The sequence below is a fragment of the Pieris rapae genome, chromosome 20 (assembly GCF_905147795.1).
Source record: "Pieris rapae chromosome 20, ilPieRapa1.1, whole genome shotgun sequence".
Taxonomy (NCBI): Eukaryota; Metazoa; Arthropoda; class Insecta; order Lepidoptera; family Pieridae; genus Pieris; species Pieris rapae.
The window spans coordinates 6,163,815-6,285,710 of record NC_059528.1 but is presented as its reverse complement, the minus strand read 5'-3'; the positions used below and the strand labels follow the sequence as shown (position 1 = coordinate 6,285,710).

Genomic DNA, 121,896 nt, shown 5'->3' with positions numbered 1-121,896 from the left:
CTGAACGAGGATCAAGACGCGCAGACATTTATTTTTTATACGTAGATTACTACGATACTATTTATTGGGGTTATAATTAGACTTTGATTATACAATTTTCATTTTAACGCTACTGGGGAATTACTGCCTTTAATTTAATAAGGAAAACGAACTTACGAGCTTTAGATTTCACTTATGTAATTAACAACTTTAAAACCCTCATTTGCATATATTTATATGCAATTAGTGCGTGAACAAAAAAGATATATTAAAATATTTAATTTGGTAAACGTACTTTGAAATTAATAATAATATGTACCTGCATACTAGAACTTTTTACTACCAAAATAATGGTGTAAAATAAACGAAATTGATACTAAAGAGGTTTCATAAATAATTTTTCATAATTGACATGCCAATTTTAGATAATTATAATTAGTTTTTATTTTTTTTAATTATTGTGGCAACTGTACCGTATTCCCTTGACCTATGGTAACATTTTTATTTTTCCAACTTATTGCTTTTTTTATTGATGAAAAGGATTTGACATCTTGTGATAAAAGTTAAATTCCTCTGATATTTTTAAGTGCTGCGACGTAATATGACTCATAGCAGATATTACTGACCAAAAAACTATTGTTCAGTAATATCTGCCATGTGTGTATGTGTGTAAGTATTGTAATTTTGATTCGCGTGAAAAATATACAAAGTATACAAAAGTTTAATAAATAAAATAAAATCGACCCTAGTGTATTTTTCAAAATAATTTATCAAAAATATCTTAACCCTTAACTGAAATCTTAACTAAATTAGGTTTATATTACGTAATGATTTACGTTCCAGACTGTTAAAATACGTATTTAAAAAATAACTCCAATTCTTAAAGAACTAAACAACGACTTTAAAAATTCAATACAAGTTTTAAATTTTTTGAATTGAATTAGTCAATACAATTAAAGTAATACTACTGCTACTAATACTACAATTACAACTTATGCAATTAAAGAAATGACGTCAAATGATTTGGCATGGTTTTAAAGTGCATGCTAAATTATGCAGTCATTAAATTATACATGTTTCGATTTTAAAAGGAATATCTTTTAAACACATAAATTACACCACATTTATGTTTTAGTAGTGTACCTACAACTAAGGAGAGACAACATTGTTTTAAGCTAACACCCAAACCCAATACCCTATCTCAATCTATTATTGACCATCTGCGATAGACATCTTAATCCAAATATTGATAAAAGTGTGTCAATAACCAATCGACGGATTGTAATAGCCATCTATTGATAGAAGCTATCCATGGTAGGTCGGAACGGTGTATGTGGATAGACCTTTGTATGAAAATGACAGCTCAACTGTGCCAATATCCTGTCTTAAGATTTTAACTTACACTATTTTAACTTACTGGGATGCATATAGGAGATCGATCGACTGTCACGCTCTGATCTCAGTTTGAATCTAAGATTGTAGATTAATTATTGGGTTCGGGCATAATTCTATTTGTAAAAAGTGCGAGCAGTAGAGTACAAATATAATAGTCACGATGAATTTTTGAATGAAAATGAAACATTAGAAGCGAGTTAAGTTCGATGACGGTTGTTAAGGGATGTTCGAAATCAAATGTATGTTATGTATTGTATCGTACCTATTGATTTATTTTTGCCCTCAAATCTCACACATGTATATGAGGATAATCATATACTTACGTCATGTCAAACATGTCATAGAAAAGATATACATGTGGCTAGTGAAAAAATAACATGTAATGAAATAAGAACGCGCAGCTCTAACCAGATGGATACAACTTCCTCACAATCGAGTAGCCCACGATATCTCAGCACACAACTCACGAAATGACTCTGTACATGAACATGTCAATGTATAATACATGGAAATACAGCATACAATTAAAAATATTTCCTATGTAAAGTTAAATTATAAATCTAATTTATAATCGGCGCATTCAGTTTAACATTTTGTTACTATAATCATTTAACAGTAACAAAACGAGTCAAAACCCATTGCTAATTCTCTTTTTAAAAATGCTCTTGACATTTCAAAGAAGTTGTTTTGCGATTCTGATGACCATTGATAATTATTAGCGTGATTCTAATTAGACATAAAAAGTACGCTATCTCTCCATTGAGAATCTTAAAAACCTTGGTTGTAACCTTGTTATAATAAAATAATTATTAATTTCTGAACATTTAATAAGTCTGAATCAACATTTAGTACTAAGGTATAAATATAAATTCTATTAGCAAAATGTTTTTCTCTAATTTGTATAGGTATTCAGCTATTCGGCCACTGCCCTAAACAATAATAAACATCTCTTTGTAATTGGCGCAACAGACAGGCTCTAGTCAACTCTAGTCAGAAGCCTACTTTCTTTCTTCCTTAATAGAGAAGACAAATGTTCACGAAACACACAAAAATAGCGCCTTAAAAGGAGTTAATGAATGGAAAGGTAATTGAAATAAAAAAGGCTTAGTTGAATAAATTAAATCACAATTAGTTAAATGTATTAAATACTTTTTATTTGTTTGTTCCCTTTTCTTAATCTTTTTCTAGTAAAATGTATCATGTATTCCATCTTTGTAATTAAATATAATTTGTTAGCTGTAGGATTACTAAATAAATAAAAAACAAATTAATCAAATTGTGCTTTATTTTAAAAATACAAGTATGAAACACAATAAATTCTTATATTAAACCTTTTTTTTGTTTATGATTAAGAAATCTTAAAACACATTAAAAATAAGTTTGCAAATACTTGATTAATGGCAATTAATACAGTCTCATTTATTATCCTTTGGTAATATACAAAAATTCAATAAAAAAACACAGTAAAAATTTCCTAACTATAATCATTTCTCTAACAAGTCATACAAATAACTTTCAGCATATAAAATATATATAGATAGGATTTATATTTGATTAACTTCATAAAATTACACCTTTAATCTCCTTCGATTTTGAAGTCGGTTATTACTCAATCGTTTCACGTATTTGAATTCCTTTACAAATTAATAAAATACTATTTCTATAATATTATTTCGTTTTTATAGCTGCGATTAAGCTGTTTGTGTGGTAAAACTACTGAGTTTAAGAGAATCCTCTCTGCTGGAACTGTTACACCTGCACCTGGAATCATTAGTACCAAATCATAATTGGTTTCATATTAAAATTTAATATTTAAAGGCAAAACACAATTCATATGTAGACCCGAAGATTAACGCCAAGCAGAAATCGTGTAATAGAGCAGATTACCTAGAACTTAAATTTAAAGAATTGCGCATTTTTTAAATAACTGCCATTCGTTTATATAAATTTATAAAAGCAAGGTGCTTTTATAGCGTAGGCAAGATTATATGTTTGACAATAATTCGAAATAACTTAACTATTATATAACCTATTATTATGTCATTACGTTAATGTTTGTATTATATGACATTATAAAATCAATATGACATTTGCATGCCTATTGGCGGATTGTGCGGATTTTTATAATTAGTGTACTTAATTGTACCACTATCATAGCAAATAATCGATTTCATTTAATTTCAATTTCGTAAATAAATGAATTTTAAACACCCTGTAAAATTTTTAGTATGAGATCCAATCGTGCTGAAAAAAAATTACTATGCAATATTGGAAAGTGCCATAAGGCCGCCTGTAGTCCAAAATTAAATTACTTTATATATGTAGGTAATTTTTATAGTAGGCAAAATTTTTTGACAGAAATATGATTTGTTTTGTGTTATAAGCTAATATTACTTACCTAGTATAGTGACGGAAGGATTAAGACGTCCATCGTTATTGAAAAGAGGCGTATTATCCATTTTCGCGAAGGGTTTATTTGGATCAGGATCCGATGGGGTGCCTTCGACCCTGGACCATTCCCCAACAGACGAATCTTGGCCCACTGCAAGGATTTTAATACATTAATGTATGTGGATGCAGTGATGGATAGTCCTGAGTTTGATATCAGTGAAATAATAATAGCTTTAAACCCTTAAATGCCAAAGAACACAACGCAGAAAGAAACGCCTTCAGAACTTGCCTTATTTATTTATATTATAAAGTTTATCAAAAAGTTGTGTATAGACATGACTGGGAATGTCAAAACGTCAAAGTTGACATTTTGGAACTTTTACGCAATAAATATCAGTTGAAGAAAGCACATACATTATAACAAATAAATCATCAGAAGAGAAAATGAAAAAAAGAGAAGGAAACTTGAGTGTTATGGACGAGACAAAGTGGCAGGTAGGAGGCAAATTGCCAAGAAACCATAGATCCAAGAAGTCGGCGAGTGTCAGTCACAGATGGCAAACCCACTTGCTTGATTGATACACAAATATGATGAATGAATAATAAAAAATAAAAAAATATTTTGCACATAAGAAACAAAACGTTAAAAATAATTAACAATACACTCACCGACAGAATACATAACAAGCGAATGTTCGTGTACAGTCGCGTTGTTAAGTACAATTGACTCTTTGATCCTCACTCCGGCCTTTATCGTCACTCCTGCGCCGATAGATACATTGGGTCCTATCTAAAAAAAAACGTAGATTCTCAATAAAAAAGTGATTTTGAAATCGTTTAAGTTTCTTTCTTCCCTTTAACGAAAGTTAGGTCAATAAATATTATTCTTTTACACAGAGAAAATCTTGGATGTAAATTTTATGTACTTTAATGAGAACGACCACAATTCCGAACCACAATTTCTATTCGGCTAAAATCTCTGAATTTTATTCTTATTTTATGTATAAGTAAGCGTTCAACTATTATGTCACGCAATTTTAAGAGATTCTTGACCCGCCCCCCCATGTAACGCGCCGTAACGTTTTCCTGAACCGAAATAATACTAACAATAACGCTTAATTCAATCCCCGCTCCACATCGTAACGTTAAAATAAAAAATAAATAAATAAAAATACGTTTATTTTGGAACATAAGATAATCATGGTATCACTTATTCCACGTCATTAAATTCGAACCTGTAGGCATCCCTACTCATCGGCAAAGAAGACAGAGGGTGTAGGCCGAGAGAAAAAGCCGGCGTAATAACTCTCGGTTCTCTTTTAAAATAGCAAATCATCAAACAATATTTTTACACAGCTTTTCTTTAATACATTTCTTAAATTTATTAAAAGGCAGAGATAAAAGAGCCTCTGGGATTTTATTAAAGAAGACTATCCCTTTTCCCAAAAAAGAATTACTAACTTTAGACAGTCTAATGCGGGGAAATTGCAGCCTGCGTTCGTTCCGAGTATTGACATTGTGCGTATGTTCTAATCTAGTATACTTATTACTATTCTTGTATACAAACATAATATTTTCATAATTATATTCGTTTCAACCCCCAAATTCAAATATTTTATTGTAATGAATTATGAATATAAATATAATAATCATTTTTTTTAATTTATATACTTACTACAGCAGTATTATGAACAATGGCAGTGGGATGTATGTACACATCAGGCAGTATCGTACACGGCGCATCGCTCGACTTATTTTGATGCAATTCTAAATAGTGCCGATTTGCGTATATCGCTGAACCAGCTGTCTTCACTTGAGACCACCAATTTGTAACCTAAAATATAAATTATTACTTAACAAAGAATCATATTAATTGCATTAATATTTTTAACTCTAACAGTTCTTTTTTTTACCAACAGTGTATATTCGTATTAAAAATTCATTAAAATGAATAAAAAAATTATTATTATATATTACTCAGATATTTTCAATGGAAAACACAGACTTATTACATTGTTTATTTATTAAAGTATTATATTTAATTCGTAATTACTTTTTAAAGTATTTTTTTTTAATTCATCCATTATCATGTACATCAACGCAAAAAAGGAATTAAATTAAAGAAACTAGGAATCTAAAGAATGGTTCGTAAAAGAGTAGATACTGTTTTACGAACCATTCTTTAGATTCCATTCTTATATCTATATGTCGGTCTTGATGTATTGCATATTTATTAAAATATTCAAACCTGTAGTGCGTACAATTTGCGAGTGCCTGCAAGTTGAGACAGCACGTCTTGTTCCCAGGACATGTATTCAGGACCTCCATGGCCATTGGCGCTATAATATTACATAAATATTAAATACTAATTAATAATATTAAATACATATTTATACCTTTGTATATTTTAGTAGTAATAAGAGATGTTACCTATAAAATATATCCTGTTTCCTCTGAAATGCTTCAGCCATTACTTGGAACACTTGTAATGAACACACATACACTCCGCAATTTATTAAAGTTGAAACATAACTCTTAGGCTTCTCTACATAATGTGTTACAGCATTTGTGTTTGTTTCTCTGACCATACATCCATAATATACAGACTGTTGCCTTGTTGCTTCTGTGCCCATTATTGTGACCTAGAGATATGTATTGCACATATTATATCACATAGTTCTTGTATACTGATAGTTCATGAGTGATTGCAACTTGCAAGTTTGTAAAATGTTGATAAATTGTAAAACATACATCTTGTACATGTAAATAATATTATTAAGTAAGCACCAAATATAGATATAAAAAAAAATTTAGATATAAAAAAATTTGGTAAAAGCACCTTACATCGTTTTTTATGTATGAGTAATATACAATATATAAATTTCTGGTTAAATTTTAAATGTTCCAAGTATCTCTATGTATATATAATTACTATACATAGTTTCAAAAGGTTGTCAAATGCAATTTTCTTTAAAATTCTATACCCTGTAATAAATAATATAATACATACCAAGCCATCAGGCTTTTCTTCATGGAACTTCCACAACTTTTTCAAAGGAAAATCTGCACACACATCACCATTTAATAGGAAAAAGCCAGTGGGATTTCCAGCCCTTACTTGGTCCCTAAAATGGTACAAACCACCTCCTGTGCCCAGTGGCATGAATTCATAAAGGTATCTGGAAGATTACATTTTTTTTAAATATTAACTAGCTAAGACACAGTTATTTTAACAATAAGCAATTCAAAAGTAGTTCTAGTAAGTTAAGTAAGGTAAGTAACCTAACTTAATATTTGGGATTAGCTGATCTTTATACTTTAATATGAAAGTAATTATATTTGCAACATCAACATTTGGAAATGGAAGTAAATTTCATTTGTGTATTACAGAATCTGAGTAAAATATTAAATAAATTATAACATTATCAGTGAAAGAGCTGTATGAAAATGTTACATGGGTATTGTTATTGGGTATTGGGTACATGTTAGTTTTTCTGAGATCATATATTATTTATAGTTCACACCTTATAATCAAGCAATACTCTTTCTGCATATCACTAACAAATTGGGTCATAACAGTAGTCGGGTAGGACCCAATTATCAATATTTCCTTACATTCCTCTAGTTTAGCACATGCTGCAATGTGATGCTGAATCAATGGTAAACCAGCTACTGGAAATAGGGGCTTGGGGGTGTCTAGTGACAGTGGTCGAAAGCGAGTACCTGGAATTATAAATGACCATAATTATATAACAATTCAATCCTGATTTAGGATCTCCAAGAAACGCAGTATCACACTTTAACATAATCCTACCAGATAAAAAATGTAAAAGTATAATATGTATTATTTTCCTAACCAAGTCTTTCTTCAGTGGAATTAGAGCGGTACATTGATATACAAACCTTTTTCTACAAATAGTTCAGTATAGTCCAGCAGTTACAATAATAAAACAATAAGTATTGTTATAACAGTTACAAATGAATACCGCTTAATTTTAAAGAATACCGGTCACAATTTTGGACTGCAAAACTTACCTTTTTGTGGTCCGCCAATAAGTATAACCGCCTTCAGCATTTTTAGTGACAGCTACACTTTATTAAACTATAATTGGATGTTTACTACTACACTTTATTAAGATAAAATAGGTAATGAATTTAAATCTTAAAAATGACGTGTAAACTTGTAAACACGTCAATATTCTTGCACAGACAAAAGTTTGAGATTCAAAAGTTTGATTCTGACAGTGACAACTTACTACAAATCAAATAATAATATGTAATTGATAACATTTAAATATTGTTAGAGCCAAAGGAAAAAAAAAAAAAAAAAAAACATTTAAATATTGCTATGGATGTTGTGCCACAATTTGAATCCAAAACAATTGGCTGGATAGGATTAGGAGCGTTAAACAATTATTCAGGAAATATTCAGAAACAGCAGTACTGAGCTGAGAACGCGAACAAAGACTCAAAGTCAATAATCATTTATTCATGTAGGTAACACATTATCACATTGAAAGCTTCTAATATTACATTTACTGCCAGTTCTCAAACCAAGGGCGTGGAACGTAATAGAAGAACCGGCAATAAACTCTCCGCCACTCTTTTTAATCGCTATTTTTTTTCCTTTACACAACGTTTGCAACCATTACACCATGTTGCACATGACATCTTAAGTAATAAATAATAAAATAAATTAAAAACGATTTGTCCTCTATCAGCAGGAGGCATGATGAAATAGGAGCACGCACATTCATTCTCGTGGGAACAACATGCAAATACATTGTCGAAACAACTAACATCACCACATACACGAATTCAAGTACAACGCAAGTACGAGTTTGACACATGGCCAGCCAACGGCCCCCTTGCCATATTTTAGGTTTTTTCAGAATGAAAAGTCAATGAAAATACGACGCGATGAAACGTTTGTGAGTCACTTCTGTGGGTTCTGTGATAACTAAATAGTTAATGCTTAAATTGTTCTAAATTAAAATTAAGTCATAAAATTATAACGAAACGTTTAAAAAAATATACAACTTTAATTAACTTTTTATTAAAAGTAAAATATTACAAAAAATACAAATAATATAATAAACGATTAAAATATTGACGAAATTAATATTTATATAAATTTTTATTCGAAAATAAAAAGCAAACAAATGCTTAAATATTTCAATCTTCTGTTGTTTAGAATCTGTCGATTTCAGAAAACTTATGCATAGATAATAACTCTCAGGGTTTCAGGACGTTCCACGTTCTTTGAATTTATATTCAGTTGTTCACTACTTCGATTTCACGCACAGTGTCAATATCAGCCTTACAAAAGAAGCACTGCTTACTGTTGAGTAGATGTTGCATTATGCAGGCTCTAAAATCATAGTACATAAAATAATACATAATCATAATACATAATATGTTTAACTTATTATTTCACCAGTTCACTGATAAACACAAGCACGAATCTGTTTCCAATAGGTACAATATATATTTCTATGGCATATAACGCTTCCAAAAAGAGGATTTTGTCTAGCTGATGATTTTGTCATCGTCAAATAATGATATGCGGTTTTTTTAATATTTTAACTGTAAGAAGACAACAAATGTACAGACTACATAAATTTGATTGTATTCTTTGATTTTCCACAGATGTTTTGATAACTACACAACAAACGTATGTTTATTAGTCACTATAAATTCAGTGTGAACCATTTTCTAGCACTTAACTTATGTACAATAAAAATAAAAATAAGTAAATTTAGTATCTCCAGATGCAAAAATAAACGTAAGTAGCCAAGGCAGTATTATTAACAAATAACACATCAGAATTAAATGTTTACTCAGAAAATAACCTGCAAGAGTGATGTCCACATGGTACAAATGCTGTGTCCGCGGGTCGGGCATAGCAAATAGTACAAAGAAGATCTGACTGCGCTCCACTGGAACCAGGGGATCTGGTCTTCAAGTAGTTATCACGGGCTGTGCGTAATTGATCTATCGCCGCTTCTAGTGCTTTTAGCTCTTCTTTCTTTACATCATCTGGAACTGTAGCTTTTAAGGTGAGCAGAATACTCGGTGTTATAAGCACAACGGCTATTCACCTAATTTGCTTAGCTATGTTTTTAAATGATTGACTAATCACAATAAGGTGGTATAAGGAAATATCTCCAAATAATAATGTCCTAATCCAAATCACACATCGCACATCGATAGTTTAGATCGATTTACGCACGACGTATTTATATTTGAACATAGACAGAAAAATTTAACGTTGAAGCTGAAAACCACGTTCGGTGTTATATTAAGCCGGTAAAATTTACAACGGCAAAGCAATGATACGTTTTTTTTTGTCAAAACATATGCATGTATAACTCTTGGATGGTGGAAGAGATTCGTCCTATTTGACTCGCTTTAAATAAAGAATCTCATTGCCTCATTGTGATTGGTCAAAAACGCGTCTGGACCAATCATTAGCGACATGATGATTTCGTCGATACTGTATGGAGGTTTTTATACAATTGAATCTATTCTTAGATATTAATTAAAAAAATAGTTTTTATATCATTTTTTATTCGGCTCTTAGGAATAATATATCAAAAAATTACTTACAGTTATAGAAGGAGAACTGCTTATTGTTCTTGGAGATCATAAACTCTATACCGTCGATACGAAACAATGGTTCAGTGATGAGGGATGTTTTTGCTTTGGTCAGATGCTAGAAATATACATATTAATTACATATCAATATTTAAAATATAAAAGTTGATATTTTAGCGAGTTTCACTAATCACTGGTATTTACTAGGATTTAAAAAATAAATAACAATAATTTAAACTGTCACAAAGTTTTATCGCGCTAGTAAATGTCAATATTACTTGAACACTATATATAAAATACAGTTATATTCGAACTGGTGAAAAATAACTGGTCGATATTCAATAAGGAAGACGTCACTATATACATAATTCGAAATTTACTGTCAACTCTTTCTGGCGAAGAAAGCTACTAAGTACTATACTTGTGATGCTAAACTTCTCTCCGATTTTCTAATAACATTACCTCAACTGGCAACTTCGGGTCTAAAATCTTCACTATACACCCAGCCACTGGAGCAAGCGCAACGTAATAATGGACCCTATCTGTATCTGGTAGACCTCGGGATACAAGCCTACTGAACCCCCCACTTCCCCCTCCACGTACACAAATACGCGAAACGACAGCCATAAGAATCTAAAGAGAGACATTTAAGTTTTTTACACTGCTTGTAATCTAAGAAATTTAAATTTATTATAAGGAAATATTATAATGTAATAAATTTTAAGCACCTCTCTCGCGAGGCACCACAAATATTGGCAAGTCGAGTCTGCACGAGTGCTAGCCATCCACAGTCTCGCTTTATTTAGTAGCAGCTACATCTATATTAGCTACTCTATGTGCCCTCCAATATTACGTATAGGATATTTTTCTAACAACAACATTTTATAATGTTTTACATTCATTGAGAAAATTCACAAATCGTTACTCCACTCCATAATGATAAGAAGACGCGCGTCCTTACAGTGCAGTAGCAACAAAGTGTGCAAGCGCGAGTGTGGTTGATGCTCTCGCGTCCCAAAACCGACAAAAAGTGGAGAGGCGGCAAAGAGAGTGTGGATGGGCATTAAAGATTTCTTTTTAATCTGGTAAAGAGTTTTATATGTATGCTGCCATAAACAAGAAAGAATATTCCCCTACTTGACAAGTTCGTCCGAGTAACAGATCGTTCTGGCCATCGCTTGCCTCCGGCTTCGTTAGCAGCATTGGTGCTAAAGACATGGTCATCTCCAAAGCCCGTGCTAATCCGTGGTAAAGATCGAAGCAAGTAGCACAGAGCTTTATTTGCCGTGGTTCTAAGTGGGTATCTATTTGAATTCTGTCCATCTTGAAAAATTATGAAAAATGTTGAAATCATATTTTGTATGGTAATGCTTATTTTAATATAGTAAAATCTCTCTTTTCAGAACTACTACAAAATTATACTCAATTTCAGATGATTTTTGTAGAATGATAAAAAACACAGTTTAGTGTTTTTAGTGTTTAATAAACATTAATGCTACTTTTAAATCTAGCCAAACAAATTAAGATATATACTTAATATATCGTGCCTCTATTGTTTATATATTTTAAAAGCTAGCCTAGACGAGACATTTTGTAGATTTTAAACGAGATCAATTTAACGATATATTTATTTCATTTTTAAATTGAAAATCCTATTTTAGTGCTATAGAATTGAAAAATTCTATGTAATGTTTAATGTACTTATATGATAAATTAAAACCAATATGGCTCCGTTTTTGATTCTATCGAAACATATACAATATATGACATGCCATTTTTATAATAAAATAGGGGGCAAGCGCGCAGGAGGCTCACCAGATGTAAGGAATTTGGTAAACTTTCATCTTGACTGATTCTAAATCGAATTAATTCGGTAATACTTCAGTCGGCAGCTGATTCCACAAATCCAAAAAAAATAAAAACTTGGTGGTGCCAAGACAAAGAACTGCCTTAAAAATGCCCAGTTAATATTTTTTTTATAGATAGTGGGCTTAAAGTACAGTCATAATGACGATTAACAAGTACACATACCTCTTGCATCATAGTAAAGAACTCTGAAAACGCCCAATTTAACTGACTCAGAAGAGAATTTAAAAACAATGCAGCTTGCTTCGGATGTGTTGCTAGATAATCTCTGATTCTGCCTTGTATTACTTCAGATGGACATGGGCCTATAAAGAATCTTAGATTAATAAAAATCGTTTATCACCAAATATAACAATATCTGCAAGTGTAAATAAGATTTGCCATTTGTGCTTTGTCTCAATGTCGCTGATTTCCATGTACCATGTTTTATATATATAACAGATCGTATTCATTATATACCTAGTATACGCTTCATTTAAAACAAATACTTAATACCGTGCGCTAATAGTAGCTAATAAATAAAGAATTCTTTATTAATATCATATAATATTGTTGAAAATTAATATTTTTTAGTCATTACCAAAACACTGACTCATCAGCCCTGCATCGACTTTAGCACCAAGATTGTTAACTGTTGGTTCCCGATCTCCATATCTAAAATCATTTTACAATTAATATTACTAATGTTTATTAAAGGACAAAACATTAAGGGAGTACTCTATGCTGTGCAACCACTTTCTCATTTAGAGAAAGACAGAGAGAGAGGAGCCCGAGTCTTTAAAACCACACAAATCTTTAACATTCCTTTTTAGGGCCTTTCTCCACTACTCCGGTCCGGCGTCGGAAGCCGGAATGAGTCATGAGAAAAATATCGAAAGCCGGATTGCGCTTCTCCACTGCTCCGGTCCGACAATGATAGATCAATAAAAATAAGTCTACAAAATACTGAAATATTTCCGAACCCCCCAAACAGACGTAACGCAGTGCTTTATTAAAATTCTTTGGCTTTATGTTTCACAAAGAATCCTGCATTTAATCGCCAACAACTTAGCGATAATGTTCGTTAGAAGACGTAGGGTTAGAGATTTATACCTGGCAGCTAAATGCGGCCACTGTCTGTGTCGGAAACCAAACCCGGACCCGTGCCAGAACCGTACAAGCACCCAGTTGGACTGCGCCCAGGCACGATTCTGATATGGACGCACTAGTTCTTCAATCATCGCCATTTGCCTGTTAAAAAATTTTAATTAGTTATCTGCGCCGTAATCTTTGTAAAATGTACATAAATCTTACAAATTAACCATTCTAGACATGGATGAAAATCGCAATAAATTCTGTGCCAAAACGAAACGAAACAGATGAGACGCCGCGAATAATTTGTTTTGTTTTTAATATAAAAGTCGTAGGCGCTATCACGATGTACATATTTTATTTTATCCTCAGTTATATATCTCTCATTTAAGAAACATTTTTGTTAGACCGTGTTTTTCTCCGACTTACTTTTCAAATCCGACTGGTAATCGGGTAAAAAGTAAAAAGGGTTGAAAAATATATAGTATACTCAACAACATTACTTTCTATTGGAAAATAATTATTATATAAGCGGTAGATCCAGAGATTACAACCTCATTTTTTTCTAATATTAGCGTACCTATACTAACAATAATCTTCATAGTTGTGTGTAGTAGTGACCTATTATATATTAAATTACTAAGTAATCTGCATTAATAAGAGTCCTTGGTTATTTATTTTTAATTTGCATTATATTAATAAAAAATTTGTACGACAACGTTTTTACGATACACCATACAAAAATACATGCAACCCTAAATTTTCACCCCTCTACAATCATCCCTTATGTTATTTTTTTTGTTAATTATAAACTTTAATTTTTTGGCACAAAAACATGGCAAAACAACGTTTGCCGGGTCAGCTAGTCATAATATAAAATTCCTGTGATCTACTGCTAAAAGCCAATGTCTTTGTTTTCATTTTATTAGAGAACAACACTTACTGTTTGAGCGGCACCCTCTCAATCGCCCTCATAGTGGCGGGTTGGGTGGCAAAAGAGGCCAGCGTTTGTACTAAAGATTCACGAGTACTGGCCAACACGATGCGCGTATCTGCAAACTCAGAGCAGAGGAATGCCGCGCATGACACCACTAGGTCGTCCCATTCTGAGATATTATTTGAAATCAGATTATTTGTCATTATGAACGTCAATATAAAAAATGGATTGTCTATATTTACATTAACTATCACTTCCCAAATCAAGGGGGCGGGAAAATTACCTAGTAATCATCCGCCACTCAGTTTAATCCCCAAATTTTTGTTTTACAAGGAACTGCAACAATTACGCCCCGTTTCACTTGATATTTAAACAAAATATCTTAATATTAGCTAACGCTTAGCAACAGCAGGTTAAATTGTAGCACATTATCGTGAGAACAAAACACAAACGATAGTCGATAAAGTTTTTTTTGTAGAAAGGGGGCAAACGGGAAGCAAACTTACTTCCTGAGCAAAGTTTCAACACCGGTTCAATCACACGGCCCAAGAGTCTCTACTCCAAACGAAACAAAAGGTTTTTCTTTTATCAAAGTCAGATAAAAGTAATTTATGTAAATTGTTATAATTCTGTTAAATCGTATAATGTAAAGTTCGGAATTCTTATCGAAAATTATTTTCAAAATATTGAAAAACACTACAATGCTTCACCCAATTTTTTTGGATGTTTGTGTGTTAAATCTTACTAATTTTTTATAATTGTTGAACAAACCGGAAATCTGATGTATCGGCACTGTAGGATGCATGTACAGGCGCAATGTATTGCAAAGTTCCAACATTGCGTCCACGTGGTAATCTGGTATGAACGCGAACAGAGACTCCGCAAACTGTTGCGTACCTGTTTTTATTATACAAAGATAGAAGCAATTTTAACCCATCTATGTCAATTAAAGAGCAGTGATGGCCTAGTGGCTTCAGCGTGCGACTCTCATACCTGAGGTCTTAGGTTCGATCCCCGGCTGTGCACCAATGGACTTTCTTATGTGCGCATTTAACATTTGCTCGAACGGTGAAGGAAAACATCGTGAGGATACCGACATGTCTTAGACCCAAAAAGTTGACGACGTGTGTCAGGCACTGGAGGCTGATCACCGACTTGCCTATTAGATTTAAAAGAAATGATCATGGAACAGATTCAGAAATCTGAGGCCAAGACTTAAGGTTGTAGCGCCTCTGATTTTTTTATATTTTTTTATGTCAATTATTTAAGAGCAGTATTGTTCTAGTGACCTCGACGCGCGACTCTCATCCTGATGGACTTTCTTTCTATTTGCACATTTAACATTCGCTCGAACGGTGAAGGATGCATTGTGAGGAAACCGGATTGCCTGAGATCCAAGAAGTCGACGGCGTGTGTCAGGCACAGGAAGCTGCTCACCAACTTGCCTCTTGATAAATGATCAGAATTCTGAGCCCCAGACCTAATAATCAGTAGTACTGCCTGGACTCATAAAAAGGTGAAACACTGGATAGCCTGAACACGTCAACAAAGATACAGTTAAACTATAATGTATGTATGCGAATGGCATCTATATCACAACATACCGTATTTAAAAAAAAATCTAGCTAAACCAAAGTAGAGTAACTTAAATTTAAAAATATATATATATAGTTTCTAATTAGTTTTCAAGAACCCAACCGCATGTATGGGTCTCTAGAAAGGAGTAGAGGAGGGGATGGTATCTCGTACTTACAAAGTCAAAACTTATTCAAAAAGGTCAAAAAAGTTTATTTCAATGTTAAATATATTTTCAATGTTACTTAGTAGTATTTGCGACATACCGGTCGTGCCATCCAATTGAGAATGTGACACAGCTTGTGGAGTTTCCGTTCTAGATGGCGGGCTCAGTGGGCTAAAAATGAGTATATTTTAGGGACATGAAACAGTAATTTTGAAATTACTTTTTAGATACGGCCTGGAAATTGATTGGAATTATTTGGAAAGAAATCGATCCAGTACCACAGGCTTATAAAAGATATACCATCCAAGCCTTAGAAGCTGTAAATATAAAGAATGTAACAGAGTAGATATGTTAAGAACGCGACTAACGCACGCAAATAGAGCTTGCTCTTACAAGGTAGATGAAAATTAAGGGTTGTATGTATTTTGTATGTTTTATGAATTTTATTATGTTGTTTCATAAAAAAATAAAAACAAACAATTAAAATTATGGGGTTGTCCACCCCTTGTCAATTAGGTACTAACGCCCGAACCCAATAAATTATCCACAAATCAAAATGCAATCTCTTCGCTCTTTACACTCATATTTCTTAATCAATATAAACCAAATAAAACCGTACAAATAAGTATGAAAGTATCGACTGCAGTGCCATCTGATTTGTGATCCAAACCATCCAGGGCTCCACCCAAACGCATACAAAAGAAATCGATGTAGCAGTTTATAGGGGGGGAGGGTCAGTGACTTACGCACGTACAATAGAATTATATATAATATGTAAGCTATCCTATCTTATAAGTTGGATCAAACTGCACACGGTGTGCAAATTTGATTGAATTCGGTTAAGTAGTTTAGGTATCCATAGCGGACAAACAACGTGACGAATTTATATGTATGTATTAAGATTATGATAATTAAAGTCAACAATCGAAATGATAGTGAGGAATCAATACATATTTTTGGTTTGTCAATCATTAAATCTATGATGAGTGATTTTGGTTAATGATGTAAAGGTAACGAAGAAAATAATTGTCATTCAATGAGATTAACACACCTTTGATCAGAGCTAGAAGTATATTCAAGTTGAAGTGATTCATAACTACTTTTCCCCAATAACGAGCTTTTTCCTGGCAGTATCTCCTTACTTGCTACCTGTAACAGTTCATAGTCTTTTGTACAAATTTTGATCAATGCTTACTCATTTTTTTCTAGATCTTTTTTGGGTCCGTCAAATTTACAAAGTCCTTACTATTATGTGATCAAATCAAAAATCATTTATTCATATAGGTTACATAATGTACACTTATGAACGTCAGAAAAAAGAAATATACATTAATGATTAAATGCTAATTTTACATTTACTGCCAGTTCTCAATTAAAGGGCGTAGAACGGAAGAGAAGAACTGGCAATAAACTCTCCGCTTTTCTTTTACGCAACGTTTGTAAGGAGCTGCAACCATTACACCATGTTCCATATGACATCTTGAGTAATAAAAAATAATAAAATAAATTAAAAACAAAGATATGTCTTCTATCAGCAGGAGGCATGGTAAAATAGGAGCACGCACTTACAAAGCACATACTCGTGAGAACAACACGCAAATACGAAAATGATTTTAACTTTTATTTGACTGTGCTGACCCTACAACGCAACGCCAACTAGCCGCTCGGAAAGGGATTGGTCGTCGATTCGAACGGCTCTTTGTAGAATACGTTTCAGTGAAAGAAGTCTTACTTGTAACTGTACTTGCCATTTCTTTCATCTGTGGCGGTACACGGTAATAGGTTATAAAACATTATCAGATATTTTATATCATTTCTAAATTAAGCTAAGTTTCATCAATAAAATTTCTTCAGAAAGGTACAGACTACTGTATGTTAATGTCCCAAGAAGCTACCCAATAAAGAAAGAATCTATAAATGACGGATGTGATACAAAAAAATATACAATTTCTATTAGCTGTGGCTGTCACGCTCTATGTCGTAAAATTTTTATTCTGTTGCACAAGTCCATTTTTGTTAAGTCCTGTGACGTTTCTAAAAACATATTAAATTTTTTCGGTCATAAGTAAAGGCAGTTCTTTTTGTAGTTGACGGGAAAAAATAAAAAAAATATGCAACCAGAAGCCTGAAACTGTATGAGGTAGAGCCCCTGGATAATTACCTGCATGCTCACGTAATCTGGGTCCGAAGCGAGCCTTAACGAATGCAGTGTTCCAGTAAAATGCTTAGCTAATTCCTGTTGTCTTTGTTTGGTCCAGATTGCGCCAATAACCCATCCCATTTGTAGGGCACTCGACTCTAACTTTTCCTGCATTGAATACCTAATTTGTATTTACATTCAAATAGAATTATTAACGCGATTGTATGAAAAGTTTTCGAGCAATTGCTTTACAAAGATAATCTTAGAAAAATGTCACTCTTGATTCATTTGAGGTTATTTATGAAACATATACCATAATATATATTCAATAGAAGCGTGCCAATGCTTTTTATATAGAATGCGGCAAAGAGGCAGAAGACACACCGGAATAAATATCAGCGCCGCTTATGTCTATAAGCTGCCACTGCCACACTGTAAGAAGGCTTGCAATTGGGTTGCCGGCCTTTTATACAGCGTACTACTTAGCATTTACACTGCTTTCTACAATTTTAATTAGACTTTTGAGTCAGCTATATGCAGCGTACTCGCTGCTAATTCTTAATACAGCGATACTGCGCAAGCAAACTACAGTTCCAAATTACATGTATTAACACTCAAATACCACATAAACTGCTTTCGACCTGTCCAACTCTTTAAAAATTTTCTCCATTAACAGCTTTCTCGTTTTCTCTTGCTCCGAAAGTTCCCCGTTTGCACCTAGGGAATTGGAATTTCAAAAATCGCAATATTTTAGTGTTACTGAAAGACTGGTTCAACTCTTTATTACCAATAGTTTAGCCACTTTCCTCCTTAGCCAAATGTTGGATACGGTTTCATAGATACCAAAGTATAATATATACGTTCTGTCGGGTGAGTAAAGAAATTTCAATGTTTAAGTGAGACTGATAGGTCAAACGAACGTAATTTGACCAGTAATGCCAACTTGCCAACACTTATTAAGGGGGATTTTTAGGGAGTACTTTATTCAAAAAAGTATTTTCACTTCTTTAAAAAAAAACGTGCGATTCTATATAATTTATATTAAGCCTCGACCCAACCAACAGAAATCCCCGATCGAAACTTATTTTTGTTTATGCATACCAACCCGGTACAATTGTTTTGCGAATCTAAAGATTAAGATATCCACTGAACTAGGAGCCTTATTAAAGTGTTTATATTTATGATCCAACCTCCACTAGATTGAAGTTCCACGGATACAGCCTGCATCCTCTGTTCAATATCATGAAGACAATCAGCCAAATCCAACTGGTTATCTCGTAGCTCACACAGCTAAAAAATAGACTTCATAAAAATCTTTGATCATACAGATACCGGCAAATATCTTGAACAAATGACCTTGCCTCGCAGAAGCGATTTTTAGGTATCACTAGGAGGGTGAGGGGGGGGGAGAGTGACGTGTCGATCGCGTGATTGGTAAATCAGTTGACATTTGTGTTCTGCGCTGCATTACGATGCGCAAACTTTCTCCCACTACCTTGTTTGATGCTCAAAAAGTTTGCCGGTACCTATACTATCTTTGATTTACGTAAGTTATTACCTTATTAGTAAGACTAAAGTTGCCTGTTTAAAAATTAAGCTTTTCTTCTCATAAGAAATAAAATAGAATAGATATTTTATAATATATAATAAATAATTCAATTCAATTACAAAATGGGGGTCGGAAAAAAGGGGGAACATAAGTTGTTACATGTATTCGAATGCCAAATCAATAAATTGCAAAAGTTAATAAAAGTAGGTATTTATGTATAAATAGGTTTATTTTTTAAAAGCTTGGGTTAAGAAATATTCGATATCAAAATGGCGATACTGTGGGCTCTTTTTACGTTTAGCTTACCTTTTCAGCATGTTTAATGGCAGTTCCGTGGTATAACGCAAGAAGTCCGTCAAGAAGACGAAGATAAGCAGATCTTACTTCTATGGATCCGGCACCAGGCATCATGGATCTTGCACCTTTCAGAGCGAGTGCTGTTTCACCAGTTGTTCTATAAAAATATGGCTCTTAAAATAAATATTATCTTCTTGCAATACATTCCTTGTCCTCAGAATTCTGTATCTCTTTCTGAATAAAAATCATACTTAATAGGCTGACAGACATGGATTTTAGGGCCTAAGTCGGTTACCTCACGATGTTTAGAACTTTCCATTTCTTAGTCAAAATGCTGTGATTCAAACGCAAAACTTTCAGAGTTGAGAGTCATGCGGTCAAGCCAATAATACACTGCTCTCATGTTGAAATACAAAATAGAAAAAAAATAAAAATGTGTTACAAGATAGAACTTACTAAGAAAAATATGAGAAATTGAATTTACAAGGCGCGTTTCATTTGTTTCGTACGAGTATTGGTTTGCACAATCTCTAGTGTATACTCGAATCATAGACACGTTATTCCTCTATCCATTTGGACAATCACTATTAGTAGATACGCTTTTATTTGTTTTGTCTTAATTTCAAAGAACACAAAGTTTAATATAAAAACGCCCGCTTTAGAATATTTTAGAGAAATCTAGCAACGAATATATTCAAAAACCATTCGAAAAATTGAAGAATACTTTAAGGTCTAGTTAACTTCTTTTTTGTCTGTACTGACCTATTAGGCATTGGAGGCAAAGCCCCGTTCATAAATCGGGCCATTGAAGATATCACTTGGGGAAGGGTGGCCAAACCTGGTGATCCAGCAGCCATTTCACTGACTCCTAAAATAGTATAAGAATAAGGAAAATGTACTAATTTTATTTATATATATATGCTCCTCCATAGCTTAGTTGGCTATACCAAAAATGCGAGTTCAATTCCCAGCGGAATAAAAAGAAAATGTGTCAGCTTGCCTAAAGCCGCTAACTGACCGGGATGCCATGACGACGTTGAAGTATGGCAGTAAACTAACTTGGCGACGGTCTAGCGACGTCGCCAAGTTGTAAGCGCAGCCAGGACCCCCTGCGGTGGAGAAAGGGCTCCCTTCCTGGAGTCGCCAAACAAACACACATGCGCGTGCCATTTTTATGGAAAGGAAATAGGGAAAAAAACCAAAAATCTTTAGATTTTATCAAATCTGAAAAAAACACCCCCTCGGTTTCGATCCGATGAAAGGACGCACCCATTAACTCTGAGGTTTCTTCTTTTAAAGGTTATTACGACGCACATAATAAATAAGTGCAATTTCTTCTATGCGTATGGCTTCCATTTTGTGACTGACTGATAGTAGCTGCTGGCATTCATTTGGCTACTAAAGGAAGTCAAGGGCTAGCTAATGTAGTCGGCGACGTCGCCATGGAGTCCCAATGAGTTAGTGGCGTTCACATGTTATAAAAATTAAGTAATTTAATACCTGTATCAATTCCACCAGCGCGGTTGTAATTTGGTTCAAAACTTTGTACAAATGGATTATCCTCACCCAACATATTTATCAAATCTTGGCTAAAAAAAAGGTGGTTTTTTTTTACTTATACTTTACTTCAGTCTACGAAATCAGTTTTCAGAGTTTATACCGTAAAGTCCTGACTAGAAACGGTAGAACACCTCCTAACCGGTCAACATTGTAAAAGTCAAGTTCGCCATCGATAAAGGTACGTGGAGGGATATGGGGTGGAGCATTTCTGAAAAGATTTTTTAATTTTAATTTGTTCCTTAGTCTACCAATACTTTTTATTAGACATTGACACAATTTTCTCTTTTAAAACAAACCAAAACTAAAATTAAATTAATTAAAATAGTTAAATTTAACATTTCTGCGTTTTAAGCCTAAATTTAATAAACTATGTTTGATGTTATGTGAAAAACACAGATAATAATGATTATCACTAACGGATTTCCAAGTGGGTTCTCCTGCCACAACCGCGTGACAGCTGTCAGTAGTCGCGCATGACAGCACCACGAAATGGCGGGAGAATTTCGGGAGACATTAAACAATCGCTGTAAGAAATGTTCCTAAACACTTTTTATATGCTGTTTTTAAACGGTGTAAAGCATAATTAATGAAAAATATTTATGTGTTTGCTTCATTCACTTTATATTTTTGTTGAGAAGTACATGAGGCGAGACGAACATCAAAATGACATGATTAAAATCTATCTTGATTGTACCTATCATATCGCTAGTAGGATTTTTTGGACGCTTTATAATAATTGTGTTTCAACTGTTTCAAGAAAATTATGTACTCCCAATAGATCATTTTCCATTGGCCACTTTCAACTATAGGGCATAACTAAAATTAGATTGATGGATCGGCGACTCCATGCATTTATTTAAAACAAACAATATTTATAACATTCATATGGTCACTATAAGATGTTGCCAGGTTAGCTAATAACGTAAAGACAGACGGTACCTTAAGTAGGGACTGAACAAATTAACCGTAAAATTTGCATAATTTATGTAAAAATCTACTTACTCAATTTTATGTGAAAATCTATAAATTACGCATTACCATATCTAAAATGCAGTTGTCCATTATATATCTGCGGAATTTTTCCAAAAAGATCTTCCTTGTTGACGGGACCATGGTTGTGCCGTCAGAGTTATCCAACAACATAAGAAGAAACTCCAACTGAAAAAAAATATTTATAAACATTTTATAAAGCTTCATAAATATGAATTGTTTGGTCATTAGTTTTCCTCATCTTCTTCGTTTTAAGATAAAACCAGCAGTTGAGTAGTTTACTCTTTAATTACCTGAACTCGTTCCAACGGGGCAATGGCTTTAGTGATTTTATCACAATCTTCTCGATATTCAGCTTCGAGTTGTGCATCATCCTTTGAGGTCGTTCGTAGTTTAGATATTTTTTCTGAAAAAATATGTTTTTATCTTGTTCTGTGGAGGAGGAATAGTATACCTTTTCCTAACTTACCGGCCCACAGACGCGTTTTAGAAATTGTATATATCCTTAGCCGTCGGAATAACTTTGTAAGCGCGTATTCCTTTTAATCACAAACCTAATTTGACATAAAGGGACGAAACAGTACTAATTTACAAGAGTACAATAAAACTGTTTTATTTATAAGGGGAAATCGTAAATGTATTTAAGTTACATTCCATCAAAATATGAGATAAAAATATTATCTTTGTTTAACGCATTTAACTAAAAACAATATGCTTTCGTTACCGTTACATAAGTTTTATTAAAGTAATCACCAGTATCATTATGAGAAAAAGGACTCCGGCCTATGATACCTTTCTCCGCCATCTCTGTAATTAATATAATTCAAAAGGTTATAAATTTTTATGACTATTTTACTATAGAACAATTAAAAGACACAAAAAATTTAATTTAATTTAAGCACCTAGTATATTGTAACACGTATCGTAGTATATAGTATATAGCATTACCCATTCGTAAACACAAGTAAAGAAAATAGACCCAGTGAAATACCTTGTAGCAGTTAAAAGATTTTTCACACAAATATGTTACGTGTGCGATATTTGTAAAACTCATACAACGCAACAACATTAAAAAAGAGTATACATTGATTGAATGAAAAAAACAACTTAGTATCAAATTGTTCGAATAGGTTTTAAGAAATATATTATACATAGATTAAATTCCAATGAAGGAATAATAATATCAAATTAAAATTACTGTATCGAATTTTCAAAAAAAATTAAGATAATAATAGTGATAGATAATGATTGAGATTCCAATGTAGTGTACCTAGAAAACGTTGCGCGATGTGCAGCGACAACAACGCTACTAAATCGAAATTACATACAAAACCACCGTTTCTATTGGATGTTACAGGGTACCCGTGAAGGTTATTAAACTCACCAGCAATTCTAGGATCGGTCTCTCCTTGAACAGGAGTGGGCCTTTGCCACCAAGACTTGCGAATCACCGTCTTCAGAACACTATCGTCTGGGCATTTAATGTTCATGAAGTTGTCAAATCTACAATCAATGCTTAGTATTAAGAGACAATACAATATAAAAATAGATGATTGTATTTTTGACTCCTTTAAATTCTGTTTCAGTTATTAGATATATTTCTCGCTTTTTAATAATTATGGTTATTGAGAATGTCTGTTAAAGGATATACATTTTGCTGTTAGAATTAGTAGCCAGTTGGCAAACCTTTAAAATAGGTTAGGCCCTCATATACAATTTAAATTTACATTGTCTTAAATATAATATTTCTTTATTGACTTACTTCAATTGCTCTATTTACTTTATCTACTTGCTTACTTACTTTAGTTAAAAGTACAATTAGAGATTTTATAAATATTTGTTACTAACGTAATTTTGTTGAAGAACACATATTTAACTAAATGGTGTCTTGTCTCCCGATGCTGCATTAGCCCACACAGTACATAGATACCTTCGATTTGCTGAGTGAAATTCATGTCCTGGAAATATAAGTGTGATATTATTATTAAATTATTAAATTAAATTAGGTTAGACCTAAATAACTTTTATTTCTGTTCTTGAGCTAACATAAAAACCATATCATTTCATAAAGCACGTTGATATCGGAATGACATATTAACGTTACTGTAAGCCTCGAGGAAAAGTTTTATAGTGGTATTCTATTTTTAAATTTCCTTATAAACGTTTTTTTTTAATAAAAATAATATACAGGGTATAAAATGACATTTTCCTAAAAGTTGGAGAGATCAGCACAGAGTTTAGGATCATAGGTTACATAAAACACTATTCGGGATGACGTAAGAGAAAAAAAAATGGCAAAAAGTAAATATTTGTAACAACAGGAATGAAAAAACTGTCACATGGTGTGCATTTTCTGGAATACCAAAAAAATATCCATAACTTCAAAAATACATGACTTAATTTTTTTTTTAAATTTTTCTGATAACTGGTGTGGCATTACCTATCAGAAAATTTCGACTTGACGTCGACTTTTGGGACACCCTGTATGTAATTTAATCTATAATTTAAGTGACAATAAACTTACCGGTGAGACCATGTCGAACATAAGGCACTCCCGCACAACGCAATGTTCCAGTATATCACACAAAGCGGCTTCGTCGAGAAACGTCCATAGCAATTCCAGTAACATACAAAGCCGTGGCTGAGGCTGACCTAGGAACTTTTCAGATAACCCACTCTGTAACACAAAAGCATTCATATAAATTTTGTTCTTATAATGTATTAAAAGTTATTCAATATTTAAAATTAATATATTTTTTACCAGTCATGCTGCTCAAAAATCCCTGCGGTTCCCGATATGTTAGCCAGAGTCATTATGTAGGCAGAATTGTAGAAACAAAGATATTTGAAGCTTTTTTTAAAACATCCATTCGATACAATTGAAATATGTTTAGTCTGGCCATAAATACTGTTTTACTTTAAAAAAATATTACATTTGAATTTGGAATCTATAACTCTCTTAAACATAAAAAAAGAATTACTGACTCTACGTGGCTCTCTGACTCTCGTCTCTCTTTGCTATTTAGATCCCGAAGGACCAAATTCTCACCCTCGAGAGATATTTTGCCTTCCACAAACTTTAAAAAAAAATATACGTAAAATTTTAGCCTCATCAGAAGGCAAATAGAAAAAAAATCTTCTTAAAACGGCCAGTTTTTTTTTTAATTCGGCGCTAATCTATATAACTTTTTATGGAGTGAAACCACCTTCCTGTGATATCGTAACATTATAAAAAAATACAAGTATCGTAATATTCTACGAATAACAAAATATTACTTGTGACAAATATTAAACATGTTTTTTGAAAATTACTTACAAAACCACGTTCTCTCATTTTAGAAAAGAAATCAACAGCATTCTGTTCTGGTGTGAATCCTTTAACATTTAACCCCAGAGCCACTCTAAATCTGGGCAGCAATTCAGATACTACCACGTAGGATTGCTTCAGCACCGAGCCAAGTTCTATCACAACCAGGCGAGCCAAGGACATGAGGAAGGCCTGGCAACAACATGTTTTTTATTTATTTTTTACAATCAACATTTATTTTTATTATTCTTGATTACGATGTCATATGGAACACGGTGTAATGGCTGCAGCTACTTACAAACGTTGTGTAAAAAAAATGGCGATTAAAAAGAGTGGTAGAGAGTTTATTGCCAGTTCTTCTCTTCCGTTCTACGCCCTTGATTTGAGAACTGGCAGTAAATGTAAAATTAAAGCATTTAATTTCTCTTTTTGACGTTCATTATGTTACCAACATGAATAAATGAACGCACCCGCAAGCCGTCCGGCATTGACTGTCTATGGGCAACGGTATCACTTAAGATAAGCCTCCGACCCGTTTGTCCTCAGTTCTATAAAATAAATACTGCCATGCAAAGTTCAGTTTCTCGACTAATACCGAAAAAATTACACAATTTAAATAAAACAATCTCTTTGTGGCATTGATTCCTGGATCGCTTGAAACGAAACGCCACTGCCACAGATTTGATAAATTATTTTAACGGTTTAAGCTTTTTGACGTTTAATTCGACTTGTCACTTACTTTCCTCGACATTTTCTTCATATCATTCGCCTGAACATCCATATTGTGAGGTGATGCTCGGGGTGAGTAGACAGAGTTGGAGCTGTGGATACGGAGCGCAACTTCCTCTTCCACTTTCGACGAATTTGATTTAGTCTGTGGCATAATAAAGTAACGTTCATGATAATCTTAATTTCAAATTCAGAACTACTTTTATAAGCTAGTTTCAATTACACCATATCGCGGCATGTTTTACAAAGCACAAATGTTTATAAATTGCTTGAAGGTCATCAAACCAGACAGCACCATTGTCCAAACCAAAGAAAAGGGCTTAGAGAAGAGAGAAACTTTTAATCTTTCTTGAGATAACTTAAGATTCAGAAACGAGACTCAGTGATTTAAAATTAGGTATTAAAAAACCTACACAACTTGGGGTTCCAGTAAAATTAGAACAACAACAAAAAAAATCTTTATAAAATATTAACTTAATAAATATATAGAAATTTACGTAAACAATTAACTAAAGGAAACAGAAATTATACTAACATAGATTAAACTACATGAACTAACACTAAAAATAATTTGTAAGAAGTGTAAACTTTAAGTACTGGAAATAAAAGGATTTTTACGATTATTAAAAAAATCTAAGAGAGATTTATATAATTATCCAAAACCTTGCTAGTCTTTGCGCTGGCGTTTGGTTTGAGGTCAGACAAGTGTGTTAGTTCATTTAATAAAGCGTCGACGGAACGAAACAAAATGGCGGCTTTTGCGCAATCACGTTCTGGTGCCGCTTGGAGCGGAGAAAAACCTTCTATTGGAAACCTGGAATTGTGATGGTTTTTCAACATTAGCACCGATATAAATTGTGTAATATTATACTGTCCTTATCACTCTTGTGTTAGTATTTATTTACAATTGCGCATTGAAAAAATACAGTCAAAATCTATTATAACGACATCGAAGTAATGAGTGGTCCACTCATATTTGGTCGTAATAACCGATAGTCGTAACAGCCGATAACATACTTTTACCCGTCGGGACCTTTGATTTTGGTCAATATAACCGGTATGTTCTAAAGGACGTCGTCGTAAACGGTTTTGACTAAATTCGTAAACCCGTAGATTTAATCACGTATACTGTAGTGTATAAATATGTATTTAGCTAAAAAATATAGGCGTATATTTAAGAAACCAACTGCTTCGGCGATCGCAAATAGTTTAGTCGACGAATATCGGAGAAAAAAAACAAATGAAATCTACAATGTATACTGTAATGATTAGATTAACTATGTAATGTTTACGTTACAAATAGCTATCATTATAAAAAACCTTACACAAACGGTACATGTCCAAAGTTCGCATATAAATGTTCCTGCATGGCCAAAGACACCGCAGGGAAATAGGCTAGACCCGTTCCATGTGTCACCTTATCGAACGCCATTCCCAGAGAAACGCCATTTCTAAAACGTTTCTATACATTAATTTATATAAAAAATAATAAAATTGAGGTATTATTTATCTATTTATTTATTAAGTTTACGACATCATACATAGTATTAAATCTACGGATTATTTTACAAAATCTTCCATCTAATATGTATGACAATTAAAATAAACTAAAATACTAAAGTACTAAAATACAATTAATATGTAAGATAAGCACACAATATTTTATTGTTGGTACCAGAAATTGTTGGTACTTAAAGCAGTAAAATAATCATCAGCAAAACAGCGAATTAGGTTCGAGAAAGGCACTCAGCAATGCTTTCTCTAAAAATTCAACTATAGTATTCTATACCTACATTAACATTACGATCTAGCCAAACTTAAGACTAATAAGATATTTCAAACTAACAGAATTTACTAAAAAGTATATTTAACATAAGAAAATGCTCAATAACACTACTGACAGTGTCTATAAACAGGAAGACACTCTGTACTTGTCTACTTTTTCCACTTATCACTGTTTAATACTTCAGACTTTTACAACCATCTCACTAGGCCCTTAGTAATGGAATTTACATAAAATAAAGTTTTGTGCTTTTTCAATATACCTGTAATACTCCAGAGTACCCTTATCCAGGTCAATACAAGAGGCGATGACGTCACCGGGTAGCCATGCATAACCATACGGTGTGGTAGCCACATTCCACTTGCGTACTCGGCCCCCATCGTAACCGTAGGAATGGGCAGTGTCACCCACGCCGGTGTCCATTGAGAAAGTACATGCTGCCGTGCACCAACCGACCTAGAAAAGATTTCTGATGACATTTAAAAAAAATTGCGTCGCTGAAAGAAGAGCTGTGAAATCGCAAAATAGGCAAAATACTTCTTGCACATTAGTCAAAGACAAAAATCATATAGGTAACACAATATATGCTTCTGAACGTCAAAAATATGCATTGAATGCTTCTTATTTTACATTTACATTCCCAGTTCTCAAATCAAGGGCGTGAGGAAAAGAAGACTGGAAAATCGCCAAGATTATTTTTACACAACGTTTGTAAGGAGCTGCAACCATTACACCATGTTCCACATTATAATTTAAGTAATAAATAATAATATTATAAATTAAAAACCAAGATTTGTCTCAAATCCTCTATCAGCAGGAGGCATGGTGAAATGCCTAAATGTACAAAAATTTAGTCCACCAACCATTTCGGCCAAACAGCCATACCGGTAATATGGTTATAGACTATGAACAACTATACATTTAACCCTTTACAGAGATAGTTTATTTAAGTGTAAAAAAAAATCTAATATATTTTTCGTGTAACCTGCATAATTCCTTTAGTTCCGAGTTGGACCTCATACATCCATTTACCAGCATATACGCAGGCCGTCGCCTTGATTGTGGCAAAACTAGACAATCCTTGCACGCTAACTCTCTCATCACCTACCAAAACTAACCGACCCGTTCCTGAAATATTGAAAATTAGTAATGATGGTAATCATTTGTAATTTTTATGACTGAATTTTGCATACTTCTCATATATTATAGTCATATTAACTTTTAAAGTAGGTAATTAAATATTCAGTGTTGCAGTGAGCAGTGTTGGTCAAATCAAATCAAATCAAATCAAAATATATTTATTCATATAGGTAAACATGTCCACTTATGAACGTCAAGAAAAAAAAATTAATTGTCAATTTACATTTACAACTAGTTCGCAAGTCAAGGGCGTAGAGAGGGTAAGAAGAACTGGCAAGAAACTTTCCGCCACTTTCAATCGCCAAGTTTTTAATACAAATTGTTTGAACTGGAGCAAATCAATCCCAAGGATTAGGGTCATTTAAGTATTCGTCACATTTATAAAAGGCTTTATTTATTAATTTACTTTGGTCTAGTGGCTTCAGTGACTCTCATCTCTCGTAGGTTCGATCCCCGGCTAGTACCAATGGACTTTTTTCTATGTGCGTATTTAACATTCGCTCAAACGGTGACTACCTACACCATGAGGAAACCGAATTGCTTTATACCCAAAAAGTCCTCTTAGAGTGACATATGCTCATGAAACAGATACATAATCTAAAGTCCAGACTTAAAAACCTTGTAGAGGCATGATTTATTCTCATCAAACATGTTAAATTTATATTTTCACTGTACTAATTTATTTATTTCGATCCAAAATTATATTGGGAATCCATTCTGGGACTTCTTAGTAGAGCATTGACCTTACAAAGCAACGCCAGACGAAACCGCGGAGGCGGTGTGTATTTTTGTGTCGTATTTCAGAAATGAATTCTCTTGTATTATATTTAACTCAAAGAAATGTTTACGTACCTGTAGACGCGTCAAAAACAACAATTTTAGGACCGATTCTACCCGGTCTATCGTCCGTAGACTCAGTACTCTGAAAAATAATATTTCGCTTATAATTTAACGTGATTATCGAGAAATTTTGACGTATTGGGTCACAGAGTCAAAGCGTAGTGAGTGTGTAAATTATATTTAATGTCATTGAATTTTTTTTTATAGATCAGGGGGCAAACTGGCAGGTGCCTCGCCTGATGTAAAGTGATACCGCCGCCTATAGACACTCTCAATGCCAGAGAGCTCGCGAATGTGTTACCGGCCATTTAAGAATTGGTACGCTCTTTTCTTGCAGGCCCTTAAGTTCGGTTTGGTTCGCAAATACTTCAGTGGGCAGATGGTTACACAAAGCGGTGGTGCACGGCAAAACTTGTCTTGAAAAACGCTCAGTTGTGGAACGGCGGACGTCGAGGTGATACGGGTGGAATTGCGATTTCTGCCTCGACGTCCGATGATGAACTCAGCTGCAGGTATTAATCCGAACTCCTCAGAACACTCCATAGTAAATGCGATAGTAGATGCAGAGTGATCTATCTGTAGGGTTGGTCTTATTTGTGAATTGAGACTGAATTTTGCAGATATTTAATATTATACTTATTCAGATGGTAAATAAAAGAAGAATAATCTCGCAACTCCGTAAACTAAAATAATACCTCTGTAACAGCTGGTGTATTCTTTTTAGATTTAAGTTTAGTATTAAGTATTTTTGCGTCCAACATCTTTGGAAGGTTATCTCTGATATGGCTCACGTACTTCGTTCTTCTGCAACAAAATTTGTGGACAATAGATCCTCAGTTCCCACAATGAAGACTTTGAACGCTTAAATTATATTTTTATTCATGGAAATGTATACCCGCCTGTGTACGAACAAATACAAAGACGTAATTTATAGTTTGATGTTAAATTAAATATCTTGTAAGCCTTCATGCTCCTATAATGGCTTTCTTTTACTAAAATAATGCTTTTTTAGATCTATAAAAAAACTTGTTTTTGTTTAATCAATAAATCAGTGACGCTACAACCTGTTAAGGTCTTGGCCTCAGATTTCTGAATCTGTTTCATGATCATTTTTAAATCTAATAGGCAAGTAGGTGATCAGCCTCCAGTGCCTGACACACGTCGTCGACTTTTTGGGTCTAAGACATGTCAGTTTCCTCACGATGTTTTCCTTCACCGTTCGAGCAAATGTTAAATACGCACATTGAAAGAAACTCCATTGGTGCACAGCCGGGGGTACGAACCTACGAAATCAGGTATGAGAGTCACAGGCTGAAGCCACTAGGCCAACACTGCTCTAATTTTTCAGACACTAAACATATAATTTATTACCACTAATTTTTTCGTCAAAACTATATCCCAATAATAATATATTGATTACTAAGATGATTCTTACTGATTATGTCTGTCAGTATTATCCTTCATGACCAGGTCATTACCAAATATCTTCTTAATCATATCATGTACCTCTCCCTTTTCAGCTGAGCTGCTGCAGACCCCAAACATGGACCGTAGGACGTTCATCATCACTGATTTGTAAACATTAGTACAAAATAACTAAATACAGTTGACCTGTCTAATTACAAATGTGAAATTGTCTAATTATATTTGACATCATAAAAACTTTTTAACAATTGTTTAATGAGTAAAATGCCCTTAATAAAATAGAGCCTTTTTTATTATCTGTACAATCTGTCAGTACTTTTGTTACAAATAGTTCCTTGATAATCAACCAATGTCAACTAATTTTACATTTACTGCTAGTTCTCAAATCAAGGGCGTAGAACGAACGAGAAGCCGGTCTAAAAGTAAAAAAGTCAAGCTCGAGAAAAGAGCGTACCAATTCTTAAAAGGCCAGGAACGCACTCGCGAGCCCTCTGGCATTAAGTGTCCATGGGCGGCGGTATCACTTAACATCAGATGAGCCTCCTGCCCGTTTGCTATAAAAAAAGATCCATACAACTTCGTAACAATCGAGTGGCAATCACAGCACACAACTCAAACGGGGACTCTTTGTATTGATGAAGTCGCATGGGTCAAGCATCCACGAATAAACACATAATTGTGTTGGACAGATAATAATAACAATAGCAAATAATTACACAGCAAGGTTACTAAAACGACTCGGTGAAAAATCTATGGAGTTGCTGAAAATATTTTAGTATTAAGCGTCGAATTGTTTTACTAGAAATCCGTCAATATGTTGTCAGGACCATTAAACGATGAACACTAATGTGGCATGCGTGTAATGCAGTGGATAGGAATTTAGCAATTCCGTATGAATATTACTATGTATTGACGTCGCAATTCAAGTTTTTTTTAAGGGGCCAAATGGGGCAGTCATCGCAGCCCATAGACACACATTTTTAGTGTAGAGTACATTCTAATTTCGAATAGTTTGAGATATCTATCAGGGTAGACCATCGGGAGTCGATTCCAGTTCGCTAGTCCGGATAAGAAAATAACCGTGGAATACTTCCAGCCATCAAGGCAATGTTGATGAAATTTTAAATTAATACGGCTCGTACGATGTTGAAACGAGACAGGATGGATCAAACCAAACAATTCTTCAGAACACTCACCATACTTAATAGAAAGCGCAAAGCGAATCAATGTGTCTACAGAATCAAGACAATCTGTAATACAATGTGCTGCGAGGTAAAATTAACCATATTTTGGCGACTGTTTTGATATTTTATACATACTTGAATGTGTGAGTGTAAAAATAAAACCAATTTCAATGTCTTAATCACTTTATTGCACCTATGGAAGTACACTTCTTGTTGCTAAGAGTCCATTACTCAGACCACCAATTTAACCCTTAATACAAAATTTACTATCCATAAAAGGATATTACATGAAAATTAATACTATTTTAGTTGCTAATTGAGTCATACAATTTTATAATTGGTAATTCTTAAACTATAAATTGTCAAAGAGAGCACATTTTCGATCACAAACCATGAAAATCCCTTAATATAGACCTTAGTGACCCTACATCAGAATTTTATTAAAATACGTCAAAAACACCATGTACGTAGTATTCAATAGTAGTGTACAATCACTTTATGTCGCGACCCACGAAAAAGCCAAGTTAAGTAAAACAGTCTTGCAATTCCGTCACTGTAAGATCATAATACATTGTACATAGCGCACTATTTTTAACGAATCTTTTTTATTATTATTATTATATTACCCCCCAAAGGGTAGCGACGTGACACGATGATGTAGACGTACACCGTACAAATGGTATTCGTAGGCTATACGTTAATATAAAGTTTTGTCATATTAATTTATGTCCAATACATTATTAATAAAAAAATATATGGAACTACTAAAAGTAATTTTAGGTTACCGATACTGTTACTACTGCAGATAACTGTTTTTTTTTTATTTTGACTACTTAAATAAATATGTATTTGTATACAGTCGAGTATATTAAGCACTAGCGCTATTCTCAAAGTATATTCGTTTTATTTCTCAAATAAATTTGGTCATTATAAGGGTCACGTTAGGACTATACTGCCATCTGTAAGGACTATAAAAAAGCAAGGAACTAAGTATTCTTAAAATTATCGTATACTTTAAAAGCCTCCAAAAGTACCAAAAAAAAAAAACTATAAAACATTTGTACATATCCGGGGCTGAGTATCAGTACTTATGTACAAGATAATTCTGAAAGCTTATATCACCTTAAATTAATTAGGAATGAAACTGGAACGTTTAAATCACAACCGAAGCAAATCAAGTCAAAATATCTGAGTATTATGTTGGAGAACAATTTTGAAAAATTAAGCAATTGTTATATAATATATAGTATACAAATCACAAGATGTAATAATTTTCGATCAACAATAACAATAAAGGAAGACGTAATGTGAAAGAGAAAGGTAAGAATTGAGGAATAAAAAAAAAATTTAATTTTGTAAGATTCGAGTTCTTGAGATTTAAGAATATTTATAAGTTCAAATATATTTAGATGTTTAACTGTGATTGTATTACCGATAGATATTCCATATTACTAGTGCCTAAGGCATATTACAATTAAAATATTAAAAGACCTACTAATTAGTAGTTAAAATACAAAGTTATGCTAATTGAGGATGGATGTAAATGCACTGAACTTATTTAAATTGTATAAAAATGTTGCAAGATTTTATTATAATGGATTAATTAATTAAAAGAACATTCGAGATTACGTCAAGTACACATGGCCCTCAAAGATATTAAAAAATCTGAAGATTTTGAATTTAAAATGGGGAGTGGGAAATTAACAAAAGTTTTTTCCTGCAGATTTGACAATTTAGTTCTTTGAAAAGGCTCGTTATTACAAATTAACTACACGAATACTATTCGAACGTAGTCTATTCATTAAAAACACTCCCTCAGAACGCAACTAAAGCTTTCACATACATGCATTAATCGTTTAACGTACTGTTCGTTCTAAGCACGTACGTACAACGTATACGTGCGTTTATTCAATTTATCCATTATAATAATCATACTCTAACTTATCTGGTATAATTAACCAGGTTTCAATCAGATAGGTAAGTCGTTAATATTGTCATAACATACGCAAATTGACTTCACATTTGGACGGCTCTGCGCGATTTGACGCTTCATTTACATTACCTGAAAATAAACACTTTCAATATTAAAATCGATATACTTATCAAGGTCAAATAAATTTATTACATATAAGTTTTGTTTTATTATAAACAAATATTAAGACTAATAAGTTTGTGTCCGGAGTTTCATAGGACTGAGATGATAATATGCATGAGAGATGTCCCGTTAAAAGTTTAAGTGAAAGCTTGAGTTACAGAACAATCCACCAACAAATAGATTAAAACATTTCGTGAAAAGCTATTCTGGATTGTCACATTCATAAGTAGTAGAAAACATCTCCCCAATATAGAAGATATATAAAACACAATGATGTGTAGCATCTCTATCATCATATCACCTGATTTCTGTATCTGTGTCTTGCTAATATTTATCACACATCGATTTTCTTTGGGTCTCAGCCGAGTCCCTCATGATGGTTTTCTTACCGAACGAGTTTAAACAGCGCACATAAAAATTTAATTGGAGCATATCCGTCATTAGAATGGACCTTTTGGCTGAAAAGCACAAAATTCCTACTAGAAATAGGTGACCATTCCCAATTACCTGTAGTATCTGACTGGCCTCAAAAGCTGTACCAGGCAGAAGTACAATGGGCGCAGCGATACGACCCGCTTCCACACACACCATATTCGGGAACTCATCATCACCCAGGTCTGGGATTTCTTTTGCCAAGTCCGCCCATGGGTTCCAGATTACTGAAAGAAATATTGTGATTTGATAAGTGTAATTTTACCATTATCGGCCGACAGTTATTAACAGTTACATTTAAACATCATTGGGAGTCAATTCAGTCACACTTGAAAGTTTTTGAAGTTTTTTGCGGGTACAAAAGAGAAAAAAATATCAACAAATCAAAGATAAATCACTTCTAATCAAGATGTCTTAAAAGCACTGAATTTCGAATTATGTTCATAACCTAATTAAAGTAGTAGTAGTAGTGGAGGAAAAAAATCAATAAAATGTTTAGCAATAAATATTTTTGAAATAAACGTCTGCAATACAAATTTTAGTTTAGTCAAAACAGTGATTTCTTTAGATTCTTGTAGTGAGAGAGAAAAAACTTACCAGTATCAGGGAAGTTATACTTCTGTATCCTCATCTTCCTTCCACTAACAACATTTGTGATGATGTGCTCCTGCATCGTATTCTGATAGATGCGAGACGTGCATTCGTTTATCGTCACCACTTCACGCGTGTCTTGGTACATCACACCATCTCGACTCTATTAAAATTTTTCAATTTAAGCGATAATATCTACGTCCGATACTTATTATGTCAACTTAAGCTTTGATTTCTACATGTACATCGTAATCATGGTAACAGATAATAACAAAAAATTTCAAAATTAAAATAATATTGACCTCAAATTAGACCAAACGAACCAACTCTAATACAGAAATACTAAAATTTCCGCTTTAATGTCCCATACGGGAACAATATTTGTAATAGTTGGGATGGAGTTGTCAGTGATCTCGAAAAAATAGGGGCTCGACATTGGACGCGGGAAGCATTAAGAGACTGTAACCATTCATGATGATGATGATGATGAAATTTACTACCAGCGGTAAAATCATGGGCCTAGAACGTGCAAACTAGGACGTCCCGTCTGCACTTATTTTGATCCCCAATGTTTTACTTACAAGGAAATTGTATGGAAATTTGTATAAGTGTAACCTGTTGTGGATGCATCCAGTGTGTTTGTATTGTGTTTTATTTTTGACTTTGTTTTTATTAAGGATGTCTCTGTTTGGTTTCCCAATAAATAAATAAATAAATGCAATAATTACGCAATAAAATAAAAACAAATACTTAGCAGCAGGCAGTAATAGAAAATAGTAATAGAAAATAATATACCTTGTCTATAAACATGCATCCATGCAAGCCGGTGATCTGACAACGACGTACGTCCGGCACTTTGAAGTAGGTGTGGAGCAAGAGCTGACAGCTGAATGTCAGCTCCTTGCTCGGGTTGTACACGCCGATGTTGAAATGAAGCTCCTTTTCACGGAGTATCAACCGATACGTCAGTCTAAATCTGTCAATAGAAATCGTATATTCATTGTTCGTTTAATGCTTAAAATATATTATATAAAAGCCGGCAACGCATCTACTGACCGTCTGCCCATTTTGTTTGTTATAAACAAACTGAAAACTAACGTTTTCCGTCTTTTTTAATACAAATAACATAATCTTTAAACGCTTTTAAATTTTTAGTTATGTTCTGCGTGTTTGCAATAAGCACGTCGAATCAATGAATTGATTTTTAACCATTTAAGTGATTATTAATAATAAAAAATAATTGATTGAAATTATTGAATTGAAGCGCTTAGGCTTAAACCTACCAAAATTTAAATACAAAAACATAACTGCTGTTTTAATTTGACCTAGATAGAGAGATATAGATTGAAATAGATAATTAATATTATTACTTATAATTAAATAAATATCATACCTATCATCACGTTAGATGACAAAATAATAGCTCCTAATATAAATTTCTAAAGTTTTAATTTACTCTCACTGCAAATAACTTACTGAAAGTGCCACATGGACCTGGTGAAGTCATCATCCATGAGGCTGAAGACAGCTTCCACGTCTCCGCTGGGCAACCTCTCCGGCATTTTCTCCACATGCCAACGAGCGATCCGTGCGAATCCGTGCATCGGACCAAACGCCCAATCGCCAAATTGGGCTGAAAAAAAAGGATAATTAAATTTTGTTACATTAATCGTCTTTAACGTTATTTTTTTAGAGTTTATTGACAGTTCTTCTCTTCCGTTCTACGCCCTTGATTTGAGAACTGGTAGTAAATGTAAAATTAGATTCATTTAATATTTATATTTTTTTTGACATTCATAAGTATTATGTTACCTATATGAATAAATGATTTTTGATTTGATTTGTTATTTTATAACTCTTAACGGAACCAACACAGACTATACGCTAACAATACAAGAGAATACCTTTAATTTTATAATTATTTAATATTATTATACATATTGTATTGTGTTTGAAGTGTAAACAATTTTTTTGTACAAAAAATATTAAAATTAAAGGCTGTATTGAACGCAGACCAATTGCCGGCCTTATATGGTATCGACCTTCCAAAAGTACATCTTAAGACATATGATTATGTTTTGTCTTTTTTGTATCGAAAACCACAGACTACTACTACTATAGCATAATTTTAGCCACTTCTATAGTTCCACAAGGCAACCCGGCTCCAACAACTGGAAATAGAGTAGCACCCTGGTCATCATACTCTTCTACAATACTGTGCAGATATATTTATGCATATATTTTTTACAATTACATTTACATTTTGGAGCAGTGTTGGCCTAGTGGCGTGCGACTCTCATACCTGAGGTCGTAGGTTCGATCCCCGGCTGTGCACCAATGGAGTTTCTTTCAATGTGCGCATTTAACATTTGTTCGAACGGTGAAGGAAAACATCGTGAGGAAACCGACATGTCTGAGACCCAAAAATTCGACGACGTGTGTCAGGCACTGGAGGCTGATCACCTACTTGCCTATTAGATTTATTATTATAAATTATCATGAAACAGATTCAAGAATCTGAGGCCAAGACCTAAAGCGGTTGTAGCCACTGATTTTTTTTTTATTCTTTACAAAACAAATATATAATTATCCCGTCAACTTAATATAATTTTCATTCATAATTTCAATATTTTCGCTCAAATCTATATACGTAAATACTAACAATGCAAATGAACACAATAATTATACTATTAATTAATTAATATTGGAGTAGTAATAGGAAACTGTTAGTTATAATTAATATTGCTGCATTCTTAGACCAATGCCAAGGGCAATCTGATTCGTTTCGCGCTAACACATTACACGGTTATTATGTTGCGTTGGGTGATCTACCAAATTTGTTAGAACACGATTCAGTAATAAACAGGAAATCATTATGTTACCAGTACTGTGTGTTTTAACTTATTTTACTTCGTTATTAGCTGGTCAGAAGTCGTCATTTTGTCCTACTAAATGTACAAGTGTAAGCTTATACAAAGCGAAATTCGGGCCAAATTATGTGGTTTTGCGTTGTTTAAACTGAACTGATCTGTCTCTTATCATCACATCTTTAACACAGTGTGACAGAAAGAGATGAAAAGTACTGTAGCTAATATGAGACTGAATTAGTTTTAAGGATTATACTATGCCTATAGCTTATAATTTATTGTATCTAAACCACCGATACCTCTTAAGAGTCTTTTTAACTGAACTGATGAAGGGATATCTCTTTTCAATACAGCGTTGATGAACGAAACAGAATATAAAGACTCGTGGACTCTCAATAGGTTGATTTACAATAAAAAATATTCAATATTATATCTAAGTATATAAATATTAACAGAAAAATTATATAAAGTGGTCTTGGAAACTTTTAATTTGTTCTTTGTGTACCGTGTAAAACTAGGTGACCAAACCGAATTGAGAAACAGCGCTTGGTCTGTGTATATACGTCAAAATTGTATTAAATTTTGACATACAGGCATCATAGTTCGTCAAGGGTGACATTCAGTAGAATGCGAAAAATTTATAAAAAATTGGTTTATACCTACACAGAATTCAGTAAAGAAAATACTTACGGAATACAAACGGTACTCCCCCTCGTATCGGTCGTTTGCCATCGAAAATTGCTTGTTTGCTGAAAAAGAAAAAAAAAGAAAATTACTACTGTATAAACATCGAATCGATCGAATTTTCAAGAAAATTAGCTGAACGTTGCAACCGTAACCATTTTCGCGCAAATTATAAATGATTTTTCCCTTTTATAATGGGCTTTTATTATCAATTTTTTTCATTGAATTCTTTTTTTATATAACAGGGGGCAAACGGGCAGGAGTCTCACCTGATGGTAAGTAATACCGCCGCCCTACTGGATACTCTCGATGCTAGAGGGCTCGCGAGTGCGTTGCCGACCTTTTAAGAATTTGTACGCTCTGTTTTTGAAGGACCCTAAGTCGAATTGGTTTAGAAATACTTCGGTGGGCAGCTGGTTCCACAAAGTGGTGGTGGGCGGCAAAAACTGCCTTGAAAAACGCGCAGTTGTGGAATGGTCCGGCCATTCTTGAGTTTTAGCGATAGAGCAATTTATGTTTTTATATTTATCTATATATAGAAAAGAATTGCTGATTATCGTATCCATGACTAACAGAGACTCGCGTCTCAATGTAGCCATTAACAGTAAATGAGTATAAATTCTTATAAACGAATGAAAATACTATAATTCAGTGTTTCGTGCGACGTATCGATTATCGCATTTTCGATCGCCAATTTAAAATAATTTACGATACTTGTAAATGAGTTTTTTATACGTCGAACAAGTTAAAGGACGCCATCTTTTTAGTGTCATTTAAGCCACGCCCAATGGGCACGCAGACACAATTCTATGTTTACTTAATTGGCATTAATCCATCCTTAATTCTGGATAAAACTCAGCGGATTCCCGCTTTATGTGATAACAATTAAATCATAGTTGATTTTACGAGATACATGTTGCTGTGAATTTATTAAAATTTTTTACATCGCCAAAACTAGTTTAGATTACGACGCAAAATATCAGTAAAAAAATATTTACACAGTTAAAACTGAGAACCGAAGTTTATTTAACACTTTATATGTGGTTAGCAATTTCAAAAATACTATTATGATAGAATACGACATTATTTTAAACCTATGTACATTCGTATAAATGTCCATAAATATATATCGTATAATAAAGTCGGTGAAAATAAGAACAAACTTAGTAGTTTAGGAGTATTAGGGGTATTAGGGGTATTAGGGGTATAGGGTAGTAGGGTATAGGTATAGAGGTTTCACAATGTATGGATAAAGTACCAAATGGCTATGCAACACATAAATTATTTGGAAGATAAAAGTTCCGAATAAGAAACTTCGCGTTTCATGACGAATAGCGCTATCTGACAGTCGTGACACGCAAAAATACTGTTTATCCTACCAATAAATAATAAATAGCTTTTTTGGAACTTATCCGGACATTGTGAAACAGACCCTTATACTTCAAAAAATTACTACACAAATAAATAAAATAAGGACCCATGGCAACCCAAAAACGATTACCAAATTTGCTCTAGGGTAGCCCAATGGACTCACTCAAGGTAGCAACCTAATTTCATCAGAGGGAAACGTTGATCATGTCGTGTTCAACTCGAGACTAGAGACTCTTTTGACCATAAAATAAACAAGCTAACTTTCGTCTTTTGTTTTACATCGACCAAGACTCGAAAGTTTTAATACCAAGCATTGTTAAATATATTGTAGTAGTCCCAAAATCAAAGGCCCCATTAAAAATTCACAAGATCATCATAAGCTGGATACACTCTGTAACCAGAACATGGTAAACCATTGCTTTCCACCTCACGTTTGGAACAAGATCAATTTTAGCGGTTGCATTCCAATGCGGCGGGGAATAGTGCAAAAAGCACCCTTATATTATAAATGCATCAGTGGTCAGGTCGGAATCGCGACAAAAACTGTCTCGAGTTGGCCGCGTATAAATTATTTATGCCATTTTTAGCATTTCGGAGTTTGCGACTGGTCAGTGGACAACTGACGGGAGTGAGGCAGATGTCATCACACCCGCTACGCTCCTTTACTTACTTATCGCTCGTCTTTTGTTGGACATTTTAAATAGAATTATCAGGATCTCAGGTTTCAATTCAGCCACTATGACTATGCCAATCAGCCAAGATAAAGTTTAATTTCAGTATCTATATGACATTTACTTCTTACATCTTCCTTCTGCAAGTTCTCTATATATTGCCGAGTCCATCAATACGTAGTAAAAGAAAATCAAATACGTAGTAATTAAAAAATAATCGCTATTTAAAAATTTACAACTGTAGAAAATTAGTATTAAATTTTAAATTTTTAAGATTGGACTTAAATTTCGTAAATATCTCGTTTCTTTATTTAACTCAGAGTTCCCCAAACTTTTTTGTGTCGTAGACTGCCATGTTTTTCCGTGTTGGCTAGACCCCCTATTTACCTGATATTGATTTCCTGTAAATTTCTAACTGTAGTGAAGTAAATTATACATTTATTAATTAAATTTATGTTTTTTGTTTTTACAAGTTCAAAATGTATTGCGACCACAAAGCGAATACCAACATCCTACAACTTACACAATTATAAACATATACATATAATATTTTTTTTTACTTCATATGTACTTTTATAAATAATGTATATGTTTTGATATTATAAGGTTGTATGATGAAAGTAAATAGGTATCTATCTGGCTATCAGTGTTGAGATCCACTATCGTGGACCCCTATTTTCGATATAGACCACTTTGGGAATCACTGACTTAAGTGAAACGAAACTAAAAGAAAACCTCTGTAAGTGAGAAAAAATTTCAAGTGCATTAAAGAAATGGTTAATTATCACTTTTATATATATTTTATATAAAATACAAGTTCAGTTTATCGAACAGCAAATAAACACAGTTCATATAAGTTTAATTAGAACCGTTAACTGAAAATTATGATATCATGGAATCCTTTTAAAAAATTTACATTCAATGCCAATTATTATATCAGTTATTAAAGCCTTATCAACAATTAACGAATACCATTAAACATTGAAAAATATCCTGCATAAATAAAGAATGCAGGCTCGCAATGTTAATTCCCAACAGCCTCTTACATATCCCTCCAAACTTCCAACTTCGACAAAGGATTTCGGTTTCTATAACATAGCCTATAGAGTATAATTCCGCATTACAACCCGTATTTCATGCTGATTTTGAATTTGTAGGATCGTGCCCATTTGTTACAGAATAAAATTCATTATTGCCATGTCATACGAAACAATTTTTATTGACAGTCGTTGCAATTCTATTGAAGATACTATTGGGCAATAAAATCAACATTTTATTTACATTGTCGTAATCACTTATCGATATAATAAGTTCATTTGCAGAGATACTACATGCACTAAAGCTTTTACAAGCCGTAAGATCCCATAAATGAAGTTGTACTAATAAATGCTCGCGATCTGGACATTGCCAATACTTATTTACAAGCTAGCCCCACGAACTTCATTTATGCTTTTTTTACTTTATTAGTATGCTCTTTTTACTTAGCGTACCTCTTTAGTAGAAACATACCAATATATGAAAAAATACTGTTACCCCACAAAGACCATTTCGCTTTTCCGAATTAAAAACCGGTTTTAGGGGTCCTTCCTTACAGATTTATCTCCATAAAATAATAAAAACAAAATTGCTCGAATTCGATCGTCTTCTTCATATTTAACGATCAATTTTATCTATAGCAAGAAAATTTTTAAAAATAACGTTAAACAGTCGCATAAATAAAACACATAAGTTCTTTTTAATTACATAGTATAGTTTTTTTTATAATAGCCCTATTATAAAAAAAACACAAAAACAGACGACCTTGCGGGACGCCCAGAAAGGGCAGTCATCGCAGCCCATAGACACCAATTTTTGGTGGTTGCGATGCCGGCCTTTGAAGGAGGGGTACCCTCGAATTTTTAATAGTTATGGGATCCGCATCCGTATTGTAAGCGAAAATTTTTGTAAAGTATTCACGATACATACCAAATTTTCGAGTATTTTATACAAACTAAAAACATAATATTAAGAAACAGAATAATCGTTATAGTATACATGAAATATCCGACTCAACAATTGAGTAAATAGTAATTGTTAATGCAAAATGCTTATAATGTAGACAAGAATCAATATGCGCCCACGCATTGTATTAAACAATTTGCCATTACATTCGAATCGTTTGACAAATTTCTGATGGAATAATAATAAACTATACATTACAACACTCTAGCATTCATATACATATAGGCAAGGCATCGTTGAACTACGGCAAAGGAAAGAAAATAATTCTGATCATGATGGGGGATGAAGCGGGTCTATTGTGATGCCGTGGGCAGCAATGAAACTCGTAAATCTCAGCGCAATGATTATGTTTAGAGGTACATGACTAAATTACATCATGATAGCATGGGGCAAAAATAAGCAGTGTACGTCAAATATAAATATACATTAAATGCATTTAATTTTACATTAACTGCCAATTCTCAAATCAAGGGCGTAGAACGGAAGGGAAGAGTTCTTTATGGCATGCCAATGTTTATTGCCAGTTAAAATAAGTGTTTAGCGCTTAGGTATGGAGTTAAAGTTGCAGAGATGGCCTTTAGGGTCAACTGTTTTTCTAATTTTTTTTCAATCAGAAAAAAAAGCGCGATATTTGCCGAGACTCCCCTCTCTCCAACGTAAGATTATATGAGATTTGACTCGACCACCTCCCCCCTTAAACACCTCACGTATTTATGGATGCCCCCTTACGTTAAAATTACGTAAACAACGTATCGGTTCTTAAATTCATATTGTCAAATAAGTTAGGCTAAGATTTAAAGTTGATACACCTTATCAGTTGTATCAAGTTGTAACTATCAAAAAAAAATAACAGAAAACCACGCTTCATATCGTTGTGTTCGCTATCTCAAATAATGAGGACTATTAATAAAATACTGTAAAAATCTATTAACATTTAACTACCTGACAGTTGAACAATTAAACACCACTTTAGTATGCAACACGTTAATATCATTCAATTGCTTATAACCGCATAAATTTAAAAGGACAACGGGAGTTATCATTAAATTACTGGTTACTAAGACATTATTACTTCTATATAAGCATAGACTATGCAAGTATTTAGTTGATGGCAACACCGGTTTGACGAGACGATATGACATTTCAGGGACGAGAACATCTAACGAATTATTAAGGTAGCAAAGACGTTTGTATGAAAAACTTATGAGCTTATTTAAGCAAAAATACAAAATTCTGTTTTAATTTTTAAGTAGTTTCCTTTTTACCCATTAACTATACAGCGTACAAATTGGGCTAAACATTAATTAGGAATTTATTTTAACTTGACTACCAGTTAATTGGTACTTAACTTGGCGACTAAAAAGAGTAGCGGAGAGTTTATTGCCAGTTCTTCTTGCCCGCTCTACGCCCTTGACTTGCGACTTGGTAGTATGTAAATTTACAATTAATTTAATTTTTTTGACGTTTATAAGTGTACTTGTTTACCTATATGAATAAAGATATTTTTATTGATTGATTAATACTGTCATATTGGATTCTATGAAACCATATTAAAAGTAAAACAATAAATCTTCTTGCTAAAAGAGTATTAAGATACAACAGAACTTCTCATATAGACGTTTAATGTTGTAACTTATTGATAACAGAAATAAATAATGAGAATTATTTATCCATTTTTTTAACTGATATACGTCCTTAACCTTGTGTTAGGTTACCATCGTCCATGGACACACACAGACGGGTCGCAAGTGGGTTACCGGTTTATACAATTCAGATTATTCTAACGAACTTTTAATTACAGAATCAATTCTAGAAGTTTGTTCAATTACAATATAGCAACCATAGAAATGAGAAAACAACGGAAAATAACAATAAACACTTTGCCTTACAAATCATTTCAAACACTACGAAATTTTCCAATTTAAAGATAACAATTCAAAGTTGGAAGTGTATCAACAATCTAGTACAGTGCGATTCCACGAATTCGAAAGGGACTAGATAAACTTTTAATTGGAGATTCCGGGTGAAATTCCTTCATGAACGGCGGTCGGCGAGCACGATACATTCCCGCGTTGGAACCGAATGACTTTTTACCCGGGAACTCGTTATGTCTACCACGCATCTCAAAGCGCGCTAAGTTTCGGCGATTGATTAATTTCAATAATTAATTCTTAACAAATCAAGATCGGAGTTACTACGTACGTGAAGTGATGAAGGGATTCAGTTAAATATCTCTATCTGAATGCCAAACATGCTTATAGTTATAATACAATTTATATAAAGACGACAAAATAAAAATAGTTACTGAGACTCGTAAGCCGAAAGTTTTCTTTGGATTTCTTTATAATTACGATTCTTCAATGTCATATGAAGCATGGTTTAATGGTGGCACATTTCGACTATAGCACAAAATCTCTGTGATTTAACGTAGTGACGCCTTTGATTTGAAAAAACTTTTTTTTGTTTTTATAGAACAGGGGGCAAACGGGCAGGAGGCTCACCTGATGTTAATTGATACCGCCGCCCATGGACACTCTCAATGCCAGAGGGCTCGCGAGTGCGTTGCCGGCCTTTTAAGAATTGGTACGCTCTTTTTTTGAAGGACCCTAAGTCGAATTGGTATATAAAACTATATTAAGAATCACTTAATTCACATTCAATATACATTGTATATAAAGAAATGATAATTCAATTTGATTGACTTGAAATTAGTTTAGATTCATAGAATCATAGCAGGCTCATCCGAACGGGATATCGCACAAAAACTGCATCAATGTCGCTCTCATACTATTGTTGTAGACTTTCATGAACCAATCGAACGCGACTGGAGCTATTAAAATTTCTCAACATTGTTAAGCCGTCGTGAGATGCTGGAACACTACGATCCACTATACAATGATAAGCGAACCAGTAATTACTCTGTGGTAATGAATAGAACCTGTTATGTCCATGAATGGTGTTTCATTAAAGCTCAACTCATATCTATTCCAGTCAGGAGTCAGACGGGAAGTTATAAAATTAAAAAAGCCACAATAAAATTGTTATACCAATTACCAGTTTTACTCTACGTGAAAATATCTGCGCGTATTTAGTGGATATATAAGCTCCCATTATCATCACATTTAATTCCTCCTAATTAGTTGGAATCCTATTTAGGTAAATATTTTGTATAAAAACTAATCGTACATTTAAATGTAATTTGTTTTCAACTAATTTGAATTGCCATCAAATTAAATTAGCTGAAACTGTGAAAATAAAGAAATCAAACGTTTAGATTTAGTAAAAGATTTGAGTTGAATTTTCATTCATTAATTATTTCAAGTGAGCTGTAAATATTCCGCGTGAATATAATATATTCTATAAACAGCCACGCCCATCTGTAATCTAATTATTTTCACCTTAAAGAAACTTGAAGCTATAAGTTAATGACTTGTGGCGTGTTACTGACATATTATAATAAACTGGTTTGATAGAAAATAAAAATATGACGGCTAGTGCAGGCGACAAATTAAAGGTCACATAAGTGATGGGCTGCAATTAGACATCCCCCTCATTAATCGTTCCCTAACAACCTCTTCTAATATACCATTAGTACCTGGATGACCGCTTTGCTCGGTATTTTTCTAATTATGTTTTTTGGAAATTATATTTAAGTACGAATTACATACTAATAAAATGATGAAGTATGAATTATCGAATAACGATAATTATAATTAAGTTTTTATTTAACTAACATCTTTAAACGAGCAATTCTATGTTTAAGTTGATAAAACACGAATAAAATGACATTTTCTAGAAATGATTCTCTAGCTAGATCGATCGCCCCCGAAAGCCCCCGTATACTAAATTTCATGAAAACCGTTGGAGCCGATTCCGAGATTCCAATATAAATAAATATACAAGAATTGCTCGTTTAAAGATATAAGATAAGATAATTAGTTAACAGGAGAAAAACGCTTCAGCATTTAGTAACTATGAAAAGACTCTTTTGACAGAAATTAGGAACCCACTAACATATACTATTGGTGTGGTTTCCTTTAGAAAACACTAATTATACTATATCTATTAAGCTAATTATAGCCAGAGTGAAGTTAGTTCAAACATGTTGCCTGATATTAAATGATACTGCCTGCCGTATATGGACAATAGTAATACTAGAGGATCGCTAGTTCTATTTATTTATGTAATAATTAAGTACAGTACAGCTTAAACTTATACATATTATAAGACAATACAGACAACAATTATTAAGTACATTAATAGACAAAGATACATTAAAAAAAACTAAAGAAAACTGAAATTTAACATTTGAAACAACAAAAAATACTTAGAATTTAAAATTACTACTAAAACAAAATCAGAGTCTTCCCGCTTTTTCACATCTTTTTTTGAGGCGGAAAAGATCAATGTCCTCAGAATGGGTGTCATAGTTCGATAAAAACCGAAATATCTTTTTTAATTATGGTATTTAGTACTTGCCTATGCCACATAAGAATGTAGCGTAACATTTAGGTAAAAAAATTGAGTTCAGTTGTTACAGAAATTACCTGCTACAATCAATCTACAAGTTTGGTTTGAGGTAAGTCTATAGATACGGAAGCCATTATCATATTTATCACAAATTTAGCTAAATTGTTGCTGTTTATTTAGTTTACTGCATATTTTTAGTACTAATTTATCTTATATTTTACCTGGGAAGAGTCTGATGAAATGTTTTAAATTGTGACTAGTTTCTTTCGCATATTGTTGTACCAATTAAATTGTTCCGATCGTTTACAATTACAATTCTATAAATTCTATTGGTTTTGGTAAAAATATATAAATGTACCTATCTATGTCCTATAGAATATTGAAGTTCGAATTAAATATTCTTATATAAGTGCGTAGGCTTTGAGCAGTTAGATTTTGTAACACCCCAATCTACCATCTACTTTATGAGTCAAATTATTATAATTATGCACATAGTAATAAGTTAGTAAGACAAGGGCATGTTTTGTACTTGTTTTGAAGTAGTTAAAATATATTTTGTAATGCTTAGGAAATACAATAGGCTATGAGTTATTTAATTAAAAATAAACAATGTATGGGTTAAAATATTACTTTATTTACTTATTAATGAAATAATCAAATTATTTGAAAAGACGTAACAATTTTGTCTGGTTTTGTCAATACTTGTCGTGGTTTTGTCAAAGGAGCTGTTAAAGTATTACTTCAGCTTATTTACTACATTTATCCCCACCCCCTTCTTCTGGTCAGCAAAAGTAAGCAAAATTCAAAAATAACAGTGCAATAACTTTTTGTACGAATCTTCGAAAATGCATTTCGTTTTCAAACAAAGACAATGCATAACGTGTGTGCGTAATAATGTGTGTATAAAAGATAAAATAAAAACAAAAGATGAAACGAAGACTGAAATCTAAAACGAAACGTAAATAAGTACGTTAAAAAACAGTTTTATTTATATACAGTATAAAATGTTCACATAGCCAACCATTGCTAAATAATAGCACTTCCTTAACAAACCGTGGCCAGAGACAAACGCCACGAAATGTTTCTAGAAGTGGGGTCACAGCCAGATGGTACAGACAGCAGATTAATGTCCGCCCAACCCTACTATTACTAGATAAACGGATTACCAGCTACCGAATCTCGAGACGCTAACAATGTGGTTGTTATCAATAATTAGATATATACATTTTTCATTGGTTATTAATTGTGCACACTAGGTTATGATAAAAATAAATAAAATTTGTTCTAATTTAGTATTGAAATGATATGATTCAGTAGTTAAGTTAATTTCAACATGCAACAGAATTTAGTTCTACAATTTAAAAAAAAATCAGTGGCGCTACAACCTCTTTAGATCTTGGCCTCAGATTTCTGAATCCGTTTCAGGATCATTTTTAAATCTAATAGGCAAGTAGGTGATCAGCCTCCAGTGCCTGACACACGTCGTCGACTTTTTTGGTATAAGATATGTCGGTTTCTTCACGATGTTTTCCTTCACCGTTCGAGCAAATGTTAAATGCCCACATAGAAAGAAAGTCCATTGGTGCACAGCCGGGGATCGAACTTACGACCTCAGGGATGAGAGTCGCACGCTGATGCCTAATACTGCTCAACAGTTCTAAAATTAATCACTAAATAAATACAATTAAGAGACCTCGTACCAACATATCGCTTCATATGAAAAATGTATTGAATATGACTGTTTAATCTAACTTCATGCTTTCTTCTTTGTCCTTCCTTTTATACAATTTCGTGACGATAATATTGAAAACTTTGCTATTTTAAGTGTCTGAAATACAACAGTGACAAAAAACTTTGACTTGCATTAAAATTTATTTTACTAAGTCATTAAAATTATAATACATCTTTGCGTACAAGTAGTAAAATTTAGTTCGTGATTTCAAATAGAATTTCTTTCATACTAATTATGATTGTTAATGAGTATTAATTAGTAATTTAATAATCTTCATAAGTTCAAAACCCTCCACCAATGTTTTTCTTTATTGAACGGTGAAGAGGAAACTCATAAGAAAACCGTCATCTCTTAGGACCTAAGTGTAACATTCCGAGTCGTGACTTAGCTAAGTATTACTTCCGCATGTCACGTATCGAATTTACGTAACGTAACATACAAGAGTTATAGTTCGCGCTAAATTAAATTAACTTCAAGAAAATAGCGCGCAAATTCTCAAAAGGCCGGCAACGCACTCACGAGCCCTCAAGCATCGAGAGCGTCCATGGGCGGTGGTATCACTTAACATCTGGTGAGCCTCCTGCCCGTTTGCCCCCTGTTTTATAAAAAAAAAATGTCGGCTTTAAATCCTTACCATATAAACTCAAAGCCGACATGTGTTGCCACAAGAGGTTGATTACTGGTCTTAAAAGAGCAGCAGATGTGGAAATCTGAGAACTACAAATGGTTATAGCGCCACTGGATTACTGTGGTAAGATTTGGCAATCAATAAAACTAACATTGAATGAATTTATTAGATACCAGTCCTTATTATTGTACGTGTGTACGTGTATTTGACCACTAATAGTAAAATTTGTACTTATTTATTTAGTACTCCTACAGCTAACATAAATTATATATAATTAAAAACAAATACACTGAAAATATAGCCAAAGATGGAATACATTTTATAACAAAAATATTTATAAAAGGGAACAACAAACAAAAAGTATTTAATACATTTAACTAATTGTGATTTAATTTATTTAACTAAGCCTAAATTGGTTGTGTTGTGTGTACTTGTAGTCTACGACTGGTTTTTGAATAAATAAACCAGGATTTAAAGAAAATACATACGCTATTTAATTATTTTACTGAGGTAATCTCCTAGATAACGTTTAAACAAATTACTTAATTATTCAGGACTGCAATCCATTACTAGAAGCGACTGAACCGTATCGGATTAAGTCAATTTATTAGCTAGAGCTACCGAATAATCGAAGCGAAGTGTCTCGCCTTACCATTATCGGCATTGTTTCAATACGTCATCCAAAATCAGCTGAGTATAACCATTCAATAGATCATACAGCACCAAATAAGGCGGCACTAGACAAGACAAATCTTGCTGATGTCATTCGTACCACTACAGCCAAATCGCGTGTCAAAGCAACAGCCATTACTACGGGATATTAAATCTTAGAACGTAATAAGAAAAGATGATATTCGTGTGACGACGATATTGCTAGATAATTACACGCCCAAACAAAATGAACTATCACGAACCAACGAAAATTATATTCACGCAATAGGCGTAGGTTGCATGAAAATTGTACACGATAAAGCACTTATTATAAATCTAAAGACAATGTACACCACGTAAGATTCAATTCAAACCTAAAAATTCTCTCCGTACGTATAGGATTGGATAAAACCACACGAATGCCACGAGTGAACATTCTCGGCAATAATATCTAAGTTATCCGTGGAATCAATTTCATTAAGCACATGGAAAAACTATATATACATTAATATGATTACTGCTTTTTGTTCGTTATGGACAAACTCAACGGTATAATGAGCAGGCTGATAATTATAGAAAAATTTACAGTCTCATCAGATAGTTAAATTTATGCTAAAATGTCGAAACAGGGAAATTGTGAGGAGATTGAAGTAGGAAGTTTAAGTGTTCAATTGTGTAGCTATTTGTCCACCTAAAGACTAATTTTAAACACAGCACTACAAGTGGAGCAGGGAAAATATCATTCCAACATAATGCACGTCAATTATCAATTAATCATCTTAAACGGGTTTTACTTGTATTATCTATAAGTGTATAGGAACATTTGAAAAAAAAATTAACGAATATTTAAGTGCTTTGTTATTATGAAACTGTTTGAACCAAAAGGTCACGATCATGTCGATATTAGATACTTCACAGCCAAAGTGAAGGCTTATAAATTATACACATTGACGTAATTATTACATGCCAATATTTATAAATAGACATGAGTATCAATAACATAAGCACTGAAGTTATCGAGTAATTTTTTCAAATTATGTTAGTTTAAAACAAGGTTAACACTTAATTTACGGATTATAATAATAATAAGTCTTTATTCATTTTAAGTACATTTTCTTTTCAAAGTGTTAGATTTGGAAACCCTTTTAAGTAAAAAAAAATGTGTCAGGGTTCCCAGCTCTTCCATAAACAAACTTAATTACTTAAAATAATGACATTATTATTTTGATTAGAGATTTTTAAATGACTTTTTACACCAAGATTTTTTAAAAGTTTTTTAGTACCACATGAAGAAGAGGTGTATATAAATTTGAATATATACCACAAATCTATTGTGCATTATTGTAGCCTCCAAACCCAGTTAGGAATCAAAACTAAATTGACAAAAGAATGCGTTCAAAGTAGTAGTTCAAATTTTAATGATTGATTACTTTAATAATTCACCTAAGTTTACAACAAACACGATACCTTCTTGAGTTTGTAAATTTAAAATAAACACGAATGAATATATTCAAGAAAATGTGTTCATTAATAAATATAAACGTAAAGTTTCCAAAAAGTAAGACTTGGTACGTAATTTGTTCCGAAACACATTATAACATCGGCAGTGTTTCACCGCGTCTCATATAACCGATAAATCGGCCGGTCAGACGCTTCTAATATTTCATCACAGCTGTGAGCTGTCCTAACGTGGAACAATCGATGTCTTGGATGTCGTCGAAAAAACGAACATGTGTCGGACAGTAATGGCAGCAGCACGTGCAACTCGACGCCTAATGATATCTCATACAAAGAAAAAGTTACTTTCGAAACGCGAAGTTAGCGATATTACGCTTAACACAGAAGTTGGAAACATAATTACGAATTCACTTTTGAATTTAGAACGCCAGATATTATTTCCTCGTGACGTAAATCAGACAAAGCTCAAGATCAAGTGAGTGGAAGCAGATAGGATGGCTATTCACTGAAATCAATGGTGTGTGACGTGAGGTCGACTGGGTAACGCTGACATTCCAAGTCTCTTGAACTAGGAGATGACTATTTATTCGGCTCTTTCTTAACAACTCTTATATGAGATGTATTTTACAAGACAGTTTGGGGATATTCACGATTGGTATTAGGTATACGATTTATATGTCACAAACATGTAACATACTGCCTTAGATCGAGATTTGTATTCTTTGTTTTTTTTATGTCTATGGGCCTAATCAATCTTCTAGAGCCAATAAGTTATTAATGATTTTTATTTTCTTTAAATCATTAACTTCAAGTATGTAACAAACGGGAGTGCGCTAGCGCATTCAAGCAATTAGGTTTACGAATATATGCTTTTAATAACTTTGCCTTATGTTGAGATTTATAATCGGTGCTTTTCTTAATGTCTATGGACCTAACGATCTTCCAAAGCCATGAATTGAATTTTTAATAAGACCTAATGGCTGATCATAGTTTGCAAGGAACCATTACTCTATAAGGGCAGACGACTGTATCAAGGAATTTACTATTAAAGGCGCACTTGATTTAATACACCATAACGAGGATTCAATCTCATTACTTGCAATAAAAAATCACTATCTCTTCGTCTAAAGGATTTTGTTGCTCGTATTACAGTGTTGCTACCGGTTACCTTCAATCAGCGTAGAAAATTATTATTTTCATCAGCGGATAGATTCCATAAAAGCTGTTTGCTGGTAATTTATATTTGACATAATGAGATTTTAATACGTTGTTTTTTTAAAGGGCTAAGCTATGCGGTTTGAGCACTTTAATTTATTCTAGCTAGAAAACGTATATGTAAGGAATGATTTTTTAATTCACAGATTATAACCAAGGTTTAGGTTTGAAGTACATTACTGTCCGTTAATCGTTATTTAAAAACGAAGTTTACTAGAGAAGTTAACTTCGTACCGCATAACAGTTAATGAATATCGTTTTTCGTGAATTTAATTTATGATTTAATAAAAGTAATATAATACAAAATAAATATTATCTTTACTATTATTTTTTAATTATTTAATAAGCTGAATATATTGGTCCCTGTTTTACACAAAATGTCTGAACACACGCATAAACTGTTGACAACAAATATATGTCAATCCATTTTCATCACTGATATTATTCAACATTTGCAAAATCTAAATACGCGTTGATCCGATTATTATTATTTAAATAAGTTCTTTAATTTGAGATCAACACCAAACAGAAGCCATGAACATAAGAGAATATAAGTTTTCGAACAAACCTGACTAATAAGACTCTCACCAGATCTAACCAGAAGCTTATAATTTCACTGCCCCATACTTAAATTAATCAGGTAATTTGTAGCAATCAATTTGTAGTAGTATCCATCTTTAAGGTTATTAAACTACCGCTGTAAGCCTAATACACTTAACGATATAAAGCTTTCTTACAAGAAATGGCGAGTTACATATTTAATTAAAGATCCCCAATAGGGTGAGTTAATGAATTAAATTATCAATTTAAATCTAATGGTGCGATAAACCCGTTTCAAAGGCTGCTGATCCGTGAACATATAATGATGAGTCGGCGACGCGAAGTGCTGAGCCATAGACACTAAGGAATATGTCTTTACCTAGAATCTCAGTCTATACACTTAGACATTAAGGGTCTGTTTCACAATGTCCGCATAAGTTCCAAATAAGCTATTTATTACTTATTGGTAGGATAAACACTATTTTTGCGTTTCACAACTGTCAGATAGCGCTATTCGTCATGAAACGCGAAGTATCTTATTTGGAACTTTTATCTTTCGAATAATTTATGTGTTGCATAGCTATTTGGTACTTTATCCATACATTGTGAAACAGGCCGTGAATTAACGCGTGCAATCTGTATAATAGAAAAGATTATATATTTAATAAGAAAATATACTATTAATTTATCTTATTATTATATATATTTACTCACAGCGCTATATTAATTTTGTCACTATAACATTTCTGTCACGAAATAAAGTTTTTATTATTGTCATTTTATCTAAAAAAACTAAACACACCTTTAAGCAGTTGGACCAGCTCTTCGGACCATCAAAATCAATCTTTCATTAAAGCTAGAATAAAATGGAAAATTATTTTCAATATTAAGATGATAGTGTTTTATATGTAATTAGACGGATTTACTTATCAATGGTCACAATGTCTTGGTATAAAATGATCCGGGCATTAGAGGGGTGGGGCCATTTGTCATCGGTGAGGGGAGATATCCCGCCTGGAGGCTGCAGACGTGACCGCAAAAACATGCGGTTAGCTGCCGTTTGGCCGTTAGGAGCATCTCTGCTTCCATTTATTAATGTTTGTTATTTTCGACCCATTGTCAGCTTCGAGTACAAGGTTTCAAATATAAATTTTGATGTCAAAATTCCTAATACAATACCTATTCTTTACATAACACAGGCTAACGGACCTTTTCAATGTCCGTTGAGTGAACTGGCAAAAGTTTTATTATTTTATAGTGCCTATAGCAGTTAGTAAAATAGTTAATTTCTTGTATTTTTTATTAAGTAATTTCATGTATGTATTTTTTTTTGTTTCGTCGGTAAATTTTATTCACTTTGTTTACTCTTGTCAATTTAGGGTCACCTGTTAGGCAGAAGTGTTTTCTATAAATAAATAAAAATTAAAAAAAACTAACCTATCTAATATATTGGATATTGTAGACCAATTAACACATCAAAAGCCATATAAATAGAAATTTAATCTATACTATTGATTTTTCTCGTGTTTGAAATATTTTGTATTTTATATTTGGCAATATTTTACGATAATTAATGTTTACAATTAGCTGGAATACTAAATAAATAATAAAGAATGTATATTAAATATTTAGAGTCATGTATACAGAGCTCGCATCCTTTATCAGAAAACAAATACAAAAATTCACTCAAATAACTACAAGGCAACGCAACAGCTACCTAAAAATCATCGTGTCTATATCGAATCACGTCATTAAAACTTTGAAAAGATTTCACGCCCCCAAACCCTCTTATGAAAGGGTCAAGCGATCACGTCGGCTCCGTTACTCCCACAAAAACCTACGAACTACGTTTAATATTAGAACAGGCGGCCAAGTTTTTGCTACTGACAAGGGTTCGCGCAAATTTTCTAACCCTTTCAATATTTTCTATGATAATTTAGGGCCGCCTTTAAACTAAAATATGAGGGCTAACATTTCTCTTTTTATGTACATATAAGTTCTATTACAATTAATACAACCATACACCTTGATCTTCTCAGACCAAGGTTCGTTCTTGCACATCTCCTATAGTAAATCTTATTTATTGTTGTAAATGTTATATGGGAGAAAATAAATTATTATTATTAAAATGTACATTATGCATCAGATAGCTTTTTCAATGGAAAACATTAATCAACCTTTTTCACACTTAGATGTCCATTTGGTCCGATGTGCTTACTTGATACTTTTTAAATAAATAAATATTACTAAAATATACTTTGCTTAACGTTCTTAGGTTAGTTTTAATAAATGTCAAAGATAAATTTAATAAGCAAATCATATATAAGCAGAAAATATTACGATTTCGAAAAAGTAGAATTATAAATCCTTTCTCTGTGGTTATTGGCCACAGCGCAATCTTCCAGAATTGTTCAATTTCCGGTTCCAAAATTAAATTATTGAGATGCTCTCTCGTTTCATTGTAATGACACTATAATTCCCATTTCATATTAAGGACATTCTAAGTAGCTATAAGAAAAACTTATTACACAACACTACGGAGTAAAATAGAAAGATTTCTAAGAAATTACCAACTGGACGTTGTTATAGGTATAGTCAAAGAACTGTTAGGGGTGTCAACACGGCATTCAAAGTTTTTCTTACTTTACTAATACAGCCAAAATCGTTTACGACGACATTAGACTTCAGAACAACATACCGATTATATTGAACAAAATTAAAGTTTCCGGCTCAATTCTTTTGTATTTGGTACTCAACAACGACGTCATCGGCTGTTACGACTATCGGTTTTAACGACCAAATGATAGTAGTCCCTTCGATGTCGTTATAACAGATTTTGTCTGTAGTATAAAAAAATTCATTTCATTTGTATGTTTAAAATTGAAACAATTTAAAATATCCACTATGAGCAATACATAAGGTAATTCATATTTGTGATATCCCCCTTTTATGCTTACTGAGTAAGTAATGTAAAGTAAAAGCTAGTCCAAAATAATCGAGAATACATTGTTATACAATAAGGCATTACGATTTCCTAGTTTCTTATTAAAGGTGTTTCATAATACCCCTATATATAATCATCATAAACATTCCTTTAATTTTGATTAAACTGCCTGGAATCAAAGACATCCCCCCTTGATTTTCTTATTTGGTGATATCGTCAACAGTAATTATTTACTTTTTTACACTTATTACCCACACATTGTCTATGCTTGAAAACAAAATGCATTTTCGAGAATTTCGACAAATAATTAATACATTAATGCAAAAATTATTTTTGTGAGCGTAGCTTTCTTTTGCTGATAAGAGAAGGGGGGAATAGTATTGCAGTTAATCAGCTTACGTATTACCCCCTATCTATCTACAAATATATAGCGCATCCCAAATTCCAACGTTTTGGTAATTGCTCCGTTAAAACGCCTAAACCATAGTCTAGCTCAATAATAGACAAAAAAACCTCATTCCCGCAGCAGCCCTATTCGTTCATAGAATCATTAGCGTCAGTCGGGTCGTTTGTTAGAACCATCCGCGGGCCGAGACGCGTTTTTGTCCCCGAGCCAAATTGCATCCCAACAATACGTGCGCCACTAAATTGATTTTCAACTAATTGCGCTCGACACTGGATTTAATTACTAAAAGTAGAGATTTATTGTCTAATAGAGATTTGCAACATATTCAAACTGCATGGTATGAATACTCCAATACAACGATATCAAGCAGTGGATTAACAAATTTTCAAGGTTGTGACGGTTTTGCCGCTCTTGCCTACAATTGTCACGTCCTAGAATACTTTTCAATCTGACTTTGCAACGACTTTGAAAGCGCATATAAATAATAATCGGGTTTTATTCCAGTTCCGGACTTTATCGGACAGAAACCGATGGAAGCAGATAGTCCGATGATTTGTTGCTGACCACAACGCCCATACATGAGCTGCCGATTAAAGAGAGAGAATTCCAGTTCCCAGACTCCTACCAGTCGTAGGCCATGTATGTGTTAATAGGGTGAGAAATAAATTTTCTGAAATTTCGCATTTCCCACTCACTGAGGACACCGACTTCGAATACTAGACCGAGCTAGCTGTCTAATTCTAGAAAATTGAAGATTGCTACAACGAATGTACAATGACAGGTGGGGGGGAAAACATCAGAAAACCAGTCAAAAAGATTAAGTGATGCCCGCAAGGAGGTTTTTATTTTTACAGTTTTTAATCATAAAATAGTTTATACACAGATTTACTTTGATGATATAACTTAGAATCTGGAGGCGATGGAGGAGGGTGCCGTGATTCATGTCGTCATTGTGATCTCATTAATAATATAATTCTTCAGACTTCAAGATTTAAATGCATTATACACGTTTTAAATCGTTTCTTTTGAGAGGTGTAATTTTTAGTCTTGAGACATAAAAGCCCGACAAATTCGAGCTTTTATTAAATTTATTATATAATTTTATTTATTATTATTATATTATTTATTTCTGGTAACAGTAGAGTTCAAAGCATGAACGTATACGAAGACGGTGATAGCCAGGTAGTAATATTCTCTTAGTAGCATAGAAACTTGTGAGTCGTGTCTAGGAACGAATCTTACAAGATGTTAAAAGCCAAAAACTATTTATGAGTTTAGTGAATAAAGCTTTCTTCTATGTGTAAATGTTGGTAAAAGGAAAACATGGCTTCGCAACCTTAGGGACGGGAATTGCAGTAGAATTGCTGCATCTGGCACAGAACAAGCCACGCTTCACAAGACTGACGGCCTCCAGTCCAAACATCAAAAGAAAAACCCCAAATTGGGCTTTTTTTATAGAACAGGGGGCAAACGGGCAGGAGGCTCACCTGATGTTAAGTGATACGCCCATGGACACTCTCAATGCCAGAGAGCTCGCGAGTGCGTTGCCGGCCTTTTAAGAATTGGTACGCTCTTTATTATTATTATCTTCGGACATTTACTCATCTATTTCATTTACCTTCTAGCTTTAACCACCGTGTTTTTATAAGAACACTAGGTATTGCAAATAGGTTTTATTTGTTACATAATTGATTGATATGCAGGTAAGAGTTCTTGCCTACGTGCATTAAGCTTATTTTTATTTCACAACTTATTCAAAAACGCTACTTGAATGTACACTAATGCAATATTAATCACTTGATACCTTACGTAAGCATGAAAATTACTATACGTCACCATATAATAGTATCATTATCTATAGCACGATATCGAAAAACGATATAAAAATATGTATGTTTCAAACAACTCGATCTCTCAGGTTTTCTATAGACACGTCCGCATTTTATAATATTCACAACGAGAAGGCCGTTAATCTAACATAGGAAATCGTAAGATCTATGAACCGAGCTGTGAGATAATGGAGCATTAATTACAAGTTGCTAGGGAGGCCCAAATCCCCACTAATCGACATCGCCACACACGGATACATTCATGGTCGCTATTTTTTAATATAATATACAAGTTCTTGTTTGTAACGATTTGAGTTATAATCTAACACTTTACCGTGGATAGTAAAAACGTTTTAGAAAGTATCCAAAATTTTATTCCAAAAGGATAAATTGAACAACAAAGCGATATTGCGTCAGCGAAACGCCCAGTTTCTTTATCCATAAATTCAGCAGTAATTCCTACCAGTATTTTCTACAGAATGCGTATTTTATTATATGATATACAATGATGTGTAGTCCTAAATGTTCCTTAACCCTGAGTTACAAGGCTACTCTGTGGAAAAATCGTGGTCACTCGAGCTGAAATCTGTGATTACTTTTTTTAATGGAACAGGGGGCAAATGTGCAAGAGTCTGTTGTTATACCGCCCATAGACATTAACACAGCCAGAAGGTTCGGAAGTGCGTTGCCATAGAACTAAATTAAATCTTCAAACAATATTTTTTCCATTACGTTCACAGATTTTGAATTGAAAAATATTGATGTAAAAACTTGTGATCTTTGTTACCTATTTACGCCTCAAAAACATTACGATATTGGGTTAGTTACATCGAGTCATATACTTATTCAACGGTACCACTTAACGATTCAAATTTTGCGTCACAAAATTTTGATATTAAATTGTTATTAATCGTATCTAGACGCAACTGTATAACATCATTTGCGTAAGCATGTTTCTTTTATATTTAAATTTAAATTCATTTACGTCATTGGCAACACTGAAGTTAAGATTTAATGTAATTTTCGTAATCATCCGCGGGTAATTAAATTTATGATAGCATAATAATTATTTAAACATTCAGGCCGTTTCAAACTTCAAAACCCGTATTTAAAATGCAATTAATTTATTTTAAGTTAAAGAAATTAACGATATTACATTTATTGCCATAATTACATACATGTACTTAATTTTTTTATTTCTTTTAAACCAACAGTGCCAACTGAAAAGCGTGCGTTGGTTTTTATTACTTTTTAAAACAAAATACTAATATTTATGAAAAGTATTTTCAGGTTTCGTAACTTTATAGATATCAGAATCTATGAAGAAAGCGGCGAAACACACAGCGATAATGTGTAATACAAAATGGTAGCCTTTAACATTTAGTAATCCTGTTACTTTGTACCAAATGAATTTACATCTAGTAAGAAATTATCATGAGCACTTTTTAATCGAGGGAAAGATGCAGATATCAGTTCGAAAAGGAACATGATAATCATTTAAATCGTGCACGCAAAAAATTAATAACTAACCATTATAATTATGTAAACTAGATATGCATTAACCACAAATTGAATGTACTGAAGGTTAAAAACGAAATAGCGACAATAGCGAATATACAAGAAGTTCATCTCCGACAAGTTTACTGATTTATTCAAATAATTAAACGAGGGACTTGGTTTCGTAACCCAGGTTTGTTCGTAAAAAGTTACGATTCGGAATTAAATAACCTAGGTGATATTACTGCCTGAAGTCTTCTATTGTTTTGTCAGTTTTACTTATTAACTATAAAGATCAGTGTTGCTTAGAAGGTGAAAATCTACCCAAGCGTCTACCGATTTTTTTTAAGTGGGTATTCAGACTTAAGTACTTATCAGCCTTAAATAGTAATATTCTGGGAATTGAACTATCCATCAGACTCTGTGTGCGATAATCATTAAACAGACAGTTTATTTGCATTAATTATTTATAGATAAAGTCCTGGAGCATCTACATACAACAGGTGAAAGATATATTAGTTCCTGTACGCTTGTCCCGGACACTTCCTATTCATTATGCATGCAAATAATGATACTGTAACCTATAGTATTATGGTAAGAATTGAATTTATTATGGAACATGTTAACTATAATGTTACACTTAACCTGTCATTACCAATTAAATTTTTTTTTATATGCTATTTAGTTTTGATTTATATTTTTTATTTAAATTTTATATTTAAATTTTAATTAATAATTTAAAAGATTTATATTTAAATACACTAAATGTATTTATAACAGCACCAATGTTTTTATGAAATGTTGAATTTTGTTATTAAATGGACAAAAATAACCGCAATAAGTTAAAAGTAACTTATGACATGGTTACTTTAAATATTATAATGTATTTAATGTATAAACTTGATTCATAAATGTAGTTAATTAACAAAAACTCAGGTGATACATTAGGGGACTTTATATCATCTTATAAATATTATTATGGTAAAGAGAACCACCTGTATCATTATGGTTTTTTCAGATTAATTTTAAATCAAACTAGTTTGATATTAAGACATTATAGACTTATTTCTACTCACCTAACAAAAAGTTGCTCCTGGTTATTGACTCTCCATGATACCACAGTTGCACCTTAAAGAATAACATAATACAAGTCAAAAAGCAATTTATCTATTCATCTCATAATGCAAACTAATTAATTATTAATGTTGTTAAACAACTTATCAGATTTTTTACAAGTAGGTACATCTAATAATCATTTACAATTTAGAAGTATCTACAGTTTACTTCCTACAATCCAATATACAAGGTCAGATAGCCGCAGACAACTTGGTCTATTCAGTGAAAAAAACTCGTTACCTCCTATTATACTAAACCTGACACCACAACCAATTTAAGTTAACATTCTATTCATTAGTTAGTCAGTAAATGATGCGAAACTTAATTTTTTGTAGTTACATGGCTTGGAGATATATTTATGAATTATTAACTTTTAAATAGTTTTGAAAGTTCCGCGCATCATTTCGAAACAAAATAAAGCTTTTACAGGTTAGCCGGTATTTAGTAGCTATATGTTAGAAAAACAACGAAAAAAATTGTGCATGCATGAGTATAGTTTATAAAATAAAAAGTTTTATTTACTTACCGAAAAGATTTACGGTACAAGTTGTATTATTGCCTCTGTCGAGAACGACAACACTCGTCGCTGCCATTTTCCGATTGACAGCGAAGCCAACTGCCAAATTATGCTAAAGAAATTATGAGTGTTACCCTCGTTTGTAAAATTAATCAGTAAAGTGTAAACGATACTAGAACACTGTCTATGGCTTCTAAATTTCATAACTAGTTAATAAATATGGTAGTAAAAATTTGATAAGTTGAGTTTAGTTATTTATGAATTGCAATTTATTTATCCGTATATCATTACTACTATATAAACTCTTCCAAATCGCTACCTACATATTTCTATAGAAATACGATTATTCTGAACGCGACTGTTTCTAACCAATCACAAGAAGACAACGCTTTGCCGGTTTATGTCATTTTCGGCATCATACCTACTGATACGTGTATTTTTCCGGTTCTCCTTTCTCATTTTGTAGCTTTCATTCGTTGGCTCGACATATCGTGAAAAATGTTAGGGTCAATTAAATTGCTTTTATTTCTAAGTGTAATTTATTTAGCTAAGGCTTCGGAAGACGATGTATTAGACCTAACTGATGCAGACTTCGAAAGTGTGATTTCTCAGCATGACACGGCTCTCGTCATGTTTTATGCCCCATGGTAGGTACTCTTTAAGATTACTCATCTCTTGTTTGGTATTTGGGAGATTTTCATCTTAGTATAATATAATTTAACCAGGTGCGGCCACTGTAAACGTTTAAAACCCGAATATGCAGTAGCGGCCGGCATTTTAAAGAACGATGACCCCCCTGTAGCCTTGGCTAAGGTAGACTGTACTGAGGGTGGCAAAAGCCTGTGTGAAAAATATTCGGTCTCTGGATATCCTACCTTGAAGATCTTCAGAAAAGGAGAGCTGTCCCAAGAATACAATGGCCCAAGAGAATCAAGTAAGAGCACTTTATTTAATCCATTTCATTTAAATCTTATCAGATTTATCATTAATTTTCGATTAAAAGCACTTCTTTTAAAGTACTGTCTTTTTTCTCACCTATGTGTATCCTTGTATATTTTTAAAACATTAAATTAAATGTATGCTTTCTTCTCATATCTTAAGTCTCTAATTAATCTTTATTCATATATAATTTTCTGGTTTAAAATACATGAATTATATTTATAATGATATGTTATATAAAGATCTGCTTATTTAGATGGAATTGTCAAGCACATGAAAGCCCAAGTTGGACCCAGCTCTAAGGAACTGCTCACAGTAGCCAACTTTGAGGACTTCCTTAAGAAGGATGAGGTGGTTGTTGTTGGATTCTTTGAAAAGGAGTCCGATCTGAAGGGCGATTTCCTGAAGGTGGCTGACAAGATGCGGGAAGAAATTACCTTTGGCCACTCTTCAGCTAAGGATGTTCTAGAAAAAGCTGGATACAAGTAAGTAACTATGATGTCAGAAGTATAGTACAGATAAAAAAGAGAAAAATAAACAAATCAACTTAAAAAAATCTATGAGTGAATTTACTACCATAAATTGCAGTAGAAATTTATTTATTAATCATAAAATTATATTTCATGTACATAATTATTGGAATTCATGGATATTGCTGTATGAATCTTACTTTATCATTAAACTTAACTATTAACTAACTTCTGGTGCAAACTGATAAGTTATCTGTGTTATGTTAATCATTATTTTTGTGGTTCTCAATTTATTTCTGAAACAAGTTTTGTTGTAATGTTGTCTTAGCATGTTATCACTTTAATTACATTAAACATCTTGATCATAATCTAGCATGACATATGGACAACTGACCACAGAGACTTAATAATTTGGTACCCACTTGATAATGTTACCTTATTTTCTATTAGGAATAATGTAGTTCTATACCGTCCTAAACGCCTCCAGAACAAATTTGAAGAGTCATCTGTAGAATACAAAGGGGAAGAGGATTCATTGAAAGCATTTATTAAGGCTAACTAGTAAGTAATCTTTGTATTAACCATAATAAAAAAATGTTAATCGTGGAGAATGGCCTATCTCGCTTTGATAAACACTAGTAATTTTTGCGTTAATTAGATTCCATAGAAATTTATAATTATTTGTGGAAATCTTTCAGAATTTATATGTTCATTGAAAAGATTTCACTATGTTTCTTTTTGTAAAAATAATACAATAGCTCTGTTCCATATATAAATGTCTCCTAAGTTGTACTCTCAAGGATATTATTATATAGATAGATTACTTAATATGAATGTTCATGTAATTACAGCCATGGTTTGGTGGGAATTCGTCAGAAGGACAATATGAGGGACTTCACTGACCCACTTGTAGTTGCTTACTTCGATGTTGACTACGTCAAGAATGCTAAAGGTACCAACTATTGGAGAAACCGTGTGCTGAAGGTAAAAAAAATATCTAATTTTTTTTTAAATTAATATTTTTGCTTTATATATATGCGTTATAATATTCATATTTGGTATAATGTTGTTAATGCTTAGATGAGAATGACTTCTTAAGATAATATAATATTTTTTTTGTTATGTAAAGTATTATCACAATAATTAGTATTTGAGATTACATAGTATTTTTCACATCTCACCTTACAACATTATAAAATGTAGACTTAGGCCTACATTATAAATATTTTATTTGTCTGTGTTTACTTAGTAAAAAATAATTCTCAGGTGGCCAAAGAAGTAGATGAAGTGTCATTTGCCATTAGTGACAAGGATGATTTTACACATGAGTTGAATGACTATGGCATTGACTTTGCCAAGAGAGACAAGCCTGTAGTCTCTGGTCGTGATGCAGACGGTAACAAATTTGTTATGAGCGCAGAGTTTAGGTATGTTTTTTTTAATTTAAATATGCTATATTAGGTTACTAATAAAAATGTTATATTAAAATATATGTTGAGTTTCACCAACAGTGAATATTTTTCAAATAATTGTAGAGTAATTGAAGCAAAGAAAATTTTACTCCACACTAGTAGTAATTGATACAAACTACTTTCGTACAATGACAACATGAAGGAAAATTTACTGATAATTGTCAGTCATAGTTCCATTCTATGTTATTCAATAAAATAAAGTGCTTTATTGAAATATAATTCAAATTTTGTTTAAATGTCTATCCAGAAAATGAACCGCCATATAAAAATATATGGCTATAAAAATATATATATGGCTTCAATTACACAATGCAAATGAGTAACATTCTTAAATAATTGAGTGACAGTTATCTGTTAGAACCTGCACCAATTACACTCTTAATTATATTATATTTCATAGCATTGAAAGCCTACTGGCGTTCAGCAAAGACCTTCTTGCTGGCAAACTGGAGCCATTCATCAAGTCAGAACCAGTACCTGAAAGCCAGGGCGCAGTGAAAGTTGCAGTTGGCAAAAACTTCAAGGAATTAGTTACTGACAGTGGAAGGGATGCTCTTGTAGAGTTCTATGCGCCTTGGTGTGGACATTGCCAGAAGCTGAGCCCAATTTGGGATGAACTTGGTGAAAAGGTAGAAAAAAATTAAATACAGAAAGGTTTCATTTAAAAAATAATCTGGCTTTTAGCGCAACATAGGATACATAAATTAAGAGTCTTTAAATATAAGTATCACTTATCACACATATCCACCTTTTGTCCACAGAGTTTGAATCAACTCAGCTTTTTTTACTTAATGCCAATACTGTAATAAACTACACAATTTAATCACCCATGTAAAATTAATAAATGTGCATGTGACTTATCTACCATACATTTCACTGTATAATGCTTAATATTTTTATATCTACAGCTTAAAGATGAAGAGGTAGATATTGTTAAGATTGACGCAACTGCCAATGACTGGCCTAAGTCTCTTTATGATGTGTCTGGATTCCCAACTATCTACTGGAAACCCAAGGATTCAAGCAAGCGTCCAGTCAGATACAATGTGAGTACATTTCAGTAACTTTGCCATAAGTTACTACCTCGAGAAAGTTTTAAAAGCTATTGTAAATGTTTTCCTTTTTAAAACTTAAACTTTATTCAACAATTGCACAAAAACACTTTTTAAATATTATACTTTTACTTACGACACGACTTTAAATATTAACAGTGAATTATAAACATATAAAAAAACTATATCTATATTTTCACATATATATAAAAGCTTACACTTACACAAAGTGCATTAAACAAATTATGAGGTATCCTAATTCAGACATATTGGAGAAAGGTAGAAATTACATCTCAAACTGGCTTCAAAACAAACGGCCCACTCATTAAAAACACGGAAAGTAAAAAATATCTATCTATATGAGTATTAATACAAACATCTATGAACCTGTCTTGTACTTTGGACGCCATAAAAAACGACTGTGTTAGCTAACAGTTTTTTAGGGGCCCCTTATTTTTAACATAATATCTCCTTATCTTTGGATTCTGAGATAATTCTTACTTGTCCATCATAAAATTAATTATAATATTATTTTCCCAGGGTGGCCGTGCTGTTGAAGACTTCCTTAAATATGTATCAGAACAAGCCACTAATGAGCTCAAAGGTTGGGACCGAAAGGGCAATGTGAAGAAGGATGAGCTGTAGAGTTGTGATTTACTTTCCATGAAAGATCTGTGAGCTGTGTGTGTGAATGATTTATATATTAAAGATTATATCACTTTTATTGTAACAAATGGTATGTGTGCAGAGTACTACAAACAAACAAATATCACCAGTGCAAAACCGTTTTTATACAATTGTAGTACCTCATTTTTGTATAGTGACTACAATTTTCTCAATTACATTCACTATCTTAAAATTAGTTTATAATTTTCTAAACCCTAACAATATATGTATCCAAGACTTTCTCTTGTATATTGTTTAGAAACATTCCATCCCCTAATATATGAGAGATATTTTAAGTGAATTGAGTGTCTAAAGAATGTCTCAAATAGATAACTCAAAATCGAAATACAGTAATTTTAATGCATTTCTTTATATTTTGTCAGTGGGATAATAAAATAGAATATTTATATTGTTTCTTTATTTAAATCCTGTACATTTTACATAAGCTTACTTATAACTACATAGTATATTACATATCTCTAATAGCAGCATATAACCATACCTTATTAATGGCACAAGTTACCTACAATAAGTTAACAATTTTGGTAGTGACGTTTTTGCATCCAGTTGGATATGGACAATGAATTTATGTTTCAGAAATAGGTTAAGTACAAGTTTATAACCTGGAATCAAGTTGGTGTTAGTGTAGCTGACTGTAAATACCAACCACAATTATTGCATAAGCAACCAAATTCTTATGCTACTACTAAAAATACTCTTGTAATATTAAGATATATGTATTTGATAAAACAGTTAGTTACTTTTTTAAATTTATTTACATGGATAGAAATCATTACGCAAGTTAAAATTTATTTTATTTTTGTTGCCATACACAGAGCTACACAAAAACACATGTTATTAATTTTTATAATAACAAAACATTAAAAGCTGACAAATAAAATAACTTAAAAGAAAAGACTTATAAATTTTTAAAATTATATATTTTCTTCCTTCCACCTCTCAATCCAATCAACAATACTTTGAACATTACTTAATAACTGTTCCTCTGTTTCATTCTGTAACTGTATAACAATCTCGGGCTTGTATGAAGATTGGGCCTCTTCCAATATTGTCTCAAATATTTCACATTGGATATTATCATCTAGTTTTTTACCAGTATAACCTCTGAAATATTATAGCGCATTAATGTTTGAATTTAGATAAATTCTGTTTTGCGTAGAATTTTGTAGGTGTTCCATTGAAATATACACTGTTGTTGCCTACTAAATGAAGTAACCATGTAGGTGGTTAAGTTTATAAACTAACTGTATAATAAATAATAATTATAATAATTTTTCCACTGTAGATTTGATTTTTTTATAAAATGGTCTTGACTTCTTCAATAAAGCTTTTATAAGCCAGTTGGTAATTATAAAGTATAGTTAAACTCATTTAACATACTATAAAGCTTATATTTTTAAAGGCTTTAATAAAATAAAATCACTAAATGATATTCCATTCCTCTCTACATATGTAAAGGACTTTCTTTTTTGACATTCATGAGTGTACAATGTGTTACCTATATGTATAAATTATTTTGAATAGTCTTATTAATTGCAAATAGAGAGAAATGTGTAAAAACTAGAGTGAACAGTTACCTTACTGCTAATCTATCATATAGGGTTGTGTTATTTGTCCTTATAACAAAGACACCATCAAACCATCGTTCAGGAAAGAATTCACACCCATGATAGTCAACTATATTCCCTCCTTTTGCCATCATTCCTTCCATAATATCTAGAAGCTTTAAATTGATGTAAATATATATGTATAAACAAATTACGACAGCCAACATAAAGAAATTATTATTAATGAGAATATGAAGATTAAATGCAATCTTTTTCTTACCCCTAACAGATATATTTTTTTATTGTTTGGAAGTTTACGAGTACCTACCTTATCTTCATTGAGGTAAGGACATTGATACTCTGGGTCATACTCATCAAGGCAGTTGTACTCTTCAGCTAATTTTGAAACATCGCGCCAGGTAAATTTGGTACGATCTGCTAATTTTTTACTAATAGTCGACTTGCCCACGCCAGGTGTCCCTGTTTATAATTAATTATAAAATATTGTTTAATTTTAAAAGGTACATAAAGGAAAATAATATAACCTATTTATCTTAAGAGAAATAATTAAGGTGCCCCACTCACCTGTGATAAGAATGTTTGGAAGACTTCTTTTTAAATTCATTTTGTATTTTTTGTGGCATTCACCTTGGTCTTTGCTATAATAAATATTATTTAAATGACACTGGATACAGGTAGATTGATATACAAGTAAACTAAATGCTTGCTCTAGAGTCTAGACTGTAAAATCAAAAATGTAAATATTTCTGTTCAAAATTTATGTCTATGGCAAAAAGACGGTGTGTGTTGCCACTTGCCAGGGGATCTCGGTGACATACACATAGACATAGGTTGCAAATTTGTAAATGCATCAGAATAGATGTTTTCGAAGTTTGCAACCAAGTTTCAAAACTTTTGTAATTATTCCGAGACCACCTTACTTGAAAAAATTACTACGAATTAAAAATAATTATAAATAAACATGTTCCGGTCAACGAAAAAGGTTGCAAATTTATACAACCGTTCAGTATACTTTTCCGATATATGTGTCAAGTTTGCAGAACTTTTGGAATAATTTAGCGGTTTTGGAAGAATTTTGAAGCAATTTACCGGTGCCAGACTACCTGAGATGCCAGTGAGTTGGAACCACATGACTTTATCTTGACTTTGATTAGGTCATTTTTTTCGATGTTCAGATGTAAGGTCTTTTTCTGTGGGGTCAGCGGTGTAGAGTTATAAAGCTGAACAGTTTCTAAAGCCATAAAAGAACTTTCTCGACCAGTGTAAATAACTGTTTAGCCCGAAGGCTCCAGTGGCTAAGATCAAGAAGTTTTATACTATAACCTTAGCGACAGAAATATTGTTAGCGCGTTTCCGAGTATGTCGTCATTGCAGTGATTTAAGTGTCGTATTGTGCCAAGTGTTGAAAAATGTTGGTATAACAACTTGCACAATACTGACAATTTTTTTTTAGATACGAGTACGTGTTTTATATATTTTTAGCTACCAGGAGTGATAATTAAATAAAAAAATCCAGTTTGAAATAACCTAAGAAGTGATTTATTCAACAAACTAAGAAAACACGGTATTCTTAAAATCACATTAAATTTACATTAAAAGTAACTTATACAATTTTTAGCTTATTATTTTTAGCATTTAATTTGTCGTTTGGAGACCGTGACACACTGAGGCCTTTCTTTCATAAAAAAACGGGTGGGGATCGAAACCACCTACTGCGGTTGCTGCTTATAATATTATAGTCTTTGTTTTAATAAAATGTAAGTTCTGTTATTTGATATTGTCTCGATATAAAAAGATGCACATTTCGAGTCAATAAATTTTATATAAAATGTAACATATTCATTCTAACATACTTTTCAAAACAAACTAGTAATTTGTATCTAAAATCTGTGGAATCCACTAAGTCTGTGGTCACTAGACTGACTACCTTATAATAGTATCAGTAGTATATAATAGTATCTGTACATACTGTATATATAATCTATATTCGTATTTCGTACATATAAATATAATAGCAGTACATACTACATAGTTGATAGTTCATAACCTATATGTTATTATGATAAAATATTGTTTGTAATATATTAAGTTTTACCATAAATTTTATATAGTATGAGAATTCGAAGGCCCCGAAATTTAACAAATGGACAAATCGCTTTGGTCACTGTGTTAGGGGTTCTTGGCGGTGTTTATATTTGGACGCCAATGATAAGAGAATCTTTTATAAAAAATCGAGCTGTCGAAGAATCAAAGAAATCGCACTAGAGATCTATAGAAATGAGTGTGTTCAAGCGTTTTACACAATCTGGGCTTTTGCCTAAAGCATACATGGCAATTGCATTTACTGGTGTTACAATTGTGACATATAAGATGTGGTTAGGCCCTTACATAAGAAAGCGACGTTATAAAGAAGCAGAAGCCTGGGCTATGATGATGATTGAACAAGAAGAAAGAGAGTCAAATAGTGAATAGCTTTGAAATAAATAAGTTGTATAATGTATAGATAATCATATAAAAATATTAAAGTTTTATGCTCTTTTATTACTAAATTCCCTCACGTATTCGAAATTTATCTCGGATTATATGCAACTACAAATATATATTATTAATAACGATTGTTTGTAATCCGAAACAAATTTTAAGTAATCACCAAAGGATTATTCCTTCTGAATATTTCTTTGATGGTGTTTTCAAGATCCGACTTACTCGCAGACAGTATGTATTATTTTTTATATACTATCAGTTCTAAGAGTTACAAACAGCATTTTTATTCTAATTGGAAAGTTTAGTCTACATTTTCCATTTTTATAGCAGTTACTCCCTATTAACTTTCATGTAAATAAATGTGCTGCTATGTACAGACAGTAGGTAGTAGCTATAGTCGGGCAAAACCAACATTTATGTTAAGTCTAAAAAGGCGTCAGTTTAAGAGCTTCAAAATAATAGCTCTAGTATTCAAATGGAAGTAATAAAAGAAAGTATAATTTTGTAGGCTACTTTATTCTATGAATTTACATAATAGTTGGAAGTCGTAACAAAATATCTCAGATATATGATATATTAAACCCTTATAAATTATAAAATAATGTTACAGTATAAGCCATGTAAAAAATATAGAAAAGGAATGAGTTTGTAGCCTTCTTTCCTTCGGAACACCTTGCGGTGTATGAAGTATCGCAGCTGTATGAAGAATTGTGCTGTTGACAATGTTAGCTACTTCTTGCCGCCCTTGGTAGCCTTTTCGGCGGCCTTGGTGACCTTGCCACCACCAGCTTCCTTGAAGTTAACAGCCTTGATGACTCCTACAGCCACAGTTTGTCTCATGTCACGGACAGCAAAACGTCCAAGAGGTGGGAATTCCTGGAAGGACTCCACACAGAGGGGCTTGGAAGGAACAAGGTTTACAATAGCAGCATCACCAGACTTGATAGATTTAGGGTTATCTTCAGTTGATTTTCCAGTACGACGGTCTACCTTCTCTTTGATTTCAGCGAATTTGCAAGCAATGTGAGCTGTGTGGCAATCAAGGACTGGTGTGTAACCGTTGGAGATTTGTCCAGGATGGTTCAATACAATGACCTGTGCTGTGAAGTCAGCAGCCCCCTTAGGTGGGTTGCTCTTTGAGTCACCAGCGACGTAACCACGACGCAATTCCTTGACAGAGACGTTCTTTACGTTGAATCCAACATTGTCTCCGGGCACAGCCTCTTGGAGAGCTTCGTGGTGCATTTCAACGGACTTAACTTCAGTGGTGATGTTAGCTGGAGCGAATACGACAATGGTACCAGGCTTGAGGACTCCAGTTTCAACTCTGCCGACGGGCACTGTTCCAATACCACCAATTTTGTATACATCCTGGAGCGGTAAACGTAGGGCCTTGTCAGTGGGACGGGCAGGTGGCAAGATAGCATCAAGAGCCTCAATCAGGCATTTACCTTCAGCCTTGCCTTCCTTACGTTCAACATTCCATCCCTTGAACCAGGGCATCTTGGTTGATGGCTCCAACATGTTGTCTCCGTGCCAGCCAGAAATGGGTACGAAAGCAACAGCAGCTGGGTTGTATCCAATCTTCTTAATGTAAGAGGAAACTTCCTTTTTGATTTCCTCAAAACGAGACTCATTGTAGGGAGGTTCAGTAGAGTCCATCTTGTTGACACCAACAATCAGCTGCTTGACACCAAGTGTGAAAGCGAGAAGAGCGTGTTCACGGGTTTGACCGTTCTTTGAGATACCAGCTTCAAACTCACCAGTACCGGCGGCGACGATAAGTACAGCACAGTCAGCCTGGGAAGTTCCAGTGATCATGTTCTTGATGAAATCTCTGTGGCCAGGGGCATCAATGATGGTAACGTAGTATTTGCCGGTTTCGAACTTCCAGAGAGCAATGTCAATGGTGATACCACGTTCACGCTCGGCCTTCAGTTTGTCCAAAACCCATGCGTATTTGAAGGAACCCTTACCCATTTCCTGGGCTTCCTTCTCGAACTTCTCGATGGTACGTTTGTCGATACCACCACATTTGTAAATCAAGTGGCCGGTGGTGGTGGACTTGCCGGAGTCGACGTGTCCAATGACGACAATGTTAATGTGAATCTTTTCCTTTCCCATTTTTGGTTAGTCTGAAAAAAAAAATAGGAATTAAACTTCAAGAAAGCTTTTCGCAATATTTTGAGACTTCAATGCACCTTAACAAGGTCGTTAAAGTGATCGAATACGCGGCCGGCAATATGGCGGCCGCATGGCCGCCTCGCCCTATCTTGACGTTTAACAATGGATGTCAGCCATTACGATATATTGAGGACATAAAATTGTGCAAAAAAATTAGATTAATAAGTAAATAAGTTAATAGAAATATAATGTACAAGAAATGATTATTGCTCAACATGCGGTAAAACAAACTGATTCACAACCACGTGGTGACATGTGCCGGTCTAACTTTCATGCCGCGTAGGCGATCATGTTTAAATAGAGAACATAAAATTTACTTTAAATAGGAACAAAACACGATCTTACAAGTTATACGTTATCTTTCAGTTAACTTTATTATATTTAGAGGTAGAGAGATCGCACATAATAACACCTTTTAATAACTAAGTAATCTACAACCAAAATATATTAACGTATAACTTTAGTAATTACAATAACAAATAATTACACTGATACTAAAACTTTTAACAACTAGCAAGAATCACTAAAATAAGCACTGCACTTTGTTGCTTTTGACACTCACCACGGATAGCGTGTATAATCCGAGAAAGACTCCAACAGAATGGCCGAGATATGGATTTTCATTCGTCTGGAAGGAGAGGAAAAGGAGTAATTTCCGGTTTTTAGTGTTGACATGCTAACAAATTTTATTTTTCCTGTTACTGTTTATATGATACGTAGCAGTTAATCTGTGATATGTATTCGTGTTTTACTATGATAAAATGTTGTTATTTACCTCAATCAGGACCCATACCCGTAGATACTTAATGTAGATTATATTCATAGAAAACTCTAAAAATATTTTTTCCTTTCAGATAATGCATTATATTTTAATGTCTGTGGGTGGGCAGAGTTTCGTTGAGTTTTAGAAGGGTTGCGTATTTATTAGATTAGGATTTATTCAGGTTACCTTACGTGTAGTACTTGTCGATTTCAGGATTATAAAGCAAGTATAACCTTTAGAAGTTATAAATTATAAAAATACTGTACATTAATAAATCGGTTTCAGTGTAGGTAGTCGACCTATTGGACATAATCGGAAATAAAAATGTTATAGTACAATTTATGATTGTGGGAAAAACTGAAGGATTTATTTTGGATAAGTGTGCGATGATTGCTAAATTTATATAAATTTATAATATGATAAATAATGGTAGGTTACATAACTCACGTTTACAATAATTATTCTCCCTAATACGTTTTACTAATTTTGCATAACCACCCTAAAGATTACGTCAAATCCGTTAGCGTTCGGAAACGCAATATGTATCTACAACATGTAAAGTTTGAATAGAGTTTAAATTTTTGACAATCGCTCAATGAGTTTTTCTGGATTTTTTGTTACACTAATTTAAAATATATAGTTAAATATTCATTATTTTATAATTAAATTAGTATGTCCCTATATACTGGTTTTCATTTTTTTGTTATTGAAAGATTTGCTTGTAAAGGCTGGCTATTATGTGATAAAATATATATACCTATTGGTGGACAATAGATATAGATATAGCTGTTATCAACGAGGCTAGCGAAGTCCGAATGAAGTAATAGTGTTATAACTTATGTGGCTGTTGCCTCGGTACGCATTATAGGTTTATTAGAATAATGGCGGGTAATTATTCCAGTCCAGCGATCCAGTCCATTACTGGATTGCTTACTGGAAAAATGTAAACCCAGCACTGGAATAAACTGAATCCAGTAAGCATTACAGTCCAGTAACTGGATTCGCGGTCTACTTTTGGATCCAGTGCGATCAATCCAGTCCAACTGGAATAATGTAGACGGATTCCTACGAATCCATGCTGACAAAGTACACACGTGTTCGTTGTATTTGTGGACGTATGACTGAGGCTTCTGTAACTATCTCCAGTTGTTAAAAAAGAAAGTGACTTCTATTTTTATTTTTGCAGGTAGATCATCTCTGAAGAAAGTATTCTTACGCTGGATATTAATCGAAACTAATGTACAGTTCTTTAAAGTTTTCTGCTATCATTCTATGTCTATTCGCGCCAGTCTTATATTAATTGGGATCTTCTACCTTCAGTTGTTGCAAAAGCATTACTGGCCCTCCTTTTTATCTCTTTCGCTGATCCAAGTTCTCACCCAAATCTGGTTCCTTATCAACTTCATTAATATCTTCTTGCAGCAAGAGTGATTGAGCACGTTTGAAACATTTTTGAAACTGATCTTCTTGAAATCATTGTCACTGTAGTGTTCAAACTTCACTGGCTTTTATATAACTGGAATAATGTTGACATTACAGAGTCAGTCCAGCACTGGACTGAAATCTCGCTAGATCACTGGACTGGAATAATGTAAGCCGGGCATAAGATTCAGAGACGAGATTTAGCATAAATACCCGTTTGTCAAAACATATTTGATTTTGATAAACGGTGTCATTAATATCCTATAGGTACTTATATTATACCCTTAAAATAAACAAAACCATCGAAACCGCGCTGAACTAGCCGACGAAAGGATATGTTCCTTCTTCCGTATGTTTTATTTACATAACGCCATCATAATTGGTAACAAAAGAGATAAAAAAAATTTTATCGTGTCTTAATTTACGTTGATTAGCGGTAGTATTGTTCTGGAGAAAATATTAAGAGCTTCTCTGAGAATGAATGTACATTTTGCAATCGGGATCTTTTCCCGACACTGGGTGTAAGATTCTGAATACATAGCGCCAACTATGATTTCTGTATGTCAAAATCCAACACCTTTTTGACGTATTGGAGGCAGGCCAAGCGTCGTTTCAGAATCTTAAGATTAGTTTCTATAAATAGCCTAATCTCCCAATTATAAAAACTCAGTGACTGTTCATACGGATCCGGATATCCGTATGAATCTTCTTAGCCATATAATTAATATATTATGTCTTTTTGGTAGCGTTATAACTTAATTCGGAGAAAAACGACATGCTAAATTGCTATATGTCAAACAACCAGCTGCATTCTGACAATTAGTTAAAAGACATTTTCGCGGATAACCTATATAGTCATATTTTCTTGATTTTGAAAAAAAAAAACATAACATGCAGCTCCGATTCCGAAACGTTGTATAGTTTTCACTTACGTCTTGCCATTAATATTTTTAAAAAGCCCGTGTATTAAGGGTTTATATTTACTAGTTATTTCTGGTCATAATAATTAAATTTTATTTATGTAATTTAATTAATATCATGATGGACAGTAATAGTTATACATTTTACAAATAAATTTAGTATTTTTTATTTGATTTTAATAATCAAATTCAATATGTTTAAAAGCCGCGGCGATAGTAATATTGTTTATAAATGTACAGTACGGTTATTGGAGGATACAGAGATTTTAGAATGCGAATTTCATGTAAGTGTTTAAACTGTAAATGCATGACTGTTAATATACTTTTTAACTATGGTTTGATATTAAACATTAATATTGTACATAGAAAACTGTTTAATGAGATTTTTGGTTTTAGCCTAGTTATAAAGGAAAATTCTTACTGGAACATGTTTGCCAACAATTAAATTTAACTGAAACAGACTACTTTGGTCTAAGATATGTGGATACTAATGGTCAACGGGTAAGTTATTACATATATTCTATTATTGTACCACTTCTTGTCTTATATTATTTAACATATAACTTACTGAATGTTAAAAATTAGGTTTTAAAATTAATTATTACATTATTTATTACAGCATTGGCTACATTTAGCCAAATTAATACTAAAACAAGTTAAGGGTAAGTTAAGTGTTTACTTTTTTAACCTTTTGTATTTAAATGGTGTAAAAAAGTAATAAACATTATATATATCACTTTGCAGATGCAACACCAATATTGTTTAGTTTCCGGGTGAAATTTTATCCTCCAAACCCATTATTGCTAAAGGAAGATGTCACTCGGTTTCAAATTTATTTACAATTGAAAAGGGATTTACTTCATGGAAGACTTTATTGCACTGCAAATGAAGCTGCAATGCTCGGTGCACTTATCATCCAGAGTAAGATTATAAAATATAGAATTTTACTACTGCGTTTAATTACTATTTAGTAATAAAAATAGTATATACCTAGTCCTGCCATAAGTTCTGTTTCAAATGAAAATGCATTTTTCATGTGAAACTTCTTTAGGCGTACATTCGTTACGGATGAAACACAATGATAATAATATTAGCATCTTGTTTAATAATACGCGACAGTGTCCTAGCAGGAAGCTTCATTTCTCGCTTTCTAATGGGGTTTAGACTCTTGGGTAGTCGAATTCTGACTTAAATGGTTTTAACAGCCTTTGAAGTTCTAACAGCACGCGTCCGCTTCATTTTTTTGTCAACAAAACGTGTTGTTGTATCTATTGATAGTACGATATATGAACATACGCCTAATAACAAGCTTTTGAAGTGTCTGGAATATGCGGCGGGCTCCATACCCACCCGGGATAGCTCCATGTATTAATTTGATAATGAAGATGAAAAAATATGTAAAATAGCGCAAAATTTAAAGAAGTTTTGAAAATAATGTACCTGTTCCAAATTCAAAATAATTAAAAAGTTTAAATAAAGAAAAGATTTTATGTAACAGTGTTTATAGCCAGACTAGTTATATAATTAAATTAAATTAAAAAATGTTTTAAATTAAGTCTTAATAAAAAAAATTAAGTTAAACAGACTGTCAATCTTGGAAAGAAAGTCCTGTTTGGGTTAATTTCATGCCGATATACTACTAAATGTACCTTTTAAAGTGAGTAAGATAATGTTTATTCCGATTCTATAATTTTCATAATCATAAAAATCATTCATTTAATAAGGTTGTGACGTTTTATACAATTTTCAGTTGAACTTGGTGATTATGATCCAAATATTCATGTCGGGAATTATGTGACAGAAATGAGGCTTTTGCTAAGACAGACTGATGCCATTGAGGCTAGAATACAGGTTAGTATTTATCATAGACAAGATCTTCATCACCATAGATGTATTCATATGCATTTGTATTAACTTATAAAATAAATAGATACATTCTTCAATAATAAAACAATATTATAAGTTTATTTGGCTGAATAAAAGACAAAATACATGTAGAAGGTGAATGCCTGTTTTTCTTTCTTTCTAGGAAATACATCAAGAGCCAGTGGAAGGTACTCCGGGTGGTACAGGTGGAGTTAAAGGAATGTCCACACAGGAGGCAGAACGTACATTCCTTAAAATTGCCTGTCAACTTGACACTTACGGTGTTGATCCACACCCTGTTAAGGTATGGAATTTTTTTTTAAATTTCCAAAATTGTATTATTTTTTTTAAAGGGTAATAACCTTCTAGTGGATGTTTTGTTTCACGTCTAATCTATCTTCTCAATAAGTTCAACGCGATTTCAGCATTGCATAGGGGATTCCCCCTGTCAGACTAGAATTGTGATGAATTTGTTTAAGTTTATAATAACACAATTAAACAGGTGCATAGGTACGCAAAAGTAATTATGGGCTTGACAAATTATTTGGCTATGATAGGGCTGGTAAATTCTAGAAGTTGTACATTCCTTCCTTGGCCGGAAAAAATTCGTTAGCCCATTTCAGGGTTTCACGTTATCGCCGTGATTGTAGCGTCGGATTGTAAGAGTCGCAACACCATGGTTTTTTTCTGTGACGTACACCTGGTACAAGGATAGCGTAATGATGGCGTCATGGTAATTTTGATAAAATTATCAACAGTATGTGATAATATGATTGTCATGTATTTGCCCGGTGGTTGAAGTATGAATAATTAAGTTTTATTTTCTGGTTCTTGCCGAATTATTTATATTTTTTTTCTTAGCTAACTGCAGGTAATAGTAGTTTTCTACCTTTTCTTAAGGCTAATTATTGGGTTTCTGAGTTCGATATTAGAATTTAAAAACGCAATTAATGAGCACGAAGGTTAAGGTTGGCACGGCTGTTATTTTTACAATCTATAATAATCTACACGGCAATGCCTGCCGCACTGCCATGGGATAAGTCAATGTATTTATTTAAAATATATAAGATTTATATTGATATGGTCACTATAAGATGTTGTTTGGTTCGCTTATTACGTAATACTTGAGTAGGGACGGAAAGAATTGACAGACTTGGTATTACATGAATCTCACAATGTCGTACGGTAGAAGTGTCGCGGCCAACTAGCTTAATCAGACTTTCAATTAATTGTCTAGCCGTTTAACGGCCTGAAAGATATTCAGCCGTAGAGTTTATTAGAAACTATAAGAATTAATTAGAAACTATTCAATATGGCGTCGAAATAACCACAACTTTGATGGTGTTTTCCAAAGTTTCATGAAAAACCACACATACAATAGTGTAGTAACAATAATAATGTGAATTTGACTCAACCTATTTAGTTTTTAAATGAATATTTGTTATTGCTAATGCTTCATATTTTATATTTCTGCTAAATAAATCCTTTATTGTATGAATGGCCTAAGCATTAATTAGCCAGCCAGTTTATTAAATGTTGTAACAAACGCGGCTGAATTTCTTTCAGGCCGTTAGTTAAACGGCTAGGGGGTTAATTGAACGGCTGATTAAGCCTAGGTGGCTGCGACAGAAGAACTGCGTTTCGAGACTTGTTTTTTTACAAGTTATATTTTTTTTCAGGATCACAGGGGCAATCAACTGTACTTAGGTATTAACCATTGCGGTATATTAACATTCCAAGGGAGCAGAAAGACGCATCATTTCAAATGGTCTGAAGTGCACAAAATAAATTTCGAAGGACGAATGTTCATCGTTCATCTTAACTATCCAGAGGTATATTTATCTAATATTACAAAGAACTAAAACTTGTGAGGTTGAAGGGCGTAGAAAATCACGTTATTTATGTAATATACCAGACAAATTAAGAACATTGTTGTAGTCGCATTTGCAAAGTAAGAGAAAACTTGGTCGGACGAAAACTTTTTTTAAATGAACAAAGACATTCACGATTGAGTTCTAGAGAAAGTTGTGGAGTTGATAATGGCATTAAAGTATTCATATGATTTATAATGTATAAAATGTATGTAATGTATTATAATGTATAAAGTCATATGCCGCGACTCAAAAATCACTGCGCGGAATTTATTCTGGTTTTCACCAATGTCTTTCACTAATTAATATATGGCTAAAAGGCTATTATAAAACATATATATTATTGCTATCCGATACATTGTCTTATAGAATTACCAGAGTTCGGTAGATTTTGGCAAATTAATTATTAAAAAAAAATCCTTTATCAATTTTCTGTGTTAGTACAGTGCAATATAATAATATATCAATAAATCATAAGTCATACTTTCCATTAACATTTTGACAATATTTTCCCTGTTTCATAAAGTATTAAAAATAAATGCCATCAAAAGTGTAGTACTCATTTACCAAAATATATGGTTTGTTAATGTGTTAAATATTTCAGAAAAAGCATACGGTTGGTTTCAAATGTCCGAGTGGCGCCGCATGCAGGCACGTGTGGTGTTGTGCGATTGAACAAATGCTATTTTTTACGTAAGTATTAAACGAGAGCAATATTATTACGGATGAAATGCAATAATAAAAACATTAGCGTCATTAGCACGATATATGATATACGGCTTCAAAAGCTTAGATACGAAGCTTTTGAATCCAGATACGAGTGTCTTTTACCTTCATCCATTTCACATTGTATCCAATTACAATGTGAAATGGATGAAGGTAAAAGACGAATGAACGCGAAAATATGTGAAATGGCGCAAAATCAAAAGAAGTTTTTAAAATGAAATAAATGTTCCAAATTTAAAATTATTAAAAAATTGAAAGAAGAAAAGTTTATGTAATAGTATTTATGGCCAGAATATGGCCATGGCGCTAAAACTGACAGACGTTAAATGTCATCTATTTAGCCCTGCTATAGGTTAAAAATAATAAGTAATTTGCACAGACTTTGCTACGCGAGGGAAAGCCTTTTGTGTAATTAGACATTTGTGCTATACATTAATCGATATTTACAGATATTAACTAAATCATGGAACCTGATTAATATTTGAATATTTTTATAGATTACCTTCGTCATCTGACGCTTGCGTCTACTCCGGTGGAGGGTTATTCTCATGGGGCACTAAGTTTAAGTACGTGGGCCGAACAGAGAGGGAAATATTAGAAAGAGATGGCCTGCTGTCGTCTAGAGACTCACAGGTAATGTAAACTTTATGAAGTTATACTGTTTATTTAATCACAAAAAAAACTAAAATGTTGGCTAATATATATAAACTAAAATATAGTAAAAATTCACTCTTATCATTTTTCTTATTCGCGCCAAAAGAATTAAAACTTAAGAAAGTTAATAGTTTTGCTGTCATTGATCTTTTTTTGTTCTAAAAATCGTTTATGCCTATTGTAAAAATTTAAAACACCATTTATAATCATGATCTTTTGGTAGGATGAGGGCTCAAGTACTGGCGGGAAACGAAAGGCGTCTAGCGTACCAGCGACGCCTTCCACTCCTATGACGGGAGATTTTGGTAAGTTCACTAATGTATGAAAACGAGCACTGCGTTATATTTGAACTAATAAATCGTAAGAAAGAGATAGCTACATCAATTGATCTAACCGTCCTTATCTTCCCAGCTAAATTCAAGATGTTTATAGGCTACAGCAGCTTACCAAGATCTACACACAGTGCCCCGTTGGAAGAGAGTGCGATTCCAGGATCTAATATTCCGGATGGTGAGGCTTGTACTGGCGGATGTTTGCTTAGCGGCGCCGCTGTTGATATCGCACTTTGTGACCACTTTAGGACCGTGTCTGATGATAAAACAGGTATGATATATTTTTAGTACATGTGAACTATTAAATTTTAAGTTCTGTAAATTTTTTTTATAGAACAGGGAGCAAACGGGCGGGAGGCTCACCTGATGTTAAGTGATACCGCTGCCTATAGACACTCTCAATGCCAGAAGGCGCGCGAGTGCGTTGCCGGCCTTTTAAAACATCATTTTATAAAGTAGTTTTTGGAATCTGCACTAATTTTGAGAAATTTTTAATTTTCCCATTTTGATATGAAATATGCTGATTATTATCTGTGAGGGTAAAGTTCGCTTAGACACTTTCCGAGTCGTTTAAAACACGCCAATGGACTTTTTATATAAAGAACCCCCGGTCTTTAAAGTAGGAAAGCATCGAGAGGGAAACCTGCTTCTCTTAGACCTATAAATTGTCAGGCACAGATGCCTGATCACTTACTTTTTCTATTACGAAAAATTACCAAACAGATTCATAAATCCTTGGCCAAGGCAAAGTGTTGTAACGACACTGATTTTTATTTAATATTTTTTGTAACCCTAATTGATAATAAACGCAATGTTAAGGGCAAATTTTTTTTTATATTTAGGCATACGTTATAAAAGATAATTTTCAAAACGAGAATGATATCTTCCACAGCCTGTGCTGAGTATACGCGCGATTCATTCGAGCACTCTTCAACCGAATCGGGAGCGACAACCCACGCTACGCACGTGTCACACTCGTCACAGCCCGCGGACGACTGGCGACCTCCCGCCCTTCAACCTCCCCCCCGACCTTTCAGCCTACTCCGCGCTTTCGTTCCATCCTTTTTGTTTGTATGGCTCTCTCTCGCTCTAGGAATTCTTCTCCTATTCGAAACCGATTGGCCACTTTTCAGACCCCTAAAGCGAAAACCAGAACTTGTCTCGCTAAGGCATCACTACTACGCGCCATTGAAGGAGTATCTCAAAAAGAAGGTTGTTGAGCTTTTTTGATTCGAAAATTTTAGAGTTTGTGGAACATTCGAGAAGACTTGTTTCAGGGGATATTTTACTTGGAGGGGATTTATCTAATAATGACATTAAGTGCAAATTATTTCTAAAACAATATTAGAATTGACATGAAATATGCAGTAAAACTGAATCTGGGAGTGTAGATCTTAAATTTAGTTTAGCCTTTATTCAAGTGTAGTGTGAAGCTACGGATATTCTTCAATAGATTTTTTTATATTACCAATATTCATTTAGCTGGCCTAAGCGTTTGAGATTCGTTAAATCTCTATAATTAACGGATACCGATAGGTAAACGTGACAGTAGTCAATTCTGATGTGTCAAATTTTTGGACACGTTTTAACGAAGAGAATTAAATATATTATGGCATAGTATAGCAAAACTTACAGTTTTATAAATTTGGTTACGGGGCCTTTGAAGTATTACGTAAGCATGTTTACTGCAATTTACCCTCCCCCCCTTTTCTCAGCAAAAGTAAGAAAAGCTCTCAAAAATAAAGGTATTATGTTTTTGTAGGAATCCTCGAAAATGCATTTAGTTTTCAAGCATAGACAATGTGTGCGTAATATGAAGGTAATAATAATTACTTTTGACGTAATTACCAAATAAGAAAATCAAAGACACCCCCTATAGTGCTTACGTAATACTTGATCGGCCCCTGAACCAAGTTTGAGTGGATCAAGTTAAGCGCTAAGTATGACTTCCGTATGTCAATTTCCAGGATATTATACGTAAACGACTTAGCGCTAAATCTACTTCCATAATACTAACCTTAGTCTTGACCAGCGTTGTCAATTTTTTTTATGCCAAGTCCAGATTTTGGAACTTTTTGAGCGAAAAAAGCGGGATTCGTTTGTCGGAAGTGGGACAGAAAAAAATTATTTGAAAATCGGGACGTTTGGCAACGGGGTTTTGAATTGTCTCTGTTAAAAACTTCCCTGTTCTTTTAAAACATGTCAAGAAATATTCGTATTTCTATTTATAATATAAATAAATATACACCATAATATATTCAAATCGCTTTGTGTTGCGGAAGTAATCCGTGTTATGTAAGTTTTATAACTGCTTGCTTTAGAGGTTAAATTGCACAAATTAGGTAGGTTCACGCGAGGTTTTAGCAAATATTTTTTATAATTGCAGCGGCTTAGGTTAAAATAACTATAGGTAAAAATATTATTCTATAAGTGTTAAGTTAAATTTACGCACATGATTGGAGACGACGCGTATCGCAAATATTGGTGTTTTTAAGGTTATACTAAAAGTACTATTGGACATGCCAACATCCCTCACAACATCATCACACTTCATTAACCATATGACTATTTAAATTCGGGCCTCGGAAGTTCATGTTGATCGCGAGTGGTCTACAACATTCTTACATGCGCGAACCATTTCCATTCCATTTCTGCCCAATTCGTAGGACTATAAAACGTGGGCACATAGTCCGAGCTGACCTTGATGCCCACAGGCAACAGCGATATCTCCTTTAAAAATACACGCTTGCTACCTTGCCTGTCATACAGTTACAAAATTTTTACATAGAAAAATCATTGCTAAAACACAAGAATTTATATTTACGATTGTTTTAATTTATTATGTATATTGTTTATTAATTTTATAGATGTATTTATTTAAAAATTGTGATGTTATAAATGCACAGATTAGTAATATTTAAGCACTAGTCTCAAATCGCTAGCAAAAAGCATTTGTTTAGGTTCATAATCAATTGCACAAATTCAGCTCTCTAGATTAAACACGCTTATTAATTATTATTCCACTAAGAGTAGGTTAGAAATATATCTAGATGTATTTTAAATAATATATTTATTTTAAGAGTTTATATTTTGAAAATTTTGTGGTTTTCTGCGCTTTAAGAAACAATTTCTGAACGTAAATCGCCATATTAACATTCCTAAATAATCTTTAATAGAGTGGCTTTGATTATATGACTGAAGTGTAACTGCATTTATTATTTTAATATCAATACAATCTTATCATTGACAGTATAAGGTTTTTACTTTCTAAACCAGAATCTCAAGTAAAAATTATAATTAGTTGTATATTAAAAGTTTATTTTTAAGTAAATAGTTAGGCACTTAAACTAATGCTTAAAACGCACGTAACGCCTTGATGAATACCTGAGTACTTTAGCTTTCCTAGTCACTTTTGTAAATAATTTAGCATAGATAATATCGGTATTAATATGTACAAATTCACAAATAGCTATTGAATGTTGTTTGTTAACATTTTATAACTGTTTGAGTCTTATGTGTGTGTGTGTTTATGAAAACATTGAGTAATAAGAATCACGTCCTACTTTAGTGCAAGCTTACATTGTTTTTATTAAGTCTAGTCAATGGAACTCGCAAGTTTGCGCATGATTGCAATGAATTGATGCCCGCGTACCAATTGAATAAACAGTATGCAAAGGTTAATTAATTGACTTATTGTAATGTATACTCTATGGTTTGGGAATAGAGTCGAGAGTACAGATAGAAGTATTCTGTGTTGCCATAGCGCTATTATTTCTGTGGACCAACATTAATTTTGTACATGTAAAAATGTTATTTTTTAATACTGCTTTACAACTTTTACAGCTCCAGTAGTATTAAGACATAGTAATGCTTGTACTTGGAAATTTTGTAAAATGGATTAGCCTAAAGATCAGTAGTGACATTGCGTCCATTCGATTCCCATATAAATGTATAATGTTAAAACGCAATAAACTTTCCGATTCTTTTAGTGTTAAAAAAGCCCTCGAACATTTGTTAAATTCTTATTATTAAAGAGGTCATTTTTATGATTAATAAACATTTTTTTAGTAATACTAATTATGGTATTTGTGTTTGAATACTAAAGCCAAATATTTGATATGCATAAAAATTGTACAATATCGGCATGTAACATAAGCACAAATTGAAATAATATAGCCATTATAAAGTTTGAATAAAACACTTGCCAGTCTGTTTCATGTTTTATTATTTAAAAAATAATTCCAAAATAAGCAACAAACAAATACATTAACAACATAAAAACATATTTAGTGGATTTACGTTTAAACACTGCAATGATAATTTATTCATACAAAAATATTAATCAAATTAGACACCAAACATACATATTTAGAATTTCTAAATATGGCACTTCCAGGGGTCAGATAAATTATTATTATTTGATGTTGCCATTACGAAAAATATATTATTAATTTATTGAAATTATGTGTAATCAATCTGAATTGTTTATTTTGCATATAACTATTTTAGCTTACGTTTTTAACTTGACATTTGGATATGTATTTGTTACAAAATTTTTAATTGTCAAATAAATAAGAGAACCCCATAACAAGCTGGTAATCCGAGCCTTACCTTTAAATTTAAAGCGTTTATTTGATTAATTTGTTAAATAATAAATTCATGTCAAATAAGTATCAAACTTATATTACTCTAGATAATTGCGTATCTTGAGTGATAAAATCAATTACAGTGTTTCATATACAGAAGAGCGAAATTAACACGACAGAATATTATATAAATTCATATTTATTCCTATAATAATCGCATCCACTTGAGCTATAAATGATAAAACTAAGAATCCATATTCACCCATAAATACGTAGGTACTTACACAGCGTAAAGTAATATAGTGCTTACAATTATTAAACTACAGACTAAAATGGCGCGCGACGTTGCACCCTTATATACAGTGAGTCCCTGAGACTTCTCATAACTCAAATATATAAATTATATAATTGAAAAGCATTAAAATTCTTAGAAATTCATTCTAAATTTCACGAGTTGTTTACAGATATGATTCTATTATGGGTTTCGTCTAGTGATAAGAATACTAAGAAAATATTCTATTGGAGTCTTTTTCTGTTGGATTTTTCTGTACTTGAAGAATAAGAGTCTCAGCGATGCGCTATATAGCTATATACGTGATACAACAGTGATTAAGATAATTTGGAAGCCAACGACTCGCGACTTAGTATCGGTTACCATTTGTGCTCTCATGCTTCGTCAATAGATAAATAGCAAAAGTGCTCAGTGGCTAAACGCACTATGGAAAGTTAAATACTCGAGTTATTGTCCTTTAGGGAGGTAGAAAAGAATCAGTCGACGATGGACAACTGCGCATAGCCTATGAGACCTTTCTCATCCAGTGGCTCGGCGGAATCCGCGGATTCCAAGCGGAAAGTTAACGTGCGAGGTGCCGGGGATCCGCTGGGGAAAATGTGGGAGTCGACCAGGACTTGCAATTGCTGAGCGATGGTCGCGGAATCGCGTCCGTCTACCAGACCAGCTCCAACCAACTCGGTAGCGATACCGTCCGCGGAATCCTTTCCAGGCGCGAACTCGAAGCGGATATCGTTGAGTTCCTTTCGCGAGTTCCTCATTCTCAAAACGAGGTTGATCAGTGGCGCTTCCTCGGTTTCTATGGAACCAATTGTAAATCCAGCGCGGGCCTCACTATCACTTTCGCTGTCTGAAGAATCCGCTCTAAGTAATTGGTTCATCGGACGATCGGCTGCTTCTCCGTCCTCATCGTCATCCTCTTCATCACTCTCCCACACCCATTCTCCCGTTTCCATTCGGTGTAAACGTCCCGATGTTCCCGGTTGACGCTTGCTGGCCTTATGTACTCTGGTCTCCATGCTCGGTCCGATTGACACCAATGTTTGGACGAGATATTTACGATCCTTTGCTTTCTTGAAGAATGAATGCTTAAGTAACTCGGTCGCTGATGGTCGTTTGGTTGGATCTTTTTGGAGACACTCGGAAATCATTTTCCTGAAAGTTTTGCCGTATGCCTTATACTGGTCTTTCTCTTCCGCTCCGGTGTCTAATGTGGGCGGATCGTTCTGCAAAGTCAGCATCAATACTTTCATAGGTGGATACTTGTGGTAAGGGGCCGTTCCGGTGGCCATCTCAATGGCTGTGATTCCAAAGGACCAAATATCAGCTTTAAAATCATATCCATGATTTTGTTCCATGACTTCAGGCGCCATCCAACATGGTGTCCCGACAAAGGTGTGGCGGACCTTCTGCCGCGATAGATCGCGTCCAGTTGCAAGCCAAGCCGAAACACCAAAATCAGCAATTTGCACAATTCCATCATCACCGAGGAGAATGTTACCAGCCTTGATGTCTCTATGAATTTGTCCATTTTGGTGGAAATATTCAAGACCTTTCAAAACTTCTTTCAGTACAGTAGCAATAGTTGCTTCATCAAAAACTCCATGTTTGCAGTTTGAAATTCTCATCTTATGCTTGATGATGTCGAGCAAGCTTCCACCTTCAAGCAGTCTCAGTACAAGCCACAACTCCTCCTTCACAACAAAGCTGGTGTAATAGGTTACCACATTCTCATGATTACAGCTCGACATTGCCTGGATTTCTTTAAGAAGTTCATCCATGGAAGTGTTCCATTTCTCCAAGTTGATCCTTTTGATAGCACACTTCTCACTTCGAGGACGGCAGAAGGCTGCATGTACAACGGCCGTAGCGCCAACTCCTATAACCTCCAATAGCTCATAATCATCTTGACTGTTAGGCCACATGTGACCGGAACCTGCCATTTTGTCTTTTTATGTACTAATTATGAAATTGTTTGACAATTTTTTCAACTACTAAGGCTGTAAGACTAAGGCAATAAGTTATTGATGAATTGAAATGTTGACAGATTTAACTTGATTTCCCATATTGATATGGTTTTTAGGTGTATAATTGTGAGTAACAATTAGTCTCTCAGAGCCAACAATTTCAATCCGGTGCAAAGATTTAGTGGTATCACGAAGTTCTAGTGCTGTTTTCTCTTTAGCGATTATCTCACTGTTATAATCTACATTCGTAGGGTATAGATGATCACCTGTAACAAAAAAGATTAAAAATTATTATGAAATACAATTTTAAAAAAATGTGTCATTAGTACATATAAACCATCTGATTAACTTTTGAAAATTATGATATAGATCACAAAAAAAAGATAAAATATACATACCTGGTAAGAGAAATACCCATCCATCCTTAGTCCGTGTAGGGATGGGAAAAATAAGCTCATTACCCTGACTAGTAATATTTTTCGCAAAATTTATTACTTCATCTAAATCAGTAATATGGCTTAAGCGATTAAGTTCATATGCCTGTGGAGGATGTAACTTTATTTCACCCTTGCTGTTTCTGTCTAACAAGTCAGATGGATTCGCCCACTGGAAGAGAAATTTAAAACTGTTAAAAAAATATGCAGTCTAATGAAGTTATTCCTTCATATATCTCAACGATTACAACAATTGTTTAAATTATTAATGTACACTGCACATAGAACTTATTAATTGTTCTTGAACATAATAAAGAATTTTTGAAATTGAAATTGTTTAAATTTTATACCACTAATCTCAAGAATTGAACACTGAATAGCAATTTTACACAACCTATTGACAATTTATACAAAGAATATTTATTCACATCATGTTACATTGTTTGTAAGATGCAAGTTAAGCAGGTATAAAGTTCACTTTCATATTAAAACAACTCTGCACATTTTTCTTACACAACAATTCCAACTACAGCTTGTGTACCTAATATATCAGATTACATACTTTGATATGTTGATTATGCAAAAAATATTATTTTAAAACTTACTTCAACCTTTACAACTTCATTACTGCTACTTATGTTTGTTGGTTTATCCTTAACAGCTGCCACATAGAATGCTGTATCGAAACGCTTTGGTAATGTTACTGGACTTAACCAATTGCTCCAATAATGAAGTGACCATATGTCTGGGTAACAATTTAATTCTTTACATAAGTTAAAAAGTTCAGTTGGATTTTTGCTCACCTGAAATGATATAAAGCTGTTAGGGATTAAAATAAGAAATATTTGTAGTTTACTATTAGACTACTAATGATACCGTACCTTACTCTGCCAATATTTTGTATCAATGTTAGATAGAACAGTACTCCAAGAGTCAGACTTCTTTTTTTTGTGATCTGAACAACAAATAAGTAGACCAAGCTCCTCAAAAGTTTCTCGTATAGCACTAATTCTTAATGCAATGTGCCTAGATACAATAAAAAAGTAATAAATTTATTTCAAGGCCAGTCTCAATTTCTCATAAAAGCTATTAGTTTAATTTAAAGCAGACAATTCGGACAACAGTCAGACACTGTATACAAAAAGAATAGCTAAATTAGATATTAATAAATTAATATTATTTTACTTAAGGTTTCATACCTCCTCACAGGGATATCCTTAAATATGAGATTTGTGTATGCGCCAGGACGATGCAGGGACTCAAAATCACGCTGTGTGTATCCAAAATTGGTGAAAAGTGGCAACCAGTGGTCGCTGGCGTCAGCCTCTTCCGTCACACCGCCCGGAAACACTACACTATTCGAGAAAGATGCGTTATGCGTTCGTGTCTGCAACAAGATATCATAGTTACATGCATTCGTGACATTCTTCGATAACGCATCCACATTTCGCTTAGCAAGCACTATCAGTGAAGCAGAATCACGCCAATGTTTTTCGATTGCTCTTTTCACGACCATATCTATCACAAAATAGGTTGATTGCTAGAATTATTACAAACCGCACTAGGGTTACTGACAAGGCCGAAACTTACGTTGTCGAGAGTACCTTAGATTAGTTAAACATCGGTCTTATCGCTAATGTATGAGCAATGATAATATTGTTTTTTATTACATTATTAAGTGGATAAAACTACAGAATATAAAAATAGAAATAAAATAATTGACACTCACAGTAATGTCGACTTATAATTTCACATTTTTCGATTTTCGACGCGTTTGCGAACCACGGCAATTGACAATCTGACGTTGACAGATTGTCAATTGACTTATGATGATATATTAAAGAAAATACAATTATGAATGTGACAATGACAGTGATTATGATTCTGATATATCTGAAATCTGGATGCGAGGCTTTTAGCATTAATTATAGTGTCAAAAAATAATACGTATATCCAAGATCTCATGAGTAGATCATAGCCGAATTATATAATTGAACAATACAAGACATTTATTTACATTAACAATTTCGTTGAATCATTCAATGATTTAAAATATTTCGATGAATGTTTATTTTCTTTCATGAAATTATTAATTTGACTATCGGACATTCGGTTCCTTGCCGCCATAATTGATTTATGTATGAATCGGCGAACACAAGTTCAATTTGTATAGAAAGTAAATTTAGTATAGAAAATTATATAAAATCATTGGGTACTTTAACTCCACACGTTTAGACTTTTTCAATAGACAGATATAAGAGGTGAGTTTACATTATACGTATACGAAAAGTTGTAAACTTGTATGTCATTATATTCATTGCCAGCAAATATACAACATCATTGTTATTCTATCCACGGTCGACGATACTTTGACCTCATTCTTGCGATCAATGTGGATAACTCTATCCCCTAATCCATGGGAGCGAATGAATGGTGATTCCGTGTCCAATGTAATATTTAAATTCCATATTTTTTTTGTTTTATTAAACCATACAATATTTTATTTTATGACATTGGGTCGTACATTCGTACCCAGCTTGATAAATTATTCTATTATTAAAATATCATGTCGTTTATTTCATAGAAAAGTATAGTTATAATATGTGTACATTAGCACGAATACTATTTGTAAAAGGCAGTTTGTATTTGGAGTTCGGACTGAAAATTTGAAATTCATTCAAGGATAAAGTTTGCGAGAATCTAATTTCCGACACGAACGCTCGCATTGAATTATGTAAAGTGCACAAGTGCATACCAGATTGCCAGAGTACACTCAATTAGGGCGAGATTAAGAGATTTAACAGAGGACGAGTGTTCGAACTACTTGGACTCCGACACTATTAGTAATCAATCATACTGTGCCAGGTTAAATGCGCAGAAAATTAATGTAAAAACATTCATGGTTTGCCGAAATTTATGACACAAACTGCTATGTTTACGAAATTAATTAAATACACAATTGTTTCGGTAATACAGAATAATAGAATACATGATAATGTAAAGTTCGAATAATTAAGCAGTTTACGATGTAACAATTGTTAACAAGTGTATTTAATTAACGAATTGAGACATGCCAAGCGATTTTATCCGCGTTATTTTCAGCGAAGCGTGAATTTAAATAAATAAAATAAAAATAGCCTTTATTCGAGTACACTATAACTACGTCCATGTCTTTTAAGTTTAACACTAGTAGATACTCGATCGCCGACGGAGTGAAGGCGTATTTGATAGACATTGAAGTATGCCTGACTGTTCTTTCTGCAGTTATGATCGGATTTCAGAACATCTTTTAATGCCCAAAATTTGTTCCATGCTAGGTTTACTCGTCTATTTCTTTTCATCCACATGTCGGTTTGGACTAAAAGTTATTTCGCGAAAATACCGCGTTCAAATAAACAAACATACTATAAATTTTGTATAGATGAGCATGCTTTTATTTGTACGCTACTATTGAGTTTAGAAACAAAAATAGAAGATCTGTATTATATTGGTATTTAGCACGTGGCGACACCTGTACGCTTACAAATGACTGTGATACCCTGAAACGCGCTAACGGAGTTATTCCTACTTAGATATATAATACTTCTGGACCTTTGCCACTGCCGCTTTCAGGCTGAGCTAAGCTCGCCAAACAGCCCGTGCTGAGCTGTAAAGGCCCTTAAGGCCAACAGCGAGATTCCTTTCAAAAAAAAAAAGCTACTGCCGCCTAAGGGCCGGCCTTCCAGTGGCATTCAGGTTAAAGGAACAGTACACCATCCTTCCTCCACAAGCACACAATTGTCAAGACTGAATGCCGTCTATTGGGTCCGATATACTATCGACCAGGTTACCGTCACCCATGTACACCTACAGCACGATTATCCAGTTTTTTAAGGACTTAAGAAAAGACTTAGTAAGAAAAAAGATCTTTACAGTTTTATCCGAACATTTATATATTTACAAATTAACTATAGTAACTATGTTATTTTAAATTAAGAAATTTCGACATATGTAAATTTATTTTCATATTTCAAATAGGTAAGCATAAAATGATACTTACAGTATCGTTTATGGTAAATGAAATATTACATTTTACAATAAAAGATACGCTTTTCAAAGTTGTAGCTAATTCTTATGTTAAGAAACACAAAACAGTAATTTGAATAATCGAAATATGTAAACTGAAACAGCGAACGTTTCGTTCTCTCGAGTGCTTTATTTTCCATTTCAAATGGAAAATTCAGCTTCTTCAGCGTATTGTGTATTATTCAAATTATATTATCCGCGAGGTTTTTACCTTTAGGGTAATACGTATATACATACATATATGTAAAAATAATAATAATAAATGTGCATTTAACACTGAGCCTAATGTGTGTTTTATTGATGATTTCAAATATTATTCAAACATTTTCTGTTTTATATCATAATTCTATATATTATAATATATAATTTTTTTTGCAATTAAAACGGGCATGTAAGAAAATCTTCCTTAAATTTTTCTGTATTTTTTTTATGAGCCACCAATGGAATCTAGTTTTGGCCAATAATTGATTATTATGACTATGGAAGGGTTATGTATGTTTCAGAGACGACACCTACTTACGTACACACTTTAAATCCATATATATACATTTTGACATATGGATGTACACTAATAAATTCTTGCTGTTGCTTTACATTACATAGTTAATGTTTTTTTTGTACCCATTAACATTACCCCTTTAAACTCGACGTAAAATGACGCTTGACATTTATTAATTTAAGATCAGCGTGTTACATTAGGAACTCCTGAGTCCTCTCCTGGACATTTATAACTGCAAAATTGTTGTCCAACATTTGCAAATTTATTCAATCATTGTTGAAGTAAATTATAGTATAACATAACCATTAATCAACTTTAGTGGTGAACTAAGCAGATTATCCGAAGTCCCGAAACCGTAATAGAGCACGGGCAGAACATATTTTACGAGTTTCATAGATCAGACATAAAGAATCCTTATAGATTGTTAAATGAATTACCTTTAAAGAAATCCGAACGGATTTCTATACGATTGAACAGTAAAATAATAACATATAAATTCTCAAAAATCATTTATTCATGTAGATAACATAATGTACTTATTAACGTCAAAAAAATAAATATACATTAAAAACTTCTAATTGTACATTTACTGTCAGTTTTCAAATCAAGGGCGTAGAAAGAGAAAAAGTGGCAATAAACTCTGCACCACTCTTTTTAATCGCCAATTTTTTTTCTTTTACGCAACGTTTGTAAGGAGTTGCAACCATTACACCATGTTCCATACGACATCTTGAGTAATAAAGAACAATAAAATAAACTAAAAACAAAGATTTGTCTATCAGCAGGAGGCATGGTGAAATATGAGCACGTACATTACATTCTCGTGGGAACAATACGCAAATGCATAGTAGAAACAACTAATACATATCACCGCAGTAACGAATTCAAGTACGACCAATCACCAGTCACCACTATACACTATACACTACATAACTACGAGTATAAAATACGTGTCTGTTCGTGACAAACTCAAAATTGCAAGGATTTTCATGTGATTTTTATAAATAGAGAGGGATTCACGAGTAAGCCTTGCAAAGGTGGGGTTCACTTGTTTTTAGGATAAAGGGTTAATCAGTCCAGAATTCGTAACACATTCGAAATACACAGAGAACTGCGAGTGAAGAAGAATATGAAACTATTACATAGCTATCTATTATCTTCCTGCAAGTTATTTCTAACTCTCAAAGTAAGCGAAGCATATCCTACTCTATAATACGCTTAGGCTTGAACGGACACTTTTCTTAGTTTCAAGTTAGTATTAATAAATATAAAATGGCCCTACAAGATTGTATGTCTGGGCCACAGATATTTGTTCCGAGATTATAGGCAACTACATAGATGATCCGTGATCATAGGCAAGATAGAAGATCAACCTTCTGTGTCTAACACACGCCGTGGGCTTTTTGGGTCTAAAGCATGTTAAGGTTTCCTAACTGTTTTTGTTTGTATGAGAGTCGTACGTTGAAACCACTAGTCCATCACTGCTCTATTAGCTATTATTCATTTATGAACACTTAGTGAAATTAAAATGAGGGCAACTGGCGGCCTTATCGCTTTCGAGCGATCTCTTCCAAGCAACCCCTGTGAGAAAAATAATTAAGATAAGGTAAACAAGAAGTGCAAAAATACATAACAGAAATAATAATTATATTACTAAGCCGAAACTACTGGACAACATAATATGTACACAATGATTAGGAGAGTAGAAAAAGACACAAAAGAAAGTAGTTTTTATATTACTTGATAATATCACTTTTCTGATATCTCATACAAGAACAAATGGTGTATTTTGGTAGGCAAAAACTTAACAATAATGTATTATTTTATTTTATTTTAATTCTACTGTAATCTAGTCTATTTAAGCTATTAAACAGTTACAGCCTAACGCATAGCCCAATACCTACTCGTACTTATGTTTACAGTGTTCACTGGCACTTAAGCTTTCCGCTTATTCGGACTACACATAAAGTTGATAGAAGTACACTGTGAAAAGCTCTTACAGAAATCTAAAAAAAGTTGTATAAACACAAAAAGTAAGGTTTGTTTTTATACGCAAGTTTTTTCCCCTCATATTGACAGAACGTATAACGTTAGTTGGATTTTGACGTTAAAAGTGTTTTTTTTTTTCATTAATTTATTTGGTAAAGTTTACACATACTATCAATATAATAAATAATTACACGCTATTTTGTTTATAATATCTATATTTTGTCAATAAAATTGAAATATAAATGTTACAAAAAATTATAAAATATATATATATATAATATTACAAATGTATTTTTGTTTAGCAAAAAAAATCAAAACAGCGGATGAGGTATATGATATGATACAATGATACGGTATGCAACACCCTTTTTAGATCTGGGCCTCAGATTTCTGTATCTGTTTGATCAATCTAATTAAGTAAGGTGGGCCCTACTGTGCCTGACACGTGCCGTTGACTTCTCAAACAATTTTTCCTTTTACATTCATCAGCCGACTAACCGACCAACAGCACAGCCCAACACAGCCGGGGATCGAACCTACAACCTCAGATATGAGAGTCGCACTCTAAAGCCACGAGGCCTTCGTTTCTATACACTTTCGCCCGAACTAAAAAATAAATCCACAATCTCAGATTGAAATCGATCAAATTTACAAAGTGACTGAAAAATTTAAATCATTTTAAATAATCAATATTTAAGCCAGGTGAACAGATGTTCCCAAGGCAGGCAGTTAAGACCGCTTATTTATTGCCTCAGGTATTGTAAACTTAGAAACTTACCCGACACAAATCTATGGTCGATTAACATCTCCCCCCCCCCCCTACACCCCTCCATAAACTGTATTCCTTATACGTTTCTTCTTACTGTTTACATTAATAATAAAAATCATTCTTTCCAATGTATTAAAGTCTATCGCCCAAACCCAATCACCTTTCTCAATCAATTTTTGACCACGTGAGACCGATATCTTAATCCAATAATGATAACTAAGCCAATAACCAATCGACGGATTGTCATAGCCATCTGTTGATACAAGCTAACCATGGTAGGTCGGATCGGTGTATGTGGATAGACCTTTGTATGAAAATGACAGTTCAACTGTGTCAATATCCTATCTTAAGATTTTAACTCACACCATGTTTTTTAAATAATTAAAAAGCTATTTGATATGTTTTAAGCATAGACATGTATATTATAATATTATTTGTACGGTTTTATTTACTTTATTTTGTTTATATTGATTATGAAATATGAGTGTTAAGAGCGAAAAGATTGCATTCTATCCGTCGCCAAAAATAGATTGTCTTCTTGGGGTTTGGTTACTGGGGTCCAGATAGGAGATCGATTGACGGTCACGGTCTGATCTCATTGAAACAATCTGAGATTGTGGATTAATTAATGGCTTCGGGCGTAAAGGATACCGATGATCGGAATGTGAATAATATCGCTAAGTTCAAATATGTCGAAATAATATCAAATTCAAAGTAATAGAATACGATTGTTTACAATTTGGATTACACATTCAGACACACACACAAACGCACACAGATAACAGAACACTGGTTTTTATTATAATATATGATATTGAAGTCAATTTAGTCTTTTTTATAAAGGGGATAAAGCCAGTGGGTCAGCGATAAAAGATAACTTATGCCGGTCTTTTAATCAAAGTCTAACAATATTAAAACCCTACCTAGTTTAAAAAATATAAAGCTACAAATAGTGGAAGCATTTTTTCTATGTCGTTTGAGTATTCTCAGCAGACCTTATTCCATAGAAAACGAATAAAAATGAACCTAATTGAAATCATTATTTCAAGAGAGGGCGCCCAACATCAAGTGTATTCCAGAGTTTAACAACGTTATCAGTAAAGCCAGACCCCGGCGTGACGGGAACAAATTACACAAGAAATGCTTACTCATTCATTATATCACTTTTAGTTTACGTAATATCGCTATCTGTTATTATTAATTATTAGACATTAATTTTTGCTGATATTACAAACACTTGTGTAAAGAATATTTAAAGATATACCATTTGTCAAGGGGGAGCGGAAAGAAGGCCAGTAGAAAAATAGAAACGTATTTAAATGTAAATGTTTCTGAATTACAAGACAATTATTATTATATTTAAAAATTAAAAAATAAAGACTTGAATATTAGGTGCGCAATTAATATTTGTTTCTAACCTCGTTAGAAATAATGTGTAAATACAGAAGAAATTACCTACTTATGTATAAAAGGTGATTAAAGAAACAATTGCAATCTAAAGCCAATATAGGATAGCCATAGAAATATGGCGAGTTCCGTGTCATTGAAATACAAGTTATATTTAGTGTTCTTAAATTGTTTCACAGATAATAATTTACTCTATCACAGTAAGTGAAAACACAACTAATATATATACGAATTAGCTCTTGCGTATGAAAATATAAATATAGCAATTTAGAGAGTATACAATGACAAAATAATAACAAAAGATGTTCGCGAGCCCTCTGGCATTGAGAGTGTCCATGGGCGGCGGTATCACTTAACATCAGGTGAGCCTCCTGCCCGTTTGCCCCCTGTTCTGTAAAAAAAAAAGATTAAATGACGCTTGAAAGGTTCTACATTTGAATAACCTTCTAATAATTTTAAAAGCTGGCAATACAAGAAATTAAGACTATACATGAAAGCAACATGTTATATATTCTATATAGCCGCAGTACGACCTCGGGGATGAGACGAGGGTATGAGAATCACGCCGCCAACTCTACTTCTCATTTCTTAGTATAGAAGAAGCAGCATTGTAATATTATAATCGTGAAAATACCTCCGCATTATGACATAGGAACCTCTAATGTTGTATCTAAGTTAACTATGTTTTTAAATAATTTATATTTAATTTGACATGAAGTTTAATAAAACTATTTCTAATGCAATGCAATTGCATCATCTAACAAAATGCTGATGAATTAATTGTCAACGTAAGACGAGACTTGTTTTATATATCGCTGATGTCGCATTGTTAGAATTTACATAAATGTAATATGAATAAAAAACGCGTAAAAGAATTATGTATCTATCCTATTGTGGATTTCTGAACAACCCCAAAGATTTAATTTTTTCTGAACTCGTTTTTCTCGTAATGGGAAAAGTTAATGCCTTTTTTGCGTGGCTCGGTTATCTACACAAAACTTCGAACAGAGTTAAACTTTTGGATTCACTTCCTTTTACTCTTTTTGCTGCAAGTTATTTGTGAAAGCACCCTCTTTCACAAGCTTCAAAGGAATAAAAAAGGTTTTCTCGATATATGCGAAAATTTAATGTGATTTCTTTCCAGCCCTCAAATTACATACTGTATAATATAAAATACAGAAGGGCGCAAGTTTTGTTATGAAACTTTGTCTACGTTAGTTATTGTTATTTCCATTACTTCGTGTTCTGTGTAATGTATAATGAAGATTGTAATTGAAGATTTAAAGTGAGTTAATTTCCCATATGTATTACGCGTGATCTGGAATAATTGCAATATCGATTTGGCAATTATAATTAATACGCAACACAAATCAGTGTTGTAATCACATTAATGTTAATTAATAGTCGATAATTTACGAGCCGACGGATTTCGTGTTTTAAACTACATTGAATGCAAAATATTTTGTAAGGTCCACCTTAGACATGAGTTGACTTTACATATACTTACTGTAACGAATAACGAGTTAGTAAGGAGTGTGAACTCCAGAACCTTATAAACAATTTATTTCGCTGATCGCATTACTAACAATTTCTATTTACGTACAATTTTGAATAGTTTAATTTATAATAACTTATATATATATATCCTACAAAGTAAACATAAGAATTAAAAATTGATAAACATAAATTTCAAACATATTTAATAAGTAACCAAACTTATTAAATATGTTTGAAATATGTTTGAACCTGTGGCAGTAAATCTTTCTATTTATTATTATTATTATTACTATTTAGGTTAAGAATATTGTAAATACTACATTTTCAACTAATTATTTCGCAATCAAATTTATTTTACATTTAATATTTACCAAGACGCTTAAAAAGTATAACATATATTTAATGTGACTAAAAAAATCTTTAAAAAATTATTTCAAAAACTCTTTTATCTTTTACTAATTATATATAATAATCTATCAATCAATCTTAGAACTTATAATTTAGAATTTGGTATGAATTTGTGCTTTGTAAAACTGTGCTTTATGTTTATATTTTAATATGTATTCCGTTTTGGCTTTTGTGTATAAAATAATTATTTGAATATTCTTTAACGAATAGCTGTAGGAATACTTTAATAAAATAAATAAAGTCTTGACACGTTTATTATTTTTTATTATTACAAAATATTTTACGAAATTACGAATGACCTACCTACCGAATTTGACAGCAGCCGTAACCCTAGATCTTTTAAATCTCAAAGTCCATTTTAGATTATCTCTGTTGGTTTTTGTTGTATCGAACTTATAAAACAAATCGAATTTCAGCACATATTCACATTGGTTCGTATATGTTTTTGCTTTTTTATAACGTTTTTGTTGTATTAAAACTGAGCGTAGTTCTATGAAGTCCTTTTCTCTCAATCATTACGTCCGTCGTTTCACAACTGAGCGTTATTTAAGGCAGTTTTTGCCACGCATCTCTACTATGAGGAATCAGCTGCCCAGAAAAGGATTTTCAAACCAATTCGTCTTCCTAATTTCAAGAAAAGAGCGTGCCGATTTTAAAAGTCCGGCAACACACTTGCGTGCCCTCTAGCATCCATTATCCATCGGTATTCAACATGAACATATTATTTAAGATTAGGCGAGCCTCCTGCCCATTGTGCTCCTGCAAGAACATTGATGGACTGTATAAGGGAATCGATGAATTGTTTTTCTATATATTCACAAATTATTTTTCGAACACTAGATCAAAAAACGTAATTAAAATATGCTGAAATATGAGTGTAAATTTCTATTAAGTTTTGCCATTATTTATTGTACCGCGTGTGCGGAGGGCTTAACTGGGCTGGAAAAGGGCTTATTGTCATTGAGTAATTATTCTTGTATGACATTGTAGGCTGGTATTAACAGTGAATTTAATTAAAACGGAACACTTTATTATTGCGACTTTAATAGCAATACTAAGGATGCAAAATAACTAATAAGTAGGTAAACACATTTTAGCCTCTCTCACACCTTAGTCATACATCTACCGATTTTACTAATACTACTTACGCCCGAACTATCTATTTTTGGCGAAGGATAGAAAGCAATCTATTCGCTCTTTACACTCATATTTGATAATCAATATAAACCAATTAAAGAAAATAAAACATATATATATATATGTCTAAAACATATCAAACAGTTTTTAATTATTTAAAAAACTGGTGTTAGTTAAAATCTTAAGATAGAATATTGGCACAGTTGAAAAGTCATATTCATACAAAGGTCTATCCACATACACCGGGACCTACAATAGGTAGGTTGTATCGACAGATGGCTATTACAATCCGTCGATTGGCTATTAGCACACTTTTATCAATATTTTCATGTAGATGTCAAAAATGGATTCAGATAGGTTATAGGGTATGAGCGTTAAAAAGTGTCGATATTTAAATAATTTAAACTGTTAAAATGTTGTGCAATTCGTACTATTTCGGGCATTTGTTGGTCTTATGAAGTAAAGCGGTGTCGGCAACGAGCTCTGAGTTCTGAGCTCCTCAGTAGAATAAATAGTATATCATAAATTTTAATAAGCGTATAAATATCCTAAATTATATGTAAAGATTTGTTTAGTGGCCTAAAAAGAACATTATATTTAGCAAGTAAGTTAGTTACAAGCTGTAAATCTTTGTTTATAAAACATGTTTATTACATTGTACATGTATATTGGACAAAAACTTCGGTCTACTTTTTCTGTATATGTATATATTGTGTATACTTTTCTGTCGTAACGATTACTATATAAACTTAAATATTTTTTTGTAAGTAATAAATAATCATAATTTATGAAATATAGATATTAATATTCAAAGCTTTCCATCATTAAATATAGAAATAACTTCTCAAACCACTTGAACACTACAAAAAGTATGTAGTGTTTTTAGTCAAGTTAGGGTTTTTAGTCAACATTTAGGGGAATTTCAAGTTGGTCTTAGGGGAAACGTTTTGTTAGAGTTAGCATCACTGCCTTTGCTTCAGTTCACAAACAATAAAATTATTCCTGATCAAATATTATAATAATACTTTTCCCATTAAAGACATGTTATGAAAACTATATTCGATTTGACAGGAGTTTTCAACGCTCACAAATATTTTTTTCTGTCAAAACATTACGAAAAAAAACATCGCGTTGTAAACATCGTAATACAACACAGATGATGTTAAAACCAGTAAAATTGTACGTATTTAATAATTCACCATTTTGCCCTCTCTCATGGGAGAAAGCCGAGATTTGACAAGCGAACATTTAAGATATAATTAGGAAAGTTTCCTCCAAACTCAATATATTCAAATGGGGCACGCGGGAAATACAATTCTGCCTCGATTTCAAGGGTCAACGTTGAAGGTTCAACAGTTTAATGTTTTTTCGTAAATTTTCAAAGGGTAAAAGATGCCCGCTACGAAAATTTGTTTATCTAGGGTTGTTTTTACTTTCTTTTTTAATATTTTTTCATTGTGTAGGCAGGTTTTTTGGTTCAATTAATTTAAGCTGTTTATAATTATCTGATTTTAATAACATCTAAATAATTAAATTCAGTGCACATCAAAGGAGGAGTATGGCCCAGTAGTTTTAGCGTGCGCCTCTCATCTCTGAGGTCGTAGGTTCTCTTGCTCTCCACCACGATTAAAGTAAACATCGTGACGAAATAAAATGGACTAGGTGATCTACTTGCCTTAAGACAAATAAAAAATCTTGAAATGTATACAAAAATCTAGGGCCCAGACCTGGAAGGTTGTAGCGCCACTGGTCCATATTTAACAATTAAATTAGCTTCGTATAACAGATGAAGATGTGCATTACCGTGAAGGTTTAGGACAAATATTTTATTACATATTTATTTATTTATTTACACTTCTTTAACAAAATATACATATAAAAAAGCAGGTTACATAAGTTATTAGGCAACGGGCGACCTTATCGCTAACAAGCGTTTTCTTCCAGGCAACCCTTATTTGGAACAATAAAAAAAGAAACACCTACAAAGTAAAGTGCATAAATTATTTGAATAAAAAACTCAAAATAACAAATAACACCTATAATTAAAATAAAGTAAAATATAAAGAGGAAACAAGAAATAAATAAATAAACAATAGTATTTATAAACAAAAATGTAAAAGCTAATCCAAGGGTTCGGTCACAATTAATATACTTATATAAGTAGCTAATTACGAGGCAGAAGAAAATGATCGAAATGAAGTTTTTAAAATATTTTTGAGAATCATTGCAATCTATATCAACTACATATATTCAAACCTGTTTAAATAACAAACAATTTGCTTCAATAAACAAAACTGTAGTTGCGTATTGCCTTAAAATATAATGAGTGTTCGAGAACCAAACTGTTTGTTTAAATGATACTAACTGAGCTCTGGGGTTTATTCTCCTTTAAATATCAGTGTAGATTATGTTAAAAATCTAGACCAGAGCTTTGCACAGAAAAATATTACTTTAGCAACGCGTGGCAACGCAGACATAAGACATTTTTGGAGACTCATAATATCAATGAAATTCAAAAAGTTTTTTGAAATCTTTGCCCGTGGTAGGCATTCGAAATTTAAATATATTCGAATTTCGAAATTCAAGACAGGTTTATTGGAATTCCGAAAACCGTACACCTACTTCGTGGTGGATATAGACTTTATAAGGCAATTACCAATGACACAAGGTGTAAAGGACAGTGCACACAAATAACCCCGTTGGGGGGGGTCACACGCGCAACAGGCGAGGATCAATGCGCCCCCCTGCCCCCTCCGTACCGCATCTGCGCCGCACTTGTTGCGCGTATAAAACAAAGAACATGTTTTGACAAGTTTCCAATTTTCTATTGTTTATGCTTAATACTAAGTTTTCAAGTGAGTTTCAAGGGTTTCAAGCAGGACTTGGCTAAGTTAACATAATTCCTTTGATATAATCCTGTATTCTGACGTTGTTAAGTAATTAGAGATGGATGTTGGTTACTTTATGACGTCAAGTTACTTAATCAGGCTGAATAGATGTGGATAAAAAATTGTATTTATATAAATCATAGTCTGGCAGCCTTAAAAATGGAGCAGTTAATTATTATGACATATTCATTGAAGACTTATGTGGAAAGTGCAAATAGGCCTTTAGTTATTGAGTGGGCCTGGGTATCCGGAAGCTATAATATCTAGGATGCTTCCTTCCCTCGGTAAAATATGCGCTGGTTCGCCTGTCGCGTGTCTCCGGTTCGTGTGTCAAAGTCAAATCGACAATTGTCATCCTTCTTTGACTGACACCGATTTAGCGCGAACAGTTGCAAGATTTAATTGTAATGCCCGTAGACCTATTAAGATCGACCGTTACAATATTTTCCAATAATATACAAATAAATAAATAGTAAATTAAATACCAATTATAATTGTACTTGTGTGTAATAGTTTTAACCGTTTATCTTGTTTGTAATGTTTTTTATGTTCGCTGGTCCATCCAACTAGTGTACTTATCGCTCGTAATAAATACTATTATATTATTGACACAGAATTTTTATTAAAGTAAGACATAATTAATATTTACTTCATCAGTCTTACAAAGTTCTCACACCATTGTCTTAATCCACGTTTTTACAGTTCATATCGATTTATTTAATGCTAATCGTCTATCCTACTATCCTATTTTTCAAAGTTCTCTTGGCGCCATTTTATATCGAACTAATGACGGAAATAATTTCTCTTCAATTTTCCGCTTTTTATTTCACTTTGCTTCAAGATTTGTATTGAAGTCTTTCTCAATCGGGCATGCATCAATTTAAAGTCAAGGAGAAAGTAACATTAATTTTGAAGTATTCATCTTTTTAAGTTAAGGCTTTGAATTATAAATTGTTTTGATGTAATTTTGAATCTGACTTTTCGCGTACTTTTCTCTATGTTTACGGCTTGAAACGAATTACTACTTTTGGTACTGATATAATATCGAGAGCAGTCATGGCCTAGTAGCTACAGTGTGTGATTCTTATCCCTGAGGTCGTCGCGTCGGTTCGATCCCCGGCTGTGCACCAATGGATTTTTTTTATTTTATGAATTAATAAAAAAAATGATTTGAAAATGGTTTAAGTATCAAACATATTTAAAGGGATTTTTTACTGTAAAGGCAGCAAGCAGAACAACACAAATTGCTAGGAATCCTGCGAGTAGCCTGAATTTTAATAAGTACACTTTTATTAATGGGTCCAAAGTCGAACTCATATGTAATATGTATAGAATAATTATTTATATCATAGCTTGATTGCGATCTTATACTGCCTTAATATTATAATTAAATAAATAACTTACCAATATTCAACCTTCTTGCGTGATTGATAACAGAACGCTTTTTTCACACTAATCTGATTTTATATTTACGAGTAACTTTTATGAATAAGCGCTCATTGTTAAAATTAAATTACTGCGGTCTATTCTAGTCTACGCTTGTTACTGAAGTATTTTTCTACGAAGCTGAACGATAAGTGGATGAAGGGTCGTCTCATGGGAGTTTCAGGAACCTTATATATTTCCCATAATGTACTAACTTTGAAATATCATAAATGTGTACGTTACCTGGAACGTTTATTGCACCCTTTGGAAAACTTTTTTGAGACTTATTATAAGTATATGTGTCTGTTCTAGTATGGGTTCAAGTGCTTAAAATAAGATAAAAAGATTATATTTCAGAATAAAACATATAGATTTTTGGTCTATAAGAAAGTATGACACACACTCTGCAGTGAAAGAAAATCCTTTGATATGAAAATCGGGGAAAATAAGAATGTCGAATGTCTGTATAGATGAATTGTGTTTCAGGGCACGTTTTTACATTTACGTCTGTTTTGCTGTAACTTAATGTGATATGTTTTAGTGTTTCAGTTTCCCACTTCTATTTGGTCCGATAGGCGTAATGCCCTGACTAACCAGGTGAGAAGAATTTCTCGCATTCATTGTCAAATGTTATCATCTTAGTTTTAATCATTGTAACCTTGTATGTATGTGTGAGAGAAGAAATAAAGATTATTATTATTATTATTATTATTGTGTTTTTCTGATAAGCGGCAAGCAGGCGTCGATAGCTCCAAGACCTCATTCTGACTTGGTACAAAGCCTTGGTAAACAACATTCTTGTAAAAATATTAATTTTTAAGTCAATGTATCATCATGATTAAACCTTGCGTCGAAAACTCCTGGTACCATTCTGCAAAACTTTGAATAGATAGTATGCCAACTGTTAGGCCCGTCTTGTTACTAATTTAATGTACCTCAACATCCCCAAGATAAATAATGTTCAAAAATCAAAATGAAAAAAATGGGTAAAATCCAGGGTAAACGGCGTGGTAGAAGGAAAAAATCATGGCCACGCCATTAATATAAAGAAAACGAATAAAATTATTATATATGAGCTGTTACATAAGACAGTATTTAGTTTTACGCGAAGCTCAAACAGACGAGTTCCATTCTAACATACATATAACCAACGCATTGTACAAACTTGAGATGGCTCCGAAGTTAGTAAACATTATTTAAAAGCATTTAAAGAGCGTTGAAAATAAAATCGTTCATCTGTTCATGTGGAATCGTAACAGACCATTAAAACAATGTTCGTTTCATTAATTTGAGCACGGGGAGTACGCTCACGTAGTTAAGGTTTTTGTTAAATAGCGTGATATAAGTTTTATAAAAATCGGTTGTCTGTAAAGTCGGTTTACTGACGATAGTTGAACGTGACAACGTCATAGGAAAATACTGATGGAATGGTTGCATTTTTCAAAAGGAAATTTTAATTTTATTTGTTTGATAGATAGTTTGTATGGGTATGGAAGAACTGAAGGACTTTTCTATGTTCGCCTTTAATACTCTCTCGTACAGTGATGGAAAACACCGTGATGCAGCCTTAAACCCAAGTGTCGGCAGCGTGTGTCTGGCACAGAAGAGCACTTGTCTCTTAGAATATATGTTATAACCATCATCAACAGATATATATTTTATGATAAAGAACCAGGGGCAATAAATCTCCTAACAGCCCTTAATCTTCTTTGGGAAACGTGCCGATTTTTCAGTAAAACATCAAGGGCACATCGAGTAAAAATCATCAACCAAATCAAACATCGATTTCTGTTTGAACGCACAACCTCAAAGTTGTGAACTAAGCGTAACGCTATATACATAATTATATGTATTTTATAGCTCATTGAATGTTTTTATTTCTTAGCAATCGTGTATTATGAATTATATGTGACTTTCGTTATATATTAACTTGATTGCTTTGCTTTCAATTTCTATCGTTGAATACTCTCTGAAATGGCCGAAAGTATTATGCAAATTTTTTTTACGATTTTGTCTACAGTGTTCTGGGACACAAAGGCTTCTCTACTTGTTTCTGTTCCAATTCTAGGCCACACATGTGCTCCTGTTTCTAGACCATCCCTGATCACCTATATTAATCGTCTGACCCAACGTCTACTTTTTAACTGTCTTCAAAAACATAAAGGAGAATATCAATCCATCGACGTGTTTTTTCATGTTTAACATAGCTTTTACACATTTAAAGAAAACAATTTTTTTACCGGATTGAAGCTATGTATTAATGTAAACTTATAATTATTTAACATAATTTTAAATTTATCCGACGTTTCGCGTGCTTTATCGTGTTTTTTCTTATCTGTTCTCAGTTCTTGCTCTTGCTTATGTACTGCGACCACCGTCAGCTATTAAAGCTAAGTATTCTATTTGACACGAGCCGAAAACTCAATGTTAAACGAGAATACTAAAGTGCAGTGGACTAGATAGGAATTGTAGTGGCAGCTATCCGCATTCCTGTCAGATATTCGGCAGGTACGACCGAAATGTTGCATTATTTACTGTTCTTGTTATGAATTGATATAATATATATTGTACATAAAATTATATGATTGTTGAACATGATTCATATGTTGCCAGCATGTTTATCTTTAATAAATTTTGAAAGTTCTCCATATAATGGCGAATTTCTATCTAATAGAAATACTCGTTGTTCATTAAGATTAACACGGAGATTTGTTCGGCAGCTAAAAAATGCATTTACATTTTCCTTAAATCAAACATTAAAAAACATAAGGGGCAATGGGTGGGGCATATAGCAAGATATACAGATAAAAGGTACTAAGGACTTTATTACTTTCCAAAGATTGATTAAAAACTATATGGATAGGACTAAGGGCAAGAAAGAGAAGATGGCGCCCCAAAAAGGCGGATAGAAGAAATAGAAGTGGTAGCAGGAGTGAATGGAGAAAGAAAGTCAGACGGAGTGAGTTGAAAAAAGCTGCAGCAGGCCTCTACCCTTGAAGGTGGTCCGATTGACTGATGGTAGCTAAGATATAGAATATAAATAATGACGGTACAAGATATATAAAATGTAAAAAATCTAAAAAATATACTGTTTATTGTCATAAGTCATCAACTACATAATAAGAGTAATCTAATAGTAAATAGATAAAATAATGTATCAGCTATGTGAGTTGTATTGTTGGGAGGTTCGATTCTAGGAATAATTTACAATCCCAAAATACACGAATGTATCAAATTTTTAGACCTTCCGCACTTCATTATATCAATCATCGTTCAAAAGTAGTCATATTATATACACCAAGAAAAACCCAAAGTTTTTGAAGAAAAAACCCATAGTTAACTGTGATCACTCGGCTTAGGTCTGTTTTCAGCAGTCTCAGATGAACCGATGCTCAGCTAAAGTAAACTATTGGCAGCATATGGTTGTGACAAAAATAATACTAAAACAAAAACGGAATAAAACGTAGCGACTGTAAAAATTATAAATGGGTGACACAGTTAAGCGATATTAGAAACTGAAATATGGCCTTCGTATGGCAATGTATCTTTTGATGTTTAGCAGGAATATTCTTATGAAAGTTTCATCTAAATCTTTGGATAAAAACAGATATATCTCATCTGACATGACTAACTTGTCTTCAAAAATAAACAATGAATCAGTTGCGCTACAACCTCTTTAGGTCTTGGCCTCAGATTTCTGAATCTATTACATGATCATTTTTAAATCTAATAGGCAAGTAGGTGATCAGCCTCCAGTGCCCCTGACACGTCATCGACTTTTTGGGTCTAAGATATGTCGGTTACCTCACGATGTTTTCCTTCACCGTTCGAGCAAATGTTAAATACGCACATAGAAAGAAATTCCATTGGTGCACAGCCGGGGATCGAATCTTCGACCTCAGGTATGAGAGTCGCACGCTGAAGCCACTAGGCCAACACTGCTCAAAAACAAAATAAAATAACCCCAGACTTTAACTAAGATTTATTTACGTTCATATTCCAAATGTGTCTCGGAAATATTAATATTATATTCATGTATTCTCACGACGTAAATAACTGATTTAGGTTAATACCTAACTGTAAATGGATTGTATTTAGGCTCCGAACCGTGTTAACAATCCAATTAGTATCTAATTTACTTGTATTCGGCTTAAATAATGAATGTAACTAAATATTTCAGCAATAGAAACTATTTAGAAAAGAAGTCTACGGTTCATGAAAATATCTCGTATATTTTCATGAACCGTAGACTTCTTTTCTACTTTCAAGGGAAACTATGTCAACATCTAATTGAGATTCGGGAGTCTAACGTTTCAAATATCCAAATCAACACTATTTTATAACTATGGCGAGTGCTTCAACGAATATTCAGACCTGCAGTTGAATTCCTTTATCAAACGTCGAAGCAGAATGCAGAATTCCATCCTTTCCAATTCGATGCCTGGTGTTCCAGAACACAGCGCTTTTAAGGCACCATCTGCCGCGTATCATCTCTTTGTAGAGTGGTGGTACTTCCAAACCAATACAATTTAGGGTCTTTTTTTATAGAACAGGGGGCAAACGGGTAGGAGGCTCACCTGATGTTAAGTGATACCGCCGCCCATGGACACTCTCGATGCTAGAGGGCTCGCGAGTGCGTTGCCGGCCTGTTAAGAATAATAAATAATAATAAAGATAATAGTGAACCATTCCCTGATAGACTGCCAGCACTCCCGCTAGAAACTGGCGACTGTCCATGAGCGCACGTTATAATTCTATTCAAAAAAGTTTCTTCATTTGCCTGGTCAATTTTCCTTTTACTTTAAGTAACTACTGCTTTTGATAATGGGTTATATTTGATTGCCGTTTCATACTTAATACGGTTTCAATGGTATTGTTTATAGATGTGAAAGAACATTTAATTTAAATACAAAACAGAGCTGTTGATAATATATTAATATGGCTAATTGAGTTTGCAGGTTCAAAGATGGGGTTCAAGTTAAACAGTGCACTGAATTTCGATAAAATTCTTGATCGGACTGATAGGGGTACGGTAGTCACGCCAGGATCCCCTTCAATTTAATCTTATACCTCAATAAAAACTTCAATCCAACAAATTGGTTTCAGTATAACGATCGCTTTTTTAACAAAAAATACTGGTGTATTATTAAACCGGATTTTTTTTCCCGTATTTACGTACGCTCAATGGTATAGTGTTTTTGTATGTTGATGTGTCAACAAGCTTTTGTCGCTCGAATATTTTTACTCTCGTGTTTGTATTAATTCTATGTTGTACTTTGAAAGGTAGTTAGAAAAATTTTGCCGCATTCATACCAAACTCTAATGTTTAAAAAACTTTATTTCTCATTACAAAACAGAAATATTTTATTTACATGAGAAACTTAATATTAATATATATACGAGCGAGAACTCTAAATCCTTTTTACCTTACAGCGTTCCGAACAGCGCTTTTCAATTTCTACCGTGTACAACCTCTGTGGAAACAGCTGCCTGTATAGTTGTTTCCGAAATGATACAACTTAGGAGCCTTCAAAAAAAGAGCGTAACATTCCTTCAAATGTCACCAACGCACCCGCATTATCCCCGGTATTTTAGGTATCCAAGTACTTTTTTCAAAGTTTTAGGGCCTGTTTCACAATGTATGGATAAAGTACCAAATACCAAAATTTATTCGAAAGATAAAAGTTCCCAATAACATACTTCGCGTTTCATGACGAATAGCGCTATCTGACAGTCGTGAAACACAAAAATACTGTTTATCCTACCAATAAGTAATAAATAGTAGTTTATTTTCGTTGGCCCATAAAAAGTCTGAAATAGTTTTGACAGCTGTGTTTATTTGTATATCTTGCTTATAGAATCAGGCAGTCACGGTTGACAATTTAAGTTTTTTCATAATCATGTGATAAAATCTTTAATTAATTAACGTAATAACAATCGTGGGTATGCCTTTAATCCTTCTTTCGGAGATAATTGAATTTTACATTTTCTTATCACTTTGTTTATCTTCGGCGAAAACTTTGTCGCATTTTGCTGATATAGTATTTGCACTACTACTTTGACTTTGACTTCACGCGGTTAAGTAAATCTTGAATGTATAAACGTGTCTCTGGCAGGCCAACATTGCCGTGGAATATAATTTCATGAGGAAAAACGTCAATAATTTTTATATAAAAAAAACAGTTGTTGTGATTCGTTATTGAAACAATATGAGTATAATTATTAATTGAAAGACAAAATGCGAAGTTTAAGGACGATGGTGGATCAATGTAGGCACCCTCTACCCCCTATATGGCTCATAGAACATTAAATTAGCATGACCGAGGTGTGAGGATGCGTCGAATCGTAACCCTCCTCCTTCGAGTTCTTCAAGTCGGTTAAAATACAGAAAAAACAGACAAATTTTTCCTCCTACAGAACTCTTGTAATAAAGTAAAGACCTAAGTTATTGCTTCTAGTCCCCGAGACATACCTGTGAGATCGGCAATTTATATCCTTGAGCCTGGTACTAAATGTCGTAGCTTATAAGTTATTTAATTAAGTCCCATGCTGCTCCAATGTTTCAAAGAAATGTTTGTTTTTAAGAATATTTTCAGGTAATATTTCTTTCTGTACAATAAATTTCACAAAAATAGTGCCACTTTAGATAAATAACCATCTAGCCTATACAATAATTATCGCTAATAAATATAATATGTTGACCTTTTCTACAATACGAATAGAGAGCTTATATGTATATTAAAATCATAGGCAGATTTTGGTCAATATCAAAATCTATTCCGCAATCCATATGTTATTCAATTTATAATTGTTTAGTCAAGCAAAGTATATCTAATTGAAATGTGTGGTACAGACAACACGAAATCAATTAATAAAAGTACAATTTAGATAATTTAATACAGGCTAATAAAATCTACTAAGAAACCAAAATTATGACGATTTAACAACTACATATATGTTTATAGCACCTGTATCTTAATGAAACAAAAATGAAATAACTCTCTCTATAGTAGCTTATCATTTAAAGAAATCAAATTAAGAGAAGAAAAGAAGGAATCGTTACCATGGTAACGAAAACCTCATTTCTCCACGTTTTAAATTCGTTTAACTTCAGAGAACATAGCCATTGATATATTATAAAACATATATTATATAACATACCTGAACCATTATATTATATACAAATGCAAAATTCAACCCTTTCCATCTCAACTATTTGCATTTCCAAATCGATACGACTTAGATACCTTCAAGAAAAGAGCGTACCATTTCCTGAAGAGTCGGCAACGCACCCGCTAGGCCGGGGCGTTGCAACTATCCATAACTGGCAGTCGTCATTTTATTAAAAGTGATCGACTGCTCATTTCCCTTATGTCCCATAAAATAAATATTATCCGCACAACATAAATTCACTTTGAATATTCATAATATGGTCGCTTTTGCCTGCATTAATTAATTTATAAACTCCATTAATATACCAACCAAACTGATAACTTCAAAGCACACGAATGAAATGATTCGGAACAAATTACTAACGTTGAATTATTCAGTTAAACTGTCCATGTGATGTTATGATTGGACATTTATTAGATAGGATTTGTTGGCATTTCAATTAGTTATAAAATATTCATATGCTTAACTGAAGAACATCGTTATTGCTAGATGTGGTGTCCAATAGACATAGCCACACCTGCAATAATAATTCTGTACATGCTTTTTTTAATAAAACAACAAACAAAGGGGCAGTAGCCTCCTGATGTTAATTGATACCGCCACCTATGGACACTCAATTCCAGGGGGCTTTCGAGTGCGTGATCGGCCTTTTAAGAATTGGTACGCTCTTTTCTTGCCTTTTTCTTTCGCACTTGCCTTCTGGCAGTGTAAGGGTCCATTTGAGTAACACTTAACGTCAGATGAGCCTCCTGAAAGTTTGCTCACTGCTATACAAAAAAATTATTTGTTTGGTCACATACAAAAGTAAAAAATATAATACAGATCAGAATCTGATCAAGGTTTAATCGCACCCGATGTAAAGCGAAGATCCTGAATTTCGTTCTAATTTGATGCATTAAGACCTCTTTTCTGAGTTGTTAAAGATGTAAGGTCTAGCGCTATCAAGATGAAAAACACACACCCCTTCTGTTGATTAATTCCGGCTGCTTTCTCTCAACTGCTATATTTAATCTGATCAGTTGTTCGAAAAACAAATAAAACCACACATTTTCCTTATTTGAATTTGGAATTATCTTCTTTAAAATCTAAACTTTTAATCATACCAATACAAATAGTATAGCCAAAGAGATTTGATTACAAGTTCATATCTTATATCTTTAAACGAGCAATTCTTGTATATATATATATATATAATTGGAATCTGCGGAATCGGCTCCAACGATTTTCATGAAATTTATTATACGGGGGGTTTCGGGGGAGATAAATCGATCTAGGTAGATCTAGATCTAGGAATGATGATGGATTTTTTCTTTTAAATAATCAGTTAATATTTTTTTATTATTCTGTCGGTAAGATCCAAAAATATTATTCATATTTCATCATTTTATTAGTATGTAATTCGTACTTGAATATATATAATTTCCAAAAAACATTTATTAACAATTTATAAAAATACCGAGCAAGGCAAGGTCATCCATATACACTTCCTTTTTCCTTTTCCTTTCGAACCTTTAGACCTTTACCCCAACATAATATTAAACGAGCAAAAAGTCGACTGCTGCAAACCTATTAGAATAAAATAAATAATAACGAAACAGATGCCGAAATCAGAGGTCAAGACATAAATTAATCCGGCGTGTGGTCTATTATATTGTTCTTATAAATTCAGTATTTTACTGAACAGCTAACAGTACTCACATATATTAATTATATTCTATGAAACAAAGCTTTCCTCTCCAAACACTCGATTGAAGGACTCTTGACTTGCCTCCGCCAGCCACTTAGCAGCTGATACTACTCGATTCCTTGTATAAGCTTTTGTTGATACCAATTACGTTGATATTTTATTACGTACTTAATTTTATTTCTGTATATTAATTATATCCTTATTATGTAATAAAAAAATAGACTTGTTCTAGCTACGTAACGAAGAAATAATTTAATTTCACACTAAATAAGCTATTATATTATATTATATTATATTAATCAAAAATCATACCAGCACTGTTTCACATTGATACCTAATACTTTTTTAGCACACTATGATTTTTTATAATTTGGAGAGAAGTGTATAAGAATGTTTTTTTTTGCTTTTTTATGTCTTTAAAGAAGAAAGTTACACAGTTTCTAAATAGAACCGCCGAGAAGGTATTTGCGTCAAAAGTCTCAGTTTCAAAAGATTCAGTTTTATTTGATATTTCTTAAAACTGTATAAAATATTATTTCGTAATGAAATTTAACCTTATTCAATAGAATATCTCTGAACTAAAAAGTTCCTTGCAATATTAATATGCAAGATTTAATACAAATGGTGCTGGAATTTTAATGGATACTAGGTTCGAGATTTTCTTACAGTTTAAAATGTAAACGTTAGTCGATAGTAAGACAGAATAGATACGTCCTTTAAAAAAAATTAATTCCAGATAAATTATTAGCACCAAACGTTTATTAATGGTCTGAACCCAAAATGGCGCCTTAAATCGAACGTCGCGCTTCCCGCCATTTGGCATAACAATCTTCTGTTTTTTATTATTATTCTAGGCATTCAAATTTTCAACAATGTAAGCGACATGTGATTTTTAATATGTTATTTATTTTGTTAGAGCGTGATAGCTTATTTCGCTCCCACTACAAATCACTTTAGGATTACCAATAATTTTGATCTACATGATTTTTTGTTGAACCTCAGATTTATTAGGAATTTTATTCTGTGGACTTTTAATTGAATTAAAAGTGTTGCGTATTTTTAAAATTTTAACTTTAAACAATCCACCTTCGACTGTTAGAAAAAATATTTTATCGAATGGGTTGTAATATTCAAAAATAAGTAACATATATAGTTTCGTATAAATAATGTAATAATTTGACGTCCAAAGACGATACATCCATACACTAATATACAAAATGAGAGCATGTCTGAAGACCGTCATTTCACATGTTTATCGGGACATTCTGTCGTAAAACTTTCCCAGACTTTGAAATACAGATATCTTAAAGCTATATGAGATTTATCTTCACTTGAAAAGGTCAAAAAAGTTTGACTTTTGATAATAAGACTGCTTTAATTTATAATTATCATTGCTATTACTGAATAATTAACTATTATATTAATTCAGTATTACTGCCACATTATTTTTTTTATTTAAGAGTTCTTAAATGTATGTAAAAAATAAGAGAAGAAAGAAAAAAGATGAGAAGAAGAAAGAAAGAAGATGAGAGAAGAAGTAAGAAATTGAAAAGACTAAGACGCTGAAGTGGAAAGAGACTGGGTAAGTTTTAAGAGATTTAGTCATTATGGATTTTGGGCAGAAACAAATCTGTCCAAAATCCAAATTGACAAACAAAATCTATGCACAAGTCTACGGTATGGAAAGCGTGGTTGAGTATACTTAAGCGATAGGATTACATATTTACAAAATTGGCAAGTGGAAAGTCCTACTTTGTGTAACGTTTTCATCTATAGGTAAGTAAGTCTTAATAATGTAAGTATTTTATCATCCGAATAAAAAGCGAAATCACTGTGTGATTGGAGATCTTTAGCCGGTGTTACATTCTTATACCTAGGTAACACTGAAAATGTTGTAATAATGTAAATGAAAAACGGCTTAAATTATATAGGCATATATATTATGTAGAGGGAGGGTGAAATTTGCTGAGTTTCTTGCCCGTTCTTCTCAGAACAAGGCCTCCTGTTTGTTTTGCGAACGGATGGCGTAGTTTTGCTCTTTCGCGAATTTTGTAAACGTTTTTGATTCATAGGCATGCTCTAAGACGCATCTAAATTGAATAAATGAATTTTGATTTGATTTGATTTGGTATACACTACAAGAAAGCATACTATTTTACGTGATTTGATTAAATGAAGGCTTCAAATTTAATAAATGTAAGTTTATAATCATCATAAAGTTACTAATCATTTCTATTATTCTAATTGTGTTCAAAATTGCAATTCTCTGTAGAATTATGAAACGCTCTTTGACAGGGCTAATAAAGTTACGAAGCTTCGTTGAACTCTGCTATTTCAAAGCTCCCATTCGGCTTCTTTTTACATCTCTAACAATTTTTATAATTAATTGATGCGTATTATATATATAAGCAAATAATTTGAGGGAAATGGTATTGTAGAATAACGCGTAGGCATGCTGTTTCGTAGACATATCAAACTCTGTGTAGATGACGGAAGTATTAAGGCTTGAACAGTGCTCAAATCGGTCAACTAGCCCTAGTTTAAATTAAATTGTTGGAAGAACTGTCGCTCATATGCATTTGAAAAAAATATATATTGTGGGTTGAAGCCTACTGTATCGATTGATAAAATCCAAAAAGATAAAAGCAATACCAATTTCCCAAAAAAAAATTTACCATCGAACCGTAGATTAGACATAAATTACAAATTCGCTCCAAAACGGTTTATGCGATTTATTTTAATCTTACACGTATTATTAGATATAGCATATATTATTATTTTGATAAAAAAATTTTTGTATTAATTCGTTTCCTGGGCATGGAAAGTAATAAAAGGTAAATAAACTCAAGCGCAATGGGCTTCCCTCCGCAATTTCACACCCGCGAGCCCTGCATGCGGCTTGTCTTCAGTCCACCTCAACGCTTTGCGACGGGAGGACTACGTTTGTGTGTCGAAGCCAATAATAATTAAATATTTGCGTATTTTAGTTTTTACCCGCGGATTTTTTTTAGAAATGCCAAAATATAAAAAGAAATATCAAGTGAGGCGAGGACATGAACTTCGGAAATTATTGTATGTTATAAGTATATGTATATAAGTACCTACCCAAACAAAACTCAAATTTAGAGTTGTCAAGTTTCAAGTGCAACTTGTACAACCAAGTAAAATAAGTTGCTGAACCTGATACCTGATGGAATCTGAAAGTGGGTACTGGATCTCGAGGATGGTAAGCAGTAGACATACCGTCATTGAGCTCGTTGTAATCAGCTCAGCGAGACGATACTAGAAATGTGACTAAATGAACCTGATGATTGACTCCGAAGGTGGGTACTGGGTCTCGAGGATGGCAAGCAGTAAACATACCGTCATTGAGCTCGTTGTAATCAGCTCAGCGAGACGATACTAGAAATGTGACTATATGAACCTGATGATGGACTCCGAAGGTGGGTACAGAGTCTCGAGGATGATAAGCATTAGACATACCACCATTGAGCTCGTTGTAATCAGCTTAGCGAAACGATACTAGAAATGTGACTATATGAACCTGATGATGGACTCCGAAGGTGGATACTGGATCTCGAGGATGGTAAGCAGTAGACATACCGTCATTGAGCTCGTTGTAATCAGCTCAGCGAGACGATACTAGAAATGTGACTAAATGAACCTGATGATGGACTCCGAAGGTGGGTACAGAGTCTCGAGGATGATAAGCATTAGACATACCATCATTGAGCTCGTTGTAATCAGCTTAGCGAAACGATACTGGAAATGTGACTATATGAACCTGATGATGGACTCCGAAGGTGGATACTGAGTCTCGAGGATGGTAAACAGTAGACATACCGTCATTGAGCTCGTTGTAATCAGCTCAGCGAGAGGATACAAGAAATTTTACAATATGAACCAGATAATGGTCTCCGAAGGTGGGGACCGGATCTCGAGGATGGTAAACAGTAGACATACCGTCATTGAGCTCGTTGTAATCAGCTCAGCGAGACGATACAAGAAATTTGACTATATGAACCTGATAATGGTCTCCGAAGGTGGGGACCGGATCTCGAGGATGGTAAGCAGTAGACATGCCGTCATTGAGCTCGTTGTAATCAGCTCAGCAAGACGATACTAGAAATGTGACTATATGAACCTGATGATGAACTCCGAAGGTGGGTACTGGATCTCGAGGATGGTAAGCAGTAGACATACCGTCATTGAGCTCGTTGTAATCAGCTTAGCGAAACGATACTAGAAATGTGACTATATGAACCTGATGATGGACTCCGAAGGTGGATACTGAGTCTCGAGGATGGTAAACAGTAGACATACCGTCATTGAGCTCGTTGTAATCAGCTCAGCGAGACGATACAAGAAATTTTACAATATGAACCAGATAATGGTCTCCGAAGGTGGGGACCGGATCTCGAGGATGGTAAACAGTAGACATACCGTCATTGAGCTCGTTGTAATCAGCTCAGCGAGACGATACAAGAAATTTGACTATATGAACCTGATAATGGTCTCCGAAGGTGGGGACCGGATCTCGAGGATGGTGAGCAGTAAACATGCTGTCATTGAGCTCGTTGTAATCAGCTCAGCGAGACGATACTAGAAATGTGTTATATGAACCTGATGGTGGACTTCGAAGGTGGGTACTGGGTCTGATTGACTCTGATTTCATTTTCGGGCTTAGATATAATATGCTGCACTCGTAGGTTTCAGAACCAAGAAAAATATTTAAAATTTCAACTGGAAGACGAATCGTTGAAATTGATTATTTTTTCAATAAACTCAAAGAAATATAGTGGTATTATAGTAAATATTACCTAATATTTATTTAATATTAAATATTAATAAGTTCATATAGTCACATTTCTAGCATCGTCTCGCTGAGCTGATTACAACGAGCTCAATGATGGTATGTCTACTGCTTACCATCCTCGAGATCCAGTACCCACCTTCGGAGTCGATTATCAGGTTCATATAACACATTTCTAGTATCGTCTCGCTAAGCTGATTACAACGAGCTCAATGATGGTATGTCTACTGCTTACCATCCTCGAGATCCAGTACCCACCTTCGGAGTCCATTATCAGGTTCATATAACACATTTCTAGTATCGTCTCGCTAAGCTGATTACAACGAGCTCAATGACGGTATGTCTGCTGCTTACCATCCTCGAGACCCAGTACCCACCTTCGGAGTCTATCATCAGCTTCATATAGTCACATTTCTAGTATCGTCTCGCTGAGCTGATTACAACGAGCTCAATGACGGTATGTCTACTGCTTACCATCCTCGAGATCCAGTACCCACCTTCGGAGTCGATTATCAGGTTCATATAACACATTTCTAGTATCGTCTCGCTAAGCTGATTACAACGAGCTCAATGATGGTATGTCTACTGCTTACCATCCTCGAGATCCAGTACCCACCTTCGGAGTCCATTATCAGGTTCATATAACACATTTCTAGTATCGTCTCGCTAAGCTGATTACAACGAGCTCAATGACGGTATGTCTGCTGCTTACCATCCTCGAGACCCAGTACCCACCTTCGGAGTCTATCATCAGCTTCATATAGTCACATTTCTAGTATCGTCTCGCTGAGCTGATTACAACGAGCTCAATGACGGTATGTCTACTGCTAACCATCCTCGAGATCCAGTACCCACCTTCGGAGTCCATTATCAGGTTCATATAGTCACATTTCTCGTATCGTCTCGCTGAGCTGATTACAACGAGCTCAATGACGGTATGTCTGCTGCTTACCATCCTCGAGATCCACTACTCACCTTCGGAGTCCATCATCAGGTTCATATAGTCACATTTCTTGTATCGTCTCGCTGAGCTGATTACAACGAGCTCAATGACGGTATGTCTGCTGCTTACCATCCTCGAGATCCACTACTCACCTTCGGAGTCCATCATCAGGTTCATATAGTCACACTTCTAGTATCGTTTCGCTGAGCTGATTACAACGAGCTCAATGACGGTATGTCTACTGCTTACCATCCTCGAGATCCAGTACCAACCATCAGAGTCCATCGTCAGCTGATGATGATGACTCGGTTTCGGTATTTTAGCAATACTGACATTAAAAAGTTTTAACCTCAGAACGAATTAAACATGTAAAAAAATCATGTATGTACTAGTTAAATAATTGGCAGCCACCATTTTTTCTAGACCAATATTTATTTATAAATTTTTATATTTAGCTAATAATTGGTTTCGTATTCACGTAGTTTTGTTAGACTATTCACTATTTTGTTAGACTAGATGGCGTTAGTAAATTATTGTTTGTAGTAGAGGTCAAATCCTCAAAGTCATCGGCGTATGTTAGAGTCTTAATGTGCGGTGTGGTATAGTCAGTGACCTCAGGAGAACACCACTCACTCGCCCGCCCCCCGCTCACCGCAGTTGCATCCCACAATTAATTATCGGCTGGCTGGTAGAAGGAAGATTTACACAACAAATAACTTTGATAAGGCAACTTTACGCAATTGCCTAATTAGCGAAGCACTCCCGCCTCCGCTACGCTTACCTAATGAAGACCTGACATGGCAGAGCAGGGCGGATGAATCAAGAAACCACTGAAAAGAGTCGAGCTGCATACTCCTAGTCTGCCTGCTCCAGTGCTGTCCTGCATCAACACCAGCAGGAGCTCTGCCCAAACTGGCCGATGGTGGCCCCAGAAGAGGAGCGTGATTGCGGAACGTCCGGGAATGGATCGGCATCACATCGCCGAAGACCTTTATGGTCTAGCGCAAGATACCCGGCAATTTAAGTTGTTTACGGCCAATGTTTACCAATTAAGTGGCACCAGAAGAAGAAGATGTATTATTTATTTAAAATAATAATTTCATTGTATCATGGTTTCATAAATAAATACATAGCAATAATAATCCATTCATCTTTATAGTATTAGTGTCGAAAATATTAACGTCTTCTATATCCAACGTAATATTTATTAGTCTATATTGGGACATGTAGATTTTTCTGTAGTAAAATCTTTCTATACATAAATCTGCGATATAAAATAGGATTTTGGATAAAGGCGTGAGTGATTGATGGATCAACCAATAAAAAACGATCAATAATCACAACAATTTTATACAAATATAGTTGCCTGTTCTATAAAAAAAGAAATAACCTGTTTAATTTGATTTGACAAAGAAATAGAATACACCTATGCAATGCTAAAGTTCTTTGCAATATGTACTTTCATAATTTTTACAGATAGAAATTGTTGACTTTCCTGTTGTTGTTTGAATAGAGTTACATATAGCATAGCAGACCAACAAGGCTAGCGCCCCACTTAACCTTCCGCACCGGATAAAATCATCACTTGCTCTGCTTGGTCTACTCTTTTTTTTTGCTGAGGTGCAACCTAGCAGTGTGTGTGTGTGTGTGTCTGGCAGAATGAGCTGTAGAACATTCTTCACCTCAGCATAATGCTGATCCAGGGCCAACTACAGCCATAGCACACACGCATTACACATTGAAACGAGCCAAATGAATAAAGGGAATTTGAAAAAAAAATTTTCATTGTTTTTGATTTCACATTTTACATTTGTTTCTTTGATTATTGTTTTTGTAATAAATGTTATGTGTATCTGTATAATTTTTATCAA

General features: G+C 33.3%; 10 protein-coding genes across 11 annotated transcripts; 3 read left to right on the top strand and 7 right to left on the bottom strand.

Annotated features, from left to right (window-relative positions):
• Positions 1–2,707: 2,707 nt before the first annotated feature.
• LOC110995564 (mannose-1-phosphate guanyltransferase alpha-A) lies at positions 2,708–7,957 on the bottom strand. The gene is made up of 9 exons (XM_022262774.2): positions 7,801–7,957; positions 7,290–7,488; positions 6,776–6,944; positions 6,196–6,407; positions 6,014–6,104; positions 5,441–5,599; positions 4,435–4,555; positions 3,773–3,916; positions 2,708–3,135 (listed from the first exon to the last, which is right to left on the bottom strand). The coding sequence occupies exons 1-9, from the start codon at positions 7,838–7,840 to the stop codon at positions 3,035–3,037; spliced, it is 1,236 nt and encodes a 411-aa protein (XP_022118466.1). The 5' UTR covers positions 7,841–7,957; the 3' UTR covers positions 2,708–3,034.
• Positions 7,958–8,979: 1,022 nt separating this feature from the next.
• LOC110995562 (E3 ubiquitin-protein ligase RNF123-like) lies at positions 8,980–31,948 on the bottom strand. Its single transcript, XM_045632776.1, has 35 exons — positions 31,748–31,948; positions 31,008–31,116; positions 30,325–30,394; positions 29,318–29,460; positions 28,595–28,788; positions 27,875–28,000; positions 27,213–27,363; positions 26,560–26,694; positions 25,830–26,012; positions 25,038–25,190; positions 24,362–24,471; positions 23,898–24,016; positions 23,267–23,320; positions 22,807–22,919; positions 22,562–22,681; positions 21,941–22,047; positions 21,624–21,731; positions 21,464–21,552; positions 20,726–20,831; positions 19,973–20,120; positions 19,308–19,407; positions 18,740–18,834; positions 18,139–18,285; positions 17,029–17,126; positions 16,078–16,148; positions 15,008–15,133; positions 14,243–14,405; positions 13,321–13,458; positions 12,809–12,882; positions 12,394–12,533; positions 11,500–11,685; positions 10,825–10,995; positions 10,375–10,480; positions 9,618–9,810; positions 8,980–9,136 (listed from the first exon to the last, which is right to left on the bottom strand). Exons 1-35 carry the CDS (start codon positions 31,876–31,878, stop codon positions 9,040–9,042), a joined length of 4,374 nt encoding a protein of 1,457 aa, XP_045488732.1. The 5' UTR covers positions 31,879–31,948; the 3' UTR covers positions 8,980–9,039.
• Positions 31,949–34,287: 2,339 nt separating this feature from the next.
• LOC110995565 (glucose-6-phosphate 1-epimerase) lies at positions 34,288–62,768 on the bottom strand. Its single transcript, XM_022262775.2, has 8 exons — positions 62,646–62,768; positions 62,080–62,131; positions 39,597–39,655; positions 37,516–37,672; positions 36,835–37,015; positions 36,046–36,202; positions 35,524–35,675; positions 34,288–34,983 (listed from the first exon to the last, which is right to left on the bottom strand). Exons 1-8 carry the CDS (start codon positions 62,710–62,712, stop codon positions 34,975–34,977), a joined length of 834 nt encoding a protein of 277 aa, XP_022118467.1. The 5' UTR covers positions 62,713–62,768; the 3' UTR covers positions 34,288–34,974.
• Positions 62,769–63,053: 285 nt separating this feature from the next.
• Positions 63,054–67,642, top strand: LOC110995560 (protein disulfide-isomerase A3). Its single transcript, XM_045632663.1, has 9 exons — positions 63,054–63,283; positions 63,362–63,570; positions 63,832–64,060; positions 64,496–64,606; positions 64,897–65,029; positions 65,312–65,472; positions 65,918–66,146; positions 66,426–66,563; positions 67,110–67,642. The coding sequence occupies exons 1-9, from the start codon at positions 63,135–63,137 to the stop codon at positions 67,212–67,214; spliced, it is 1,464 nt and encodes a 487-aa protein (XP_045488619.1). The 5' UTR covers positions 63,054–63,134; the 3' UTR covers positions 67,215–67,642.
• A 516-nt stretch (positions 67,643–68,158) lies between these two features.
• On the bottom strand, positions 68,159–69,606 carry LOC110995559 (adenylate kinase isoenzyme 6 homolog). Its single transcript, XM_022262768.2, has 4 exons — positions 69,389–69,606; positions 69,132–69,283; positions 68,834–68,979; positions 68,159–68,360 (listed from the first exon to the last, which is right to left on the bottom strand). The coding sequence occupies exons 1-4, from the start codon at positions 69,426–69,428 to the stop codon at positions 68,171–68,173; spliced, it is 528 nt and encodes a 175-aa protein (XP_022118460.1). The 5' UTR covers positions 69,429–69,606; the 3' UTR covers positions 68,159–68,170.
• A 1,225-nt stretch (positions 69,607–70,831) lies between these two features.
• Positions 70,832–71,353, top strand: LOC110995561. Its single transcript, XM_022262771.2, is given in 1 exon segment — positions 70,832–71,353. A coding segment is annotated over 1 exon segment (360 nt). The 5' UTR covers positions 70,832–70,936; the 3' UTR covers positions 71,297–71,353.
• A 452-nt stretch (positions 71,354–71,805) lies between these two features.
• On the bottom strand, positions 71,806–74,181 carry LOC110995570 (elongation factor 1-alpha). Its single transcript, XM_022262780.2, has 2 exons — positions 74,055–74,181; positions 71,806–73,443 (listed from the first exon to the last, which is right to left on the bottom strand). The coding sequence occupies exon 2, from the start codon at positions 73,430–73,432 to the stop codon at positions 72,038–72,040; it is 1,395 nt and encodes a 464-aa protein (XP_022118472.1). The 5' UTR covers positions 73,433–73,443; positions 74,055–74,181; the 3' UTR covers positions 71,806–72,037.
• A 2,169-nt stretch (positions 74,182–76,350) lies between these two features.
• Positions 76,351–86,256, top strand: LOC110995569 (FERM domain-containing protein 5). 2 transcript variants are annotated; one of them, XM_022262778.2, is made up of 12 exons: positions 76,351–76,881; positions 76,994–77,098; positions 77,217–77,259; positions 77,342–77,518; positions 78,348–78,448; positions 78,627–78,767; positions 80,143–80,295; positions 80,939–81,027; positions 81,558–81,693; positions 81,938–82,019; positions 82,126–82,317; positions 82,939–86,256. In XM_022262778.2, exons 1-12 carry the CDS (start codon positions 76,792–76,794, stop codon positions 83,274–83,276), a joined length of 1,647 nt encoding a protein of 548 aa, XP_022118470.2. In that variant the 5' UTR covers positions 76,351–76,791; the 3' UTR covers positions 83,277–86,256. The 2 variants fall into 2 exon arrangements, with proteins under 2 accessions (XP_022118470.2, XP_022118471.2); XM_022262779.2 differs by having other exon boundaries at positions 76,354–76,881; positions 82,147–82,317.
• A 557-nt stretch (positions 86,257–86,813) lies between these two features.
• On the bottom strand, positions 86,814–88,867 carry LOC110995566 (STE20/SPS1-related proline-alanine-rich protein kinase). Its single transcript, XM_022262776.2, has one exon. The coding sequence runs from the start codon at positions 88,865–88,867 to the stop codon at positions 87,401–87,403; it is 1,467 nt and encodes a 488-aa protein (XP_022118468.2). The 3' UTR covers positions 86,814–87,400.
• Positions 88,810–91,018, bottom strand: LOC110995567 (acyl-coenzyme A diphosphatase NUDT19-like). The gene is made up of 5 exons (XM_022262777.2): positions 90,525–91,018; positions 90,207–90,351; positions 89,931–90,128; positions 89,290–89,497; positions 88,810–89,157 (listed from the first exon to the last, which is right to left on the bottom strand). The coding sequence occupies exons 1-5, from the start codon at positions 90,839–90,841 to the stop codon at positions 88,946–88,948; spliced, it is 1,080 nt and encodes a 359-aa protein (XP_022118469.2). The 5' UTR covers positions 90,842–91,018; the 3' UTR covers positions 88,810–88,945.
• Between the last annotated feature and the right edge of the window lie 30,878 nt (positions 91,019–121,896).

Bases quoted from the DNA above. Each gene is read 5' to 3' on its own strand.
- LOC110995564 (XM_022262774.2), bottom strand. From the start codon at position 7,840: ATGCTGAAGGCGGTTATACTTATTGGCGGACCACAAAAAG. The intron at 6,945-7,289 runs GTGTGAACTATA...GTAATCTTCCAG, and splicing joins GAGTATTGCTTGATTATAAG to ATACCTTTATGAATTCATGC. The intron at 4,556-5,440 runs GTAAGTATATAA...GTTTTTTTTTAG, and splicing joins TTGTTCATAATACTGCTGTA to ATAGGACCCAATGTATCTAT.
- LOC110995562 (XM_045632776.1), bottom strand. From the start codon at position 31,878: ATGATGAACGTCCTACGGTCCATGTTTGGGGTCTGCAGCAGCTCAGCT. The intron at 20,121-20,725 runs GTCAGTACAGAC...ATATTTTTATAG, and splicing joins TTGCCTCCAATGCCTAATAG to AACAACTGGTGAAACAGCAC. The intron at 10,996-11,499 runs GTAGGGGAATAT...GTCTCTCTTTAG, and splicing joins TACTCGGACGAACTTGTCAA to ATTCTTATGGCTGTCGTTTC.
- LOC110995565 (XM_022262775.2), bottom strand. From the start codon at position 62,712: ATGGCAGCGACGAGTGTTGTCGTTCTCGACAGAGGCAATAATACAACT. The intron at 37,673-39,596 runs GTAAGTATTTTC...CTTTTTTTTCAG, and splicing joins GGGAGTACCGTTTGTATTCC to CCCAATTTGGCGATTGGGCG. The intron at 37,016-37,515 runs GTAAGTTATTTG...TTCTATTGACAG, and splicing joins AGGTCCATGTGGCACTTTCA to ATTTAGACTGACGTATCGGT.
- LOC110995560 (XM_045632663.1), top strand. From the start codon at position 63,135: ATGTTAGGGTCAATTAAATTGCTTTTATTTCTAAGTGTAATTTATTTA. The intron at 63,571-63,831 runs GTAAGAGCACTT...CTGCTTATTTAG, and splicing joins CAATGGCCCAAGAGAATCAA to ATGGAATTGTCAAGCACATG. The intron at 65,473-65,917 runs GTATGTTTTTTT...TATATTTCATAG, and splicing joins GTTATGAGCGCAGAGTTTAG to CATTGAAAGCCTACTGGCGT.
- LOC110995559 (XM_022262768.2), bottom strand. From the start codon at position 69,428: ATGAATTTAAAAAGAAGTCTTCCAAACATTCTTATCACAG. The intron at 68,980-69,131 runs GTAGGTACTCGT...ATCAATTTAAAG, and splicing joins CTTACCTCAATGAAGATAAG to CTTCTAGATATTATGGAAGG. The intron at 68,361-68,833 runs GTAACTGTTCAC...ATAATATTTCAG, and splicing joins TATGATAGATTAGCAGTAAG to AGGTTATACTGGTAAAAAAC.
- LOC110995570 (XM_022262780.2), bottom strand. From the start codon at position 73,432: ATGGGAAAGGAAAAGATTCACATTAACATTGTCGTCATTGGACACGTC.
- LOC110995569 (XM_022262778.2), top strand. From the start codon at position 76,792: ATGTTTAAAAGCCGCGGCGATAGTAATATTGTTTATAAATGTACAGTA. The intron at 80,296-80,938 runs GTATATTTATCT...TAAATATTTCAG, and splicing joins TTCATCTTAACTATCCAGAG to AAAAAGCATACGGTTGGTTT. The intron at 82,020-82,125 runs GTAAGTTCACTA...TTATCTTCCCAG, and splicing joins TCCTATGACGGGAGATTTTG to CTAAATTCAAGATGTTTATA.
- LOC110995566 (XM_022262776.2), bottom strand. From the start codon at position 88,867: ATGGCAGGTTCCGGTCACATGTGGCCTAACAGTCAAGATGATTATGAG.
- LOC110995567 (XM_022262777.2), bottom strand. From the start codon at position 90,841: ATGGTCGTGAAAAGAGCAATCGAAAAACATTGGCGTGATTCTGCTTCA. The intron at 90,129-90,206 runs GTACGGTATCAT...ATATCATTTCAG, and splicing joins CAAAATATTGGCAGAGTAAG to GTGAGCAAAAATCCAACTGA. The intron at 89,158-89,289 runs GTATGTATATTT...TTTTTGTTACAG, and splicing joins ATGGGTATTTCTCTTACCAG to GTGATCATCTATACCCTACG.